The sequence below is a fragment of the Natrix helvetica genome (assembly GCF_964273705.1).
Source record: "Natrix helvetica genome assembly, chromosome: 1".
Classification (NCBI taxonomy): Eukaryota; Metazoa; Chordata; class Lepidosauria; order Squamata; family Natricidae; genus Natrix; species Natrix helvetica.
The window spans coordinates 198,659,714-198,803,892 of record NC_138548.1 but is presented as its reverse complement, the minus strand read 5'-3'; the positions used below and the strand labels follow the sequence as shown (position 1 = coordinate 198,803,892).

At 42.4% G+C, this 144,179-nt stretch overlaps 1 protein-coding gene across 12 annotated transcripts; it reads left to right on the top strand.

Annotated features, from left to right (window-relative positions):
- The first annotated feature begins 52,568 nt into the window (after positions 1 to 52,568).
- On the top strand, positions 52,569 to 123,030 carry S1PR2 (sphingosine-1-phosphate receptor 2). Of its 12 annotated transcripts, XM_081938992.1 has the most exons (6): positions 52,669 to 53,028; positions 76,314 to 76,454; positions 93,341 to 93,457; positions 94,806 to 94,894; positions 110,270 to 110,386; positions 115,699 to 123,030. In XM_081938992.1, exon 6 carries the CDS (start codon positions 115,814 to 115,816, stop codon positions 116,861 to 116,863), a length of 1,050 nt encoding a protein of 349 aa, XP_081795118.1. In that variant the 5' UTR covers positions 52,669 to 53,028; positions 76,314 to 76,454; positions 93,341 to 93,457; positions 94,806 to 94,894; positions 110,270 to 110,386; positions 115,699 to 115,813; the 3' UTR covers positions 116,864 to 123,030. The 12 variants fall into 12 exon arrangements, 11 of the variants coding, with proteins under 11 accessions (XP_081795114.1, XP_081795118.1, XP_081795116.1 ...); XM_081938990.1 differs by lacking the exon at positions 94,806 to 94,894; XM_081938989.1 differs by lacking the exon at positions 94,806 to 94,894 and having other exon boundaries at positions 93,341 to 93,461.
- Positions 123,031 to 144,179: the final 21,149 nt, after the last annotated feature.

The window sequence follows — 144,179 nt, the reverse complement described above, 5'->3', positions numbered from 1 at the left end:
TGCCTAATCCCCTCCAGGATGGAGTGGAGTGAATGCATTTTGAACCTCACGTGCGGATGAAGCGGTTTAACCGCTTCAGGTCCAGAATAGCCCTCCATCCCCCTGAAGCCTTGGGGATTACAAAAAGTTTTGAGTAATACTCCTGACCTTGTTGTTCTAGGGGCACTGGCTGGATGGCTTGGATATCCAGCAGGTGCTGTATGGCCTCCTGCATCAATAACCTCCTGGCCGGGTTATTGGACACCGGGCAGATCCGGAAGAACCCTGGGGGACTGGAAAGGAACTCCAGGGCCAGCCCATGTCTGATGGTGTGTTGTACCCACCTATCAGAGGAGGAGCGGTCCCAGCAATCCGCGAAATACGCTAGGCGCCCTCCAATGGGAGGTGAATCTGGTCCAGCCTCAGTGTTTGCAGAAGGAGCGCCCCCGCCACCTCCTCCGCCCCCTCGAAAGGGCCGCTTCTGCTGTTTGCCTTTCTGTGGCCTATCTGGGTATCTTTGCCTGGCAGCGAAACCCTGGTACTGCTTGGCCCCTGAGTACCCCGCCTCAGATCCCCTGAAAGAGTCCTGACCATGGAAGGAAGTCCCAAAGTCCTGTCCCCGGGAGTAGGACGGTCTGGGGTAAGGCGTCGCTCTGAACTGACCCTTCTTTGCAGCCGTGGGAAGCACCTTCCTCTTATCCTTGTTCTCTACAAGGTACAGGTACAGGGCTGTCCCGAAGAGGGAGTCTCCTGTGAAGGGAGCTGACGCCAGGCGCCACTTGTGTCATACCTCGGCCTGCCACTGTCTCAGCCACAGTAGTCTGCGGGATGCGACGGTAGAAGAGATTGCTCTGGAGGCGAACTTGGCCGCGGACAAGGTGGCGTCCGCCAAAAACTCGATAGCTGCCACCAGTTTATTGATGTCCTGGTGCGCTCTACTCTCAGTGACGGGGATCCATTGCTGCAGCTCCTGTAGCCAAAGTAAGGATGTCCGGTTGAAGAAGGAGGCAGTGGTGGCCGCCTTCACCGCCCAGGCCGCTGCTTGATGTCCCTTTTGGAGGGTAAGATCTGCTTTCCTGTCCTCCAACTTCAGAGCCTCTTCTGGTTCCCCTGGGAGGTTAGTTGGAGTGTGCAGTGCCCGCACCAGCTCATCGATGGAGGGCTGAGACAGCACCCCCGCCATGTCCTTATCCACATTGAAAAAGATCTTATCTGTGGATGTGGGCGTAGGCCCAGCTGTGGGGGCTGCCCACTGTCACTTGATTGACTCCAGGAAGGCCTTGGGAGTTGGCACTGTGTCAGTCTCAATGGCCTTCTCATCAAAGATGTTCTCTGCCAAGAACCTCTGGAGTTGGGGTGATGCTTCTGTCGCTGCTGCCTTGGCCTTGAACAGGAGTGATTTGTACAATGAGGGCTGGAACAACCCAGTGAAGGCCGGCTTAGGAGGGGGCATACCTTCGTCCACGGAGAGTTTATCCTCCCTGACTTCTCCCTCCTTGCAATCCAGGTCGCTGTCCTCCTGCGATGAGATTGAGGAGCTGGAGATGTCATCTTCCTGGTCCACCAGGTCTTCAGGTGCCCTGGGGGCTGACACCACCTGGGGCTGCACTTGTGGCTGCTGAAAGGCCACTGTCATGCATTGCTGGAGCGCCCGCATCATTAGGTCCTGGAAGTTGGGGACCCCTGGTGGGAGTTGTTGGCTGGGCGCCATGCCCACCTGTGCAGGAGGGGAACCCAGCGTTGGAATTCCCGTGGGCAGGGCTGAGCCCAGGGAGGCTGTAGGTGGAGGGGACTGCCACCCCTGAGCGAAACCCCATAGACCTGAGGTGTCAATTGGGATCCTAGCTTGCAATGGGGGTTCCTCCCCTGTGGCTCCTCTTGAGGAGGGGGCTCCAGGGGCCTTCCCCTTCTGTCCCAGGCTTGGGGTGGATTGGTACCCAGTTGCCTTCTTGTAGAGCTCCTCCAGCCTCTTGTGCCTTCTTGTCTCATATTTGGAGGCTTTGGCAGGCTTGTGACCACCCTCTACCAGCTCTGCCCTGGGGGAAAGGTGTTTTCTCTTCTCCTTAGCCTTTCCTTCCCCCTCCCCCCCCCCCGGGCAGCCCTAGCGGTGGTCACTACCTCTGGCTGTTCCTCAGGGCTTCTGGCAGGGCTGCTGTCCATCGCTGCAGGTGCTGGGCTTCCTCCTGGTTGCTGGGCGCCGCCATCTTGGAACACATGGTCCCAGCCCAAATGGCACCCGCGCCAGCAGTAGAAAGGGCGCGCTTTTAAAAAGTTTTTCCTTTGGCTGCTCGTGTTGCAAGGAGCTGCCGCGCGCCTCCCCCGCTGCTCTCTTCATTCCCCTCTACCTCTCTCTAGTGCTAGGGGATCTGCTCTGTTCGTGGACTCCCTCTGATGAGGCGAGCCATGTGGGCGATGGCGTGGGTGCTCCGCGGCATTTGGGAAGACGTGGTTCGCTGCTCAACCCGGTGGGGAGCAGCAGAGCACTCTGGTGCCTACCAGAGCTTCCAGCGGCGGCCTCACCTCCTGGGTGGGGTCCTGCGCTGTCCTTTCAGCCGATCGCGCTCCGGTTCCTCTGGATCCAATGCAGCAGGGCTTGCCTATGGAAGGCTTGTGCCCTCTGGGTCCTGCTTGCCTGGCTGAAGTCCTTTTTCTGAGTGATCCTTGTCTCACTCAGATGCCTGGGCAGCTTGCCGCCCCCAAGGGGGCTTTTGGCAATCCCTTCCACTCTGGGAGCTATTTAGCCCACTGGCGGTGGTTTTTTATTCTTCTTTTCTTCTTTTTCTTTAATTTTCTTCAATCTTCCTGGAGCTGCAGGATGGCAAACCGTCCAGTTGAGGACTGAGTCGATAACTGGGCGGAGCCTGGTGGGCCAGGGGCGTGTCCCAAGAGCTTATCTGACTCAGTCCAATCAGCTGGAGGATAAGGTCAACTCATCCTGGATACTCCTCCCCCCCTCACTATGGAGAATACCAGAGAGTTCCTTTTAATTCTTTTTGTGAGGGTTTTGATTGAGAAAAGGTTGTAAAATGTATTTTAAAGGAACCATAAATTTTGGGCAAGGAAAGTCAGGACTCTCTTTCAAAGGGACATTTGAACTAGAATCATAAAGTGTGTGGGCAGAAATAAATGATCACATGTTTTAACCTGAATCTAGTGAATTCCTATTTCAAATGCTACAGATGCTTACCCTTTTTCCACCCCCTCCCTAAGAACAACTCATTGTGGTCTGTTCTAAGTTTGTTAACCTGGGACTAAGCCAGTTCCACTCTATTTAACACAGTAGCCTTCCCATAAACCATTCTGGGCCTTTCTGCCAGCATGAGATCATTGTCTTGGAGAAGAGAGGGCAGCTGAGGAGGGGGCCGGGATAGGACCTTTGCAAACAGCTGGGACCACTTCACGTCTGAGTTTGTTGACTTCACCGCTCGGCAAACACAAGATAAATCCCTCAAGTGCAAATGTGTCTGAACTATGCCAGAGACAAATGGATTCCATGTGAGCTGAGTAATGCGGCGGGGGGGGGGGGCGGTCAGAGGAGAGGGAAGGAGAACAAGACTGGGAATGCAAGTGCTAAGAAATCTGTGTTCCCTCCACCTCAAACAAATGTCACCACTAGTCCTGCTTAAGGAAGAACTTTTGTGGGTGGGTGGGGGGAATACAAACTCCTCCAGGCATTGTTCTGGCCCTTTCAGAACTCCTGCTTCAATTTACTGGAGCCACCCACCCACGCATGAGGCCCTCTTGTTGAATGCCAGAAGATTTCTGGCTTCTAAGAGGCAGGGGCAGAAGTCAGGGGAAGAAGGGTCTGGGAAGCAGGGAACCAAACCAGGGCTTTACCCTGCTCCTAACATTTCTTTCTCGTGTTGGGGCTACAATTTCCAGCCACTAATCACCCCGGTTGCCCAGGGTTCTCAGTGGATCCAACGTTGGTGTTTAAAACTGACAAAAGGGAGGAGTTTTGCACTCAGCGGGGTATGGACTGGTGGCCACTGACTTCCAATTTATTAAATGGTCAATTAAATGGTCAAAATATATTAAAGCAATTAATGGAGGATTGATATCTCACTAATTATTAACAACAGCTATGTACTGGAAGTTGAGATTCTTCTTGCTGTTTCTGTAGTGGTTATAATTTTTACAGGGACCAGTTGGTAGCCCGATGCCCAATCCTCCTCTTTTCTCCTCCGGGCTTGGGACCAACAATGGCGGAGTGATGGCCATTAGAAGATTAAAACAACAAGGCAGCTGGCTTAGAAGAGATAACCACAGAGGTCCTAAAACCTGACAGCCAGGCTGTGGTGAAAGAGCTGACAACATTGTTTAATAAATGTTGGCAAAATGGTGTAGTTCCAGAGGACTGTTGGCAAAATGGTGTAGTTCCAGAGGATTGGCCAAGTGGGGTTATTGTTAAAATCCCCAAGAAAGGCAATGTCTCAGAATGCACCAATTGGCAGAGCATTACCTTCCTTTCAGTGCCTGAACAGACCTTTTGAATAATTTTCCTTAGGCAACTGCAAAGTGCCATAGACCAACATCTGAGAGAAGAACAAGCCGGATTTTGATGTGGAAGTTCCTGGTGCAAACAAATCTTCACCTTATGAAATATCATAGAACATTGCATTGTATATCAACATCTGCTGGCGATTGATTTTATTGATTTTAAGAAAGCATTTGACAGTGCCCCCAAGAATCTTCTCTGGCTGATCCTACATGTATATGATGTACAGACAGTCTTTATTATTATCTTTATGGACTTATACCTACAATCAATCTGCTGTGTTAAGACCGAAAATGGTCATGTGGAGATCTTCAAAATTATTAATGGAATTAGACAAGGCTGAATTCAATCACCACTTGTCTTCCTCATGGCCCTCAATTATGTTATGTTATGAACATCACCCACTGGGAAACACATTCATTTTTCAGACCAAGGCCGTCTTGGTGACCTGGATTTTGCACATGATATTGCCTTACTTGAGGAAGATGAGATGAAACTACACAAGTGACAACTGCCTTAGATGAAGAAGCAACCAAAATTGGCTTCAGGATAAGTGCCAAAAACATTAATGATCAGGTATATGAGCTCCAGTGCATAGATACAAGGAATCACAATTGGATCACAGTGACTTGAGGAAGTAGAAAGGTTTGATATAGTACCCTATTTGGGTACTATAATCACCCAAAATGGAGATTCAGAGATGGAGGTCAAGTGTCACATTGGAAAAACAACAGCTGTTTTCCAGAGGATGAATAAAATCTGATCTTTGTTGTCTATATCACTGAACCTTAAATTCCGTTTTCCCTAAGTTGCTTTTCAAAAGGCAACTGGACTATTTTTCCAGTTTTTGTTTTTTCCTTCTCATCTAAGAATATTCTTCAGTTCCAGTTGCCTTTTGAAAAGCATTTTGGGACAATCATGACCTGGATGACTGAGAATCTCCACAAACATCTAAAGTCCATTTGCTCATCTCTATAGTGATCCCAACAGCCAAGTGAGATCTGGAAGGGTCAGTGAGAATTAACAAGAGACTTGATGTCTTCCAACTAAAATGCCTTCGCTCAATCCTAAAGATTTCCTTTTTTGACCATATTTCTAACAAAAAGTACTCTAAAAGAGTTTCTCCTGCAAATTACATAACATTTCACATGCAGATGACTCCAGCTTGCAGGTCATATTCTCTGTATGGAGAACAGAGTCCCCAAGATGGCAATGATGGACTCCCCTGATGCCAAATGACTAAGAGGACATCCTCGAAATACATGGCAAAGAACATTCATGGAAGACCTCAAGAGTCTAAACATCACACTGAAGTATTAGCCCAAACCAGAAAATGCTTGATAAAAACTCTTGCTGCCCGATATGTTACATAGCAGGAGAGGATCTAATGCTTATGCTAATGTACTGGAAGCTTCCAATTCATGGCAATGCATCTTTATGTAGAGAGACATTGTTCTGGAAAATGGGGGAGGAAATGACAAAAACAGCATGATATTATATTTATAGAAAAGAAGCAGAGCTTGCAGCTTGATGGTGTAACACTGCTGTCTTCATTTTGACAAAGGTTTATGAGTTCCCAATGGTCTTTATCTGCCTTTATCAAGATAGAGAGAAACCATCAATTTGATCCATTGTTCTTGAATGCAGTAAAGAATCTGGCCATCTGCGTTGGGAAAGAAAACATCTGATTAACAGATCTTTCCTTCTTCAACAAGACCAGTCTAATTTTCATAAGAAAATAAAGATTAAGAGCCTTGGATGTGCCAGTTTCTGGTTAAAGTAACCAATTGCCCTTCTTTAGCTTATCCCTCCCTAGTTATGGTATCTTTGATGTGGGGTCTTTGGTGCTCTCTGAGCTTGGTCATTTTCTTGCAGATGTTTCATTATCCAACTAGCTAACATCATCAGTGCTGAACCTGGATTCTCACAATTTCCGAGCCAGCATTGCAGAGAATAATAGGAAATGAAAACCACGTATTTAGAGGTCATCTTGGTTGAAAAGCTAGATCTAATGATAACTAAAACTGTCCCCCTTTGTGTACAATGTGCATAAAAAGATGTGTATAGTAATTTGAAGCAGGCAAGTAAGCTGAGTATTTCCAGCAATATACATGTCTTCCCAGTATCTTTGCTAATTTTCCTTCTGTTCAGTCACCAAGCATAAGCTGAATGTGGTACATGACCTTTTTTTTCTGGAGCCCAGACTATAGCATAAGCCAAGTTGAGAGATTTGACTGGCGCCACTTAAGAAGAACAACAGCAGTCTGCATTTGCTTGTCAGTCATTCGGTTTCACAGAATCCTTCATAGCTGCTTTCCAAATGGAACATCCTCCCTCTTTCTAACAGCATGTTTGATTTTTTTTTTCTGGAGCCAACGGCTGTCTCTAGTTGGGTGACCTCAAGTAGGCTTTAGTAGTTGTGAAATAATTTACCCAAAATGATAGAAGTGGGAAATGCATCCAAGGCTCAGAGTAAACCAAAGTTTTCCTGTAGGATCCAATCTGGATCAGTTACTGGGGCCAGAGGTTTAATGTTCTGAGCTTCCAGACGCGTGCTGGAGCCCATCCTCAGGGAACTCTCTCTCACCAGAAAATTAGCCTTCATTTGCAAGCTTTTCCTATTCAGAAGCAATACAAAGCCATTAGGACCAGTTCAGCAGGAAATAATAAAATCATCTCTTGGGGGGTAAAGTGTTCCAATGACACAATCCAGGTATTTATTGTGTTAATCACTCAGAAAAAAATGTAAGGGATCTTCTCTGATCACAAATTGCAGAACTGGCCTTCTTGGAAATGCATAGGCTGAACTCTGAAAAAAAAAAACCTTCCTTGCAATTGGCCACTTTGAATTGAGAAATGGCTAAAATAGAGAACACTGGTTGGCTACGTGTTATAGTCACTAACACACTTTCTCCCCATTAATTGTGTTTGTGCTTTTACAACGAGGGTGGGTAGAGATTGAATACTTAGACAAGCAACTGGTTTGTTGTTATTTTAACATATTTAAGATAAAAGGCACGATCGCCACTGTATTTATATTTAATAATAATATTCTGCTTTCCCTATCCAGAAATCTCAGTAATTGACTAAGAGGACTGTTTATCATGGCCACATTAGCATGATGTCTTCAGTCTTCAAACTAATTGGAAAATAGGGTGACATTAATTGTACCGTCCCAATGACGAGCATTGTTCTGAAATGGAACTAAAAACAGTAGAAAGTAGAGTCATATAAAGTAGAACTTGTACAGTAATGCATTCTGTTAGGATAATTGCATGAGTGGCAGAAACCTTGGCCTAGCACTCTCTTCCAGGAGTTCTGGTCCTGTTTTCCTGTACAGATTCAGTGGTCTTTCCAACAACTGCTACACACATGTATAGCAAACAACAATTAAATGTCTGCATATAAGATGCCCATGTAAGAACTATTAGGAGTTTTAAAATGTGCTGGGCAAGCATAGTATGAGCAAATCTCTCCATAGAGGTCAAATGTCCAGGCTCTTCTTCAGTCCAAGCCAAAATGGCTATGGAGGATGCTACCACCCCATCACCAGAGTGGAAGGGATGAGTCCAAAGCATACTCAAGTGACCAACAGAACAACCTAATACTAATATCATCAGTGAAATGTTTTAAATCATTTGTAAGACAAGTTCATTAGATCATTTGAGTCAGGAGAAGAGGAAAAATACTACTTTGAAAATAGAGAAGGTAATGATGGGTTTAAATTGCCTTCAAGGTGAACTGAGGATGAAACAATGACAACATCATGAGGTCTTGTCCTTTAACTGTTTTAAAACAGTTGGGATTTTCATTCTGGCTTCTCTAGCGAAAAAATATGTACAAAATAATCTGCTTAGTCTTAGCTTATCCCCATCCCTTCTCTTGGGGCCATGCTTGTGGGTGTTTTGCACACTTCCTGTACCTCATTTTAAAATGTTTACATGGGAATTCAGGAATTTAAACTAAATGCTGTCTAGTTTTTGGCTTTTGCTTTTAGAGTTAGCTGAACTTTTAGTGCATAGATTGAGATGTACAGTCTACCTTAAATCAACTCTACGTGTATGTGTATATGTGCATTGGTGGTGTGGTTAAGGCAATAGGCTTGAAGCTGGAAGTCTGTGAGTTTTAATCCTTAGTCACAAAGCCAATGATGGTAGGTGACCTTGGGCAGTTGCTCTTTCTCAGCCCTAGAAAGAAAGTAATGGCAAGTCACTTCTGCTTGCCATTATGCTGCCAAGAACAGCATTCACCCACACACATTCCTTGATGCTCATGTGACAGCTATAAATGTAATGGAAAATGAACATGGGGAGGGTTGTTGGAAGAGGTCTGGAAGACATCTGTATCTGCTATAGGCGATGCACTAATGGACTCACCAGAAAAGTAACTTGACTCCTAGAGATTTAACTTTCAGAACACCAAGGCAAAGGGCTTAAACTCTGAACAATGAAACCTAGAGCTACTCTCCACAAGTTTTGTTTCTCAGCCTAGCCCGAGCAATCCTCACATTAAAGATAAAAAGAAGCACAATAGCAAGAAAGTGGTTTGTTTACCCAGCATGGATTCCAGGGAGCATAGACCATCCTAATTAAACAAAGAAAGCTGGAGCCAATTGCAAGCAGAAACTTTTTTCAACTGCAGGATTAAATGGCAATAGTGGAATAGGCACTGTAAAGTGAACCTTTGCTTGACAAGGTTTTTGCTGAAGAAATAGCTGCTAAGGAGAAACTGAACAGAGATGGAGGGAAATCTCAGTGAAGGCCTTTTGCAAAGCTTGGGGGGGGGCTAGTCTCTATGTGTTTCCTTGGTCTCCAGATTGTGTGTGTATAGTCTGCATACATTCACTCTATAGGTCTTGGACGAAAGCCCAGGCTTCGTCAGTGCCTTTTGCAAACTCACACCCTTCCCCCTTAATTTTGAAATGGGAGCTTCAGACTGCCTTTCTCCTTGCAGCCGAGTGGGCAGAAATGGCAGCATCAAGGTAGCTGTTTCCAATTAGTGTTCTTCCCTCCAGCCTAGAAAGAAATCAAGGAAATCTGATCTACCAGATCCTTCCAGCCAAAAACTTGAAGAAAAGCGGGGGCTGTTTCCCTTCCTTAAGAAGGAAGAGCTAAATCTTGACTACCTAGCTGACTCAAGCCAAACAAGCAAAATGACTAATCTATGGGTTCTACCAGCTTGAAGATCTGACTTCAGTGACAATCTAAGTCAGGGGTGTCCAAACTTGGCAACTTTAAGACTTGTGGACTTCAACTCCCAGAATTCCCCAGCCAGCATGGCTGGCTGGGGAATTCTGGGAGTTGAAGTCCACAAGTCTTAAAGTTGCCAAGTTTGGACACCCCTGATCTAAGTCAATATTTCTCAACTTTGGCAACTTTTAAGATGTGTGGACTTCAACTCCTGGAATATTCCAGCAGCCATGTTGAAAAATACTGATCTAACCTCTCAAGTCCAGGATGCACTTGATTCTACCGAATTCTAATTTTATGAAGTGAGATTTTGCTCCCAGTTCCTGTGAACACTGTGACTCACAAGGTTCCAGCTGAATTTTGGTTGACTTGGGTTGGATCCATATAGCACGCTGAATCGTGGAAGCCAAACCACATTTTAATTGGGCAAATTATGAACCCAACCATTTATGGTTCAGCATTGTGTGAACCTAGGAATTATAAAAGCCAAGCACAGCCTTAGTTCTGAAACCAAATTGGGAAAACCAAAGCTCTCCACAGTGATATAACGCCTCAAGGAATGGGTTGTGCTCATACTTTTGCTTACTCTTTTCTGCATTTTTTTCTGGCATGTTTGTGATGTAGAGGCCAGAACGGTACTTTCATCCAAGTTGTTTCCAAAGAATACAACAACAGCAGTTGATTTTGATTATTTCCTAATAGGTTTCATTGCATCTTTCATGCAAGTCACCCATGAATCGTGTCCAAACCTCCAGTGTTTTTAATCTCCCCAATGTCCTTTTGAAATTGGGTATAATTGTTCTCCCAGAGCCATTCTGAGTACTCAGGCTGAAGCAGTCAGTGGGCTTCTCATTCACGGAGGAGTAAAAAATATGATCACCTTCCATCTACCACTACTATGCGGCACCTTCCATCCATATCCTCATGTGTAGCTGTTTTCTACTCACTGTGAGGAAGAAAATCACCACTTTTTGTTAAGCTACTCAAAAGAGCACATGGCAGCTAAGGTTTTGGCTTCTCTACCTTTTCAGTGTGAAGATGGGGGAGGGGGTGTTTTTAAGAGAATTGTAGGGTTGGTAAGCAGGCAGGGATGTCTACTGTGAATGAGTTGAAAAAGCAAAGACAGTGCCGCAACTGGTCAAGGCAAAGTCGAAGTAATTCTGGAACCACCAGACGTCTATGCTGATTCAGTAAATTTTGAAAATGGATGTCAAATTGAAATTTGAAGTTTTTCTTTTAGGGATAGCAGATAAACAGGTGGAAAGAAAACGTGGGACTTTATTTTTATAAATAACATCGGCCACTAGGTTGCTTTACGGCTAGAGATGGAAAGTAGAATACATATGCACAATGAAAGAATGGAGTTAGCCGAGACGGAGAAATTGACTGCTTTACTTAGAGACAATCTTGAGACTTGGAGACCACTATTTTATTTCTTTCAAGGTAGGGACAAAAATTAACTTTTGATCTGGGGATTTTTTTTCAGTGCCATTGTGAATGGATGTGAGTGAAGGACTGTGAAATGTAGTCAATTGGGAGGGAGAAATTGAGGGCCAATATCATGCTGTTGTCCATTGTGGGATTTCTCCATTGGTCTCAATTAAATGTCACCTAATGATAGAAGAGTCTGCAGAAGGCTTCTGTCGGCCCTAGCCTCTTCTCTTTGCATGCAAGGAATAGAATGGAGGGGGTGAATGAAGTGAATGAAGGTTTTACCATTTATATTGTCCTCCCACAAGTCTGAAAAGCCTCCTTGGGTATGCAGCTGCTTTTCCTTAGGGGAGGCATTGCTGTGGCCTATGTACTGAGGCAGATCGACTTCTGTGCCCTGCACTCCAGCCACATCAAGTCTGGATGTTTTCAATTTGCTTCCCCTTGGAGGTTGTGCCAAAGGTTGATTTATGTTTCTTGGAATCAGCCAGGACATGGATTCCTGGGAGAGAACATTTCTCTGGCCAAAAGGGGAGGATGGAGGAAGCTGGGGGAACCTTTCTCTGATAAGCCTGATCCACATGATATGGATACTGACGGATTTAGCGTGTTCAGAATAATTTCCTTTGTGTCGGTAGGAGGGCCCATAAGTCAGAAAAAAAGTAAGGAGTTTGGTTATTTTTGAATGATTTTTGAATGGTTTGCAAGGAGAACAAATTCATTTTAAAAATATGGTTTACAGGAAAGAAACCTTGAAAGAGCAGGGAGTTCTTCTGTAGAGGAAAGCCAAACTTCTGCACTGTTTTATAGTTTTTAAGGAACCGAATACCTGGTTTAAAGCATTCCAGAGAGGTAATTGTCTAACCTCCACTGGGATACTTCTCAGAGTAGCTGGTTTTCACTGACATGTTTTCCCACTTATCTACCATTGTCCATTCCCGTTCCCAAAAAGGCACTACACTGCTTCCTAAGATGGCCTCCAAGAGGGAATTTCCAAAGTAGCTTGTGCAAGGCAAAACAATTGCTCCTATCCCCTTGATGGGGAGGGCAGGAGACTTTTGGCTGACTCCATTCCAGCTATGATGGTATTAATCTAAAGGCGAAAGCTAGTGAGGAGGGAGTATCATTTCTCAGTCTGGAGAAAACTGTTATGTAAATAGGGAGCAGCTGTCTCCAACTCTCCAGCCTTGGAGAAGAACAGGCAAAAGTTGATGGAAGGAAAAGACCTACAATTTAAACCCTGGAACATGTTTATAAATAGGGCTTGATTTGTATATTTGGCAGTCAACAGATCTTTGAGATATGTACATCCCCACCCCCAATAAAGAAACTTACTATTCATGTTAACACTGTAAAACTGTTAGGAAGTCCCTGAAGGAGTGAGGAGAAGGGCATTTTAACTCAGCTGAGAGGAAGAGCCCTTATAACTGTGTCACTCATATGTTGAGATTGAAATGTGGGCCAGGGGAGAAAGCTGTAGAGAGGTATTTATTTGCAATACAAGTGGGCATTTTTTCCTAGAGTAAAATTGATTTCCATCCTAAATCTAAGAGCTGCTTTAACTTCCCTTCAAGGAAAAAAGATTTAAGGCAGCCTTTACCATCATGGAGCTTTTCAGATAGGTTGGGGTTGGAGTGCAACTCCTGCAATTTTTCATCAGTACAGCCAACCATTTGGGAAACATGGGAGATATTGTCAAATTGATGTAGAGGATAAATACCTGGGAGAAAGTAAATGTAAGGAGGGAAGGGTTTAGATGGCAGTGGACAATTATTTGTTTTTTTTTTTTCATTTTGTATTATGTTAATTTGTATTGAGCAACCCATATTCTTTTCACAGATATTAGAGCAAAATATAAAGAGGTATATTTGTATATAATATACATATACTTATGATTGTCAGTTCTGGTATAAATGCAGGAATAGAAAACAAAATAGAGCAGGGATCCCAAATGTGTCCCCATTTCTCTTGCCATCCATCTGCATCCAGCAGAGTCTTTCTTTCTCCATGATAATGTTTTTTTTTCTGGGAAATACAACAGGGAAGAATCTTGCTGGGTGGTAACTGGTAGCACAGGGAATATTTTACCCCCAAAAATGGTTTGCCCTCCCCAAACATAAGAAAAGTCCTTCCCAAAGCAATATATACATCTTTGGTTGTTCAGGTTTTCTCCCGCGTAGAATTGGAGGCCCGACCACAAACCAGAAGCCAGACCACAGCTGCATTATTACCCACTTTAAACCCCTCCAATCCATACATGAAGCAAACTGATGCCCACCATGGAGATGTGGTACGACCAGAAACGCGAAGCCAAACAACAGTAACGCAGCTCACCAGCTCAAATCCCTCTGCAACTCAGACTAACACAAGCACAACCAGGCCCCCACCCAAACAGAACATGCCCTCATCCAATCAGAGCACAGCCAAACTCCCATCCAATCAGAGCACAGCCAAGCCCCCTACCAATCAGAATACACCTCCACCCAATCAGAATGCAGCCAAGCTCCCACCCAATCAGCTCACACCCCCACTGGCAGTTAAAAAGAGGAACCGGCTGAGATCTCACATTGCTCCTGGAAGCACCAAGCCGGAAGCAACAGCCTGAAGATGATGAATGAGACTTCATCAAAACGTCGTGAAGATACTTCCAATTCTACGCAGGAGAAAACCTGAACAACCAAAGATGTACATACAAACACCCGCGAAAACCTCAGAAAACATATATATATATTTATATATATATATATATATATATATATATATATATATATATGTGTGTGTGTGTGTGTGTGTGTGTGTGTGTGTGTGTGTGTGTGTGTGTGTGTGTGTGTATGTGTATATATGTATATGTATATGCATATATATATATATATATATATATATATATATATATATATATATATATATATATATATGCTGGTTTTGTTGTATTCGGGTCTTTTACCGTGTAAAGTTGAGATTGTCTTTGCAACGTTTCGGCAGGATCGCACCTGCCATCTTCAAGCGTGGGCTCTTGAAGATGGCAGGTGCGATCCTGCCGAAACGTTGCAAAGACAATCTCAACTTTACACGGGAAAAGACCCGAATACAACAAAACCAGCATACCTACACCCGTGAAAATCTACGAAAACAAATATATATATATATATATATATATATATATATATATATATATATATATATATATATATATATATATATATATATATATATATATATATATATATATATATATATATATATATATAATCTTAGTATTGTATTTCACTGGCATCTCAGCCACACGAAACAATATGCTTCATTCTTTCTTTTCCAGATTTATTTTCAAATGATTTAAGAGAGACAAAGGCAGATGCAACCAATTGATATTTTAAAACAGCACATTGTGAATGAATCATATATTCCCTGAAATCGGGGTTAGGGAGACATTAATTCATTCTGCAGACATGAATTAAGAGAAGATACCACTTTTAGCACGGGTCTCCCCAGAACTGTCTTCCTGGTGCTACCTCCACTTTTCATTCCCTTCCTAGATAAATAAGGACTGCCTTTGCAATGAGCTTATCCACCTCAAAGAACCATATACAGATTGGAACTCAGCTATAACTTCTCATCTGCCTCCTGAGTCACCATTACATTTTAGATAATTGTGACTCTGCTCCATTCCCAGACTGTTATTCTTCCAAGCCTATAATACTACCCTGCCTCAATTGGATAATTAGTGACATGTCAGTGGCTGCACTAGGATAAATGTTTCATGCAGCTGCCGGTAATGTCTTTCTTTGCCAGATGTCTTTGCCAATGGACTTAAATTAGTGCACAATTAATAACTTCCTTTTATTTAGGGAACAACCTCTGGATTGGCACAGGCAGGAATGTGGTTTCCTAGCTGTGGTCATTAGCCCAACCAAAGCCCAGCATTGCAGCCCATGGATTAGTGGACCTTGAAAGATGGTAGTTAGCAAGAGAGAAGCAGACATGCTGGGTGATCCAGAAGCTCAGTTAAACTTCATGCTGGGAGCACCCAAGTCTTCCATGAAAGAACTCGAAACTAGTTTCCAGTGTGAAAGAGTTGCGTCAGGAGGAGAGATGGTTGAGAGGCTCAATGACACCAGTCTAAAAGTGACAGGGCATTTTTTCTGCTGCTCTATAGCATCCTTCTCTAGGTGTGTGAGCCCAGAATTTCTGATCAATTCCAATGCATCAGGAAGGCATCATGTTGGAGAAGCCTGCTTTAACCAAGGCATTGAGATTACAAGAAAGGGCACTGTAGTTAAGCACTTCTGGTGGTCTGAGCTATTTTTAAAGGAAGCCTGGGAAAACTATGGGCTCTCTTTTATTCAAAATTCTCTTTCTGGACAGCAACCACAATTCAGAGGTGCTGTGGATGGCAGATTTCCTACCTTGGACCAGGTGACCTTCTGGTAGCTCTGATATTCTAATGGCTGGGACACAGGAAAGGAGAAACTTTTTTGAGTCCACAAAGGACACATTTAGAGGATGTTTTCCCTGTCCCAGCTTCCTCAGTGTAGTCCAGTGGCAGAGTTAACTCATCTTGAAGCAAGCAAATTCTTCAAAAGTTTCCTCATGCCCCAATGGTGGGGTTCAAAATTTTTTAGAACCTATCATGTAAGTGTGGCCCATTTTGTGGGAGTGGCTCAACAGTCATGTGACTTGGTGGGAGTGGCTTGTCAGTCATGTGACCTGGGGGAGTGGCTTGTCAGTCATGTGACTGGGTGGGAGTGGTTTGGCAGTCATGTGACCAGGTGGGAGTGGCCAGGTCGATGTCACTGAATTCTTTGATCGAATGAATGACCTACAAAAAGAAGATATAAAAAAAGGAAATTTATTATTTTGTGCACTTTCTACTTAAATAAGATGAAAATAAATATACAAAACAATGAAAGCGCTACTTACAGTAGGAAGATGATTGTCCTTGCCAGTCTTCAATATCACTGACCACCTTGCTCCAATGAATGGCCTGCACAAAGAAGAGTCATAGAAATGAACTCTTCAATTGCATGCACTGCATTAGGATGAAACAAGCTCACAAAACAATAAAACAGCAATTTACAGAAGGAAGATGACTGTCCTTGTCAGTCTTCAACATCATTGACCACCTTGCTCCAATGAATGGCCTGCACAAAGAAGAGAAAGAAAGGAACTTTATTTGCATGCACTACATTAAGGATGAAACCAGCACACAAAAGAATAAAACAGCTACTTACAGAAGGAAGATGACTGTCCTTGCTGGTCTTCAACATCACTGACCACCTTGCTCCAATGAATGGCCTGCACAAAGAAGAGAAAGAAAGGAAGACTTCAATTGCATGTGCTACTACTTTACGAATGGAACCCGTACACAAAACAATAAAACAGCTACTTACAGAGGAAAAATTATTGTCCTTGCCAGTTTTCTACACCACTACCTTGCTCCAATAACCTCCAGAAAGAAGAGACATAGAAAGGAAGACTTTATTTGTTTGCACTTATCCCTTACATAAGAATAACACAATGAAAGAGATACACTCAAGTACTTACTTGTGTTATTGATTTTGTGGTTGAAGATATTTCCAGGTTGTTCTTAGGCTCCCAGACTCCTCAGTTGCATTTTTCTTGGTCTTCACTCATGGATCATCAGCCATGAGATGTGCTCTGAGCCACTTTTTGATTGTAGGAATTGGGTCCCATCTCTTATCAAGCATGCCAACAACGCTTATTGTCATCAGATTACTAATGTTTGGAATAGTTAGGCAAGTACTTTGCTCTGAACATATGAGGTTCATTTTTGAGAACCCCCTTTTTGCCTCTGCTGAATTAACAGCAATTGTTCTGACAATATCTCTAGCTTTTTTGTCAGGAATTTTGTAGGTCTTTGGATCTTTGATCACATTTTCCAAAAAATCTCTGTAGTCATTCAAATCAATTTCATGATTAAGCATTTCGCCAAATTCAGTCAATCCTGCCTCTGCTTCTGCTCATGGAATGACTACATCTTACTAAAGTTCCAGTAATCTGGCTCCAAATATGTGAGAAATTCTAATTTGTTTGCGTCTGGCAATTGGGTACCTGTTTTTAGATGGTCGCAATCCATCAGCCTTTTCTTCAAATTGGTGATGATGCTTGCCAAAATATTTTCACGAGGAAGGGCAACAAATCATTGATTTGGAACTAATTTTATGTTTTTGAAGGCTTCTGAAGCTAACATTCCATCAACCTTTTTTCATATGGGCCCTTTCCCTGTCTAAGCATTTCAAATGCTTTAATTGATCACAATATCAATTTTTCGGCCTTGATGATATCTGTGATTTCTCCCCTGCGGGGCATTTGACAGAAGAGAAATCTCATTTGGAATATCAATCATGAGGGCCAAATCGTTCAAAAAATTTAAATTTTCAAAATGGGAAGCCATGCCTGAGAATCTACCAGATTGTAAACAATAAAAAATATTTTGCAAGTACTGGATAAATGTTTGTCAGGTGACTTATCTATGGATTTGGTTAAAGCATCCTGCTCCTCTTATTTACTGTTCTCTCTACAAATAAGGTGTGCTTTTGATTGAAAATGTTCCTTCCATTTTTTCTGAGATGATTGCTGATTCTCCTGTTGTCCCTGTTGCCACAACCTGACAATTTTTCCACTCTAGAAACATTAATACTTTTCTCTAATGAGAACATGAGTTTTGCATAGTACTCACAACCTAACTTTTTGTCAGATACTGCCAGTCCATCACACTTTTCCTTGAAGTTTCTGTATTGCTGCAAACTCCAGCAGTCAGGAAGTTTTGGAACTTCAGTGGAGGAGATGGACTTGCTGCTTTCTCTGACCTCAAATGGTGCTGGTGCTGGTGCTGGTGACTGTTGTGGATCAGCTGATTGCTCCTCTCTTGGGGTTTTTTTTTGGGGGGGGGAGAAGAAAGCGGTCATACTCTGTTGCCTCTTCTTCTTCCGGTTAAATAATACTAACTGCAAAAGAAATAAAACAATATTGGACTCAATTGTGGTTGTAAGCTGAGGACTACAGGTAACAGAAGGGACCTCAGTTTTCACGCAACAATGTACAGTCTTTTGAGGAAGGATGTCCCCCAACAAACAGGAAAGATATAATTTTTCATCTAAGAAGTTAGATCAAGAAGAATGAATGTGATAGGTAGATTCACAGAGCAATACAGATTTCTTATTCTGAAATTTATTCCTCAGTTCAAAAAACAGGAATATATGAATTAGGTTCAGTACTTAGGTCAGTCCAAGTAGCTATTCAAAAGTTAGCGGTGTCATGGTTAGAAGCAATGGTAAAGCAAGATATGGATTTAAAACCAAAAATATTTTGTTGGGTATTTCAAAGGGAATATAATACATATGTAATTTTACACATGTTAACAGCTGCTGGAATTGTGTTTGCACAACAGTGGAAAAACAAAGATATGAAAATGAATAAATATTAGAATGTGCAGGAATGAATCAATTGACAATTAAAATCAAGAAGGCTTCAAATACTTTTTCACGTGGGATTTGTTTTATCAATGGCTAACTAACAGAAACAGAAGTTAGAAATCTAAAAGTATGAAATAAAACACCAATTATGTAAGGAAAGGTCACTAAAACGTTTAAGCAAATATTATTAGTACTTGATTATTATTAATGTGTAGCAGTGGTGGCTTCCGGATCCCGTTCCAACTGTACCAGTTGGAATGGGCCCGGCGGCATCCACATGGACACATGCAGCGCACGCATGCATCTTACCACTTCCGCAATGCTCCAGCTGCTCAGAGGAATGTCGCACAGGTGCTGTACGCACCATGCACATGCGCAGAAGCGCAGAAGACTTAAACGACCGGTAAGGAGGGCGGGTGGGCCCTCCGGAGCACCGTACCGGAAAGTATCAGATGCTCTGGGCAGCAACCCACCACTGATGTATAGATAAATGCAGGACATTACACACAAACACACACAAACTATGACATGCAGGAAACACCAAAAGAATAACAGTTTTCTCCCAAAAGACCACAGATGAAACCAGTTTTCCCCCCAAACCTAAGGACAGGAAAGACAAAGCCACTGGAATAAAAACCATCAAGGCATTGTGGGAAGTTATAAAGGACAGTGCCAGAAAGCTCACAGAACCAGAAAAAAACACAGAAAACAGTGCTTTCCCTCTTTAAGAAAACACCAGACAAAAACACCAGCTGAAAAGTACATTTTAAGTACACCTATTAAGACAAAAGCTAAAAATAGCTCACCTGGAACTCCCTTTTCCTGTTTCCTGGCAGAACTAACCCCAAGGATAGGAAAGACAAAAGACCTGGGACCAAGATTAACCCAGGAAAACAAAAGCAGGGCAATCATAAACCATCAAAACCCATCAAGCTGCAGAAGCTCACAAAGCAGCACAGAACTCAACATATGAAAACGGCCATGGAGTCACATAAAAGGTTATTGCTGCAAGAAACAACCACCTCACAATTACCTCAAAAACCAGGTATCACACAGAAACACACAAAATCTCGCAAAGCTCACATAAATTTTATGTGCCTCAAAGTGGCTGCTTTTATATGGGCAGGTTGGTACATAGTTTGCGAGATTTTGTGTGTTTCTGTAGTGAATTCACTACAGAAATAAACGAAAAATCTCACAAAGCTGCCTTGCACCAACCTGGCCTACCCATAGAAAAGGAGCCACTTTGAGGCACATATTTTTTATGTGCCTCAAAGTGGCTGCTTTTAAGTGTGCAGGTTGGTGCACGGTTTGTGAGATTTTGAATAAACACACAAAATCTCACAAAGCTGCCTTGCACCAACCTGGCCTGCCCATAGAAAAGCCCCCTCCGCACGCAAAATTGCCAGCTGAATGCCACGCAGCCCTGCAATCTCAGCAAGCTTGGCGATTGGCTACGGCATTTGTTGCAGGCCGCAGCCAATCCCTGGGCTTGCCTAGAGCGCAGGGTGCTGCAGCTAGGTTCCCCCCGCCCCCTCCCACACATGAAGTTGCTGGCTGAGCACCAAGTAGTCCTGTGCTCTAGGCAAGGCAGGGATCGGCTGCGGCCTTTGTTGCAGACTGCACCGCAACTGATTCCTGGCCTTGCCTAGAGCACAGGGCACTCCAACTAGCTTCCCGCTGCCCCCTGCATGAAGTTGTGGCCATGCGGTCCTGCGCTCTAGCCAAACCCGGGGATCCACTGCAATGAAGGCAGCAGCCGATACCCGGGTTCACGGACAGTGAGAAGCCGGACAGTACTCACAGTAGCTTCCCCCCCATGTGCCCCACAAAGGCTTACTTACCTGAGGAGACAGCAGGGCAGGCAAGCGATGATCAAGTCAGCAAGGTCAAGTCAGCGAGGATCAGATCAGCAAGTGAGCGACGACGCGAGAACCAAAGCAGGAAAAGAGGTAAGTGGGCCATCCGCACCACGGTATATATAGGGCTCTCAGAGGTGGGGCGATCAGTGAGCCAGCAAGTCAGTGAGCATCAAGCAGGTAGGCAGGCGGGGCAAATATGGTGCGGATGGGCGGGGGGAGCAAGCGATTGAGCAGCAATCAGATGGGCAGGGGGAGCGAGCAGGGGGGAAGGCCAGGGGAGGGGCCATTCCAGGGCGGCGCCTCTGGAAGCCCTGGTACGGGAAGGCATGCTAAATTCTACGACCCAGTACGTGCATACCAGTGTGTACCGGCTGAAACCCACTTCTATCATGTCCCCTCCTCCCCCATTCCAAGCAGTAAAAAAGATTTATTTTATTCCATTCTCTTTTAAAGGTGACATGCATCTACCTAGGTAGTTCAGGTTCCTGAACTAGCCAGTCCTATCAAGAGAACATATACCTGGATCAGTAAATTTAAAATTGCAGTTCTATACCCTAGAAGCAGGCAATCCACTGACCACCTGATGGTTGGGATCAGCTCTTATAACTCCTAGCCAACATGGCTAATGGCAAGAGATTGTGATTGAAAAGTATCAGGTTGCCATCACAAACATATAGTAGCAAGTATTACATTACAGCTATCATGGATTCCATTCCTAATCATGGATGCCAAAATACAAACCATGTTTTGATATAGTTGCATAAGCTTCCCCCTTTCATGTTTCCATTGTATGGCATGCAAATATATAAAGAATGGAGTTTGAGTCATGAGGTCACTGCTCAATTTTTCTTGTTTGCCCCCTCATGCTCCCTAGGATGGTCACCTGCAAAGACAAACTTATACATTTGAGAAAGGGGGAGGGGAGGCCTTGCTTTTTCTATGCCAGACCCATCAATCCTCAAGCCCTTTTTTGTGTTAAAAAATTAAAATCATAGAATAATTAAGCATCAAAAAGGAAAAATCCTAAAATGGCCATTTAATGTTGGATTATTACAAGCAGCTGGGAGGGGCTCTCAAGGAACTAGCCAGCCCCACATTTGCATGGTCAACTGTGTGGTCCCCTGTGCCCTGATTTGCAGAAGACCAAGAGAGTTTCCCTTGGTTGTGAACTCTGCCGTTATAATTTGCAAACTTTGATTATGATTTAGCACATTAAATAAACTATGGTTGAACCCATCTGATCGTGATCTGGATAGAGAAATCTTGCCTCAGAGTGCCAGCACCTGTCAAGTGGAATTCACTTTGCAGATTTGGTTCTTTAAAAACTGTGGGAGATCTGGGGATAAATTTCCTATTGTCTTTCTTAATTGCTTTCTATAACTTCAACTCCATAAGTATTTGGGAGACCTTCTGACAGTTTTGCATTTTATATTCCATCAGATTCAAAAGAGGATTAACACCGCTGGATCAGCCCCCTTTAAGTCTGAGAACCGGCTATTGCTGTAATTGTTTCAAATGTGTCGTTCAGTTAGCATCTGAAACAGCCAGGCCCCAGAATGAAAGGCTCCAGGCCTCTAACTCCTCTCCCAGAAAATCTCTAGGCCTAAAAATTTCAGTCTCCACCCTTCTGTGTAATTGCTCAGTAGTTATAACTTGTATTGCCTATCTTCCAGGGAAAATCCTATTTGGCAAGCTCCCCAGCCATGTTCTATGAGGTAGATAGGGTTCCTAGAATCTGTTCCAGTCCGTGTGGTAATTAAAAGGTAAAAAATGGAAACAACAAAATAGTATACCCACCTATCCTTGCAATATAAAGTGCAATATGCTATTACACTATTGTTCTCCATCTTTCCCCCTGTAGGAATTAAAACAATCTCACAAGACATAAACAAAATCAAATTTTATTGAATGAAAACAAACTTTAAACAATATAATATATAAAGCCAAACTTTGCAAATGCATCCCACATTCTCAGCAGGCTACAAGATGGTACTGATCTGATATAAACTTTTTGTTTGATGTAGTTATCTTGGGAGGAAAAGACAGTTTTTCAGTTATACATTAGTACCCAAGAAAGTAATAAAGAGAACAGTAAAACTTGAATTTGGTTTCAAATTGTGTAAAATGCCTTACTTGTGCAGATAAATAAGAATAGAAAAGGTAAGTCTTCTGAAAACAGAGAAATAAACCAAATTAAAACTAAACATGATGTCCAACTAGAAACATTATCTATTTTTAGGAGAGCCACATGGGTCATCAAAATAGTCAAAATAGCCCCCATGTGATAGAAACTTCATCTCCTTTTACACATGTCACACATGTAAAAAGGGAGGGCAGTCTTCAGTCAGGCAGTAGTGGTTACTGTAATCTTGTCTTCTTTTGATGTTTCCTGCAAATACGTACCTTTGACCACTCCTTAGAGTAACCTGAATGCCAGAGCAACATCCAAACTGCTTCTCAATCTGGGACTTATTACATTGGTAAAGACCCTACTTAAAAAAAAGTTATGTATTCAGACTCAGAGGCTGTGGGGCATTTTGAATAGCAGGGAGAAAGCAGTACAATATTTTGAATACTCACATAAGTGCTAGAAGAAGAAGACATGTTAGACAGGTATTTGCATGTATTTTATTGCCGGGAACAACATATTTGTGGATTGTACCTGTTTGTAGTGTTACTGAGACACTACAGATCTGCACAGGAGCAATCTGTAACCTATGGCCAAGTTCAGAGTTTTACAGCTTTGTACTTGCACACTGGAAATCACTTTCTTTCTCCTTGTTGCCTGTCTCCTCCTCTTAGTTGCTAACCCTTTGCTAGATCTGATGACATCATTTGAGGAGTTTCTTTCATTCGCCCTCTCCCTCACGCTCCTCCCAGCAAGTTCTGTCACCCTGTCCAGTCATAGAGAGAGCCAGTTTGGTCTAGTGGTTATGACACCAAGCCAGAAAGCAGGAGACAGTAGATTCTAGTTCCTCCTTCGCTTTGAAAGTCAGCTAGGTGATTTTAAGCCCATCATTCTCTCTCAACCCATCTCATCTCATAGGGTTGTTGTTTTGGGGAAAATAGGAGGAGAAAGACGTCTTGGATATGTTTGTAAAAATAATAAAGGCAGGATACAAGTGAAGAAATGAATGCAGTTTGAGGTAAGTTGATCCAAAATGCCAAAATCCAAACAAGCACTCCTTGGCAGGCTACTGGTAGAAAATGCTGCTGTCCTGCCGTGGCAGCCAGATTTCTAGCCTTCATGCAGCTGCATGATAGAAACTGCTTACTATAGTTAGTGTCATAATCAACATTTGTTTTAGGTAATTCAGGGAAACTATAGTCATCATAAAACCAGCCAAGGTAAAGTGTATCTTCTTTAGGGAAAATAGCATGAGGAGAGCAAGTTCAAGAACATATTGTCCTCCTTCGGAGTGGTGAAGATATCCTGGAACACTAAGACAACACATGTGCTAATTAATCCCAAGGAAGAAAACATTCCAATTTAATTGCAGCAGCAACAAAGGAAAAAGGTCAATTAATCCAAACAGTAGGTTCAAGTTGTGATAACACTACTGTACTCCATTATTGCATTATTGACCACAAGGAAAGGATAAAATAATTACTACAGGCTTTTCTTTTTATTGCTCTGAAGCAGTGGTGGGAGTCAAATATTTTTACTACCGGTTATGTGGGTGTGGCTTGGCGGGCGTGACATAGCGTGGCTTGGTGGAAGAATACTATAAAATCTCCATTCCCTCCCCACTCCAGATGAAAGTTACTCCAAAATCTCCATTTCCTCAGCTGGGACTCGGGAGGCAGAGAATAGTTGGGGACAGGGCCAGTCAGAAGTGGTATTTACCAGTTCTCTGAACTACTCAAAATTTCCGCTACCGGTTCTCCAGAACTGGTCAGAACCTGCTGAATACCACCTCTGCTCTGAAGGTTGGAACTAAAGCAAAGGGAGATTTTGTTAGAATATTCATGACTGGGAGAGACATGGTAACAAGGTCAGCCAATGAATAGGCCTAGCAACTAAGTCAGCCAATGAGAGCTTAAACAGATCTGAGTCTGTGCTGAGAATCGAAGCTGAAACTGGTGTGTAAGTTCTGAGCTCTGAGTTTGCTGCTCTGAGAAGTAAACTTGTCAGGACTTGCTCTGTCTGCTCTGAACTCTGAAATGAAACTAACTGCTCTCCTGCTTGTGTTCTGCTTGTGGCTTCTACCACGTTGAAATAATCTACTATTGGTATTGTACATTTATTCACTGTTATTATGTATCTAAAGAAGTTAATGAATCCAGCTGAATCAGTTATCTGTGCGTGCTTTCTGGATTTGATTTCTCTGCAACTCTGACAGATTTGGACCAGAAAACCAGCCAGCAGAATGAATGAATCACCTTTTTCCCACCACTCCAAGCCATGCACTAAAACCAGGTTGTCTGGCCTGGATAAATTTAGGTCTGCTTATCATTCCTGTATCTATTAGCCTGATTATTTCCTTCTCAGCAGGCTTTGTTTCATTTACTGCTAACCAAGTACCGTATATACTTGAGTATAAGCCGAATTTTTCAGCCCACTTTTTGGGCTGAAAAATCCACTTCGGCTTATACTCCAGTGAACAACAACAAAAAAAAGAACTTACTTGCGCGCGGCCGAGGCTTCGGTGCTTCCGGGATCACCATTCACAGAAGATGCAGCTCCCAGCGTGACACGTCATCCGGATGGGCTGCGAATGAAGAAAGTCCTACCGCGCAGGCGCAGTACAGCTTAAACGCGATAGAGGTAAGGAGCCTGCGCATGCTCTGTTTCATAGCATGAAAGACTAGCATGAACCCCGGACGCAAACGAGCAAAATATATATATATATATATATATATATATATATATATATATATATATATATATATATATATATATATGCTGGTTTTGTTGTATTCGGGTCTTTTCCCGTGTAAGGTTGAGATTGTCTTTGCAACGTTTCGGCAGGATCACACCTGCCATCTTCAAGCTGTGGGCTTAAAATGGGAACGGAGCTGCCGTCTTTCTGTAAGTCTTGGTGGGAGGGGATGGGGTGGTGGCTTTGTTTCAGTAAGTGGAATGATTGGTTGTGTGGTTGTATCATGATTGGTAGATTGGTGCTGATTGGTGCAGGTTGTGTGTGCATTGTTGTTTTGTATTTTAACGGCTTGGGTGGTGGGTGGTGTTCGTTTGTTGGCTAGGGCTGGTTTCCAGATGTTTGGTAGGCGGGAGGTATCATCACGTTTGTTCATGCTGTGGGGGTGTTTCTCTATTTCGATGGCTTCCATGATTATTCTCTTGTGGAGGTGTTCTGTTTTGGAGATTAACCTGGCTCCTTCAAAGTTGATTTCGTGTCCTGTAGCTTTAAGGTGCTGGAAAAGGGAAGAAGTTTTTTCTTTTTTTCTTACTGCATTTTTGTGTTCTGTGATGCGTGCATTTATTCTCCTGTTTGTTTGCCCTATGTATATTGCTGGGCAGATTTTGCATGGTATTTCGTAGACTCCTTGGTTTTCTAGCTGGATTTGGTCTTTGGGGTTTCTTAAGATGTTGGCTATTTTTTGGTCAGTGGTGAAGGCTGTCCTGATATTGTGCTTGTGGAGAATTTTGCTGATTTTATCTGTGGTGCCTTTGATGTAAGGGAGGAGGGCGATGCCATTTTCCTGTTCTGTATCTTGGTTTTTTGGGGGAGTCTCCTTTTGGATTAGGTTGGTGATTGTTTTTCTTTGGAATCCATTGGAGATTAATACATTTGTGAGTTTGTGTAATTCAGTTTTCAGGTGGTCTTTGTCGGCTAGGCGTTTGGTTCTGGAGATGAGGGTCTTGGCTACAGAGTTGATCTGTGCAGGGTGGTGATGGGATTGTGCATTTAAGTAGCGGTTGGTGTGTGTTTTTTTCTGGTAGATGGTGTGTCCTAGGGAGCCATTGGGTTTTTTGTAGATTAGGACATCCAGAAAGGGAAGTTGGTTGTTTGCTTCTATTTCCATGGTGAATTGTATTTTGGGGTGTAGGTTGTTGAGATGTGTGAGGAAGTTGTCCAGTTTTTCTTTTCCATGTGGCCAAATCACGAAAGTGTCATCAACATATCTAAGCCAGAGTTTGGGTTTGTGTTCAGATTTGTCTAAGGCATTGGTTTCAAAATGTTCCATGTATAAGTTTGCAATGACAGGAGAGAGGGGTGATCCCATGGGTGCTCCTTCTATCTGTTTGTATCTTTGTCCATTATGGATGAAATATGTGTTGGTTAGGCAGTGGTTGGTCAGGTCTAGGATGTGTTTAGGGGGGTTGTGTTTCTTCTGGATGGCTGTCAAGGCTTCTTTTATGGGCACCTGGGTGAAGAGGGATATGACGTCGAAACTCACAAGTAGGTCACTGGGTTGTAAGTTTTGTTTCTTTATTGTTTCTATGAAGTGGAGTGAGTTTTGTACGTTTGAGGTGATGGATTCTGCGTAGGGTTGGAGTTGTTTGGCGAGGAATTTGGCAAGGTTCTGGAGAGGTGAGCCTATGGAGCTGACTATGGGTCTGAGTGGTGTTCCTTCTTTGTGTATCTTGGGGAGTCCATAGAGTTTGGGGCATCTGGAAGATTTCTCTCTGGGGATGATTCTTTGCTGGATCTCTTCACTGATGGCAGAGGCTTTTATTTTGGATTTGGTGGTTTTTTCCAGATAGGTGGTGGGGTCTGTGTTTATAGGTTTGTAAGCAGGGTCTTGGAGTAGGTTGGATAGTTTGGCTTGGTAGTCAGATGTGTTCATCACCACTGTGGCGTTTCCTTTGTCTGCTGGGAGAATGATTATGTTGTTGTCTTTCTTCAGGTTGGAGAGTGCTTTTTCTTCTTGTTGCTGTAAGTTGCTTCTGGGTGGAATGCTGGAGCAAAGGACGTTGCTGACTGCAAGTCTGATTTTATTGGCTTCATCTGCGTTGATTTTGATGAGTGTAGCTTCAACTCCGCATATGATGCAAACAAACAGGAGAATAAATGCACGCATCACAGAACACAAAAATGCAGTAAGAAAAAAAGAAAAAACTTCTTCCCTTTTCCAGCACCTTAAAGCTACAGGACATGAAATCAACTTTGAAGGAGCCAGGTTAATCTCCAAAACAGAACACCTCCACAAGAGAATAATCATGGAAGCCATCGAAATAGAGAAACACCCCCACAGCATGAACAAACGTGATGATACCTCCCGCCTACCAAACATCTGGAAACCAGCCCTAGCCAACAAACGAACACCACCCACCACCCAAGCCGTTAAAATACAAAACAACAATGCACACACAACCTGCACCAATCAGCACCAATCTACCAATCATGATACAACCACACAACCAATCATTCCACTTACTGAAACAAAGCCACCACCCCATCCCCTCCCACCAAGACTTACAGAAAGACGGCAGCTCCGTTCCCATTTTAAGCCCACAGCTTGAAGATGGCAGGTGTGATCCTGCCGAAACGTTGCAAAGACAATCTCAACCTTACACGGGAAAAGACCCGAATACAACAAAACCAGCATACCTACACCCGTGAAAATCTACGAAAACAATATATATATATATATATATATATATATATATATATATATATATATATATATATATATATATATATATATATATATATATATATATATATATATATATATATATTACCGTGAGCTGCTGCATTTCCCAGCCTCGGCTTATACTCGAGTCAATAACTTTTTCCAGTTTTTTGGGGTAAAATTAGGGGTCTCGGCTTATACTCGAGTCGGCTTATACTCAAGTATATACGGTACTAGCCATTTCTCCACTGTCCCCATGTCCCCCTTCATTTTAATATATATGAGGAGAAATATATTTACATTGTGTGTCAGGTGTTTTCAAGAAAAACTAAGCTTCTCGGGAGTACACAGTGGTCATGAGTATTTACAAAATGTGCACTCAAAAACTGTAGCAAATAGGACAAACACACAATGCACACATACACATACATGTGGGAGTGCTTCCAATCTTTATTGAAAGAGCTGTAGCATTTCAACTATTCTATTGCTTTTAAAGTCACCTTTGTCTCATGCATTAAAATAAAAATCCATACTATGGGTCACATCCCAGCACCTCAACAACCAGATCTTGTGGACATAGTGCTTAAGGAGAGCAATACTTAAGAAACTTTAGGTGAATTAATGCCAGACTGAATAGATGGAAAAGGATACTCTGCGTGTGGATCATATATACATAAGTTCAGAAGTTGATTATCCTACATTACTTGAGCAATATGGTTATGATAACAAAAAGTACATGTTCACCTAACATACAACAAAATGATCACAGCTCCTCCTTTCAATTCTAGATACAATTATTTTCCCTGCTGCAGTGTCCTGTCCCTTTTTGCTGCTGGGAATGGTCTCAGCTAGAGCTCTGAAAAACAATGTTTTACTGCTAGACAAACACAGCGGCAGGAAAATAGCGTTTGTGAGCTAAGACAAGGGTTAGGTGGGAAAGCGTCTGTATCAAATTATCTAAACCAATCCTTAGGAAAAAATACGTCTTTCAGGTCTTGCCATTCAGTACAAACACAAAAGGCCTTTGTGTGTGAACAGTGCACCTAACAAACTAAATTCCATTCACTAACAATGGGGAGAAAAAACTACCTGCTTGGCCAGAAACACCCCCAACCTGTCACATGACTTCAAGGAAAGAAGAAATTTCCAGGAATGGTCCCTGCTGACCGTTTTCCTTTCCTACCAACCCTTCCCTTGGGAAGGTTTCCTCCTGGCCCTCCCCAGACTGTAATTGCTGCTGCAGAAAATTTTAGAGACTGCCTCCTAAATTGGAGGTGGGGGGAGGGCATTTCTCCCAGATCAAGGCAAGGGCCATGCTTGGCCATTGAAGCACTGTGCCTAATGGGCCCAGACTTCAAAATGAACTTGGTTTGGCAGAGAGAAAAAGAAAAGACTATTTCCTTCCATTTATCTATACTGGTTCCTTTAATATGGAATGAAAAGTAGCTTTCTCATTCAGAAGATGTACCAGATTTCCCCCTTTTACCAGACTATGATGTCACTTAAGGGGCTTCGTCCAAGGCTTTCAAGAAACCTACCAGACCTTGGGACCCCCACCTCTGTTATAAATAATGACTGAATGACTGAACAGAGCACATATGTTGTCTCCCTGTTAACTAGTTATGCCTTCAACTATTGATAAAGTCATAAAATTAGAAATGCTGGTTTGGGGATGCCAATGTACATGTACAATGCAAATGATTGCTGTAAATGATAGGTAGATGATCTGTTGAAATGGATCTGGAAATTGATGGATCAAAAACCAAGGTAATTATGGGGCTAAAGAGAAAAGAGAAAATGATTATTACAGGTTAGGCATAAACTAGAGCAAATAAGATAATTTCTGTATACTTTCATACCATATTTATTAGAGGTGGGTGTCTATCCCAGTGTGTAAATCAGTCCTGGCAAAGACCGATCAATAACCCAATGCCCAACATTGCCATGGCCATCCCATCATAGGACAGCTCACTGCTGGACAAGAGTTACACTGATGCCAAAGAAATGGTGGAATAGAATAATTAAAGAAAGGATGCAAAGGGAGGGATGGAATGAAATGTGATTGGAAAAAATTAAAATAATTTTTATTTATTATAAATAACTAAACAGAATTATTAAATTGTCCCCGGCAAGTTGGCTTGCAGCAAGTTGCCCATGATGAGTTGGCCGTGCTGGCCATAGCAAGTTGTCCCATTCCTGGCCCAGCAGGTGTTGTGGACTGCTAAGAGCGTGACAAGACATTTAGATGTCCTGTCATCCACTGCAGCAGAAGAGGTCTCCAGCTGTTCTCTGTGCCACTGGATTAAGTTATCTTCTGCCAGGAGAGTAAGACTGCTCTATGCAACAGCTGTTCCACTTAAAACTCCATCACACAAGATTCTGTTGTGCAATTCATCTTCATCTACAACTCCTCTGCAAATCCTCCCAATCCAAATCAAATTTGTGAAGTCCTGCAGTTATGGGGAAGTGGCAAAGCAACAGGTGAAGACGGCCACTGGCCATTTAGTCATAAAACTTCATGTGAGTGGTTCTTGGACCAGTTGTCCTTCATCTCAGTACCTGGAGCAGCCCTTCTAGGATAGCATTGTTCACCCTCAAATGAGTCAGAAAAGGAACCCTAAGACTGCCTGGCTCTCAACAATATCTGGCTAATTAACCACAGGCAGTAGATCATCTCCTTGGCAATTGAGAATTAAGGAAACAATCAAAACTCATTTTTGGAACCTGGAACATCTGGACTTTGCTGGATAGAGACAAGGTATCATAGCCTGAAAGCTGAACGCCCTCATAGGAACTGAACTTCGGGCAGACGAGAGTTCATTGCAGGAAGCAAAACAGTGGTTATATGTTATTTTGGAAAAGGAAACCACAGACTGACAACAGGACTCACAGAGAGGATTTTGCAATAAAAACTGACTGCAGAAGAACATTTCTATTTTACTCACTAGAATAAATGAATTCCTAATGAAGTTCCACTTTCTGCTCAGCATGTCCCGAAATATCGCCACTGCCAGTGCCTACGCATCAACTCTCATGAGTCCAAATGAAGATAAGGAAAGTTGTACATACAATGACCTAAACCAGATTATTTGAGCAACCCTCTGGAAAGAAACTGTGTAGTGTGTGGTCTGTGGTGAAGACTGAATGTCAAAATAAATCAAAATATTTGTGTACAAGAGTGTTAGTCAACAATGGTGCTATACCATAAGAGTGTGGTACACACCATTTCAGCAGCCTCCAGGCCAAGAGGTAGATTATATATGTATATAACTGACTACATCAGGACATATTATATAGCTATGAAAACTGACTACATCAGAAGAAATATAAAAATAAGTCGAACACAGTTGTAATGGTATATTTAGGAAGTATGTGTGGTAAACTAGAAGAGATCAGACTGAATGAATGTGGATTAAATACAAAAGTCAGTGACAATTACAAAAGAAATACATAGAGGTGGTTTGTTTTGGAAAGAAGAGAATGAGGAGGAGCTTTTTAATGTCACCTCTTCATAAATGAGCTAGATGAGGGGATTGAAGGAGAGCTCATCAAATTTGCCGATGACACCAAGCTGGGGGGAATTGCAAACACTTTGGAAGAGAGACTTCAGATTCAGAAGGATCTTGTCAAACTTGAGCATTGGGTCTTATTCAAATCGATGCAGTTAAGTGGTGAGAAAAGTAAAGTCCTGCACTTAGGCAGGAAAAACCAGATGCACAGGTACAGGATGAGCATTACCTGGCTCAACAGTAGCACCTGTGAGAGGGAGCTAGGTGTCCTGATGGAGCACAGCTTAAGTATGAGTCAGCAGTGTGCTCACTGCCAGAAAAGCTAATGCAATTGTGGGATGGATGAACAGATCATGAAAAGTGGTAGTAGTATATGTTCTATGTCTACCAATGAGGCCACATTTGGAATACTGCTAACAGTTCCGAGCACCATGATACAAAAAAGATGCTGAGGCTCTAGAAAGAGTTTAGAGAAGAGCAACAAAGATGACAAGGGGATCTTGATTTGGAGGCTAAATCGATGAAAGGAACTAAATATGTTTAGCCTAATGCATAGAAGACTAAGATCAGGAGTGTCAAACTCAAGGCCCAGGGGTCAGATCCGGCCCATGGGTACTTAGATCTGACCCATGGGGCTGCCCTGGAAACAGCGGACTTCTGCCAGTGAAAACAGGCTCCCAAGCTCCATTTTTGGCTGCAACCCTCTGCCAGTGAAAATGGAACTTGAGAGCCTGTTTTCACTGACAGAGCACTTGGGCCACCACAGGCACCCCTGACAGGAGTGAGGTTGAGCTGGCCACACCCACCCTGGCCCCCTGAGGTCAAACACAACCCTGATGCGGCCCTCAGTGAAATGGAATTTGACACCTCTGGTTTAGGTGAAACATGATAATCTTCCAATACTTGAAGGGTCTCAAAACGGAAGAGGGCATTGATTACTCTTCATAGCATCTGAGGGCAGAAAAAGAAGCAAGGAGTGGAAGCTCACCAGAGGGAGATCCAACCTTGAACTGAGGGATTTCCTGACAGTAAGAACAATTAACCAATAGAACAGCTTGCCTCCTGGAGTTGTGAGTGCTCCATCAGTGGAGGCTTACAAGATTAGACAGCCATTCGTTTGGGATTGTATAAGGACTCCAGCCTTGAGCAGCGGATTGAATTAAACTATCTCCAAGGTCTCTTCCAGCCCTGTGATTTTATGGGAAAAATAATATGTGCAGGAAGAGTGAATGGCTGAGAGGAAGGGGGAAACCAAGAAAGTCATGATTGGATGGTGTTGTTGAGATCCTCAAAACAAGAGAAGTGAGAAGTTTAAAGAACAAAAAGCAATGTATGACATGATGGATGGCAATAGTGGAAACAAGAATAGGATAGAGAATAATAATAGGGCAAAGCAAGGATAGAAATGTATGGAAATATGTAGGGTTCATTCTCAGTCCTTGGACTGAGATGTCATATCAACCATTTTTAGAGGACAGGACCTCATGATGATGCCTTTGATTCATCTCCAGTCCACAATAAAGGCAGCAAAAAGTGCTCCTTAGATGTTTTATTTTTAAAACAGTGTTTTCTGTTTTCACCTGACATAAATGTTGGCATACAAGCATTGTATGGCCCTTCAGTCTTGGTCAGATGTCCGTCATCTGCTGAGCTCTTATTGGCCAGTAGAGGTTGCTATGGGCCTGCTCCTCCCCTTTCAGTCATTGGCTGTTGCTGGCTATGGCTTTTGGTATGAACTGCAAGAGAAACCAGAGTCCCAGTTTCTACAGAGACATATTAAAATACACTTTTCAAAGAACCATCCAAGCATTACATGGGCTCCTTAGAGACATTGGAAAATCTACTATCAAATCCACAATTACAGAACCAGTGCCAAATAGTTATATATGAATTTTAGTTCTGTAGGCGTCTATTGTGGGATCCAGTTTGGTGTAATGGTTAAGACACTAGGCTAGCAATCAGGAGACCATGAGCTCTTGTCCCACTTTGGCACAAAACCAACTGGGTGACCTTGGGCCAGTCATTCTTTTTCAGCCCTAGGAAGGAGGCAATGGCAGACCTCTTTTGCAAAACCTTGCCCAGAAAACCACAGGAACCTGTCCAGGCAGTCAGTAAGAGTCAAAACTGATTCAAATAGACAAAAATAACAAGACACCTATTGCATTTCTCCTAATAATTGCTAGCATAGTACTTTCTAACTATGCATTTCTTTACATCAATATCCCAGGAGATTTTCTTTCTGTGCTGCATTCTAGATAGTGTAGGAAGTTATCACCCAGCCCTCTCCCAGAAAAATGAAATATCCTAGGAATATTGAAAAGGCAGAATATTATATTTTCCTGGATGTGAAAAAGGGAGAAACACATTTTAAACACAAAGTAAATTCCTGCAGCTTCCGGCCCATCCCCACTTTGTCAATGGGCCATTAAGAAGGCCAAGCTAGTCCACTTTACATAATAAAGAGTTCTCCTCTTCAGCTCCAGGGGGATGGGAATGAAGGCATGATAATATAAGCCTTTACTCAACTGACCACATGGCATCTGAACTCAATCAAACCTGGATTCAAAACTCAGCCTAGAGGGTTGCCCTTGCACGGGCCCATGGGAGTCTGGCAACCAATCAGAATACATTTCTTACACAGGAACAGGAAACAGATAGGTGGGGCAGAATAGATTATAAAAAGCCCTGCAAGGCTCTTCTCTTCCTCCTCTCGCCTCTTCTCTTCCCTTCTCTTCTTCTCCACCAACATTGAAGCATGTGATCACCTTTTCTGTTCAGGACTCAAGCCATGCGGTCCTGTCCACCATTAAAACCATCTTTCCAAGCAGCCTCCATGTCTCCAGTGTCTTTTTCCCCACTTGGAGCCGAACCCAGAAGGACCTTTCTTCCAACAATAGGAAGTAGGAAGCATTCTAGATTTTCCATGGAATTATAGAGACAGTAAACCCTCCATTTAATGGATCTCAGTTTAGTGCATTTCAACTAAATCGGGTGAAATTCAGCGTGTTCTGACAGGTTCTGGAGAACCGGCAAATACCACCTCTAGCTGGCCCCAGATTGGGGTGGGAATGGAGATTTTGCAGTATCCTTCCCCTGCCACACCCACCAAGCCACACCCACAGAACCAGTAGTAAAAAAATTTGAATTTCACCACTGAACTAAACCAAGATTGAGACATGGTTTGAAATCTGGACAGTAGGGTTTTATGCCAGCTGATTTACTGGTCAGAAAATTACTGACCAGTGATTTTCATCATGGGAGAAGAGCAGTTTCAGGCTATCATTGTGGGACTTCCCTTAGTTTGGATGCTGGACTTGACCTCTCTTGCTTGGGTGACTAGATTAGATAATTAACATTGTGTCACTAAAAAAAGAGAAGTCTCTAATCAACTCTGGTCTGAGGGACAGAGGTGGTTATCTAGCAGATTGATTCAATCCAAAACTGAAATCATATGGAAAATCGTTGCACTGAAGTAATTTTCTCAGAATAAGTGCTTTTTTAAAAGTTAAATACTAAAAATAGAATAGGAAAATGAGTCAGGATTATCCAGAATTTCTTAGCCTTAGTTCAGTTTCTTTTTACAGAAAGTCCAGATGACTTCATTAAAGTCAGCTGCATTACTTTCTTGTTTGTTTAAACCTGATTTGGTAATGATTTTGCAATAAAATACAATGCAATGTCAACTGCCTGACTGGATAGGCAAAAACATCAACACAGTTTTTAAAGTTGTTTCTTCACTATTTCCTGTCTTTAAACTTTTTTTGGTTTTGCTTTCTGCTTAGCATTTGTGGAATTAATGACAAATAGCCTGTTAACATGAGTTCCTGTTCTCCCAATAATAGGGGATCATTCTCTTGTTCCTTTTTATCTGTTTTGTTTTGTTTTGTGGGTGAGTGTTTCTTTGGGTTTTTTGGTTTTGTTTGATCCTATAAAAAGCAGAACAGCTGAAAAGAAAGAACATGATGAAATAAAATATTTGATTTAAACCTTGCCCTTTTCAGAAGGAATAATTTTTAGGTGTACTAAATGAGAAAAAAATGAAATGGCTTAGAGGAAGCAGCTTATTGAATCTAACATGTGGTTTACATGTGAGTAAGTATTGGGACTACAAGGAACAGATAATACAGTCATTCTGTGTGTAAAAATCACCAATGAAAAATCCACTTCTGGCTCACTGATTAAAAAGAAATCAACTTTGGCATGAAAGAAGTAAATTCTTCAGAATAAGCAGAGAATGAAAAATTCTTTTTTTTTTCCTTCCAGGATGCATTTAAGAAAGAGACAGCTATGAGAAGAACACCATTTCCATTTTGGTCTTATCTAAACACATGTTGGTTTTGTGAAGCTCTACACTAGAGTCTTCCATAAGCCCCGTGTTATATATTTGTTGAGAAGAAGAATAAGTGATCACAGTGTTGGAAGAAATGTCCTTCTGGGTTCGGCTCCAAGTGGGGAAAAAGACACTGGAGACATGGAGGCTGCTTGGAAAGATGGTTTTAATGGTGGACAGGACCACATGGCCTGATCCCTGAACAGCAAAGGTGATCACATGCTTCAATGTTGGTGGAGAAGAGAAGAGAAGGGAAGAGAAGGGAAGAGAAGGGCTTGCAGGGATTTTTATAATCTGTTCTGCCCCACCTATCTGTTTCCTGTTCCTGTGTAAGAAATGTATTCTGATTGGTTGCCAGACTCACATGGGCCCATGCAGGGGCAACCCTCTAGGCTGTTTTGAATCCAGGTTTGATTGAGTTCAGATGCCATGTGGTCAGTTGAGTAAAGGCTTATATTATCATGCCTTCATTGTCACTGCCAGAACTCTACACCCATCCCCCTGGAGCTGAACTCTTTATTATGTAAAGTGGACTAGCTTGGCCTTCTTAATGGCCCATTGACAAAGTGGGGCTGGGCAGGAAGCTGTAGGAATTTAGTGTTTAAAATGTGTTTCTCCCTTTTTCACATCCAGGAAAATATAATATTCTGCCTTATCAATATTTCCTAGGATATTTCATTTTTCTGGGAGAGGGCTAGGTGATAACTTCCTACAATCCCTCCTTTTTTTTTCAAAAAAATGTGAGTGGAACGCACATGTTTTTGACAAAAGATAAAATTGGTCAGATCAGGGAAACTTAATTTTTCTGATGGAAAAGCATTGAAAGAGACAGCAGAAGGATCACTTCAGTGGCTCCCAGAGAGCTTTCAACCATGAAGGTCTTAGCAACCAGGGCACAATTTCTGGAAAGAAATTTACAATATCCAATTTACCATGCCAATTATTTTCAGGTGTTTGATATCACTTTCTGTGAGCTTCCAGACTACAAGCAAGCAGAAGTCCCAAAAAAACTTCACAGCCATTGAAGGATTCTTCCTTTTAAAGAAGTACAGGCTGCCCATTTCCAAGGGATTTCTTTAACTTGCCCTGGCTCCTATTTTAGTGAGGCCAAATTGAGTTTAGCTAGTGTGCAATACAAGCTATTTAGTATTTTTTTTTTAAAGTTACACACAATGAGCCCTGGGATTCCTCCTCCTGAGACCACCAGTGCAACATATCCTGCTTTACTGGGCAGTGTGGTTTTTTTCTTCATCACCGTGTGAGAGCTTGGGGTTTTTGGAGATCCTCTCTGCTAGCTCTTCAAGTGCGGGGATTGCCTGAGGGGAACTTCCCTTCCCCCATGGGATTAAAAGGGAGATATCACTGTTTAGGCTTTTGTGCAAAGGCAAAAATCAACCTAGGAAAAGCTTTGTGGAGTTGGGTCAAGGAGATAATTTCAATCTAATTCTGAATGGAGCCCCTCTCTCTCTCTCTCTCTCTCTCTCTCTCTCTCTCTCTCTCTCTCTCTCTCTCTCTCTCTCTCTCTCTCTCTCTCTCTCTCTCTCTCTCTCTCTCTCTCGTGTGTGTGTGTGTGTGTGTGTGTGTGTGTGTGTGTGTGTGTGTGTGTGTGTATGTAGCTGCTTCTACAATACAGAAAATACAGACATTTTGGACAAAATTTCCCTCCCACCAGCCAGAAATCTAAGGTGTTCAGGACTTGCTGTGCTAGCCATTCTCAAATACAATTCTTACATGAATACATTAAACTGATTACAATATAAATGAGACAGGAAAGAAGACCTTACAATTTCTGTGAAGGAGGCAAAGAAACAAAACTTTTTTCAAACAATTTTCACCCTCCCCCGTAGTTTTACAGCTATCTTCTGGGGATAGAAGAGAGTCTTTTGGTCTTTACTTCTTCATCTCCTTCAGGGTTCTTTCATGTCTGCTAGGGTGGCATGCTTGGTTTGGTGGTAAGGCTGGTAAGAGTGGTCAGTCAGTCTTGGTAGTCTGTCCCAGGCTTGGCTAAGTTTTTTTTCCTCATGTCAGGTTTTATCAGGAGGCAATCACCAGCAGCAAATTGGAGAGTTATGGTTTGAGCTAGCAGTCCTTTGTTTCTGAAGAGTACAATCTTCTAGGGCTGAAAGACATGAGAACAAGGTTCCCTCCCCCACAGAAAAGGCATTGTTGGAGGATTAGAGGTAAGGGAGGAGCGTGGGGGGGGGGTAGATAGCTTGCAGGCAGAGTTTGAAAAAATAAAACCATTAGTTACTCAGCAGATAAACAGATAAATATTATGGGGATATCACAGATGAGAAATGGAGTCTGGATTCATATGCTTCAGGAAAGAAATGGACAGGTAAAATCATTTAGACACACAATAAATGCAAGGATGAAACTTTTCTTGCAAACATTTCCTGGGTTGTTACTTTAAGGTATAGGCAAGGAAGGAAGGAAAAAAAATATTTTTACTCTGTTTCTGCTGGCCAGAACAGACACAAAGTAAAGACCCTCCCCAGCTTCAGTTAGTTTTCTAGGCCCAACAAACTGAGCAAAGGCAATTTCTGCCAGTTTACTCCTTTCTTTCTTTGAACACTTTAAAATTCTTGTCTTTTGGATTGGAGACATCTTAGTTACAATTACCTTGAGGGTGCACAAAGACTTAGATATACACACAGACAGACAAAAGAGGGAAAAACAAAATCATTCCCACCATGAATTTCAGTTAAATTGGGGAAGGCACAAATCTTAAGAAACAAAAACCACGTGGTTACATAGAAGACAGAGAAAGAGACAGACAAGAGAAAAAAAAAAAGAAATCCCACCATTTCCTTTTAAGTACCTTTTCAGCCAAATTAGTTTTTCCTGTATCATCTTTCAGCAAAGCCCATTTTCTACAATCTGCTCTTTTTTTTCTTCATTCCGGCCAGGACGGGCATTTGCTTTTCGTCCCAGGCCCCCAACAACTCCCCTAGGGGGGTTTCCATGGCTACCCTCGAGCTACCGCTTCCCATGATCCCGTTTAGATGTGGGTTCACTTCGTCCTAGCCGGGTTTGCCACTTCGTATTTCCCCACTTTACTTTCGCGTCCTTAGAGGACCTTTCGCGCCCTTTTGAAGGGACTTTCTCTGTTTGCCCTTCGGAGGGTCTTATTGGTGCCCTTCGGAGGGACTTTTCTGGGGGTGCCCTTCGGAGGGACTTTTGACGCGTTCCTCACCGCGGGAACCTTCTCTCGATTCGCGCCCTTTCACGCAGGGACTTTTCTTACAGTTTCAAGTCTTGGGGAAAGAGACCCGGAGGACCAGCCGCACAGTGACCCAGGAGGGGTGCTGTCGGAGCGGGTATGCGTACCTCCCTTTTTCTCACTAACTTTCTTATGGGCTTTAGCTTTTTTCTCTCACAGGACAAAAACAGCAGCAACAACAAAAAATAAAAAATCCATTCACTTTTCCATCCATTTTCACACACACTAGTCACACACAGGCAGGCATACACACATTTCCCATGCTTTAAAATTAAATTTTAGAGAATTAAAATTTAGAGGTACTCACCTTCTTTCCAGGCAGCCTTTGAGCTCAAACTCAAAACCCCTTTAAAGCCTAGATCCAAATGGCTAAGGCCAAGATAAAGTCCACCCACAGACTCAATGGGGTCTGTGCCGGCATGGGAGGCTTACCTGGGCCATATCCATTTGTTAGGCTAGCTTGGAGTCCCATCTGGGGGGTGCCAATTGTTGGAAGAAATGTCCTTCTGGGTTCGGCTCCAAGTGGGGAAAAAGACACTGGAGACATGGAGGCTGCTTGGAAAGATGGTTTTAATGGTGGACAGGACCACATGGCCTGATCCCTGAACAGCAAAGGTGATCACATGCTTCAATGTTGGTGGAGAAGAGAAGAGAAGGGAAGAGAAGGGAAGAGAAGGGCTTGCAGGGATTTTTATAATCTGTTCTGCCCCACCTATCTGTTTCCTGTTCCTGTGTAAGAAATGTATTCTGATTGGTTGCCAGACTCACATGGGCCCATGCAGGGGCAACCCTCTAGGCTGTTTTGAATCCAGGTTTGATTGAGTTCAGATGCCATGTGGTCAGTTGAGTAAAGGCTTATATTATCATGCCTTCATTGTCACTGCCAGAACTCTACACCCATCCCCCTGGAGCTGAACTCTTTATTATGTAAAGTGGACTAGCTTGGCCTTCTTAATGGCCCATTGACAAAGTGGGGCTGGGCAGGAAGCTGTAGGAATTTAGTGTTTAAAATGTGTTTCTCCCTTTTTCACATCCAGGAAAATATAATATTCTGCCTTATCAATATTTCCTAGGATATTTCATTTTTCTGGGAGAGGGCTAGGTGATAACTTCCTACAATAGGAAAGCAGATCTAGCCTAACTATGGGGTGATGAATTACAGAATTAGAATTGTTACAAGTGCAGCAGAGCCACACCAAGAGGCTGTTGGAAGAAATATCCACCTTGATCAGGTCCAAGCTGGGAGAAAGACACTGGAAACATGGAGGCTGATTGGAAAGATGGTTTATTGATAAAGCAGAACCATCAAGCACGTGGTTCTCTGATTCAGCTGAACACATGGAGTTGAGAGTGAGGGGATTTTGTTACTTTCTCTTGGGGTTTGAACCTCAGCTTCCTGTTCCTGTGTGAGAACATGTATTCTATTGGCTGTTGTCAGATTCCTATGGGGTCATGTTTGTCTGAGCTCCCAAATTTGGCTGAAGTTTGCTGGGTGATGCAATTTCTTTAGGAGATTGCAATGCAGTAGGCTCTCTGTCCTCTGCTAAATGGTCCTATTATATCCTGAAGGGCCATGCCGTAATCCCATCACCCTGGAGGTCTTTTGTCTTGTAGATAGGCTGGCCCAGTCCTGCTGGGGTAATTAAGAAAGACTTGGGGGCTGCTTTCTGTCCTTAAAAACATGTTTAGGGAAATATAATACTCTGTCTTTTTAATATTTCTCAAAATATTTCATTCTTCTAGGAGGGTTGGTTCCCCTCAAGGCTTAATCACAGTATCTGAACACTCACATTTATTTTGTTGTTGTTGTAGCTTTTTAAGAAATCTCTCATTATATAATTTCTTTCAAATAAAAAAGCCTGACTTCACATTCTCAGCTAGTTTGACAAATACCAGGAGTCTCTTTCCGGGAAGAACTTTTTTTACTAGGAGAACCACTATCTGGATTCTGAACGACAAGAGTTCAGTTACTTACGTCACATCTTCTTACTGATCATGTGTGGCTCAGCTCTAGTCTCTGCAGATACAATGTGAATGTGTCTCACCTCCCTTGGCCTTAGACTAAGAAACCTGTTCAGCCTAAGGAGAAAGTTGGTTGCTTATGTTACGGTTTTACAAAGCCTCTATACCACAACAGTCAGAGCTGCAGAGCTCCAGATGGACACCCTGTGGTAGCAAAGAGAGATTGATAAATTGGCATCTTCTAGTAGTTATTTGGAATCTTGCAGCTTAGTTCTGGAGCTCTATTCTAGATCCTTGCTGCATCAGACAGACCGCATCCAGTACAGTGCCAACCTATTTGCTTGTAGAACCAAGACCCTTATTCCGATAATGCTGACATGGCCTTAACACAATGGATCTCGAACTGAAAACATTTTGAATCTCGGATCTCTCAAAACCAGATAAAGGGTCACCTCTTATTCTTCAGAGATTCTTAAAAACCTCACCTTCCATTTTGCACAGCTCTTTCCCTTGTAAGAAGTTGTCACCCAGCCCTCCCCCAGAAAAATGAAATATCCTAGGAAATATTGAAAAGGCAGAATATTACATTTCCCTGGATGTGAAAAGGAAGAAACATGTTTTAAAGACAAAGTAGCTCCCTGCAGCTTCCTGCCCACCACCCTTGTCAATGGGCCATTAAGATGCTCAAGCCAGTCCCTTTACATAATAAAGAGTTCTCCCCTTCAGCTCCAGGGGGATGGGATTAAGGCATGACTAGCCTTCACCCACTCCCCACATGGCATCTGAGAACTCAACCAAACCTGGATTCAAAACACAGCCTAGAGAGTTGCCCCTGCATGGCCCCATGGGAGTCTGACAACCAATCAGAATACAAGATCAAGATCAAAGGCCAGAGAGGGCATAAAACCTAGGCACTCTTAGCATCTCAGCCCTTCTCTTCTTCCTCACTCAACATTGAAGCATGTGATCATCTTTTCTGTTCAGGACTCAAGCCATGTGGTCCCGTGGAGCGGGCGCACAATTTGGGCGTCCTCCTGGATGCCCGGCTGTCCATGGATGACCATGTGACAGCCGTGGCAAGGGGAACGTTCCACCAGGTTCGCCTGGTGCGCCAATTGCGCCCCCTACTGGACCGGGACGCCTTACGCACAGTCACTCATGCGCTGGTGACGTCTCGCTTGGACTACTGTAACGCTCTCTACATGGGGCTTCCCTTGAAATGCACCCGAAGGCTACAGTTGGTCCAGAACGCAGCCGCGCGGGTAATTATGGGGAGTACTAAGTACTCCCATGTGACACCGTTCCTGCGCGAGCTGCACTGGCTTCCTGTGGTCTATCGGGTGCGTTTCAAGGTTTTGATAACAATCTTTAAAGCGCTCCATGGCTCAGGACCTAGTTACTTGCGGGATCGTATTCTGCCCCATACATCCCTGCGACCAATTCGCTCGCACAGAGAGGGCCTCCTCCAGGTGCCGTCCACTAGACAGTGTCGGGGGGCGGCGCCTAGGAGTAGAGCCTTCTCTGTGGCGGGCCCAGCCCTGTGGAATGACCTCCCTCCGGATATTAGGAATACCTCTGACCTCCGCTCCTTTTGTATTAAGCTTAAGACCCACCTATTCCAAGCAGCTGGCCTGGCTCAACTTTGATCTAACCATATCGCTCCTGACGGGTTTTTAACTGGGTATTTTAATTATATTTAATTATCTAGGGGTTTTTAAATATTGTATTTTAATTGTTTTTATTTATCAGCCGACCTCCTCCTGTGTGTGTCTCGGTATTTGTATACGTTATATGTCTGTTTTGTCTACATATTTATTTCATATGTTTCATTGTACGCCGCCCCGAGTCCTTCGGGAGAGGGTGCGGCTAAGAAATAAATATTTATTATTATTATTATTAAACCATCTTTCTAAGCAGCCTCCATGTCTCCAGTGTCTTTTTCCCCACTTGGTACCGAACCCAGAAGGACATTTTTTTCAGCCCCCTGAAATGAAAGAGCTCTGCTCTATAGTTTCAGTGTTGAGCTTCAGTACTCTTCACCATACTAAACATTTGCAGAGAAGGAGTCTACCTTTGAATGTCAATTGCTGGGTGAAAAATATTGGGAGAGCCGCTCTTTCTGGACTTGGGGAAGCCATCGTTTGTTATGGCAAGAGATTCTGGGCATTTGAGCTCTGGTGGGGCAGCCTCTTAGAGCAGCAAATGATGTGCTCTGACCCTATTTTTTCATGCATGCAGAGTGTAGGGTTTTTTCTTTCTTTCTATGTGGACCATGCAAGAGAGAGGCCTCTTTCCCTCTGCCCCACATACACCCTTATTGAACTCCTACAAACAGTTTCCCTCAGGCAGACACAGGCACACTAGGAGCCTATTGTTCTCCTGCAGACATTTACGCATGGCTCCGTCAATGATGCTGGGGTAGGGCTCTTTCTTCCTGGATGCATCCCATCATGCTAATCAAGGGGGCACTGCAAGAGAAGTGACCAGCTGCAGGTCTTTATCCAAGAATGGGTTGATTGTGCCTGGAGAATCTTCACAGGCAAAGGCAGAGAGCCAGGGCAATTAGATATCCAAAACCTCCCTTTACTGTAGAAGGGTAATCCTGCATTTATCCTCAGTTCTTTATCTGTAAAATGGAACATAATCGTGTTTGTGTTCTCCGATTTTTTCCCCATCAGCTATGAAGATAAGTTCTGCAGCAAGAAAAGCTTATTTGTGCAATGAAGATAAATTGTATAATTTAAGCGTAACTCTGGTCCTGCTACACATGAAAGACCACAACCAGACATAATGTAGGACACTCAAGGTCCCCCGTTTGCCCTCAAAGGTACCATATTATCCATGAACTTTCAAGTCTCTTTGGATCACTGGGGAATAGAGCACGAGTTAAGCTTCCTCCTCCTCCTCCCTCTTTTGGGATGCTTATGCTGTACTCACTTTCACTCTGTCGATGTTGCCTCTGTCAATGCCAAAGATTTTCTGATGTGACATCTGAAAAAAGAGCTATAAAGTTCATGCTAGGATTGATCCAGCTTATCAGAAACTGAGTATTTGCTGACTTTGGTGGATTTTACATCTTTGGTCAGAGTTTCTCTCCATCCTGCAAAACGCCAAGAACAAAAGGCAGCCACCACATTTTTCAAGCAGCCTGAGCAGATAGAAAACAGCCTTGTACGTTCAAATCCTCACATTGTCTTTTTCTATCCCAGCCAAGCTCTGAAAACCAATTTGGCAAGAGCTGAAAGCAATTCCTTTAAACTGGGGGGAAAAGCTGGCTAAGGTGGCCTAAGATTGACCGGTGCTCGGGAGACATCAGCTTCTCAATAATTAGCCAATAAATGCTGATATCCATGAAAAGACTAGCAGCTTGATTGACAGACACAAAAAGAATTAGGTGGTACTAAGACCAAGAAAGCCAGGTTCAAGTCCATCTTGGCCATTGAAGCACAAGTGGGATTTGGAAACATCCACTCTTTCTGAGCCCATCCTACTTTTGTTTATTGGGATGAGAAATTGAAGGAAGACCTGCATTGGAGGCCCTTTGAACTTCTGAAGTCAATAATTTGATTTGTCACCAAGATCCCACATGCAGAGCTGAACTATGAGACTTTTTCAGTCCTAAAATAGTTTATTCTAACATCTGTCTGAAGCCTTCTCTCCATAATCTTGGGTTGAGTAAGTCCCACCTGCTCCATGGAAAGCACTTTTGAACTTAGTGTCAAGGAACCTCTTGATCTCAGACTAGGATTTTGTTCAGTTTATATTGAAAAGAATATGACCCAATCTTGGCGAGCCAGATACCTATCCAAGTTCGTATGGAATTCCTTGCTAGCAAATGAAATTTAAAAAAAAATCAAAATGTATCTACATAGGATAAGTTGCATTACACAATAAAGGTATTTCAACATGCACATTTGGTGAAGTAGTTCAAAAATAGAGTAAATGTGGATGTAAGCATGAATTTTTGTGTAGTCGATTATAACTCTGCTGTCCCATTGCTGACAATGAAATGTTCCAAAGAGTGAGCAGTGCAACAATTCATTCACATTGATCTATGAATGAGGTGCAGCCCATGATACGGTTTTGCTGGGGGTGCAGGAAGCATCTTGACATGACATCATTTTTCTGAAACATCAGCATTTCCTTTCTAACGTGACTGCTACTCTACCTTGCAGCTATTATTACTCGGTTCCTGTGTGGGTGAGCAGGCTGATGCCACAAATATTGGGGGTTTCCCAAACATACGGAGACGAGAAACTACTTGTTCCATGATGTTTGGATGTCTTGGCACCCAGGATATCTGCAGCCTTGACCATGTCATGGGGCTAGCAAGAACCTGCAATGCTCATGGCGGAGTGGGAATCAGAGAGTAGACAGTAACCAGCACTATCTGTTCAGAGTTGACTCACCACTCACATATTTACTCACTCTATGAATATGTTTTTAAGAAAAAGGCCACACTGTGGGTGAGGTAGGACAGTCCCCAAATCAGAATTTTGAATGGAAATCACAATTTTACACTTTGTCATCATCACCATCCCAGTCTAAACTACATGCCCTATGCTTGCTATTGGTACTCACTGATACAAGGAAATTTGAATTGTGTTTATTTATTCAGTCAATGACCAGCAATATCAAGTAATAATAAAAAGAGAGGTAAAAGACAGCAAGTACAATCAGGATCAACAAGTAGAAGTGGACGCACTTATATACAGGACTTACCTGGCAGGGGAAATACTAAGATCAGTGATACAAGGGGAAAAACCCCGGATTGCTCCTACCTTTTGTTTGATAGCTGAATGTTACAGGGGAAAATAATGAGTGTCTCTTTTCCAAGCAAAGCTATTTTGCTACCACTGACAATCCATTAAACATATGTAAAATAATAATTTCTAACTGGAAGTGTCCTTTTAAAAATCCCTGGGGAAAAAAAAGACTTCCTTTAAGTTATTTGCAGATTTTATCAGCGTTGCTTGAGGTAGTGGAATGATCTGAAAAGGAGGGGGAGATGCTGAATAGAATCGTGAGAGAGTTGTTGCTGTACTTAGGCCTTTAGTCACAGACGTTTGCTCAATCCTGTAAAGTTTTAAAAACATGAAAAGGACAAATGAAGTGTACAAGATGCCAAAAAAACATCTGGTACACCATCTTCAGGATTTTTGGTATGACTTTCATTTCCTTTGCATTTTCACATTTATTTGTAGCACTTTATTTAAAAATATTTCTCAACCACCCTGTCGCTTCTCCTACATAATCTACCTAAGTATCTATATTTATTATCATAGAAAAAAGAGAGGGGGAGGGGGGAGCGCATCCTGAGATAGTGAGCAATGCCAGGAGTCTGGCCCTGGTTGCTATTTCTGTCCAACAATTCTCCTGGCATAGTGTGGACTCATATCATGATGCAAAATGTAAATACAGTTCTCAAAAGTCTCTATGCATGGAAAAGTGCCATTCTGATAGATCAATATAGAAACACATCTGGTCCATAAATTCCTTAATGTATGAAGGTATTATAAACAGGCTATAGAACCAATGATCTGGCCCTGCTTTGCCTAGAGACTGTGATTTGATCTGTCTCCCTTCGTTTGACCTTTCCACAGTATGAATACCTTGGTCTTCAGCCCAGAGCTGATGTCAGAATTGGCATGTCTGAGTGAATACCAGGGCCCATCTAATTGAGGACATTCCAGCTGCCACTGCAGATATCATCAGTGATAATACATAGCGCAAGAACCTTGGAAATACCATTCAGGAATCTGAACCAGAAGAAGGTAAGAAGAGATATGCTACGTCAAACCAACAGCATAAAGAGTCTAGTCTGCCATTGTATCATAACAACCTGACAGATGTCTCCAGGAAGCTCAAAACAAAGCACGAATACTGTGGCAGCCTCCTACAAATATATCCTTCCATGGGTTTCATCACATTAAACTGTAGGAACAATATAGGTTTGTTACTTCATTTGTCAACTCTGAGTTCGACTGGGGTGGGTGGGGGCTTCCAGAGGACATTTCTCCACTACAGCTTAAAACTCTGGATTTCTCTTGATAAACCAGCTGGAAATTAAGCCAGCTTAATCCACTTTGGTTACTATGATGGCCTGATGTTCTGCAAGTCTGCTTCTTTATCTCTCTTGGACTAGTTAAAGAAGGGAAGGGAAGATACATGTATCCTAGTTTAACCATTTTTCCTATCTCTTGGGCTGAATGGGGAAAGTAGCTTTTTTTTTTAATTCCTAGTTCAAACAAAGCCAAATCCATCCTTTTATTGTACTGCTTTACTTAGTGGCAATGGGCAGTGATTGGAGAGGAGGGGGACATTCCTGCCAGAACACATAGTAACCAAGTTGAGCAGTTGCCTAAAATGAGCCACAAAGCAGGCAAATCAGAAAACCACCCCAAGTCAGGAAGCATCACTTCTAATACACCCTAGAAAAGAAAGTGATAAGGAGGACATCATTTTTCCAATCCTCAAGAAAGAGTCCATAGGCTGAAAAGTTACTGTAGGTTGTTTCTACAGATTCAGCAGGAGAACCCAAATTTGTATGAATTTGTACCTACCTGTAGCGCACCTAGAAACTGTCTTATAGGCTCAATATCTAATTACACAGATAGTACTGAGAGGGGAACATATAAAGCATCCATAAAACGGTGTGGAATATAATACAATACAATAGTAGAGTTGGAAGGGACCTTGGAGGTCTTCTAGTCCAACCCCCTGCCTAGGCAGGAAACTCTATACCGTTTCAGACAGATGGCTATCCAACATCTTCTTAAAGACTTCCAGTGTTGGGGCATTCACAACTTCTGGAGGCAAGCTGTTCCACTGATTAATTGTTCTAACTGTTAGGAAGTTTCTCCTCAGTTCTAAGTTGCTTCTCTCCTTGATTAGTTTCCACCCATGGCTTCTTGTTCTGTCCTCAGGTGCCTTGGAGAATAGTTTGACTCCCTCTTCTTTGTGGCAACCTCTGAGATATTGGAACACTGCTATCATGTCTCCCCTAGTCCTTCTTTCTCTTAAGCTAAACATACCCAGTTCCTGCAACCGTTCTTCATATGTTTTAGTCTCCAGTCCCCTAATCATCTTTGTTGCTCTTCTCTGCACTCTTTCTAGAGTCTCCACATCTTTTTTGCATCGTGGTGACCAGAACTGAATGCAGTATTCCAAGTGTGGCCTTACCAGAATATATAAAGTTTAAAAGTGTTTACCTAGGACTCAGATTGTATTTATTGGTGTATCATAGAATTTGATTCTGTGGTGATACTGTCTTACTATAAAAGGAAAGATTATTGTCTTGAAAAGAAATTAAAAATAAGAAAGACATTGAATAAAAACTAAATATTTTTTAAAAAAACAATAAAGCCCTTTCCATAAGCTGAGCTATACTTCATGCTACACCAGTTTTATAAAGCCCCTACTTCCCATAAGCCCATTGTTTTATTTATTTTCTCAACTTCTCTTTGATGCCGACCTCAGCAGCGTCAGCGCCCTGAAATTGGTCTTCTAAGTGCAGCTGGTTACCAGCTGTTTCTTTTGTGTTTTAAAATTTTTCCTACATTAATGACAGTGGGGGTGTTTCTCAGAATGATGTGCTTGTACCTCAGGTTAATTATGAAACATGGAACTTCATGGCATTGGGGTATTTTTTTAAAAAAAATCCTCCCCCCCCCCCATTACTTCCTTTTAAAAGAATCAATGGGGAAGAATCACAAGGGGAAAACCCACATGTCTAACATCATGTTGTTGGGTTTTTTGACTGGGGCAGTCTAGAAGCATGATAAAATAAATACATTCAAAAAGTTGGCTTTTCCAGCAAGCCGGCCTGGCCTGTTAATTTTATCTAATTTTTAAAATGTTATTGTCAGATTAATTGGGTTTGTTTTTTGGATATTTATCTAATTTCCTTTTAATTTTTGTGATATGTGTTTTTTAATGTTGTACGCCGCCCTGAGTCCTTTGGGAGAAGGGCGGCATATAAATCCAATAAAACAAAACAAAACAAACAAAATAAATAAAGTTAAAAAAAATATTCAACAGACATTTCTTACTGAGGTAGTGATGCAGCTCGAGATGATTGGGCCTATATTAGGCATAGTCAATTGAATATACTATACCAGCCAATTTCAAAGATTTTATTTTTAAACACAGCGACTCATTTGGAATTTGAAGGTTCCCTTGTTGTATTTTTAAAATATAGTTCTTGTAATAAGAGCAAACAAAACTACACTTTCTAAAGTATTATTTAATTCTCTGATCTTCTACCCAAAGATCTTCTGTGAACACCATGTTTAGAAATTACAGTTTCCAAATGAAGCTTCTGCATAATCTGAAGCTTCGGGATTTTTGTAGCCGCCAAACTTTTCTAAGTATGGCCTTCCCCACCTTCCCTCTGCTCATGCCAATTTCTAAAAAAAATAATTTAAAAAAGGGATAAAGTTAGAAAATGAGCCAATCATGAAAAAATGGTGGACAGAGATTAAGAAAAATATATAAATCTGGATAAGTCCCTTTATTTTGCCATGCCCAAACATGGCACACAAATTTGGTAAAGAATTTTAAAAGGCCACTTGTCTGTGTCCCAGAATAAACTACAGCCATCATATATATTTCCTAAACATCCTAAACATCCTAAACATTGTTACCTTACATCAAGGATGTCAAACTTGATTTCATTGAGGGTTGTGTTTGACCTTGAGGGACCGGGGTGGCCGTGGCTAAGGTGAATGTGGCCAGCTCGACGTCACTCGTATCAGGGGTCCCTGTGGTGGTCTGAGCACTCTGCCAGTGAAAAGGGGCTCCGGAGCTCCATTTTCAGCTGTGACGGCCTCCTATAACCCTTTGCCAGTGAAAATGGAGCTCAAGAGGGCCGCATGCAGCCCTCCCAAGCTCTGTTTTCTGGTAGAGGCACCACAAGATGGTCCTTTGTTGTTTCCAGGGTGGCCCCACAGGCCAGATCAAAGCACCCCCTGGGATGGATCCAGTCTGCGGGCCTTGAGTTTGACACCCCTGCCTTACATGCTCCAATTACGCACTCATAAGAAGCAAGATTTCAGTAAGCATCAATATGTATTGAGGGAAGGAGGCATGTGTGAGATGTGTTGTTTTTGATGATATAAGAATTAGGATATTCTTCTTGAGTCAGAAGCTTAGGCTGGAACCTCCATTAGCTGTTGCATTTGAGGAAGCAGTGCTATTGAGCTAGACTATGATATTTCAGTGATGAAAAGAAAACCAGATGTGATCTTCAGCAACATTTGTCTCGCTTGGCTGCTTTGTCTGATTGGCAGTGAATTTCTAAAATGACAGGTGGCATTTCCATCTTTTCTGGCTACAAAGTAACCATCCACTCCCCTAATAACCCGAATCTGGATGCAATTTTTCTCCCTAATCGAAAATGTATAGATGGGATTATTCAGCAGTGAAAATGACTATCATAGTTCCATTTGTTAAATTAAAACATGGAACCGAAAATGGGTTCTAATGCAATTTTAGGATTAACTCTAGTTAAAAAGGAAAAAAAGCTTCCCCTTTTTTTCCTCTTTTGGAAGGAAGAAATAGTTTGATTTTTGGAGGCTGGGTTTAAGAAGAAAGGAGGGGAGAAATGGCATGTAATATATGTATTACAGAATTAAGTATTCTCTGGACTTTCAATGGCTTTGATATACTTGTTGTAAAAGGACGCATACATTTTCCCCTTAAAAAATTCATGCACTGAACAGCCAGTCAGGTGGCGTCCCTTAACAATGTTTAGATACCTTATCCAGCTAAGGTTTTTTTTAAAGGGAAACAAGTATCTTCCTGCTAGTATGAAAATTATATACAGCCCAAGTGCTTATAAGGACTGTCTTCTCTGACCACATCAGCTCATCCAAGGGATTCCCTCCCCCACCAAGAAAATTGTGAGTAGTGCACCATGTTCATGAAGTGAGGGGAGCTGAGCTAGAAGATCCTTTCTAATAATTCCCCATACTTTGGGGCAGCCTCTCCTTGGAAGGCAGACTAGCTCCTTCTAGATTGCCCTCCTGGAGTCTGGTTAAAAAGCAACTCTTCCAGAAGACATTTAGGTCTTACAACCACAATTGGGACCAGAAGTTCCACTGGTAAGCAAGATGGTTGTTAAACGAGTTGCACCCAATTTTATAACCTTTTATAGCATAGTGGTTAAGTGAACCACATGGTCATTAAGTGAATCTAGTCCCACCCACCCCCATTGATTTTGCTTGTCAGAGGCTGGCTGGGAAGGTTGACAATGGCAACCACATGACTCTGGGACACTGCAACTATCATAAAAACATGCTGGTTGCTAAGCAACTGAATTTTGGTCACAAGAATTTTGGTCATAAGTGTGAGGCCCTCTTGTGCTTCACTTTTTTCAGTGCTATTGTTAACTTCAAAGGATTGCTGAATGAATGGCTAGAAGTCAAGGATTACCTGTAAATGATTCTTATCAATTGTGTGTTTGCTTTTCCATGGTTCTTCTGTTGTTTTATATATATATCTATATATTAACTGCATTTACAGTTTCATTATTTGTATTGTTGTTAGCTGTTGGAAGTCTTGGGAGATTTAGTGGCATACAAAACTAATAAATAAAGAGACAATATCCAACTTTTTCCCAAGGAATTATGCCACGACTAATCCAGAAATCCAGAACATCAGAGCAAAGCTCTTTCCATTGCTCCAGCGACGGGGAAGGCGAAGTAACAGAACGCATTTCGAGTGAAGTTGTTTGGAGCACCGTCCGGACTCCGAACCAAGCCTTGCTAAAATCATGAAGCCAGAATCGCCTGTCCGTAAAACAACACGCCACATTCATTCAGCCTCCCATCAAGTGGAATCTCCCAATTGCTTACCAAACTTTGGATGGGCTGAGATTTGGTTTTGTTTTTCCCCAGCTTCGGAAGAAATCTCCTTCGACTGGGATTTCGTCTGGTTCACTTTAAGGTTTACCCACATTTAAAGACTCACAAGAGTTCCGTTTATTGTTCCACGCACATCTTTTTTTTTTTGCACGGAAAAGAAGCTTTCAGCATTCTGCCAGTACAGTACAAGTAACTTGCTGGGCTGCGCGGCTATCATTTTGTAGCCTATTATTTCCCAATAAACGGAGGATCGATATGTTGGTCTAAGGGCCTGTTGCGATCCAGTTAATATAAGCGAGGCCGTTACCGCCAGTAGTTGTTCTGCCATCCCATTTCGCCCTTTGGATCGCTCTCATTACTGTAACAGTTTCAATCAAGCATTTTTGTTAATGAACAATGAACGACACAACTCTCCGTAACGCCCCACCCCTTTCCGCATTTAATCCCGAAAAATTGCTCTTGCGAGGCTGAACCAAGATCCAGGGAGTTCCCCTAGTACCGTAAGTTCGACCCTTGCCGCTACCTGCAATTCGCCTGGTAACTTTGGCCTCCTCTGTTCAAGTTGAGAATCGCGACCTACCTTGGAGGGTCGTTGTGTTGGTTGCTAGCGCGTGGATTTCCCTCCCCTTTGGCCATGGCTAAGTACTGTTGGGTTAGCCAGAAAGGGCACCTTTTGTAGCCGGGGGGGGGGCGACTTGTGTGGGGATAGAAGCTATTCTGTATTGACATTTTAACCCTTAAGCGTTTTACACGTTAATGTTAAGCGGCCTTCCTTTGGGCGATACGAACTTGCCACCCACGCCCCTTCCTCACGCCCCCTCGGCCTATTGCGGGTCTGCTGCGCCGGCTGCTGCCTCCGGCGGGGCGGCAGACAGAAGAGGGAAGAGCCCATGAATCCCGTCCTGCCCCGGCTCGCTGCAAGCCAAGGCAGCGCGAGGGGCGGGCAGTCGAAGAAAGGGGCGCACCCCCTGCCGGAGGAAACACCGCCGAGCCCGCCGGGCGCCGAGCCTCCTTTCCGCTGCATCCAAGGCACAGCTGGATCGCATCGACGGCTGGGCGGGAGGTCGGGCAGGCGGGCAATGGAGGCTGCTCGTCAGCCCCTCTGCTCGTCCCGGCTGCCTCCTGCTGCCGACGTCGCCCGGGTTTCGACAGCCGGCTGAGAGGAGACCTCGTCGCTGCTTTCTGGCGCCTGACCGAGTCGGGAGGTGAGTCCGGCGGCTTCTTCGATTCGGCTCTTTCTCGCGGTTTGCTGTCCCGCCAAGTGGGGGTGGGGTGGCTTCTTCCCTCTGCATCCTCCGATTCCCTCTTTTGTGGAAGTCCAGGCATCCCTCGCTCCCCCTGGCCAGAGAGAATCGCCTCTTTCTCTCCCTCCCCAACCCCCCCTCCCTTCCCCGCTTGCAACTTTTGTCCTCGGCTCCGGGATGCGGCCTCCGGAGCCCAGCCTTTGTCAGGTTGCCCTCGCTTCCCGCTGCCCCTTCGGCAGACCCTTCGCTGGGGTTTTTTCTGCAGGAGAAACAAAATACCGTTCCCCCCCCCTCCCACCAGCCGCTGCCGGGACAGCGGAACCGTCGCGCCCGCCCTCCGCACCGCTTCTGCTCTTTCAAACGTCGCCTCCATCCTTTCTTCCCATTTTAAGGCGCCCCCTCCTGAGCGGACGCTCGCCTGTACACAACACACCCCCAGCAAAAGCGGGAGAGGCGAAATCTCTGCGATTGTCCCGATGAATGGCCTAATGTAGTTGTTATTAACCCGCGATGTTAACGCCTTTGGTTCTTGGAGGTTGTATTTGCGTCGGCTGGGCTTGGTCACTGCTATTGTTTGCTGAAGGTTCAGGCCGTCCTATGTTGGAGCCGGCAGGGTTTGAGTACTTTAAATACCGTATGCATGCAGCTGCTTTTATTCTTCTGTTGAAAAATCAGTGGCTCTTGTAAAAAAAGAAGTGCACTGTTTTTTGTTTTTCTTTTTCAAAAATCCTGTTGCATCCAGGCAGCCTTACAGACAAGTTGCGAGGGCTTTCCAAGCACAAGCGGCATACAATAGATGAAAATAGCTGAAAAAGCAACCCTTGAGGAGGGCTGCCCGAGGTATCAAGTGGGCCAAGAAGAGTATGGATAGTTTTAACTCATGTGGCTTTTCAAGTGGTTGGATACATTCCTAGAGGTCAGGTCAATCAGGGGCTGCTAGTCTTCAGATTCCCTGTAATCTGTGAATTGAGGGCACATGTTTCCAAAGACCATTGGCAGGAAAGTAGCAGGAGAGGACTCTTTTCCTCTTGCTTGGGAGCCCACAGAACCATCGAGTTTTCCACTGTGAGAAACAAAGTTGAATTAATAGCCTTTGGCCTGTTCCAGATCCTGTTCTTGAGCACAGGGAGGCAGGATAATTAGGCAGAATCTTGGGGAGGTTAGGGTTAGGGTAATCCTCGATTTGCAACAGTTCATTTAGTGATGATTCGAAGTTACAACAGCACTGAAAAATGTGACCATTTTTCACACTTATGACCATTGTGGCATCCCCATGATAACATCATCAAAATTCAGATGCTTGGCAATGGGTTCATATTCATGATGGTTGCAGTGTGATCACTTTTTGTGACCTTCTCACAAGCAAAGTCAATAGGGAAACCAGATTCACTTAACAACAGTATTAACTAACTTAACAACTGCAGTGAGTCACTTAACAACTGTGGCAAAATGAGACAAAACTCACTTTACAAAGGTCTCACTTAACCGCATAGAGTTTGGGCTTAATTGTTGTCATAAATTAAGGATTATCTGTAGTATGCATTTTTATTGTTTTCATATAGCATGCTTTGATAGTTTTATACATAGTACTTTATACTTTCATTTATATAATTTTGTTATAATGGCATTTAAATCACTTTGAGATGGCTGCAAAACTCTTTATATAATATTTACGCTATTTCTTTAAAAAGCTGTCCACATGCATTTTGGCCATCCTATTTCCTCTAGTGGTTTTTATGCATATATGTGTATGTTCAATACTACCCAGGAACAAAAGACAGATATTGCAGAGACCAAGTCTCTAACTCTTTCCCCTCTGGCCAATTTCTGCTCAAAACAACCCTTTCCTTCCCCCCCACCCCACCCCACTTGTCACATCACTGCAAAAGAGACTTGAGAAAAAAGATACTTGCAGCTGGATGACATGTGTAACATGAGTTGACGGCCATCACAACATCCTGAAGCAATGAATTCTTTCAGCCAATTGTGTGTTGTATGGAGCAAAATTTTCTTTTGTTTGCCTTGTCACTTCAGCCAGTCAGTTGAACTCTTTGATCTCAAACTTGTGTCATGTTACCAAGAATCATTTTCCTTGTTCCCATTTCTGTCTCTTGTCCCCAATTCTGTGACATTTGTCCACAGCCTAAGCTTTACTCATATTCATTCAAATAGAGATGGGCCATCTTCTAGCTTTGTTCTGTCTCCCTGTCTCTAATGGAATAGAACCATCAGTGGCTGCTAATCTTGATAATGGCATACCATTCTTAAATCAACAAAGAAAGAGGCTTTTGCTCTCCTAAGTTTGTAGGTTTCCAGGATGTATTTAGTTGCCCAGTGTGGCTGGACTTGTGGTTGAAAGAGTGTATAACTGGAGACTGTTCTTAGCAACATGAAAAACCTTTGCTTTGTATAATTCTTTGCCACTGCACTTTTAAATAGGGAAAAAAACATTTAATTTTCTCTCAGCCTTGATGGAGTGGTCTATGAGGAATACCCCAAACCATTATTTTTGTTAAATAACATAAAACTCAGCAAGCATGCAATCATTTTGCAGGAATCTCAGCATTTGGGAGGGAGCTGGTTAACTGCAATTTGGTCAAGGATTTGTCATCTTTTGTTTTAGAAAGGCCAGGTGATTCTGCATTCTTGGAAAAGTCTGTTTAGTTGAGTTGTTGGGAAACATCTCTACAAAGAAAGCCTCTAGAGAGATAATAACAATTTGCATCCGCCCCCACCTAGACCTGGACTCTTCATTTCAAAAACTCTTAAGCTGCCTTCCAAGTCAAGTGTCCCCCTTTCCCATCCCAAGCTGCTGTTTGCTTGCTGTCTTGCTGCCAGCTAGGGATCCCCTTCTTCATTTGCTTATGTGCAAATTAATTGGGGGTTCTTTGAAAAGTACCTATGAATCATCCTCCCCCCAATTCTGTCTTTCATAAACTCCCACTCTAGAAGATCAGTTCCCTGCTCTTTGAGTAATTCGCTTTCCCAAAGCCTCTTGCCAAATCTCAAGCCAGCAACAAAAACCATCTGTTGTAATCTGTGGCCAGCTCAACTACAGTCCCTCGGACTTCTGGCCTCGAATGTCCTAGAGTTGTCAAGGAACTCTGGTTTTGATTAAGCCAGTCAGGCAGCAGTTGTTATCCTGCCCTGTGCTGCACATGTCCCCAAGATGAGTAAATTAAGAGCTGGATGGCAAGATTTAGCATTGAAAAAGCAGACCAGGAAGATATAGCTATTCTCCACCCACTCATGCTATTTAAGAATTGAAGGAATTCTCTTCAGCTAGGATGACTTCACCCATTACAAGCCATCTCTCTGCCTCACCCTGTAACTCCTACAGATAGTGTTACGTTCCATAGAACAGGAAGTGCTTCATGGTAGTTGGCTTCTGAACAAAGATCCCTTCTTGGCTCCTTGTGCCAAGGAACACAGGTCAACAAAGGTGGGTGGACAAGAAGGGTCCATGCTCTCTTTAAAATATCCAGATCGCAGAAAACAGAAGTGCCTTAATGCAGAAACAAATACCCAGCAGGTCTCTGGCATTTGCCTCTGATATTCCAGATAGGAAGCAGATGTTGGCCCTTAAATGGAATAAATAGGCCATAGCTTCATCTTCAAGTTGAAGAATCCTTCCTGATTTGCAATTGGAATAGCAGCTAATGGTACATATGAAGAAAGACTCTATACTGCTTCTTGCTGATAAAATCTCTCTTAATATTATCATGCTTCAAGGTCAAAACCTGTCTTCTTTGTTTATTTTCAAGCTGCACCTTGCACTGCCCAGCTGGAGAAGACTACCAGCTACCAATGATGGTACCTCCTTTCTGCCCTTATTTAGTGATGGAGTGTCTGCAGGTTGGAACATCTCAGGAAAGGTGCAAAGCAGCTAGGTCAGGGGTGTCCAAACTTGAGAACTTTAAGACTTGTGGACTTCAATTCCCAGAATTCCCCAGCCAGCATGGCTGGCTGGGGAATTCTAGGAGTTGAAGTCCACAAGTCTTAAAGTTCTCAAGTTTGGACACCCCTGAGCTAGGTGTATTCCACTCAAGCAAGATGCCACTTTTGATTTGGAAATGAAGAGGAACAAGATTCAGAGGATGTGTCTTGGATACAATTAAAGGAAAATTGTGGGAAAACATTTTGGGGTTTGTTTGTTTTTAGATAACTCATTGCATGAAGACTGCAGCACTCTTGTCAGTACAGATCGGTAAACCCTTTCCTTATTTTTACAGGCATACCAAGTAGATGAGTTCATTTAACAGTTTATAATAGTAATGTGCAGTTTCAGATCTGAAGGGAGAAACATGTTTCAGAATATAAATGTAAGCACATATGGCAATTTTTGGCAATTCCTTGAACGAAACATAGTTTTTCTTTGCAGCTGTGGGGGGATATTCTGAAAGACCTTTTCCCTTTTGGTTTGAACTGCTGCATTGCTGAGTTAGATACATTCTCTCTCTCTCTCTCTCTCTCTCTCTCTCTCTCTCTCTCTCTCTCTCTCTCCCTCTCTCTCTCTCCCTCTCGCTCCTTCTCCTTCTCTCTCCATCTCTCCCTATCTCTCTGTCTCTGACAAGAAGACATCAGAAGTTTGATGAGCAGAGAGGATTCATCTTGTACTTACATATGAATTCTACTCCAGCTCTCTGTGTGACTGCCTGAACCAATATTTTGCACCTGGTTCTGGTTTGTACAGATCTGACAACTCTGGTTCAAATGTAACAACAATTGCAAAATGTAACAACAATTGCAAAATACAACAAAATTGAATTAGTATAAACTCTTTATAGCAGTGGTTTTCTAAGTTATTATTTTCTAGGAAATCTCTTCCGGGGAAATGAGCATATTAAATGGATCTTTAGCTGTGTATTGCAAATTAAGAACAGTAAGAAGTACTGTATTGTTTGACACAGTGGTACATTTTTTAAGATACTAAGAAAACTCTAGATGTCTTAGTAACATAGTTTGATAAACTATTACTAGAAGCTCAGCAAAGATCTTAACTGGGCACAGTTAAGTGATACATTTTTAGAGGGCAATAGTGAGTATTCGTTTAAGTTCAAAAATTTAAAAAGAATATAGGAAAGCTGCAAAAGTAAGAAAAGGAACATTGAAAATAAACTAGAAATATGTCAAGAAGAACATAGAACAGAAAGGTAGAAATGAGTTATTTAAAAACTCAGGAAAGTAGATTTACGGTTAAAGATTAATTCTATGGTTAAATAGTAAACTTTCAACTAATGGGATGGAGCAATTAAAAAGGAGCAGGTCTCTCTTTCTTTGAGCTTATCAAGAGAATGTTGAATAATGTCAGGAATGCTAGATAGTAGATACCACATTTTGGAGTAGAGGTATCTATCCAAAGCAATATACCTAAAGAGCCCTTACATTATCCGAAAGTGGCATTTTGTTACAAAGCTGCAAGAACAATGGACAATATCTCCTGTGGAGAAGTGGAAGATCTCCTTTATTCCTTAGATATGTTGAAGAGATATTTGGCTCCAGTTGTGGATTCTTTTCAGGAAAAGGGGTAAGAAAGTTCTTGTTTGTGGGTTGCATCTGCCCCATCACATAATTTCCTCTATGCTCCTGTGTGATTTTGACACAGATTTCCCAGATGGACTTTCAAAATGTGCTCTCACTAAGGAGCAGAGGAACAGAAGAGCATGACTGGGATGGGGTAAAAGATAAGGACTACTAGGAGGAGAGAGATCACAACTAACCTGAAGAAGGGGAGGGAGAATGAAAACAAGAAAGGTGCAAAAATTGTTCTGCTGCCTTACAATGAGTATCAGAAGTGAGTGGGGGCGAGAGGGGGAACCCACAGAAAGTAAACAATGAAAGGAATTCTCCTGGGATCTGTTTTCCATAAAGGTGCAGTAGATACAAGTGGAAATGTGGAGAAAAGAGCCTTAAGAAGGGAGAATAGCCACTTCTACCGAACATTTTTCAAAAACGCAGTTTGCTTTCTGACCTGTAATACAGGTCATACAAAAACCACCCTTGGTTTGTCTCTGAACTAACCACATGATGAGATGGAAGAAGAGTGTTGAGCACTTTATTGTGCAATTGCCCTGTTTTTTCAGAAAACTTTAATAAGGACCCAGATGATGTCATGTGCCCTTTAGAATCCTTTTATGCCTTCCCACCATTTCTCTTTTTTTTTTTTCTCCTTATCAGTAAAATATGTTAAGAAAGGATTGAATTTCTATTTAAGATCCCTCAGTTTGGAAACACCCATGCAGTGATACAGAGATATTGTAAATGCTGTGTTTTAAGACTTGGCATGCACTGGGCCTGGATTGATTTCACCTACCCTTTTCAACATAACGTACACTGTACGATATCAGAAGACTGGTCCCCACTTATTTCAATCTATAAATATTTGGAAGTAAATAATTTATCACATGGTAAACAGCTTCTGGATCACTTGGAAAATTATCTGAATTCTGAATTGACTTTTTTTTTTTAGTAATGGTGTAAAGGAATGACATAATGTCATTTGTAAAACTGCTTCGTCTCATATGTCCTAAATAGAAACTTCACTGGATATTGATATATTGATAAGGACAGTTCTGATGTCTCTTTTCTACTTGAAGATCCACCTTGGTGATGTTTTGAGTAGCCAAACCTCTTGATCTTATTAGACTTGATAGCAGATTTTGATATTATCCACCAGTCTTTCTGGACCAACTGTGGGGTTCAGGAGTAGGAGTTCTGTTAGTGGTTTCCTCCTAGTTGCTATCAGTTCATTGGGAAAGAGAAGTCAATCCAAGTTACTCCAATTTAAAATTCCTCAGAGTATTTGCATGAAGCTGTTGATTAAGGTCATTCATAGGCCAGGGAATCATCAATAGGTTAATGATATCCAGCTCTACATATCAGCCCTTATACAGACACTTGTTGCAGTGGATGTCCTGTCCTGATTTCTAGAGAGCTTTAAGGTCTGGATGGGAAGTAGCAGGTTGAACCCTAGTAAAAGAATTCAAGGCCTTCGAGAAGGATTATGCTCCTCCCTTCAGAACTGGTATGAAAGAATATAGAGATAATCTTGATAAAGGAATGCAAAACACAGAAGAGGAAATAGAATATAGAAGAAGGGAAGAAAGACAACAAAAGGCAAGGGAGGGAAGACAGGGAGGACGTAGCAGGGAAGAGGAAGAACAACAGAAAGAAGAAGAAGTAAGACCAAAAACAAGAAGTCAAAAAGAAACCAGAGACAAATAAAAATAAGGACAAGTAGAGATCTAGGAAAATGGAGGAAGAAATCCAACTACTATCTGTAAATGTCAATGGTTTAAATTCACTAACAAAAAGAAAACACATCTGGGCAAAATTAATAAAACAAAAAGCAGACATAATATGTCTACAGGAAACACATATCAAACAACAAGACATAAAATACTTAGAATGTCCGAAATTGGGGAAATTATATACAGCATCGGCAGAAGAAAAAAGAAAAGGATTAGCAATTTATGTTAAAGAGAGAATAAAGACAAGCTTAATCTATGCAGATCCAAGGGGAAGAATATTAATTTTAGAGATATGGATAAACCAAAAACCAATATTGCTGGTAGCAATTTATGCCCCAAACGAAGACCAGAAAAATTTCTATAAAAAACTACATGAAAAAATCAGAGAAATTGGAGGGGAAAACATCTGTATAATAGGAGACTATAATGCCATAGTAGATAGCAAAATAGACTATGTAAGTGACAAAAAAACCAAAAACAAAAAAAAAGTATTACCAACAACATGTATGGAGATGATGGAAGAGCTAAATCTAATAGACATCTGGAGAAAAATGGAACCAAATAAAAAACAATTTACCTTTTACTCAAATCCACACCAATCTTGGTCACGGATCGACATGGCATGGATGAATAAGGAAATCGGGGCAGAAATATATAAAATTGAAATACTACCAAACACCTGGGCAGACCATAACCCCATTAAAATAATCTGGAAAGGGGAAAAAAAAACTAGACGAAGATGGACATTAAACCTGCAAATATTAAAAGAAAAAGAATTTATCCAAAAGTGTAAGAGTGAGTTGGGACTATTTCTCAAAGAAAACACAAAAGAACAGACATCAATACAAAATCTATGGGATACCATGAAAGCCTACATACGAGGAATCATTATAGCTTATGCAGCAAAAAGAAATAAAGAAAAATGGGCACAACAGAAAGCATTAGAGAAGGAAATTGAGAACCTAGAAAAAGAACTCCAAAACAAACCACAAAGTGACAAAATTAGAAAAGATTGGATGCTAGCGAAACACAAATTAAACATACTAGTCCAGGAAGAAATAGTAAAACACTTAAAACTAACGAAACAAATTTTTTTTGAACAAGCAAATAAACCAGGAAGGTGGTTATCTTATAGATTGAGAAAAGAAAGAGAAAAAAGACTAATATATCAACTCCAAGAGGAAACGGGTGAATTACAACACACAATGGAAGGGAAAAAAAAGATTGTACATAAATATTTCGAGAAGTTATACAAGGGGGAACAAGTAGATGACAAACAAATACAAGAATATTTGAACAAAGAAGAACCCCCAGTAATACCGGAAGAGATGAAAGAAATGCTAACGAAACAAATAACAAATATTGAACTGAAACAGGCAATTCAAAAACAGAAAAATAATAAAACACCAGGTCCAGATGGATTCCCAGCAGAATGATACAAAACGATAAACGATCTGAATGAATCAATAGAACCCCTAATGTTGGAGATGTACAATGAAACATTGACGAAAGCAAAAATACCAAACACATGGAGGGAAGCATACATTACGTTAATATATAAAGAAGGTACAGACCACAACCAAATTCAAAATTACAGGCCAATCTCGTTGCTGAATGTGGACTACAAAATATTTGCAACAATAATAGCGGAGAGACTAAAAAGATTACTAAATGATTGCATACACCCAGATCAAAATGGATTTCTCCCAACAAGACAAATTAGAAATAATACCAGAATAATTGCTAATATCTTGGAGTACTATGAGGTGCATACAGAGAAACAAGTGGCACTTGTATTCCTGGATGCACAGAAGGCATTCGATAATTTAAATTGGCAATACATGAAACAACAAATTAAAAATATGAATCTAGGAAATAAATTTGAAAAATTAATAGAAACAATATACTCCACCCAAAAGGCAAGCATGCTATTGAATGGGGAGAAGACAGAGTCTTTTGAAATAACGAAAGGAGTGAGACAAGGCTGCCCACTATCACCTCTGCTTTTTATTCTGACGCTAGAAAGCCTTCTGATACGAATTAGAAAAAACCAGGAAATAAGAGGAACCAAAACTAAAAAGGAAGAATACAAAATACAGGCCTTTGCGGATGACCTAGTATTTATCATAGAAGATCCATTAGAAACAGGGAACAGGTTAATGCAAGAACTAGAAAAATATGGAGATGTGGCAGGACTAAAAATTAATAAAGAAAAGACTAAAATAATAACCAAAAATTTGAAGGAAAAACAGAACAAAGAATTAGAAAAAACAATAGGACTCCAGGTAGTAAAGAAAGTCAAATATTTAGGAATATGGCTAACTGCAAAGTGCTCAACCATAAAAGAAAATAATTACACAAAATTAGTGCAACAAATAAAAAAAGACCTAGAATTATGGGGGAAACTACAACTATCGCTATTAGGGAAAATAGCAACTATAAAAATGAACATACTACCAAGAGTCCTATATCTATTTCAAACGATTCCCATAAAACTAGAGAAAACTTTTTTTACTGAATTGAATAAAATAATACTAAAATTCATCTGGCAAGGGAAAAAAGCTAGGATAAAACTGAAAGCATTACAGGACGATAGAAGCAGAGGTGGTATGGGACTACCTGACTGGGAACTCTACTACAATGCAGCAGCACTAATTTGGATTAAAGATTGGATAAATCTAAAAAACAAAAGAATATTAGCAATAGAAGGCCACGACCTACAAACAGGATGGCACTTTTTCTTATGGGAAGAGAGTAAAAAGAAGCAAAAATATTTCCATAGACATTACATTAGAGAAGCATTAATTCAAGTCTGGAATAAAATTAAAGCAAAACACTATATGAAAATACCGGCATGGCTTTCCACCATGGAAGCCATGATACACCCCAATACGCTAGATTTATCAAAAATGGTTAGATATAGTGAAATATTAGATAACCAGGGGAATTTGAAAACGAACCAAGAACTAAAAGAGAATAATATCAATATAGATTGGTGGCCATACCTCCAAATACAATCAAGATATAAAAAAGATATAAAAGAATATGGAATATATACGGAATTGCAACAAATAGACAAAATCTTAACTGGCCCAGAAAACAAATTTATAACGAAAATGTATAAATATTTGTTAGAAATAAACTTAGAAGAAGAAATAGTTAAAGGATGTATGATAGCATGGGCCAAAAATTTTGGTTATAACATAGATCTAGCGGATTGGGAAAAAATTTGGAATATAAATTATAAATTAACGAGATCAGCGACACTGAAAGATAATATATATAAAATGTTTTATCGTTGGCACCTACCACCAACAAGATTAGCAAAAATGTACCCAACACTGAAATCGATATGCTGGAAATGCAAAAAAGAAGAAGGGACCTACTACCACATGTGGTGGACATGCCCGGAATCGCAAAAATACTGGAAAAGAATCTGGAAGTGGGCACAAGAAATTACGGGGGAACAAGTAAAGTATAAACCTGAAACCTTTTTATTAGGAATAATTAAAGGGAACTATACAAAAAAAATTAAATATTTACTAACACATATATTAACTATAGCTAGAATTGCCTTCGCCCAATGCTGGAAGCAAAACAATACACCGCCAGTCGAATTAGTGATAAAAAAAACTTTGGAGTGCGCAGAGATGGACAAACTAACTCAAAAATTACAGGACAAAGAAGAATCGGAATACTACGAAATTTGGAATAAGTGGTATGAATGGTTGGATAATAAGAAAAACATTTAAGCCGAAAACAATATACATAAATAAACATAGAACTGTATATAAAAATAGGTAAATATGTTAAATATCATAAAAATGTATAGATAAAATGACATAAGGATTGTAATATATGGTAAAGAGAGGAAAACATACATAGATACGACGATGTAACATTGTACAAACTGTTGATATAAAGAGTGTAATATGTGATAAAAAGACAAAAACAATAAAAAATTATTCAAAAAAAAAAAAAGATAAAGGAATGCAAGAATAATTAAAGGGAACTGACAGGCAATTCAGTCCTGAGAAAGGAGAAGCCATAAGAAACACTCAAAACAACCCCACCTTGAATCTATTTGGTAAAAGAGAAATCAGGTTCTATATAACAGTAAAGTAGTATTCCTGTAATCCTTGTTTTGTTTACTTCTGAACAAATTTACCTGGAAGAACTGACAACATATTTGCAGTCTGGAAATCCTCCTGGACTTCTGCTGGAACAGCAGATGGAAACATGACCATGAGACTCTTTGCAGAATTACATTTAATGTATCAGTGTGCCATTTCCTGGATCAGGATGCATTGCTTATAGCTGATCATGACCTCATCACTTCACTTCACAGTTGGTCTATTGCAGTTCATACCAGATGGGGTGTCGTGAGACCATCTAGAAGCTAAACCTAGTCTGTCATGCCGCTGCTGGAATAATTGGAAGCTGCATTGTCTCATCACAAGAAATTTTACAGGAAAGAAACAGTCAGTAAAGGAAAATAGTTAACTACTGGGACTTATTGGAAAAGAAGCATGGATAATATGAGATGAAATCAAAAGAGCAACTAGTTGTAGACGCATTTAGTTTTCAATAGTTTTTGTATGCACTAAAGTTAAGAAAAGGAGTTAGGGCAGATAATAAAGTATCTGGAACTGAGCAGCAGAAGGCAGAATTTGAGTCAGAGGTGGTATTCAGCAGGTTCTGACCAGTTCTGGAGAACCAATAGCGGAAATTTTGAGTAGTTTGGAGAACCGATAAATACCACCTCTGACTAGCCACGCCCCCATCTCTCCCTCCCGAGTCCAAGCTGATCAGGAGGGAATGGGGATTTCGCAGTAACCTTCCCCTGGAGTAAGGTGGGAATGGAGATTTTACAGTGTCCTTCTCCTGCCATGCCCACCAAGCCACATCCACCAAGCCACGCCCACAGAACTTTTAGTAAAAAAATTTGAATCCCATCACTGATTTGAGCTACATACAAATGATGAACATGCAATTGTTAAAATGTATAAGCTTTTATTGAAATTTGAAACAGAAGAATAAGTGAAAGATTGTATGATAAAATGGGTTAAGAACTTTGCATGATTACATTGATGGAACAATGGCAAAATAAGTGATTAAAAGAACTGAAATGTAATTTATTATTTTTATTTTTTTTAAAAAAGCCAGAAATAGAGAAGGAAGGAAGGATTGATTTCCTATTTCAATAGCCAGATCACATCAATCTCAGAGTTAATTCCAGCTGCTGTGTGGTGTGTGATATATATTTGGCTTCTCACCAAGCTCCTTCAGTTGCTCTTAGGCCTAGTCTAGAAGGCTTTAAGACAAACTGGACCTCATTTGCCAACAATACTTTGTTAAGATCTAATTAACGTTCCAGAAGGCCAACAAATTTTTTTTTAAACAACATTTTTTGGAAGAAGAACTTAAAACCTTAAAATCTCTTCTTCTTTTTTAACCATTTGTTTTTAGAGAAGTTTAAGAAACCAGAAATGCAAGAGATTCAGCATAAAAGGAAAATTACTGAGTTTCAGCTGACTGTCGCTGTTGTGACATTACATCTCTCCACCCCATCTAAGCTTTTACAGATATATCAGGCTGGTGTGATTATGGTGTAGAGACTCAGTCCCCCGTGGTGACTTTCATCTCATGTCAGATTAGTAATGTGAGGTGATAAAAGTGGGAGGAAAGGCCTCATAATTCTTGTGAAGGCTGCTGTATTGCCTGTCACGTCATCACTTGATATTTCAGATTAATGATGACATCGTGCATCCAGGCCCTGGGATACAGCATTCCCCTCTCTAAAGCCAACTAAATATAAAATAAAGTTGTGAGGGGAATTGACTGGGGGAAGTATTGATTATACTAAAGGATTTTGAGGTGGTTTCCTACTTTGCATTCTCTGCAGAGAAATAGCCCCAGGAGCACAATTTCCTGGAGAAGTAGTGAGACTCTTCTGTGACAACCTTCCAGTATATCAGTGGCACTAATGCAGCAATGAAAGTGGAAGAGAACTATTTTTAAACTGACTGGCAAAAATATAGGTTCCACAATTGTTGTGTCAGCTAATTTTAGACAGAATTTGATCCAGGGATGGGCTGGATCCAATCTGCAGGGCACACGCAGACACTTGGGGTGAGGGAAAAATGGGCCTCCCGAAAGTTCCAGAAGGCCAGAAACTGGCCCCTTTCCGGCCTCCGGAGGCCAGAGGAGGCAGTTTTCACCCTCCCAGAGGCTCAAGGAAAGCCTCCGGAGCCTGGGGCAGGTGAACCCCCTCCCCCCGCCGTGGTGCAGGAGCTGACTAAGCCACACCCACCATGCCACGCCCACCCAACAACCAGGCAGAGAATCTGTTGCTGAAATTTTTGAACCTCACACCTGATTTGATCTGAAGTGAAAAATACAAATTGGAGCATTTTCTAAGAGTGCAAAGCTCTCAGATTTTTACAATACCCTACCAATGAATGCCAGGGACTGAGAGCTGGATTCTGTTAGTTGCCTTGGTGCTCTCTCCTTCCTCTAGAGGCACTCAAGGATGAAACCAGGTTCCAGTAAAATTTTCTAAAAACAAGAATAAAACATTGAGAAATGTATTCTGAAAGCCAGTGGCGTAGCGTGGGTTGTCAGCACCCGGGGCAAGGCAAGTAATTTGCGCCCCCTAAAGCGAGGGCGGCCCGACTGCAGCTGCCCCGGGTCGGCATCAGTCAAGTGAGGCTCTCCATGCTGGCCTCCTGCCTTCCTCCCGAGGAGGAGCTCGAAGGGCAGCGGGAAAAGGCTCGACTGAAGGGAAGCAGGTGCCGCGGGGGTGGGAGGCACACCAGGCGGAGCGGGAGGACGCGGTGGCGTTGCAGCGGCGGGCAGACGGAGTGCAGCGCCGCTCTCCTTCGGCTCCGCCTGGAGCGCCCCGGGAAGCCGGTGCCTTCCCGAAGCCCCCGGTGCGCCTCCCACCCCCGCGGCACCTGCTTCCCTTCAGTCGAGCCTTTTCCCGCTGCCCTTCAAGCTCCTCCTCGGGAGGAAAGAGACGGCCACAGTCCGGCAAAGGGCGGTGCAGGGCGAGTCAGGGCGCCCCCCCAGATGTTGCGCCCGGTGTGGCCGCCCCCCCCCTGCACCCCCCACGCTACGCCACTGCTGAAAGCAAATGTTTACTTTCAATCAAGAAAAGAATTAATTCTTGAAAAGTTTCTGCTAGCATTGATTATATCATCAGCACCTTCTCTTTCAAATTCCAGAAACCAATATATTTAGTTGTTCTGAGTTTGTTATACTACTAGTTGATAGGTAAAGAGAAGGAGGGAGAAATTTAACATGCTTGCTGAGTTTTATGCACCTGATGTAGAATGTTTGGCCTTTTTTCCCAACTGTATTTGCTGGGATGTATATCTAATAGAAATGGCAAAATTGAGGTTGCGGTAGAACAATCTCTTTTTATAATACCATGTTTCTCTTTAAGTAGAAAGACATTTCCATTATGATGTTTATGGAAGTTTGAAGAATAGCCTAGCTCAGTGGTGGGCAACCTTTTTTTTCAACTGAGCCAAATCTCCCCAAAACCACGATTGAAATTTATTTTGAGAGCCACATTTTTAAAACCAAAAATACATAGGATGGTACACTGTTTTTAGTTTCAATAAACTCTGGCATTTGAAGCACGCAAGTCTTAAAGCTGTCAAGTTACAAAATCCTTGCATCCCTAACCCTTTAGGAAAAAAACCCCAAAGGGTCTTCAAACCTGACAGCTTGAAGACTTGTGGACTTCAGCTCCCAGAATTCTGAGAACTGAAGTCCACCAAGGGCATCAATCATATTAGCCCAGGGATCTGCAAAATTGGCTCTTAAGACTGGTGGACTTCAACTCCCAGAATTCTGAGAATTGAAGTTCACCAGTCTTAAAACAGCCAACTTTTCAGACCTCTGTGTTAGCCCAAAGCCTGGCGCTGGGCGGGCCTTGCTCCCCCATTGGTGGAGCCCCAAGAAGCGAGGAGGGAGAAAAAGAAATGGAGGCTAAGGAGCTTCCCCCCGCCCCCTCCCAGCAAAAATCTAACCAGGGAGCCGGGGGGGGGGCAGTAGCAAATTAGCCGATCACGCCGCATGATCGGTTAATTTGCTACTGCCCACGCGGCGTGATCGGCTAATTTGCTACTGCCCGCCCGGCTCCCCGGTTAGATTTTTGCTGGGAGGGGGAGGGGGGAAGCTCCTTAGCCTCCGTTTCTTTTTCTGCCTCCTCGCTTCTCGTCCCCGCCCGACTTCAGGATCCTCCCTAATCATTGTGGGTCGAAAAGAAAAAAGGGAAAGGGGCGCTTGTTTTGAAGTGCCCGAGAGGAGGGAGGGGAGCGGGCGCCCGGCACACAGAAGAGCCGCATTAAAATGTGTAAAGAGCCACATGTGGCTCGCGAGCCGCGGCTTGCCGACCACTGGCCTAGCTCATAAAGCCCATCTCCATCTCCTTTCTTCCAGCATATACCCTTCTCAGTTGCCTGTAAAAATGCACTAAGAGTCCATATAAAGGGCCTGAAGAAGATGGTACCAAACAGCCTTTATACTGACATCAGACTCAAGCTAGCAGCTTCCAAAGGTGTGAAATCTAAACATTTAGGCATAAGGTTTATATTTGACTGCAGTCAAATCCCTTAAATAAATAATCTTTCATTACCAAAAGCTTAATGCATTTGGAATTTAGTTTTCCGATCTTGAGATTTAGCTGATCCAAAATATGGAATGGAGTGAAACATAATTCTCCTTAAATTTTCCCAGAAGTGCTCTGTGTTTTCTTAAGAATTTGGGATTTTCATAATCAAAACCAAATCTATTCAACAATATGTTACACCTTTTCTCTCTGTCTCTGGCATGCCCTCCATATCTGTCTCTGGTATTGCTGCCTACATGGTTTCAGCTTGGGATCATCTTTCCATGGGGGCAACTGTCCTATGATGGGATAATACTATCTTTGGAATAGAAGAAAAGTTGTTGCATTCTTTCCATCAAACAAATCTACCAAAGGTCATCTCTAGGCTCTATGTTTTGTTACAGTTAGAGGTAGTATATACTGTATATTCTGTATTCCAGGAGGACACATGCATTGGACATTGGATTGGGAAAGGCTCTTGTGACATTTGCCTATGTCCTTCTTCCTTCCAATCTGCCTCATTTCCATTGAAAGTCATCTTTCCTGAGCCTGCAGAAGTACCACTATCTATGGAAGACATAAGCCAGTATCTGGGCAGTCCCACTCCAGTACATATAAACCAATACACAATCCAGATGAATTAATGTTGTAAGTTACAACTGATGAAGGTGCCCTACCTTTGGGCTGTTGTAGTGTAACATTTTTCAAAGAGACCCTTGACTGCAAAGGCCAGGTAAATAAGTAAGGATTATGGGATGAGAGTCTTACTAGTGAATGCTTCTCTTCATGCAAGAGAAAATGTGGAGCTATTACAGTAAGTAGGGAAGGACAAGACTAACTACTACCCTCCATGTCACATAGATTAGCCTGATAATCCAAGGTGCTGTTCTAGGACTTCTAGGATGATTGCTTTGCAGGTTTAATATGTACATTTTTGGATTTCAGTCTTGTGAATTTTAGCATCTCAATGTGACTCCCATCCCCTTCATGTTAGACGGTGACCTGTAGAAAGCCACTCAACCCCTGGTATGCCCAAATATGGGAGGGAGCATACAGCTTCTCTTTTCTGTCTATTGGCTCACCCTAGGAGCCATCCAGGCAGAAAGTCTTTTATATGTTGCCTTGTTACATTTGTGTTGCTTAATGGCTAATACAACTGCCTAATATGTAATACAGCCCAGGTTCAATTCCCAGTAAGGGTATGGCTAGCTGATGAGAGCTACATAGCTTGAAATAGATCTATACTAGTCTCCCTTTATTTATTTATCAGCACAAATGCAACATTATATATATATATATATATATATATATATATATATATATATATATATATATATATATATATATATATATATTTGTTTTCGTAGATTTTCACGGGTGTAGGTATGCTGGTTTTGTTGTATTCGGGTCTTTTCCCGTGTAAGGTTGAGATTGTCTTTGCAACGTTTCGGCAGGATCACACCTGCCATCTTCAAGCTGTGGGCTTAAATATTTTTTCCATATTTGGGCGTACCAGGGGTTGTAACACACATACATACATACATACATACATACATACATACATACATACATACATATGTTTGAATGCTCTTATGTCAAGTTGATAATAATATCCCCATAGTACATATCCTGTGTGGCATTTTCTCTTACATTGACCACCAGGAGACAGTAGGTAGTCAGTTTCATTCTTACTAGAAATCATTAGAAGTAGAGGCCAGTCTTATTCTATGGGGTTTAAAACCTCTACCACGAACTGTATTTGTGAACCTTGATATTTTAGATTATTATATAAAATGCATTAGCTTTAGGAGCTGTCTAGATTCTGGTAAAGGACAATCACATAGAATCATGTTTTACACAATGGAAACTGAGGATGAGAGACGTTACTGGTTTAGAAGTTTCTGTATATTTTTATGACTGAGCTTCGATGGGGAATATGTGACTTCAAGTCCAACAGAAACCCCCATACTAATGTCCTGCAGGTTTCGTTGTCAACTGGCTCTTCAGATGCTGTAGGTCCACCAGTTTTTTAGACTGTCTCACTAGGATTCAATTCCTCTTCTGCTATGGACCCGTGAATAAAAAGTCAAGAAGAGAAAGAAAGTGTATGTATGGTATACCCCAACGAGGCTGTCGAAGTGATGTCCCGGTGTTTGGAAGCCGTCGGGGTCTGGATGGGGGACAACAGACTCAAACTCAACCCCTCCAAGACTGAGTGGCTGTGGCTACCGGCACCTCGGTTCAGCCAGCTGACCCCATCGCTGGCCATAGGGGGCGAACAATTGCCCCCTGTGGAACGGGCGCGCAATTTGGGCGTCCTCCTAGATGCCCGGCTGTCAATGGATGACCATGTGGCAGCCGTGGCAAGGGGGGCGTTCCACCAGGTTCGCCTGGTGCGCCAATTGCGCCCCCTTCTGGACCGGGACGCCCTACGCACGGTCACTCATGCACTGGTGACGTCTCGCCTGGACTACTGCAACGCTCTCTACATGGGGCTTCCCTTGGGACGCGCCCGAAGACTGCAGCTAGTCCAGAACGCAGCCACGCGGGCTGTCATGGGGAGTACTAAGTACTCCCACGTAACACCACTCCCGCGCGAGCTGCACTGGCTGCCTGTGGTTTTTCGGGTGCGTTTCAAGGTTTTGATCACCATCTTTAAAGCGCTCCATGGCACAGGACCTAGCTGCCTGCGGGATCGCATCTCTCCACACACATCCCTGCGGCCAATCCGCTCTCACAGGGAGGGACTTCTCCTGGTGCCGCCCACTAGGCAATGCCAACGGGAGGCGCCAAGGAGTAGGGCCTTCTCTGTGATGGGCCCAACCCTCTGGAATGACCTCCCCCCCGACATTAGAACTACCACCGACTTCCGCTCCTTCCGACAAAAATTGAAGACACACCTGTTCCGATTGGCTGGCCTGGCATAATCATAACTGCTACCTCCTGGCAAACATATTTTAATCTGGTATTGTAGGGAATTGTTTTTTAAAATTTAATTTTATGGGATATTTGTTGGGGTTTTAAATTATTTACTCAGCTGTACAGTTCTTTAAACTTTTTATCCTCCTTCGTATCTATTTATCGATTTATCTATATAATAATTTTAATTGCTTAATTTTATAATTATTTATATGTTGTATTTCTAATATGAACTGTACACCGCCCCGAGTCCCTTTCGGGAGAGGGGGCGGTCTATAAGCGCTCAGTAAATAAATAAATAAATAAAATATACTGTATCTCTGTGTTTTTAGGCGACAAAAGATTACAGTCCTGCTGAGTGAGATTTCTATGGTGGTATGATAAGAGGCTTCAGCTCTTTGCTTCTCCCATGATGTGAGAACTGAGGTTGCATTAAACTAATTTATTCTATTTGTAGGATACTTTTCTTGCATAAGATGATGCATATTTCAGCTTGTGTTGAGTTATAGTGTATGAAGACTGGCATTTATTTTCAGCAAAGTTATCTTCAACATACAAGCATGCACAGAGGGTTACCACATTCCTTTGCAACACCAGTCTATCACTTCTGCTCTTCTTGTAATCGTCCCTTGTGCTTAAATGTGCAAAGTCATATGAAGTTCCCTGTTGGTCTTGCCCTCTGGTGTGCAGGGCTGTATACACAATTAATGGCTGGCTGCTTGTACCGTTGGAGCAAAGACAGCAATCTCTGCTATGGCACTCAGGCTTCACTCATCTTTTAGTTGGGCCGTGTGCTTGCTTGTTTGCTAGACTAGTGTATTCAAGTTACTTCTCTTGCTCTCAAATTGTGTTCCACTTCTACTTTGGCTTGGTGCTCAGATATTTTTGAAAACACTTGCTTACTTTTTCTCTCTTAAATTCCGTTTCAGCTTTGTTGAGTCTAACATTCTTCCAAACATCTTAACTTTGCTGGCTTTTTCTGACAGAATGTGGCAAGATTGCTTTCTCTGGCTTGAAATGCTCTTTTCCTGGTTTTTTTAGTAGTTGATTCTCCACTCCAAAACAAGTCTTCCTTCTTGCTGCTGGTGACTCAACAGCCTGGAGCCATAGGCTGGGACGTGCCTGAATATGATTTTTGGGCTGGCTATGCTGGTACATCTTGGCATTCTGGGTTAGTGCAGTTATTTTACCCGGTCACGTTGCTTGTGACCAGCTGGTTTCTTCGCTGAGTAAGCCGCTTTCTGGGTAGGACAAAACCAAGGATCCGAGACCTGTCTGAAGAGTCCTCTATCAAAGTAAGGTTGGAAACATTTGAAGATTTGAAGGGGAGAGGGAGGGGTGTCTTTGTTCCTAGAACTGCTGCAGTTTTGTGAGCCAAAGTTGTAAAACTCCTACTTTCAGATGGATCAGAAAGCACTGATTCTTTTCCTGCCCCTCAATACAATTGTCTGCAATTTTTTTAAAGTGCTTATAAATAAGTTTATAAGCACTATCTCCTCCATCCAAATGCATTTAATTGTTTTATGATTGTATTTTTATCTGCATTGACTGTACACCGCCCTGAGTCCCTTTTTGGGAGAGGGGGCGGTCTAGAAATCCAAGAAATAATAATAATAATAATAATAATAATAAAGTTGCAAGTAGCCATTTGTATGATGCCTTTGAGGATCATTACCACCACTCCTTGCAGGTGCAACTCTCAGTAAGATGAGGATGATGTACAGTCCGCACCATATCGGTTTTCCTTATATAAGCACAAGCAGTGTCAATAAGTGACTAGCATCCATAGCCTGTTGGTATGTATGAGAAAGTGTCTTATATAATTCAGCCTGTAGAAGAAGTGTGTGGTGCATTGGTTGATTTGATATTGCATGCATGGGAGTAGGTGACTTGCATATGATTGACAACCTCCCTCACCCCAAATAGTTCAGAGGAATCTTTGTAACATAGCTGTACCGGAGAAGAGAGGCTCCTTCTTTTGCTATTGTACAGCCAATCCTATGTTGCTCTCCCATATCCTTGGATTTGGCATTCTTTCTACTTGAGATCCACCAGGATGCCAAGGGGTGAACAGAGGTTCCTTCTGTCCTATGTGTGTCTTTAAGTAAAATTAGGCAGTCTCCATAATTTCAAACAATGGAGTGTACACATGTCCCTCTTCAAAACTATTAGGGTGTTTGGCACCTCTGAAGCTGCCGAATTTAATTTTTTAAGAATCATAGTTGGAAGGGGCAGTGTAGGCCTATGAAGGCATTCCCTCACTCAGTTCTGGAATCCAAATTAAAATATTCCATACAGATCAATGTGTAGACTTTACTTTCACATATCTGGCGAAGAGGAATCCACTAGTACTCCCACTACTACTCTGGGTTGTTTTTCCTATCCTCAAGTGTTCTTATTGTTAGGATTTATTTTTTTCTAAAATTCAGCTGGAATTGGACTTCTTCTAATTTAAGTCGAATGTTTTGTGTCCTGCATTGTGGAATGAGAAAAGCCTTGTCCTTCTATGTTGCAGCCATGTGAGGAGTGCTAATTTATCCTATGTCAAACATCTTTTCTCAAGAGTAAACTTTCTCAATACCTTCGATCTCTTTCTATAGTTCTCTGATCAATTTACCTATTCTTTGAACCTATTCTAATGTCTGTGAACACTTCTTAAAGCATGATGCCCATGATTAGCAACAGTAATTGAAATGTCTGGCCAAAGAAGAATGAGTGGAATAATTGTTACTCATGATTTGGAAATGATACTTCTTTTAAGGCAGCTTAAAGTAACATTCACTGTCATTGTAGCCAAATCACACTTTTAGGTCCTATATAGTTTGTAGTCAGTTATCTTTTTTGCAAGCAATATTAATCTTTTGATCACATAAGTTTCCTAAGTGAAGAATTTCACACTTCCTCCCGTTAAATGTCACTCAGTTACTTTCATTCCATTTAACCAGACTACCAGATTATCATTAGTATTATGTGTGGGTAATCTACAGTTGTCTCAAAGGTGCTTTTTGAAAAGGCAACTGGACTATGGTTTTTTTTTTCCCCTTGAGGAAAAAGAAGACGTTTCTCTTCTCATCCAAGAAGCTTCTTTTTTTTTTCCACTTCACATCTTCTTTATCCTCAAGGGGGAAAAATAGATAGTCCAGTTGCCTTTTGAAAAAGTACCTTTGAGACAATCGTGACCTGGATGACTGAGAATCTCCATAGATGTAATCTATAGTTAGACTCACAGTCTAAGACTGGTTCACTACACGGTCAGCCAGATGTTTAGGCTGGATTTGGCATTTTTATCCACCCAAGGACTTATACATATTGTAAGCTGTTCCAAGCAAAACTGCCATTTTCAATTGATTGAAAATAATTTTGTCAATGCTAGTTCAAGTGGTGCTCTAGAAGATTTGGGATTGCACCCAAGGTGCCTATTACTCTTATTATTTTGCCTTTTAGAGTATTAGTTATCCAAGCTATGTTGTATCATCTGCAAATTTGACAGGCATTTCCTCCAACACTTCATCTAAATCAGGGGTGTCCAAACGTGGGAACTTTAAGACTTGTGGACTTCAACTCCCAGAATTCCCCAGCTGGGGAATTCTAGGAGTTGAAGTCTACAAGTCTTAAAGTTCCCACGTTTGGACACCCCTGATCTAAATCATCAGGAAAACAATTGAACAGTAGAGGAGTGATTGTTGTGGCACTCCATTCAATTCCTGTCTTCAATTTTATATAGTTCTGTTAATCTGCAAATTTTGAATTCTTTTAATGTTTTTAACATGATTTTTTTTAAAAAAGAGATAAACTAGTCTGCAAAAGACTAGCTTCAAGCATAATTTGTACTTCAGCAATGTCTTTGGGACTCATCTAGAGCCCATTTCTTTTCTTTTTTGGGGGGGGGGGGTTCTAAAAAATGAAATAAACTCCGGAGTTTGGTCAGCCTTTTGGTGCCACTCGCCACCTAGAACCATTTTGTGAGTGCCCATATAATTCTCACAGAGTTCCATATATGATCAAGAATCTCAAAGGTGGGTTCCCTGCTTTAAGGTCAAAGTTGGCGGATTCTTATTTGATCTTCCGGATTTTGAACCACCTTAGAAGCCTTCTTATTTTCTTTAAGCATCCATGAAACATTTGTATACTCTTCAGATTTGACTTGATTCTAAGGACACTAACTAGCATCCTATGTGCTGCTTGAAAATGTAGGTTGCTTCTCGGGGCTCTTGTATTGGCTGACACAGGACCTTGCCATCTGACATAAGATCACCCTTGTCCTCTCTAATATTTGCAATTGCAACTACAGACTGGAACAAGTTTGTTTACTTTAACGTTTAGCAAATCATGCTGCAGTTAATCTCAATTATTTTGATTGCTTTAGTTTCAGGCCTGTGCTGTGTTCCCAATAATTGCTTCTTTTATTGCTTTTTTCATAGAACTATTTTGTTACTTATGTCCTCTCTAAATTACAGACCTGAAGCTTGCACAGAATACTCTGAACATGGTAAAATTGGGCTTTGGTTGCGCTTATGGAATGCCAAATGTATCCAAACTGACGGGTACAGTCCATACTACTATCTGGGAATGCTGCACTTTGCAAGGGTTCAACCAAGGTGGGTAATTTAGCTGACACTTACAAAAGTATTGTAAAAGCCTTGATTGACCAAAGCGATGTTGGGTGGCAAATATAAATATGGGCTGATCTGTCCACAGATTGTGACTTGGAATGTAGGAGGAGTAATGGGGAAAGAGCATAAGCCAACAAATGGAAGGAGAGAAAGAAAAATATTGTGTCTCTGTGAAATTAAGGGAATGGGGAGCAGAAGTCTTCTTAACTGTTCATGTATTTTTCTAAACTAAGTGGCTAATGCACAAGCCCAAGAAAAGGGGTAACTTCTTTAAAGGGCAGCCAACAGATGGAGAGAGAATTTATGCTGGATTTTTGTCTGGTTCACATCTGAATGCTGCCTCTCATTAGTCTGATCTTGTAGGGTAGAGTTGATGAATACATGCAGGGAAGTGAATGCTATTCATAGAAAAATTAATTTCCAACATAATGAATAAAAAGTGGGCACAGCCTTCCATAAGGGGAAACCTCTTGGAATAAAACAAAAATGATTATGTGATAGAGTTCCACAGAAATGTATAAAATTACAGTAATGGAAAATATGAAAAAGGATGCTTGATGGAATGATTAACGAAAAGAGGCTGTTAGTAAGAAAAATGCATATACAAAAATGACTAATGCAGTGACAGAGAAAAAAGATATTTGTAAAGCATAAGGGCAGAAAAAAAGATAGTTGCGAAGAATGTAGTCAATGACAGCAGAGGAGCAGAGAAAATGCAGAGTGCTTTTGGTTAAAATAAAAAAATATTTTGGGAAATACTCTAGGCAAAGAGGTCTAACCCAGGAGCCCCCACTAATTCCATCAGTGTGAATTGAATTAAAATGATGAGATGATGCGGGATGTACTGTAACTCAAATGAGGGAATTTTTGAAGGAGTCTTTTAGAGATTTATGTGGGAATGACTTGTCAAAGAATGTTTAAAACAAACACTATAAATGTTAGCCTTTAATGAAAAAAAATAGTGAGAGTATTGAGAAATGATAAGGCTACAGGTGGAGCTGGTATAACTGGAGAAATGTTTAAATATGGATGTGGTTTGCTAACTTGAGTGGCATGACTTGTACAACACGTGTAAAGACTGAATCTGTATCTGATGCTTGGAAGAATCAATTATTGTTCCCATGTACAAAAGAAAAGTAGCAAAAGTGAAAAAACCCACAAGAGTGATTTATTATGTTAATTGTATTTAATATGTTAATTGATTTACTGTGGCAATAGGAGCTCTGTGTCACAGTGGTTAGAATGCAGTGTTGCATGCAAAAATGTGCCGACTGCCAACAGTTCAATTCTGACCGGCACAAGGTTGACTCAGTGTTGTATCCTTCCAAGGTTGGTAAAATGAAGACCCAGATTGTTATGGGCACTGTGCTGACTCTATAAACCACTTAGAGAAAGCTGTAAAGGACTATGAAAGCTGTAAAGGACTCCCGAGTCCTTCGGGAGAGGGTGCGGCTAAGAAATAAATATTTATTATTATTATTATTATTATTATTATTATTATTATTATTATTATTATTATTATTATTATTATATAAATCTAAGGGCTATTGCTATTGATATTAATTGTGTCTGGGAAGGCATTTAGCAGTTGTCTGATCAAAAAGTATGTGAAGAGAAAATGAGTAATATTTGGGGCATGCAGGATGGAAATCTGTGCAGGTGATATTTACTGTTTATAGCATAGTTGTTGGTTTAGAAAACTATGTAAACAGATGAATAGAATTGAATGATAGAATATTTTTTTATGAATTTGAAGTGGAGGATAAGTTGCTGAATTGAAGAATGTACAATGAAATTCATACAGAAATAAATAAATAAAATGATTGGTCAGTAGTTTACATTGAGCAGCCAGTGCAAATAGGTATAATACAAAAGTGTATTTGTTTTTACAAATGTATAAGGAATGCTTGTGTTTAAAACCACAAGGTGTGTTGGTTGGGTATGTGGATATGTACATACATTTAATAGGCAGTAAGCATAGGATGCTATGTTTTTCCTTCAGAAACTGATTGATATGCTAGAGCATTTGATGCAACCAGAATTATGGATCTGAAAATTAATGTATCAAAAACCAAAGCAGATGTGTTGGACAGGGAAAATGCAGTGAACAAGCATCATTTAAATATAGATGGCAAATACCAGAGCACACCAGCCTCTTGAGAACAGTTTCATTCAACAGGTAGGTCGGACTTACCTTCCAAAGAAGAAATTCAAGCTAACCAAATTAGTCTTCGGTGATCTGATATGCTATCTCCCAAGTCATTTCTACATCCTTAGCATTTAGAAATGTTAAGCGATAGGAAAATCAGCCTGGCATGTAAATCAGGTGAATTTTGCTCTGGGCATGTCCCTTGACACAGTAATAGTCTACTAAGTGGGAATCTAATTCTGTAATAGCACTTTCCCCTATGGGCCATTGCATTTCCTGGGACTAAAGGCATATAAATTTAATAAATAAATAATTGAACCTTTATGATCAGATGTATTTTGCCCGAGTCCTCCACTTCCCCTGCCCTCATACCAAATGTTTTCAGATGCTGGTAAGATTAGTGTTACAATCCATCTTTGGCTGCTCAGACATTTGTTGTGCAGAAGATTAAAAAAAAATCATTCCAGCAGTTTTTGTAATGGAAAAAGTGACCGTGTACAGTATTCAGACACGTTGCCAACCATTTTCAATGCAATCCTTGTAGTAATTTGTCACTGCATTGAAAGTTTTATGTGAGTCCTTTTTACCCTGTAACACTGACCTCTGTAGGCACATTCTGTTTTCAGTCACTGCTCTTTTAACAGTTTTGAGTTCTGCTTGGCATTTAACAAAACCCATTTTTCTGTACCCACAACAGTGACGTGCAGTCAGGTGAGGCAAGTGAGGCACAGCCTCACCACTCTCATCATGAAAAAAAAAAGTAAAAGGAAAAAGCTGAGCTAGTTGCTGCCTCACCGTGGATGACTCTGCTTAACCTCACTGGTGCTCTCCCTCCCCAAGTGTAGTGACTTCCTCCCCAGGCCCCCATTCATTTCTCTCTCTCACACACACAGCTGGATAAAACTATATAAAAATCGAGCCCAGCTTCACTGATTACAAGTTTGAAAAGGCAACGTGGCTCCACCTGCAATCAAACTACACTTGGGGAGGGAGAGCACAAGCGAGCACTGAGGAGACCACAGGAGGAGGCAGGAAGCCAGGCAAAGAGCCATGCTGTAGTACACACACTTTCCCCCAGCCTCTTTCTTTTGGAAGGCTCAGATCGGCTCCCCTCCGGCTTCTCTGCCTCTCCTCTCACCCCAGCCTGCCAGCAGGAGGTGGTGGGTGGGTTTTATTGTGTTCCAGGCATTTCCCACCGACAGCAGGCTGCATTTGCAGTGGTGGAGGTGTTTGGGAAAGGCAGCAGGGGAATGGGGGGGGATGGCAGAGGAGCTGCTTTCAAGCCACTGGAAAAGATATCCAATCCAACTTTTGTGGGGGGGGGGGGTTGTTTGAGAGTGAGTGAGAGAGGAAAGGGGTAGGAGAGATAGTCCAATCCAACTTCTGTGTGTGTGTGTGTGTGTGTGTGTGTGTGTGTGTGTGTGTGTGTGTGTTTGAGAGAGGGGGAGGAAGGGAGAGAGGGAGGAAGGAGGGGAAGGAGAAGAAAAAGAAAAAGAAAGAAGGAGCAAAGGAGAAAAACAAATGCTGTCGCTTCAAATTGGAACTGAGCATGCCTGGCTGTGGAATTCTGGGAGTTGAACTCCACAAGTCTAAAAATATTTGAAACTCAGCACTGTGTCAGTGCCTCACCAGTCATAAACCTCACCGCACGTCACTGACCCACAACTATAATGTTCATTTATTAGATTTTTATTCCACCTTTTTTTTAATCAATTCAAGTTGGCATACATACCTAAATGTTCCAGCTTCCCACAACAACCTTGTGAGGTGGCTTGCACTGAGTGACTATTCTGAAATCACCCAGCTGCCTTTCATGCCTAAGGGAAAACTGGAACTCGTGATCTCTTGGTTTCTAGTATAGCATCTTAACCTCTACACCAAACTGGCTTTAGATCCTTTGGGGCAACCTTTTAGAGAATGAGAACTTTATTGATATGGCTGATATAGAGAAGTACAGAGCAATGGTATTAAACAGATACGCCTATATCAGGTGTATGGCTTGAAGGACCTTGGATTTTCCATTTCTTCTCAGTTCTGGGAGATGGGGAGGGTGGGTGGAGCTTCTCCATAGTGATGGGGAGGAGTATCCAGACTGGATTAACCTTGTCCTCTCATTGATTGGACTGAGTCAGATAAGCTCTTTGGGAATGCCCACTGGTCACCAGGTGCTACCCAGTTATTGACTCAGTCCACTCACTGGACGGTTGACCATTCTGGATCTCCAGCAATTTAATAGAATTTAAAGGAAAAAAGATTTGGACCCACGAATTTTGCCTCCCAGCACCGCTCTTTAGCCTCCCATCTGCAAAGAAGGACCGCCACAAGCTGCCCTGGCCACTGAGTGAGACTGGAGTCACTCAGTGAGGACTTTTGCTGGGCAAGCAAGGAAGAGGGCACAAGCCTCCTGGAGGCAAGCCCTGCCGCGGAGGTTCTACAAGTGCAAGAGCGCTCTGGCGCTCCCCTCAGGGTCGAGCGGCGAACCGCGGCTTTTCCAAGTGCTGCAGAGCGCCCGCGCTACCTCCACGTGGCCAGATGATCACAGGGAAGCCAAAGAAGAAATCCCTGGCCACAGTGATGTCGGAAGGAGGCAGGAATCCAGCGGCAAGGGCACTCGGCAGCTCCAAAGAGCCTCAGCAGCTCAGTGAGCACTTTTAAAAGTCGCGCCCTTTCTTTCAAGCCGCGTGGCGCCATTTTGAAGCCGGGAGGACCCACGTGGTCCAAGATGGCAGCACCCAACAGCTCCGAGGAGGGAGGAAGCCAGGCAGCTTCAAACCCGGCCAGCAGCCCCACTGGAGGGCCAGAGGAGCATTCACCCAGGTCAGTGGCCCTCTCAGAGACTGCCCATAGGAGGGGGGGAAGGAAAGGCTAAATCCAAACAGAATCACCTCTCCCCCAGGGCAGATCCAAAGGAAGGGGGGTCAGAAGCCTTCCAAGCCTCCTTCCAAGTACGAGAGGCGAAGGCATAAGACCTTGGAAAGGCTCTGCAAGAAGGCAAGCAGCCACAAGAGCACCCCAGGCATGGGCACAGAGGGGAAGACTCCAGGGACTCCTTCCCCCGTGGGAGCCATAGAGGAGAACCCAGCCATGCAGGCTAGGACCCCTATAGACACCTCTGGCCTTTGGGGCTCTACTCAGGGGGGGAAGCCCCCTCCCTTTCTGCAGTGGGAGAAGCCCTGCCCACAGGATCTCCAGGCCTGAACACTCCTCCGGCACAGGGAGGCATGGGCCAGCCCCCTCCCATAGGGGCACCCAATTTCCAAGAGATGATGATGAGGGCCTTTCAGCAATGCATGGCATGGGCATTCCAACAGCCACAGCCACAGGGGGCCCCTCCTTCCCCTCCCAGGGCTCCTGACTACCTGGATGTCCAGGAGGAAGATCTTCTCAGTTCCTCAGCCTCATCCCAGGAGGACAGCGACCTGGAAAGTGAGGAGGGAGAGATCAAGGAGAACAAGCTGTCTGATGATGAAGGCATGCCGCCTCCCAAGCCTACATTCACCGGGTTGTTCCAGCCTTCGCTGTTCAAATCTCTGCTCTTCAAGGCCAAGACAGCAGCCAAGCTGGGCAACAAAGCTACAGAGGTTCCACCTCAACGCCAGGGCTTCTCAGCAGAGAACATTTTTGATGAGCAGGCCATTGAGGCTGACACGATACCTATGCCCAAAGCCTTCCTCGACCTGGTCAGGCGCCAGTGGGCATCCCCCACTTCGGGCCCTTCACCTTTATCCACTGAGATGGTACAGACACTAGCACAATCCTCCATCGACGCTCCAGTCGTGGCTCTGCACACGACTACCACTCTGCCAGGGGAACCAGAGGATGCCCTAAAGTTGGAGGACAGGAAGGTGGACCTCACCTTGCAGAGGGGTCATCAGGCGGCCACTTGGGCGGTGAAAGTAGCCACCATAGCCTCCTTCATCAACCGATCATCCTTGCTGTGGCTGCAGGAACTGCAGCAACGCACCCCCATAACAGATGTCCGATCCCATCAGTACATCAACAAGCTGGTGGCGGCCATCCAATTTTCATCGGCTGCCACCTTAGCTGCAGCCAGGTTTGCTTCCAGGGAGATCACTTCTTCGGTGGCTTCCCGCAGACTGCTGTGGCTACGACATTGGCAGGCAGACATCTGTCACAAGTGGTGACTGGCATCAGCTCCCTTCACAGGGGGCGCCCTCTTCGGACCAGCACTGGAGCCGTTCCTGATCGAGAACAAGGACAAGAGGAAGATCCTTCCCACCGCCCCGAAGAAGGGCAGCTTCAGGACGGCACCGTACCCCAGACGTTCCTACTCCCGGAGTCAAGACTCTGGGTCCTTCTTTCGGGGTCAGGATTCCTTTAGGGGATCAGAGGCAGGGTACTCAGGGAACAGGCAGTTCCAGGGAGGTTTCTCTGCCAGGCAGAGATACCCAGACAGGCAACAGAGAGGCAGGCAGCAGAAGCGGCCCTTTCGAGGGGGTGGAGGAGATGGAGGGGGGCGCTCCTTCCGCAAAAACTAAGTCTAGGTCCAACTCTCCACCCATCGGGGGGCGCTTGGCATACTTCGCCGACCGCTGGGACCTCTCCTCCGATAAGTGGGTGCAGGATACCATCAGGCATGACCTTTGGCTAGAGTTTCTTTCCACCACCCCCCCAAGCTTCTTCCGAATATGTCCAGTCTCTAACAACCCGACCCGGAGGTTGCTGATGCAGGAGGCCATCCAACACCTGTTGGAGATCAGGGCAATCCAGCCTGTGCCTCCAGAGCGACAGGGTCAGGGTCAAGAGGACTACTCCATCCTCTTTGTCATTCCCAAGGCCTTGAGGGGCTGGAGAGTGATCCTGGATCTAAAGCGCCTGAACCGCTCTATTCGATACAGGAGGTTCAAGATGCACTCTCTGCACTCTATATTGGAAGGGTTTAGGCAGGGGGATTTTCTAACATCTATAGACCTCACAGAGGCCTACCTGCACATCCCCATTGCCAGAGAGCACCGTAGATATCTCAGATTCTGCTACCTGGGGCACCACTTTCAGTACCGGGCCCTGCACTTTGGGTTGTCTTTGGCCCCTAGGGTATTCACTAAGGTCATGGCGGCTCTGGCAGCAAAGCTGAGACAGGTACCTATATGTATTCAATGTTACCTAGATGACCTGTTATTACTGTCATCTTCCTTTGAGGGTACCCTAAGGGACTTAGATATCACTATGAAAGTCCTGAGAGACCACGAGTTTTCGGTGAACTTGGCCAAGAGCCACCTCCACCCCTCTACTAGCCTGATCCACTTAGGGGCCCTAATAGATACCCAGGCAGGCACGGTCTATCTGTCACCAGGAAGACAGATAGCCCTCAGACAGCTAGCCACCTTGGTAGCCAGGGAGCATAGGGTATCCTTAGCCATCCTTTCCAAACTGCTGGGTACCATGGTCTCAGCCATCGGCATCGTCCCGTGGGCTCGCCTCCACACCAGAGTTCTCCAGTGGTTCCTTTTGCCTTTCCAACGGAGGCGCGTGAGCTGCTCACAGTCCAAGGTACTTCTTCCAGCAGAAGTCACTCGCTCCCTGTCTTAGTGGAAGTCCCCAGCGATCACAAAGGGCGAGACCTTTTGGACACCAGACTGCATAACGGTAACAACGGACGCCAGCCTGAGTGGGTGGGGCACCCATCTGCAGGCTCATATGGCGCAAGGACATTGGACTCAGGCGGAGGGGACTCACAGCATAAACTGGCTGGAGCTCAGGGCAGTCCGCCTGGCCCTATTACACTTCCATCGCTCAGTCAGGGGCCTTCACATATTAGTCCTCACAGACAATATCACCACCAAGGACCACATAAACAGACAGGGGGGGACCAGATCGAGGGCTCTCATGCAGGAGGCCAGGCGTCTGGGGCTGTGGGCCGAGAGGAACCTCCGGTCTCTGAGGGCAGAGCACATAGCGGGGGTGGACAACACCAGAACCTACTGGCTCAGTCGGGCCGAGGTGGACAATGCAGAGTGGAGGCTGCAGCCGGCGTTCTTCGAAGAGATGGTGGAGCGCTTCGGACACCCAGAGGTCGACCTGTTCGCTATTCCGCTCAACACCCAGCTCCCGAGCTTCTTCTCCAGGTACCGGACACAGGGGGCAGAAGGGGCAGACACTCTCTGGTGCCCCTGGCCCAGGGGTCTACTGTATGCCTTCCCGCCCTTACCCCTGATCCCCAGGGTCATACGGAAGGTCCTGCAGGAGAAGGCGGAAGTGGTTCTGTTGGCCCCTCACTGGCCCCGCAGGCCGTGGTTTGCAGATCTCCAGTCTCTGTCAGTGGAGAGACCCTGGAGAATCCCCCAGGAGAAGATATCCCTCAGCCAGTGTTTGGATCTGTCCTTCATCCCCAAGGTGTGCACCAGCTTCCATCGAGCACAGGAACTGATCTTGCCCAACTTCTGTCCAGACCCTTCTCACCCTTTAGAGAAGAAGTGGCACACTCTGGACGTAAAGAGGGCTCTGAGGATCTACCTCAGGAGAACCAGGCCAAGCAGGAAATCAGAAGCCCTGTTTGTCTCCTTCCAGCCGGGGACTCTGGGAAACAAGGTAACCTCCGTCACCATAGGCAGGTGGTTGCAAAACTGTATTGGCACTGCCTAACAGCCACAGGGCCTGCCTACGCCAGGTCGTATCACAGATCATTCTACGCGGAGCTCAGCTACTTCCACGGCGTGGGCCACGCAGGCCTCCTTGGGCGAAATCTGCAGGGAAGCCATGTGGGCTTCCCCCTCTTCCTTCGTAAGGAACTATAAATTGGACTCCTTTGCCTCGGCAGAGGCCTCTTTCGGCCGCAGGGTATTACAGGCAGTCCACACGTCTCACCAGGCATGAGTTGGGGGCATGGTGCCTCGGGGGTCTCCCTCCCTAGGGATGTGTAGGCTTTGGTATGTCCCAGTCTGGATACTCCTCCCCCTCACTATGGAGAAAGGGCGTTGGTACTTACCTGATACGCCTCTTCTCATAGTGGGTGAGGAGTATCTGGCCCCTCCCTGACAGTGTTATGTTAATAAAGTGTTATGTTGGTTGTTTACAAGGTATGTTGATGTTTAAACCAATCAAAGATAATAACTGGAAAAAGAGTCTGGAGTGAATGGTGCAACGAGTCAGATAGAGTTCTTCGCCGATAACTGGGTAGTACCTGGTGACCAGTGGGCGTGTCCAAAGGGCTTATCAGTCCAATCAATGAGAGGACAAGGTTAACCCAGTCTGGATACTCCTCCCCCACTATGCGAAGAGGCGTATCAGGTAAGTACCAACACCCTTTTTCAGTAATTGTAAACAGAGGCAGCACCAGCAGGATCCACAGAAAGGATTTCAGTGTGTAAAAGTGTATCCTTCTGTGTATCCTTCTCTGTGTGTTCATGGGCTATATTGGTTCTTTCAATGCAATGGATTTTTGCAGTAAATGTATCATCCAAATTTTAATACCAAAAACAGGAATAAAATTAAACTACAGCAGCTGAAAGATACTGAAATTAGAAGATCTAGTCCTGGGACTTTTGAATGAGCAAAATCTAAGGAAATTCTGATCTTGGCCATGATTTGTTCTGCTTGTTTTTTCAAATTTTAAGAATTTTACACTGCTTTGCTGCATAGGGCTGTAAGCAGTGCATAAAACAGGAGTAATAGCAATGAAGTACCATAGTTTGAAATGAAGTACCTAATTCAATGAAACAAGTTTTCTAGTCCAACCCCCTGCTCAGGCAAGAAATCCTATACCACTTCAAACAAATGATTATAGAGCATTCTAATTCCTACTGTTGTATTCTCTTTTTATTTATTTTTTATTTTTTCCATTTTCCGATAGGTTGGGCTAGACACTCTTATTCTTAAACACTATCTATATGAGAAGGTTTTTTTTTTCCCTTTGCATCCTTCAGTTTTTGGCAGCTTTAAGAGCCAAAGAAGCACAGCAGTTATAAGTATGACTAGCTTGGAGACTAGTTCATCTATAGCAGCAATTCTTAAACATTTTGATCTCGGGTCTCCTTCCTAAATTTAAAAATTATGAAAGATTCCAAAAGGGTGTTCATTTGTGTGGATCACGCAGTAATTTATCAATAAAAATTAAAATTAAAATTAGTGTTAAAAATTAAAGTTGATGCATTTTAGAATATGTATTGAACCATGTAAAAATGACATTAAACCCATTAGATATTAATATAAATACAATGTTTTTCGTGACTTCATTTTAATGACTATATTTAGAAAAAGCAATGAGGAGTTCCTCATGTTGTGGTGACCCCCAACAATAAAATTGGTGTCTTGGTTCCTAAGACCATCGAAAATATGTATTTTCCGATGGTCTTAGGCGACCCCTGTGAAAGGGTCATTTGACCCCCCCAAAGGGGTCCCGACCCACAGGTTGAGAACCACTGCCTCAGAGGGTCTTGGGGGAACCCCCGGGGTCCTCATACCACACTTTAAGAAACAGTAACCTACAGTATAGCCACAATGTAGATAACCCATCTCTCTCTCTCTCCCCCTCTGTCAGTTTCCCAGCCTACAATAATCTCAGAATCTTTGAGATTAATGTCAAGAGCCTGCCTTTCTTACGTTGAAGGCAGAATAAACCCAACAACATCCATGAGAAATGTGGATCAAAAAAGTGAAGAGGTGGCCATAGCAATGCAATCAAAGCCCTGTGCCTTTTGATCCTATATGTAAATATTTACTGCTGCTCAACTGGAGTCTGATAATTATTTGATGTTTTTATACTTCTACTGTCAGCAAACCAACACTTTAACCAAAAGGCTGAATAAAAACAGGAAATGAGGTCTAGTGCAGAGGTTTGGAACCTGTTATTTTAAAAAAAGATGATAAAATATCTGATTAAGAAACAAAGCTCTAGTACTGTAATAGAAAATTGGCTTCATCAGAGTGATTTTCCCCCTTAGTCTTTCATCAACTTGCCTATCAAATTTTTGGGAAAATCTACAGTTCCATGGGGTCCAATTTGAAAACCCTAGTCTTGTGTTAGCCCCCAATGTAATTGTTCTAGTATTTCAGTTGTAATAAGCAGGATTTTTTCATGATATCTTAAGTAATTACAATTTAAAAGTTCCATTCTGAAGCAGAGCAACCTTGGGTGAGTGAGGTCTTAGAGAAATATTGCACATTTGAAAGGAATACAAGTAGCACTGCCTTTAAAAAAAATATCTTCCTCTTCTTAAAATAAGCATACATTTTGTAAATAAAGACTGCTGTTGTCATATCAGAAATTGAAAACCTTTTTAATATTTTTAAAAGCCTCAAAGATGAATCACTCCTCAAAGTAAAACAAATGCATCAACTAATCCTATCCTAGCTTAAGTTTGTGAAGTATCTGTGAAAAGGAATAAATGTTGAAATGTGTGATGGCATCATCACACAAATAAAACATCTTACAGGCTTGTATTGAATATCACACTGCCAGTACATGTCAACTGAGTGATGAAGTCATGAAAATGCTTCTGACTACGGTATTAATATGTACATGAAATATATATATTTCATACACACACACACACACACACACACACACACACACGAGAGATGTGTGTATCAGAGGTGGTATTCAACAGGTTCTGACCAATTCTGGAGAACCGGTAGTAGAAATTTTGAGTAGTTTGAAGGACCGGTAAATACCACCTTTGACTGCCCCCGCCCCCATCTATTCTCTGCCTCCCGAGTCCCAGCTGATTAGGAGGGAATGGGGATTTTGCAGTAACCTTCCCCTGGAGAGGGGAGGGAATGGAGACTTTACAATATCCTTCCCCTGCCACACCCACCAAGCCACGCCCACAGAACCAGTAGCAAAAAAAATTGAATCCCAGCACTGGTATGTATATAGCAACTTACCTGGACTTGTTTTATAAGTAAGTTCTTGAAACAGGATTGACTTTCTGTAGCATTGATTGTTTGTTTAATTCAATTTCTACAGCCACCTAATCAGTCAATGACTCTGGGCAGTTTACAATTCAAAAACTATATTACAATTAAAAATATTGCAAACAATTTAAATCAGTAAAAACACTGAACACACCCAGATTAAATATACATAGCAGCCAAGTTAGTAATACAGCCCAAAACACATTCAGCAGCCCAGCCATGGGAGCCTGGCCAGGTTTATAGGGCCTTATGAAAAGGTAACAGGGTTGGGGCCATTCTGATCTCCAAAGGGAGGATTTTCCATAGAGCAGGGGCCACTGTAGAAAAAGCTCATCTTCTGATCTCTGCAAGCTGACGGGATCTGCAAGCATGCCCATTCTGCTTGATCTAATTGGACAGGTAGAGATCCTTGGAAAAAGGCAATTCCTCAGGTATTCTGGGTAACGTTTATTGCTAATTTATTGCTCAATTTCTGATGTAGAAATTGAGAATAGTGCCAATAATTGTGTCACTATGGAAGGTTGGCCTGTGCTTTTTCAAACCTCATTAACTATGGATGAAGTCACCAATATTGCCCTAATATCAAAACTCAAATGTAGAGGTAGTCTTCGACTTACAGCTACAATTCGGCTGAAAACTTCTGTTGCTAAGCAAGACAGTTATTAAGTAAGTACTGCCCCATTTTACAGTCTTTGTTTGCCGTAGTTATTCGGCAAATCACTACAGAATCATGCATTCATTAAGCGAATCTGGCTTCCCCCACTGACTTTGCATTCCAGAAGATGGCTGGGAAGGTTTCAAATGATGATCACATGACCCCAGGACAGAGCTACTGTCATAAATACACATGCAGTTGTCAAGTGCCCAAATTTGGATCACATGCCCATGGAGATGCGGCAACAATGGTAAATGTAAAAAAAATGGTCACAAGCCATTTTTTTCAGTGCCATTGTAACTTCAAACAGTCACTAAACGAATGGCTGTAAGTCAAAGACTGTGTGTAAAATAAAATATAAGGCAAACTCATTTTTCAAGAACTTTGAAGCCTTTGCATTAATCCGTATCTGCACATATATCAGTGAATGACTTTGTGAAAGAATATGGACAGGAAAGGAAAGTACCACTTTCTGTCTTATTCCATCCCTCAGCCACATATTGGAGACATTAGAGCTGTGAAATAATAGCGGTCTCTGCTTCAGAAAAGTTAAAACTAACATATAGGTCAGTGATGGCGAACCAATGGCATGCGTGCCACAGGTCGCACGCGGAGCCATTTGTCAGGGCACGCGAGGCGCTGCCCTGTCAGCTGGCCAGCGCGCATGCACGCGCTGGCCAGCTGAGTTCACCTTTTTAAAAGCCATTTTTCGCCCTCCCCAGGCTCCAGAGGCTTTATAGGAGCCTGGGGAGGGTGAAAAGAGCCTCCCCCGCCCCCCCGGAGGCCCTCCGGAGGCTTCAGGGACCGTCCGGAGGCTTCACTGAAGCGTTCGGAATGCTTAAAACAACCCTCCGAGCAAACCAGAAGTGACTTCTGGTTTCGTTCAGAGGGTCGTTTTAAGCGTTCCGAAGGCTTCGGGGACCGTCCGGAGGCTTCCCTGATGCCTTCGGAGCGCTTAAAATGACCTCCGGTTTGTCACTTCCGGTTTGCTCGGAGGGTCGTTTTAAGCACTCCAAAGGCATCAGCAAAGCCTCCTGACGGTCCCTGAAGCCTTCGGAACGCTTAAAACGACCCTTTTTAGTCACTTCCGGTTTGCCCGGAGGGTCGTTTTAAGTGTTCCGAAGGCTTCAGGGAAGCCTCCGGACGGTCCCTGAAGCCTCCGGAGAGCCTCTGGGGGGGCGGGGGGGCTCTTTTCGCCCTCCCCAGGCTCCTATAAAGCCTCTGGAGCCTGGGGAGGGCGAAAAAAGCATGTAAAAATGGGGGGGGGTCGTGCGTTGTGCACGCATGCGCACGGGGGGGGGTCGCGCATTGCATTATGGGTGCGGCACGCCCGCACACGACCCCCCTGCGCTCCCCCCACTTGTGGCACGCGAGCCAAAAAAGGTTCGCCATCACTGATATAGGTAGTCCTCAATTTATGACCACTCATTTAACAACCATTTGAAGTTACAAGAGGACTGGGAAAAAGTGATTTACGACTAGTCCTCACAGTTATGACTGTCACAGCATCCTGGCGGTTACATAATTGAAATTCGGACACTTGGCAATCTGCACATAGTTACAAGGGTTGCAGCATCCTTGGGTCAAATGATGGCCATTTGTGATCTTCCTAAGAGGCTTCCAACAAACAAAGCCAATGTGGGAAAGCCAGATTTACTTAAGAACCACAGCGATTCATTTGTCAACCATGGCAAAAAAAAGGTGGTAAAATCAGGCATGACTCACTTAACAATGGCATCACTTAGCCATGAAAGTTCCAGTTCCAATTGTCATAAGTTGAGGACTACCTGGATCTAAAGTCTGTATTTATATGTAGAAAATCTGGGCTTACATGTAAGTGCCATGCTAAGAAATCACCTCTTCTTCTGAAGTTGTCAAGTAAGTACCGTGGAGAAAAGGAAGAATTTGGTAACCAGATGCTCCAGATCTGTCCTGCTAGGAAATGTATCTATCATTTAGAAGTCTGGGTACCCAGAAATCAAATAGAGTTCAGACATGTAGAGCTTTGGGTTCATCACTCACCATTCTGCAGAAGGGACTTTTTCTTGCCTTGTATGCCAAATGGGTAGATGATACTGATCAATTTGGAAACAAGTTCAGTAGACTTGCCCACTTCCACAGTTCTGTGGCTGTACTATCAAATTCCTTCTGGAGGTCGAATTCCCACAAAATGTCATTACCCAATGCTCAATGTTGGCCTACCAAATGAGAAAAGGCTTTATCTATCCCCTTTCCCCCCACCAGGGTTCCTCTATTTATGGGCCACATAGAGAGAAACCGTAATTATTGGCTCCTGAACTCTATAACTGTTACCACCTTCCTAACATTTCTGAACTACTGGAATAGCTGCAGAAGGTGCATGTTTTTAATAGCTTGGGTGTTAGGGAGCTTACAATCTAATCTACATTAAAGACAGGCATCAAGACTTAACTGCATTTGATCCTTATTATAGGAAATGCAAATGTACAGTACAGTAATTCTGTTTAGATTGGCATGCAGCCTGTTAGCCTTCTTAAGATTTTTGAATTACATTTTTATGAATTTGGACAATTATTGTATTGTGCATTTGGACAACTTGCTCATTTATACTGAAGGTTTTGCCCTCCGTACTGAGAATATCTGGCGCATTGCAGTTATGACTTGCTGTCCAGTTTCAACTCAAAAAATGTGTCTTTCATCTAAAGCCTGGTTTGGATTATTTGGACCATTGTATTTTCTTGAAATAAATTGAGATGGGTCCAGCTAGTCTTGAGTCTATTTTGTTTTCTTAGAATCTGAAGTATCAGGGACATACAGTATATTCTTAGCTTTTCCTATTTTTATTGTAAATTTGTTCTTAATCTTGATTCAACTTACTAAGAAAGTGTTTCACTTACATTTAACAGATTTCTTCTTGCACACTTGTTATGCCTTTACTACTCTACTCTTTACTACTCTATCTCCTCTGCTTCTTCTCATACTACAGTGCTGCTACATATATCTATGAGCAACAGATTTTGTCAAACTTCCTTTATTGTATTGAGATTCTACCTCTCTCCCTCAATCACACTGAAAAACAGAGAATATGAATGCATCTTTAAACAGCACCGTCTTTGCTATATACAGAAATATAGTTGGCTCAATCTTTTAACTCATGTTCAGTTTGTTTATAACAACTCAGTTCATACATCTACTTAGATGTCATTTGTTTAGGCCATCTATATTACCGCCTACTCCTGCTGGAAATACTTTCAGGTCTTCTGCCATTCCAGAGACCTCATTTTCTCCAAGTTATTTATGAAGGATCAATTGGACCATGCAAAAGCCTGTTAACTATCATCAACATTACCCCCTGATGATGATGGAGACAAGCCTGGTCTGGTTTTGTACCATTTTTTTCCCCTTAGAGTTTAGGCTGTCTAAAGAGATGGGTGCCAATCTTATGGCATTTTGTTGGCAGCTTCTAGGCCTGGAATGCTTCTCCATACCCCATCTTGTATATGAGGTGCATATTGGATTACAGTATTAGATCAATGAACCAGAAAACATACAGGAACAACTACCCCAGCCAGATGCATTTGAGGACGTCATCCTGGAAAAGGCTGCTTGTTTTTGTGAAGTGGTGGGAGCTAAGATCAGAAAGCAGGGGCTCTCCCTCATGGTGCCTATGCTATAGAACAGCCTCCCTCTAAAGATTATAAGACTGACCTCCTATTCAATGCTCTTCTGGACATCTGCTTTCAAAGACAGATTTCCTGGAGGGCCTTTGGCTACCTATTTTTTTATGAGTAGGTTTTACAATGATTGTCTCGGATATATTGTGCACTGTGTTTTTATTGTTTTTTAATCATTGTGGAAGTTTAGCATGCCATATATATAGGCCTGATATATGATCATGTCTTTCCTGTCTGCAACAAAACAAGTTACCTACTCCATTCCATGTCTGTGAAGCTTCGGCCTTAAGCAGGATCCTGATACAAAGCCGAGTGTCAGGGACTTACTGTGGTACCTGATACAAACTCTGTCAAAAAGGAAATCTGGGCTTTTCTTTTCCTTCTACTAAACCTTTAAATAAATTATAGATCTGGTCTGCTTTGTGCACTCTTAGTGAATTGCCACCAAAATATGTGTGGCTCTATTCAGCTACTACAGCATATAAAAAGAATATTCCCACCATTGAATCAAGGTATTCCTTACTTCTGGGTGTCTCCATAGGCAAAACGGGCTTGTTCTTTTGAACTTCAATCCTGATGTGTACCTGAATCTGCAATGCACCGCTTCTAGGAGACAACAAACATGGGTGTGGAGAATGGAGCTGCCTCCTGCTCAAAAGTATGTAAGTAGTAGCTTCTAGCTACCTCAGTCCGCAGTTCCAAGGGCTTAGATAAGGGCATTGGAAATATTTGGAAAATGTGGTTCCAATAAAGCCGTTGCTATGTGGCATTCATTCCTGGAGACAAAGTGCTTATGTTAGGCTCTTTCTCTTATGTGCTATGGAAACAGCAGATGATCCCCTGCCAAAACTTCAAAGGAAGGAGCATGGAAAATAGTTGCACACACCCATTTACCTATTTTGCTAGTATGAAGGAGTGAACAAAGCATAGTTACTTTCCTGAAGCATTTTTGCCGCTTCGGTCAAGCTGGGAATAACTTTTAGTGAGCTGAAGATCGTTTACACTCCTTTGGGAAGGATTTCTCCCTCAGTGTACAATGACACTTTGGCAAGTTGTCAGAGCTTGGAAACCTGCGAAATGGTGATGAAGTGTTGGCCAATGGTAAAAGAATATGCATCTGTATACCATTCAGAAGGTAATGCCTCCCCCACACCAATTTCAGGGTTTTTAAATTGCCAAAGGTTGTTGATAAAAGAGCTTTCTTGCAGCTCTTTATTTTTTATTTGTTTCTAAGAGCCCTAGAGTCTTCTGTTCTTCCTAATATTGTATTTTTTTCCAATGCCCCTTGTTTTATATTATATTTTTCTGATGCCCCCTGTTTTCTATTATATTTTTTCTGATACTTCCTGTTTCATATTGCATTTTTTTTATGCTCCCTGTTTCAGGAATGCATTTCAACATTCAGTTTCCACCCTCCTCCTCCTCATTTTGTTACTCACTTTTTTTACACTTGATTTTAAAAATGTTAATTCATCATCACATGTACCCAAATGACATGTGTATATAAAATTGCCATTACAGTATGTAAAAGGTATCTAGAAAGCCATAATGGTCTATTTTTAGTAGAAGACATTGCTGGTTTTGTACAGCTATATTAGTGAAAAAGTAAGGAGAAAATGGCTGATCCTGCCAGGGGTGTCCAAACTTGGGAACTTTAAGACTTGTGGACTTCAACTCCCAGAATTCCCCAGCTGTCCGGAGGCTTGCTGGGGAATTCTGGGAGTTGAAGTCCACAAGTCTTAAAGTTCCCAAGTTTAGACACCCCTGCTGTTGGCTATTCAGGGTGCAAAATGCATCTTATGAGCCTCAAATAACTCAGCTCTACCTCTTGCAACCCCAAGAACAAGTTCCCTAAAATGATCACGGCTCCAAATTTTGGTCCATTTAGAATATGATGACTTGATGGAAGTTAAGATGCAAAGTAAGTTTTTCAGAGACATTAATTTCTTTCTTTTATCCCTGCCCCAAATCAAACTAACTTTGAATTCTGTCCCTATGTACTTTAGCGAAGCCTTTGAAATTCCATGCAAAAACCAAGAACACCTCAAACTGACATACTGCACAGTATACCTCAAGCTAAATACAATCCAAAAAGGTGTGTTATTTTATCAGATGCTACTATTAATCTTCTTCATCTTCTCTTCCCACTTCTATCCACACATCTTTTCCTTCTACATAGCTTTATCACTCCCAGTTGGGTTTCTGTTCCTGTTTTTAATCTGATTTAGAGAGGAGGTGCTGATCTAATTTGTATCATCCCTAATGCCTGCAGGAGGCATGGTATATGTATATGCAGATGTCTACATCTGTAGTTAGGCATGGTCTAATCTGGAATGGAAAAAGTATTTGGGATGAAGACAAGGAAATAATGGGGCTTCTTTCTCTGTGTATATAATCAGTTCCCAGATAGAATGGGCTTGAGTCTTGGGAGGGTTTGAACAAGATCTTCTTTGTATTGTCATCTCTAAAGCAACTCTAGAGGAACAACTTTGTATGGAAAAGTCAGAAGGTTTCATATCTCAAGCAAAGCTAAATTAGGTAAAAGCAGACTCTTAAGTCTGCAATGGACTGCAAGAGATAAATAGGATACTATCGCTATCAAATGATGATTCAAAACTTAACAGAACAAACTTAAATTTCTTACTCAGGCCTTTTGTGACTCACATTGCATAAATGATTCTAAAGAAAGGATAAGGTGCATTGCGTGATCTGACAAATCCTTTAAAAACCTGCCAGTCATAAACTCATTCAGTTACTTTAGAAAAACATATTGTGTCAGCTTCAGTCTACACCTCAACACCCACTCCTCTACCCTCTAGCCTGCAAAATAGCAATAATATTGTTGAATAGTTCCACAGTATTATGATAAATCCTGAAAACATGAGTAAATTGGAAATGGCTGCAAGCACTTGAACACTTTCACTCAGGAAAGCTTCTCTCCTGTTCCTAAACAAACTCTGGGTTGTTTTTAAAGAAGCAAACAGAGAGGAAAGCAATCGGGTTTAGTTCTTGGCATTAAAAAAAGAAAATCTGACATGTGATTGCCTGATTTGGATGTTTTATTCTAAACTTGAAAGGCATATATTGGCGAAGGAGGAGTCATTGATATTTGTATACTTACACGTTCAAAACCCTTCCCTTATTTTTCACCCAGTTAACACTTATTGATAATTTTGGCATCCAGCTTGTGGAAAAATGAACTAAAATGGTTGGAAGAATATGACCTGGAAAAGTGACAGTGAAGGGAAGTATTTTCACCACCCTTAATCAATTTTTTTCCTGGCCCCCTTTTTTGCTCCTATGGTTCCTTTGAAGCGAACTTAAAGTCATGAGCCCTGGGTTTGCCTTGTGATGCTTGGCTCATTTACTTATTTTCCTTTCTTGTTTCCTGAGTAAAAGGAAGAATCAGTAGGCATGCTGAATTCATAAGGCTCCAGTTCTAAACAATGGAGTGCTTTGTACACCAGTTTTGCACTCTTTTCAAACAAAACCTCTCATTCACAAGACAATTCTGCCTAAAGAACTCTGGAAGAGCTAATATCTTTCATGGCTTTATTGGAGCGCGGCATGCGCCTGTTGAAAAGAGAGCATTCTTTATGACCAGAGCTCCATTCAGCCCGGAGGGACTCAACAGTCCTCTCTCCCCATGGATCAACATGTTTTCATAAAGCCGCCTTTTTCCAGTAAGACATCTTTGTTTTCTAGTTAAAGTGGCGGCTGGCTGACTTCCGCAAGGCAAATGTCTGGGCAACGTGGAGAAAGAAACTGAGGTGCACGCAAAAATAAAAATGCCAAAATGATTGCTAGCAGATAATGAGGAGCTTTTGGCCTCTGCTGAGTGGCTGGCTAACTCGTGTGGCCACCTCAAAATTGGCAGACTGGGATGGAGCAGGCAATGGCCTGCTTCCATAGTTAGGTTGCTTAGAACTTGAGTTAATTTGAAGCTTAAAATGTAAAGTCCTCTCCTTCGCTGAACATCCAATCAAATATTTATTATGGTCATAGCATATCAATTAGCATATCAAAATGTAATGCTAATTAAATGGTAAACGACAGGCAATCAATCGGTGGCTCTTTCATGACACTTGCAACGAGTAACCTCCTAATGGTGGGGCTGTCTGAGCTGTTCTTCACATGTCCTCTCCGGGAGAGAGCAATGTCAAAGAGTCCTTGTCCATCTTTCTTGCCTTGGAAGAGTGAATTCAAGGCCAGAACTTCCATGAGTGAAGCCCACGGACATTCCTTCCTCTGTACTCCCTATTGAAATGAAGGTGTGAATGCCATAGCACGCTAGAAGCCAAGAGCAACTTTGCTATGAAATGTTTCATACAGAACACTACTTCACATACCTACAAAGAATATTTTGTTTCTCTGATACTTTATCTGTAAAAGGAGAAGATTGTCTTTAGACCTACTGGCTACAGTAACAGAGGCTGGTGATGTTTTTCTCCGCCTTCTCTTCCTGATTTTTTGGGGGGGGGGCTGGAATCTTAAATTCAGACTGCCTTCTTTTGGATTAGATTCTGATTTGAAGACAAGCTGTTGACTGATTGTCCGAAGTTGTAAGAAGCAAGACGGCACGCTGGCAGTTCCCTTCAGCCTCCCTTGACCTTTTTGGGAACTCCATTGGGACTCCTGGCCTTCTGCCAATTTTGTGGGATGGGCAGCCAGTGTCCAAGCCTCACCAGCTTCTGCGACTCAAATCTTGCTTTTCATTGACGCCTGCTCTGCATCACAGTAAAGTGACACAGAGCAGGCATTGCTAACTAAGTACAAAATACTGAACTCCTAAGTTCAAGCATTTCTTGTGTTTATTTAGCACAGGATACACTGGGACTGTCCAAGACTAGGAAACTTTCCAATTCTAAATGCAGCCTTTAAATCAGATTTGAATCTGTTCTACAGAGTTAATTCTAGAGGCTGCAAGGCTGCCTTGCTATGTATCTCAGGGTAGCTAACACAGAGACTCCTGTGAGCTGATTGAGGAAATTTACTCAGGTTCTGAAAGGTTGCATGTCATTCTTGTTGGCCCTTTATGCCAGAATAATAGTCTCTGAATATCAGATACTTATGAAAAGCTATTTTCTGTATTCTGCGTGTTTCATATATATAATTAAAAACCTGTTTGGGTTCAGTTGTGGGTTTTCTTTTTTAAATCCTGAAAATCTGGATTCTGTGACCTTCCTATATGATGCAGCCTGGGAACATTTGCGTGATTCCTGTTTTACTACTCTGGCCCTTTGCAGCTATCCTTCTGGCTTTGGAGATTTCAGTAGGCATTGCCCACTCAATTGGGATATATCTCCAGTCATAGGAGGTACAAACTTGTTTCTTGTTGCTATTCTATAAAAACAGAGTTTCTTGATAAGCTGGATTTTTGCCTAATGCTATATTCTTGGTCATTTTTCTTATTTCCACAAAGTCACAGAACTCGGGTTCCTACAAGACACAGCTCAATATTATTTCTCTCTCTCTTCTCTCCCTCCCTCCCTCCCTCCTTCCCTCCACCCCCCCTCTCTCTCTCTTGGCTAGTGGCTACACAGAAGAACTTGTAACTCACTTGCTCTTTCTCCTTTAAACTAGACCTAAGTATTTTATTTTATTTTATTATTGCAGAGCCTATTGTTACCCACATAAACTCAGTTTGGTTAAAATAAGCAATTAAAAACACTGTCAACTTCTTTAAAAACTCTACCCGACATAAATACTCAAATTATACTGTGTATAATCTGTTGATCTGAAGATGTTTCTCCCTTCCGGGGTTGCAAGCCTGCTCCATGCACTGGGCTGAAGCATGCAAAGTAAACTAGTTGCCACTGGAGATTCTCAGAAACTGAGTGAGGAGGTTCCCAAAGTTATGAAACTGAGTGTTTGTGGAAGTATGTGAGTGCATGCGTGGGTGTGTATATGTGCAGGCACAAGTCTATGCTAGGACAGAGTAATATTTTCTCCGTGGGTAGATGAAGATAAGCCAAGCAAGCTCTTGGCAGCTGTAGGAAATGGCAGAACTGAAGCACTTTGGATAGCTATCCAAATATGGAACACCCATGGCTCCTCCGTTCTTCTGATGTTAGAGAATCTTGGGACATCAAAGTTGTGTCATATTAACTCAGATTTGGAGAAAGCTACTCTTCTGACAGGTGACGCGGTAGCTCAGTGGCTAAGACGCTGAGCTTGTTGATCAGAAAGGTCGGCAGTTCAGCGATTCGAATCCCTAGTGCCACGTAACGGAGTGAGCTCCCATTACTTGTCTGAGCTGCCAACCTAGCAGTTCGAAAGCACGTAAAAATGCAAGTAGAAAGAGTTGCCTTCTAAGTTTCCTAGTTGAAAACCCAGCAGAAATGTCTGTGTGTTATAATTATTTTTCTTGTCCTTTGTTTTTTCCCTGTGTTTTTAAAATAGAGTAGCTCGAGAAGACATGAGAGGCCAACAAGGATGTATGGGGAAAAAAATACTTTAAAGCTGATCATTGTATTTTTGTGTTATATAAATTTTGATGCTTCACTTCTGTACAGTATATGTATATAAAATTCAATTTAATTATTAACCATATGTACACAGCATGTGCGCACACATGCAAAAACTTCTGCATGCATCTATACACAAACATAAAAGTATACACCTTCAGGAAAACTCACAATTGCACAGAGAGCACATTAGTTGGGACATTGTCCACTGGGAGGATGTGATCGCCTATTGTCCAGACTGGGTCCTTTGCAAGCTATTGCTAAAGTCTAAAAAATATTGTTTTAAGCCATTTTAGAATCAATCTGAAAAGAGCAAGACAGAAGCAGCTTAAGAGGGCAATGTGGATAAGACCTGTGATTGACTTAACCTAACAACACTTTAATCTGAAGTTTTAAAGCTGGTCCCTTGGGAGAGAAATATGCAATACTAAGACTATACAACAACCTGTCAAAAACAATAGACCACACAATCAGAAGTCATTTCTTCTCTCTCATTCTGTAACTGCTGCTAGAACTGAGTCCCGGCTATGGCATCATAGCTGTGGGGAGTTACTAGCTGAGATGTGCACTATCTAAGGAAATGGGGGGGGGGAGGGAATAGATTGCTATAAATCATAGAAGTAATAATTGTATACACTGCTCTTTATACACCCTGTAATGTATTTCTTTCTTCTGTCCTCCCATACAATGGCCTCCACCTTACTGGTAATATACTGTATATAATCAGCTGCATTAGGCCAGTGACATGCAGGCAGGGGAGGCACAGCCTCACCGCTCTCATCAGGAAAAGAAAAAAAAATGTAAAAGGGAAAAGGCGAGTGCTGAGGTGAGGCTAGCTAGTTGCTGCCCCACCGTGAATGACTGCCTAACTGTTTTAAAAAGCCTCTAAAAAAGTGCCCTCTACTATGAGGCAGGAGAACTGCGTGCCTCATCTAGCTTGACTTTTTAGGCATTTTATGATCGCTCGAGCAGAGTTGAGCGAGGGTTAAAAGCCTAAAAAATCATCTTTAAAAACAACCCAGAGTTTGTTTAGGAGGTAGGTGAGGCACGCAGTTCTCCTGCCTCATAGTAGAGGGTGCTCGTTCTTCCTGTGACTCAACTCTTCCCTTTTTCTTCCCTTCTCGCTTGCGATACAGTGACAATAAAGGAGGAGCACAGAGATGTACCTTCATCTCTTCATTGATTTCCTTTTTTACAGGATGAGCCAGCTTCCTGCTTCTTTTATTTTCTGGAGGTATCACTCCTTTCTCCATTTCTGCCATATTTTTTTTGTTTGGTGCGTGTGTGTGTGTGTGTGTGTGTGTGTGTGGTGCGCACGCATGTGTGTATGTATCTACTTTGGTAGAGATGAAATGGCTGCTGGTATTATTTGGGAAAAAGCTTTCGGGGGAAGGTTGTGGAGAGGAAGGCAGGGAGGACGGGGGTGGCTTTTAGCGCTGATTTATTTCCCTCTCTTTTCTCTCTCTCTCATTCTCTCCTTCCAGCTCTCTTTCATATCTCTCTCCCTCTCCCCCTTCTCTTTCTAATTTGTTTCCCTCTCTTTTCCCTCTCTCCCATTCTCTCCTTCCAGTTCTCTTTCATTTCTCTCTATCTCTCTCTCTCTTTCTCCCCTTTTCTCTTTCATCTCTTTCTTGTGCGTGCAAGCAAAATACCCCAGGATCACGGTGGCGGGGACAGCAACTCCTTATGCCGCGCTGTGGAGAAGAGCCACGCTGTGCAGGAGACTCCTCAGCACTAGACACAGGTCAGCGCGAGCCGTGGTCCCCTTCATGTTGGCTCAGGAAGAAGGAGAATGGGACCGCGGCTCACACTGACCTGAGTCTAGCGCTAAGGAGTCTCCTGCACAGCGTGACTCTTCTCCACAGCGCAGCGGAAGGAGTTGCTGTCCTACCCACCATGATCCTAGGGGATTTTGCTTGCACACACAAAAAAGATGAAAGAGAAAAGGGGAGAAAGAGAGAGAGATAGAGAGAAATGAAAGAGAGCTGGAAGGAGAGATTGGGAGAGAGGGAAAGAGAGGGAAACAAATTAGAAAGAGAAGGGGGAGAGGGAGAGAGATATGAAAGAGAGCTGAAGGGAGAGAATGAGAGAGAGGGAAAAGAGAGGGAAACAAATCAGGGGAGAAAAAGGAAGAGAAAAGAAAGAAAGTAAGAAACTAACTTTCTCAGACCTATGACGAAAGCAATGGCAAGCTAAATCTCTTGCCAAGAAAACTGCAGTTTGCCAGTAGGCACAAATTGGAAGCAAGTCTGATTTTTTAAAAAGAAAATAACAAATAACCGCCCTGCCGCCCTGTTTCGGGTGACCCGCTCCCTCCTTTCACAGAGGTCGCGGGAAGCCCCTTTACAGGGGAGGGCAGAGGAATTTGGGGAATATCTGCAGGACAAAATCGCTCAGATCCGGAGCGAATGGGTCCCCCTCAGTGATCGTGGGGAGACACCGGAGGCGAGTCTTGAGGTACCACTCTGGGAGGAGTTTGACTCTGTTGCTGCCGAGGATATGGACAGGCTATGCGGGCGACTGCGGGCCACCACATGTTTATTGGACCCGTGCCCCTCCTGGCTTGTACTGGCAGCCTGGGAGGTTACACGAGACTGGCTCCTGGGGCTGGTGAACGCCTCGCTGGGGGAGGGGTTCCTACCAACCGCCTTGAAAGAGGCGGTGGTGAGGCCCCTACTTAAGAGGCCTTCCCTGGACCCAGTAGAGTTAGCCAATTATCGTCCTGTCTCCAACCTTCCCTTTTTAGCGAAGGTTGTTGAGAGTGTGGTGGCACAGCAGTTCCCTCGACACCTGGAGGAAATTACTTATCTAGACCCGCGCCAGTCCGGTTTCCGACCCGGTCACAGCACGGAGACGGCTTTGGTCGCGTTGGTGGATGATCTCTGGAGGGCGAAGGATGGGGGTTGTTCCTCCATCCTAGTCCTGTTAGATCTCTCAGCGGCTTTCGATACCATCGACCATGGTATCCTATTGCGTCGACTGGAGGGGATGGGGGTGAGGGGCACCGTTTTGCGGTGGTTCTCCTCCTTCCTCTCCGGTCGGACGCAATGTGTGTTGGCGGGGGAGCAGAGGTCGACCCTGAGGCCGCTCACGTGTGGAGTGCCACAGGGGTCAGTCCTCTCCCCTCTCCTGTTCAACACATACATGAAACCGCTGGGCGAGATCATTCGAAGATTCGGGGTTGAGTGCCATCTGTATGCAGATGACACTCAGTTGTACATCTCTACCCCGAACCACCCCAACGAAGCCGTCGAGGTGATGTCCCGGTGTCTGGAAGCCGTGCGGGTCTGGATGGGTGACAACAGACTCAAGCTCAACCCTTCCAAGACGGAGTGGCTGTGGCTACCGGCGCCCCGCTTTAGCCAATGTGTTCCATCTCTGGCCATCGGGGGGGAACAACTGCCCCCGGTGGATAGGGCACGCAATTTGGGCGTCCTCCTAGATTCCCGGCTGTCGCTAGATGATCATGTGGCAGCCGTGGCTAGGGGGGCGTTCCACCAGGTTCGCCTGGTGCGCCAATTGCGCCCCTTACTAGAGCGGGACGCCCTTTGCACAGTCACCCATGCCCTAGTGACTTCCCGCCTTGATTACTGTAACGCTCTCTACATGGTGCTCCCCTTGAGATGCACCCGAAGGCTTCAGCTGGTTCAGAATGCAGCCACGCAGGTTATTATAGGGAGTACTAGGTACTCCCATGTAACACCTTTCCTGCGTGAGCTGCACTGGCTGCCTGTGGCTTTTCGGGTGCGTTTCAAGGTGTTGATCGTCATCTTCAAAGCGCTCCATGGCTCGGGACCTAGTTACCTGTGGGATCGCATTCTACCCCATACATCCCTGCGACCAATCCGCTCTCACAGAGAGGGTCTCCTCCGGGTACCTTCCACTAAACAGTGCGGGCGGGCGGTGCCTAGGAATAGAGCCTTCTCTGTGATGGGCCCAACCCTCTGGAACGACCTCCCCCCCCCGATATTAGAACCACCTCGGATCTCCGCTCCTTCCGCAAGAAACTCAAGACCCACCTGTTTCGATTAGCCGGCCTGGCCTAATTGTAATCGTAATTGTATTTCCAGGGAACCTCTATTACTAACCTTCCTGGATGGCATTTTAAATTGGGGTTTTAAACGGGTTTTAAAATTGTTTTAATTATTTAAATTGGTTTTGGGTTTTATACACAGACGGTATGTGTGCGTTGTTTTGTTTGATGTCTTATGTTATGTTTTGTTGTCTTGAACATGAACGGTCTGTACACCGCCCCGAGTCCCTACGGGGAGAGGGGGCGGTCTATAAATTCAATAAACCTTAAACCTTAAACCTTAAAATAACAGATGGCAAAAAAATGCATCTGAAAATAAGATTATTTATAATTTTGGATAACGTATTATATTGTCAAACTCAAAAGGTTTTTGATACTTAATTATCATCATCATCATCATCATCATCTCTCTCCCCCCCCCCTCGGAGGCACTGTCCTCCCTTGTGGAAAACACAACATGGAACTCCTCGGCTCCTTGCTCCCCCCCAAATCTCTTTTTTTGGTGTTGTTGGCCACTGGTGGTCACCGCATATGGTCCTCAGCGATACGCTCTTGCCTGCCACCCCTTCGAAACGCCCAAGGATGGGACAAAACGGCGCGGATCCTTTTATTAAAACCCCCTGTATTACAAAGGCATTTTAATAAAAAGATTGTGATGACATCAGTGCCTCACCAGCCATAAACCATACCGCATGTCCCTGCTTTAGGCTAAGGTCAAACCAAGTAGTTCATTGATGTTCTCCCTTACAAAATTGATAGCAAAAGATGTCGGATAGGCAATCAACTTAAAGTATAATCAGTGCAGAATCTAATCAATGTTTACAATCTGAAAAAAAGGGGGAGGGAACTGAAACATTTGAGTTTCTATACAGTGAATTTTATCAGGCTATGATAAAAATCTTGTTGATGCAAAAATTCCCTGAAAGGGGGGAGGTAGAGGTGCATCTGTACCTAAAATTAGAAGTGAACTGTATGTTTACCCCCTTTCCATTAATCATCATCACATTGTAAAATGTTGATTTCATTGTCTTATGCGTTGATCTCATGCCTCTGGTAAATTGGTCCTTCAGTTTTCAGTTTCTTGCACAATATGTCCCAATACTTACTTGCATTTATTGCTGAATTATGCAGAGGGAGGGGAAAAGGGAAAGAGTTGCAATACTCCTTTGGGAGGAAAGGTGAATTTCCTGATCTGGCCAATAAAAGCTATCGTAAGCTGGCTTCATCTGAATTGCTATTTTTTTCCCTAAATTGAGTCCAATGATACATTTTTGATTAATTGCAATAAATGTGCATCCACCACAGAGCCACCACTTATGTCTTAATACATCACTGTATGTATCCTAAAATTAAAAATCTCATGCCTTCTATACATGGCACACATATTGCATTACGCCATCTGTTATTTATTAAACAAGCCCTAGGGTCCTGCTGAACTATAAACTATGATTAATAAACTACCGAACCTAGGTTCCACATAGCATACTAATTCAAAACAAAAATGCATTTCTGCTTAGCACATTTGGGGTATCCTCTGTGTGTTTCTTGTGCATATGCATTAGTATGCCTGTACATAGATTTAAAAAGTCACTGAAAAAAAAGAAATTTTAAGTCCATGCAGATCATTTGCAGCTTTATTATTCTCTGGCACAGTAAATTGGGGCACTTGAAATTTGATAACTTTAAGGGAATAATGGAAAACCTGTAGCTTTCCAGATGTAACATAAATACATTTTAAAAACAGTGTGGTATAGTCATTAAGAGTTTGGACTAGAAACAGGGACACTTGCCTCTAGTCTGCCCTCAACTATGGGAGGTCCCTGGGAGACTTTGGGTAATTACTCAGTGCAGTCCTACCTTCCTCAAAGAATTGGGGGAGGTGGGATAAAAAGAAAAGGTGGGATACAAATAAAATAAGTAAACTACAATCCCCAGCATCCCTCACCTTTGCTCATTTTGTGGAATACAAGTTCTATAAATCTGGCATATGTTTTCAAATTGAAGAATGATTTTGACAAATATTTTGGGAGTAATAATTGGGATACCATTTGTTAGTAATATTACTGAATAAAATTTTATTTTATAACAAACTAAAATTAAATAATTTATCATGGTCAAAAGTATTTAGCATAATAACACATTATTTCCTATGATATACAGTCATATTAAATTTTAAAAATGGGAGAAATTTATGAGCAGTATTTCTCACAATTGCCAATGCTGGCTAAGGGTAATAGGAGAGTATTTAAAACATTTGACCTTGAAAAATGGACCAACATGGTAAGAAAAGGAAAGAGAAGATACTTTATTTTTATTATATTTTAGATCAGTTTCTTGTTTAAGTAATTAAATCATTCTTGGGCCAGAATTCTTAAGTCTAGAGGTGTTTTGCACAAGGGAAAATATTTATTTTTGATATGCAAGATTATTTATGATGTGGATGCATTTACTATTATGTCCTTCGCTTTTAAAAAGCTCTAATTAATTGTTTGGGCATGGTCCTACATATCTCCACCAACATAGTTCAAAATTGTATCATATAAAATGCTCAAAAACCCAGCTGCAATTCAGTCTTTTCACTTTGCCAGAAGAATATTAGTATATTTCAATGCTCTTCCTGCTGCAATTTTGGAGGTCCATTACAAAAAAGTCCCCTATGAGCTAAGACTATGTCTCTGTGTCTGTGGTCAAAGAGCTATTGAATCATCAGTTCATGTCTTGCTGTATTTTACCATCTATAAGTACTCAATGACCCGCCTTATAACTCCTGGTTCTATTATGAAGATGATTTCATGTCACTGTTTTTCAGTGTCAAAAGAATAAATTGAAAAACATTTTGAGGGGGGGGGTTTACGCAGTAAGATGGACATTTTTAAGTCTGAAGTGAAACAAAGAAATGTCTGCTCACTTCTTTCATTCCCCTTGTTCCTATGTCTACCATCAGTGGAGACATGTTAGACATAAATAAAATTCAAGCAGATAGTAGTAGAAGGCTGATTTGCAAAAGTGGGACTCTCAACTGATTTCTTTTGACATTTTCAACTGAAAAGCATGAAAAACATTATCCTTCCTGTCTAACATACTTACTTCAGACTTTATTGAGCCTGTCAGCCTCAACATAATACCCTCCATATGGGTTGGATTATAATTCTTAAAACCCACAGTTATTGGCTTTACCAGCTCGTTGGCTGTGGATGAGGAATATTACAGAGCAACACATTTCGAGGACTTGACATTAGGGGAGACTATTCCTAAATTTTGTAAGCAACCAATCTTATACAGTAAAAATATTGACATTATTTTAAAAAAGAAAAAAAATGACTGATTTTCTTAAGAGGAAGTGGAATTAGTAAAATAACAGAGGAGTGAAAGCTTAAATTACATTTGTTAGGATTTTCCAGATGGAGGAATGAAAAAAAGCGCTCCTTCTCTCTTTTCTCTTGTCCGTGAGCCTGTGCTTAGCACAATTATTAAGATGAGAGAAGAAATAGCAAAACATTCCAATTCAGTACAAATGGAAATGAAAATGAAAATGTGGGCATTAACCACTTACGAGATGCTTCCTCTGTGATTTCTGTTTTGTGTTTTTTTTTAGCAGATTCGCATCAGTGCAGACTTTGTTATTTTATGCATTATCAGCCATTTGCTGTCCCAGACTATCAGCCACTACTGATTCACATTTTTTGAGAACTAGACTGAAAAATGCATGTGTTTCTAGAGGATTTGTAACATGGGCAATTACCTACATGAATGGTTGAATTAATTATGCAAATTCATTATAATTATTTTGCACCATTACCCTGCTGCATGAATCTTTTTTTCTTCGCTGGGTTAAAACCTAATATTCTATTAGATAAAATGTGCAAATATTCTTGCCTCACAGACAGATTACCACAGTAGTGTAGTGAAGTTATTCAGGCAACTTTTCATGTTAATTTTTTTAGACAAATGGAACTTGCACAGAGCTTCAACTTCCACATGTTTTTTTTTCCTGCAATTTACAGATTTTGAGGTGGAAAGGAAAGGTTACGTATGCTGCCCATATGTGGCATTGCTTCTTAGTTCCCAAACACACAAAAATAACTTGAAAAAGAACCCACAGTTCTCTTCAAATGTGCTAACTAACCCCAACCCGGGGGGAGGGGGTATGTGTGGACCCAGCAGAAATCCCACAAGTTGTCTTCAGTACTGCTATAACAAAGTTCTTCTCACTTGTATACCATGCAAAAGAGAAATAAAGCTATTTGCTTGTGTAGGCATACACACAAAGGTCCATGTTTTACTTGATGCTCTGTGCCTGACTATATGCAAAAAAATAAATCTGGGAAGCAATGGCATCTTTCAGAAACCATGACAATGTCAAAATAATGAGATATGCCATCATGCCATTGTTTAGTTGGCATTATTACATTACTTACTTACTTACTTTACTTACTTTTTCATATTTATAGACCGCCCCCTCTCCCGAAAGGGACTCGGGGCGATGTACAGTCACTAAAATGTGTTATAAAATACATACATAAAAGAGTTAAATAATTAAATACGTAGGTGGAAGAGGTTGCAAGACTGTATATAGAATAATAAATATAGTACATTAAAAGCTTATTAAAACCCCAAACCCAATTAAAATATCCCCGGGAGGTAAAACTAAGAAATTGCCAGGCCAGCTGATTGAAATAGGTGAGTCTTTAACTTTTGCCGGAAGGAACGGAGGTCGGTGGTAGTTCGAATGTCTGGGGGGAGGTCATTCCAGAGGGTTGGGCCCATCACAGAGAAGGATCTACTCCTAGGTGTCGCCCGCTGGCATTGCCTAGCAGATGGCACCAGGAGGAGCCCCTCTTTGTGTGAGCGGAGCCCCTCTCTGTGTGAGCGGATAGGTCGCAGGGACGTGTGTGGTAGGATGCGATCCTGCAGATACCTAGGTCCTATGCCATGGAGCGCTTTAAAGATGGTAATCAATACCTTGAAACGCACCCGAAAGGCCACAGGTAGCCAGTGCAGCTCGCGCAGGAGAGGTGTTACGTGGGAGTAACGAGTACTTCCCATAATAACCCGCGCGGCTGCGTTCTGAACTAGCTGCAGTCTCCGGATGCGTCCCAAGGGAAGCCCCATGTAGAGGGCATTGCAGTAGTCCAGGCGAGACGTCACCAGCGCATGAGTGACCGTGCGCAGGGCACTCCGGTCCAGTAGGGGGCGCAATTGGCGCACCAGGCAAACCTGGTGGAACGCCCCCCTTGCCACGGCTGCCACATGGTCCTCCATTGACAGCCGGGCATCGAGGAGGACGCCCAAATTGCGCGCCCGCTCCACAGGGGACAGCTGTTCGCCCCCTATGTCATGACATAATGATGTCATGACATCTGATGCAAATATGTATGTTGCATTATTTGTATTATGATGTAATGATCATGTTCCACCCTTCCCCGACATGCAAAACACCATAAGATAAAGTAGAAATTTCTGCAAATAGGAAATTGAGCTTTACATAAGCTCAATAGAGTTGTAATGATTTAAGGAAATACAACATGTTCATATTTTAAGACAGACGTGAAGTCAGAAATCTGGAGATGCTTTCAAAGTGGATTTTTTTTCCAGAAATGAGTTAATGCATAATATTTCAGGCTTCCTCTTTTTCCACAATCTTATCTAATTGATTTTCGCTAGTTTTCTACCAATGGATTAAAAGAAAGAATATTGCAAGACACTGTAGTTCTGCTTGTTATATTTTATCTATTGAGAAGTCTTGTATTCCATTTGTCTTTAGCTGACACCAGTCTATTTTCGTATATGTTTCAGTGCAAATTGCAGTCAAATGGGCTAGAAGTTGACTTAAAATGACAGAGAGCTAGGATCTTTCAAATCAAAACAGCAGCAATTTTGTAAAAATCAGAAAGGTACATGTGGTAGGTAAGTTTTGTGAACCAGAAAGACATATTGCTCGGAATACTAAGGCAGTAAAGCTCTTCAGTTGTGGATGTTCTTCAGGAAGGATCAAGTACAAATTCAACCTTAGTCCTCCGAACAAGCAATTTCCGAATTTTTCCAGGCCTTGGAACCTGTTGGTTAAAAAGAAATTCCCTAATCAAGAGACAAAACTCTAGTGACAGAAGACTGACCATCACAGTGAGCTTTCTTCTTTCTCCATTAAGCTCTCATGGAAAGCCAAAGAACTCCTTGTGGAAAACATTGCTCTAAACCATGCTACGGTTCTCTCTGCATTATATAGAAGTGGAGAAAAGCTATATTTAAGGATGCAAACCTGGAGTTTTGTACTAATGCCAATCAGCAGGTCAGTTATGTGATCTCATATATTTACTATCAGTGGCAGTAATCTGAAATACCGTATTTTTCGGAGTATAAGATGCACCTTTTTCCCTCAAAAAAGAGACTGAAAATCTGGGTGCGTCTTATACAGCATTTTTTGCCTCCTGAAACCCCGCCCCCTTCACCAAAATGATCGTTCATAGCCTGTAGAAGGTTTTCAGAGAGCTCCGGGGGCTAGGGAAGGCAGAAATGAATGAAAAACGGGCCGTTTTTTGCTCAATTCCTCCCCCCAGCCCCAGGAATACTCTATAAGCCTACTAAAGGCTATGCATGCAATTTTTCTGATGAAAAACGGGACCATTTTTGCTTGTTGGGGGTGGGGACAGCCCCCAGGAGCACTCTACAAGCCCCCTAAAGGCTATTCATGCCTTTTTCTTTGGAGAAAAACGGGCCGTTTCTGGGAGGTTTGCAGAGTGCAAACACTTTTTTTTTTAATTTGCCTCTTCAAAACCTTGGTGCGTCTTATACTCCAAAAAATATGGTAGTCAGAATTTGCAGCTTCATTCAGTGCTTGTTGTTTCAGTTTGTTATAGAGTATGCTGTTTTACAGTAAATATAATGTAACTTCAGACTGTAAGAAGCTGGAAAGTAAGTGACATAGAATGACCCATCTGCTAATTCTTTTGCTTTCTGCACATTTCCTCAGAAAAATCTAATGCTGACTGCTGCTGAAAGGCTGGGGATCTGAACTAGAGATGAATCTTGGGCTTTCTGAATCAGGCCAGCATGCTGCCTCCCACGCCTTGACTAAGGATCTCTCCAGGTAACTTGCTTTCTTTGTGTTGGTGCCCTTGAGAATTGTTGAGCGAGGTTCTCCATCTGGAGCCATTTGAAGAACTCACCCACCCAATTTCTCTGCCCACATATTTGGTGAGGAATTTCTAAGGGCCAACTTGGCTCCTGGTTGCTCTTGTTGTTATGCAGGGAACTGCCTGTTGCTACGAGTCAGATATGTGCAGCAAACTTAGTGAGATGAAGAAACAGAGATCCAGAATGGTAAATGCTTATACAGCTGAAAGGAAATGAATTACCAGCTGTGATTAATGTTTCCTATAATAGCTGTGTCAATATTTGGTGCACGTGGCCAAATTCTCATTGCTTCTTGCATACATCATCTTGCTTAGGAGATGGAACTGCCTGAAAGTACTAGTTTGTGTACCAGTTTGCCCCATAGTCAGTGCTGCCCATCCCAGCAGGCGTCCTCCTTTCCAGAGACCTTGGGAGGGGCTGATGTCTAGTTGCTTTTTAAGTAATTAATAATTTGGAATGGAAAGTAAGCAGAGGGCTTGCCTAGTTTTTTTAAGTTGGAGGGAAGCAATCTCACTTTGTATTCCATACACACTCACACACACACACCGTGGGAGTGAGAAGCTGCTCCCAATCCGCCTGGGGTTCAGGCCTCTAACTTTTGGAGACTCACGTTTCAGGGGAAGGTGAGGCTCCCAACCTACTACTTAAGTGAAAGTTGAAAGACAATGTATTTTAATGAGGGGGGGAAAAGGGCAACGCTATTACTTGAATATCTGCCTTGTTTCTTTGACAATCATGTTATGTCCTTAAGTAAGCAAAGGCACACCTTAATTGTTATACAGATGTTTGATTAAATGTGGGAATCTCATTATCGTTCTACTGTATGTACTCTAAAACCAGACTGAAAAGATCAAAGCCATGAGTTGTGGAAACTGGAACTTAAAAGCGAGTGATGTTTGTGGGGCTTCTTTAACTAGGCCTATGTTCAGCAGACCTAAGTATTTGAACCTTAGTTCTGCTAATCTTTCCTCAAGCCTTGGGCCTGATTTATTGAGCCAATGCAATAATTTGTCAGCCAAGCACAGTAGTCTGAAACTTTACAGGCTTTGCGATTCCACACACTTTTGACTAACTAGAGTACTAAGACACTAGAATCTAGGCCTGATATTAGTCATGCCTGGTCTAATTTTTGTTTCCTAATCCATTTCCTTTCAAAAAAGTGACTTGGTTGGATCTATGTTATTAGAAAAACAGGAGAAAATGATGCCATAGATCCAAGTTTTAAACCGCTTTTCAAGCTGGTAGCCAAATGTAGAAAATAACTTTCCTTGGAACACCAATTATATTATTTTTATTTGAACAGACACTATCGGGTGTTTGTTCCAGTGTTTTGACTCAGCATGAATTATATTATCTAGAGCAGTGATGGCGAACCTTTTTTGGCTCGCGTGCCACAAGTGGGGGGAGCGCAGGGGGGTCGAGTGCGGGCGTGCCGCACCCATAATGCAACGTGCGACCCCCCAGTGCGCATGCGCGCACAATGTGCGACCCCCCCCCCATTTTTACATGCTTTTTTCGCCCTCCCTAGGCTCCAGGGGCTTTATAGGAGCCTGGGGAGGGCGAAAAGAGCCTCCCCCGACCCCCCGGAGGCCCTCCGGAGGCTTCAGGGACCGTCCGGAGGCTTCCCTGAAGGCTTCGGAGCGCTTAAATCCACCCTCTGAGCAAACCGGAAGTGACTTCCGGGTTGCTCGGAGGGTCGTTTTAAGCGCTCCGAAGGCATCAGGGAACCCTCGGATGGTCCCTGAAGCCTTCGGAGCGCTTAAAACCACCCTCCGAGCAAACCGGAAGTGACTTCTGGGTTGCTCGGAGGGTCGTTTTAAGCGCTCCGAAGGCGTCAGGGAAGCCTCGGACGGTCCCTGAAGCCTTCGGAACGCTTAAAACCACCCTCCGAGCAACCCGGAAGTCACTTCCGGTTTGCTCGGAGGGTGGTTTTAAGCGCTCCGAAGGCGTCAGGGAAGCTTCTGGACGGTCCCTGAAGCCTTCGGAACGCTTAAAACGACCCTCCGAGCAACCCGGAAGTCACTTTGTTTGAAGCCTCCGGGGGGGCGGGGGAGGCTCTTTTCGCCTTCCCCAGGCTCCTATAAAGCCTCTGGAGCCTGGGGAAGGCGAAAAATAGCTTTTAAAAAGATGCGCGTGCCCTGGCAAATGGCTCCGCGTGCCACTTGTGGCACGCATGCCATAGGTTCGCCATCACTGATCTAGAGCTTGATCATTAGTGCCCTTCACCCTCATAGATTTTCCAAAAGATGCCAGTGAATCTTTAATTATTGCTATGTTTGGAGTAAACAAACACAGGAGTGGAATGGAAAGGAATGGTCATTGAACAATTTGTGATGAGAAAGTCAAATAGCTACTGAGGCAGTTCTAGCTGGTAATATGCCCTAATGGTTAGAAAAATCACTAACTGGGTGCATGTTTCAAAGCAGCTCCTTAGATAAGAGGCTTCTGCAGCCTGAAATGTATTCTTAAAGCTGGTATGTCCTAAAAAACAGATCCCTCTCCCATCCCTCCTATGCATCAGAGGACTTGCTGTCTGAACAAGAATAAGGAATCATAATTGACTTACAAATAATCCCACATGAGAAAGGAAGGGGTGGTACAGCAGCTTGCTGCCATAGCAGGACACCTCTTCTCCTTCTGCCCTCTAGCCAACAGATGTAAATCTTCCCCAAGAGACTGATGTTTTGAACAGGAAGTTTGTACTGCCAGTCACACCACAGCCATGTCCTTAGTTAACCCACATTTCTCTCATAGTTGGCCTAGTGTGGAAATAATAGCACTGACCTACCTTGCAACACCACTGCAAGGAAGATTCCAGAGATAATAGGCATGAAGCATTTAGATAGTTGATCAGTTACTGATCAATAGTTCTAACTCTCCTGACTTTCTCACAGCAGATGGCAGCATGTAGCCAACCTCGGTTGATCTCAGAAAAGCTGCACAATATCAGAACCTGATTAGTTCTCAAATAGGAGACTATCAAGGCTGTAGGTTACATTGGGAAGTTAAAAAAACGAAAGAATCCCCAAAAGGCAGTAGTAACAATTCACTTGTATATTGTTGTCACTGGAACATGGAAGACTTTATCTTACTTTGACATTTTTCCGTACCTATCAAGCTTTTTCTGTGTTTCTCAAATATCAAGTTCTCTGAGCCTTTTAAATAAAAAAATGTGCAAAGCCCTTTGCACCTGATTTCTCCAGTGCTGGTGGAAGATTATCAGGTATCTCTAGGGAGAGCTTTGCATCTAGCCGAGTTCAGGGATACCCATGGTTATTGGACCATTTTTTGTGCAGTGCTAAATGAAGTACCTATGCTGGTAACGCCCAGCCAGTATCTGGAATTATAAGCATGATGAACTTAACTATATGACGCAGTCAAAAAAAACCTCAGAGCATTATGAAGTGGATGGAGACAAAGTGGATGGAGACTTCTGCAAGGGAGGCGCTGTGCCTGAGCCCTAGATAAGGGAAGAGTGACAGGAGAGGCATGGAGTGGCAGTGAATAAGGATCAACAGAGTGGTAGTTTACTAGTTTCTTTTGGCCAAGACAAATGTTTTAAAGAACAGTGAGCAATGCTAGCATTTGCATTTTCTATGGCAACCTTCTCCAGATTTATTGGGTTTACCACTATGAGATTATTCATCCAACATGGGTGTCTGGAGCAAAGGCTGATCCAAGATCTGATGTATCTAAATGCACATACTGTTGTTTTTGTTTCTGTTTCTGTTCTGTGGTTCTTTAAAAAATAATTGCTGTAAGAGTGCAAAAGTACTCTATGTACACATTTCATCCTTAAGTCTTTTGTAGGATTGGTGGGATTGTTTTCCCCCCAAGGGAGGGGAAAAAAACCTATTCAATGCTTTTTCAGGGATACTGGAAACATGTCAATTCTCAATCCAAGGAACTGAAGTGATATGTTTGCCTGTTGGTCTTTCAGTTAGAATCGCTCAGAATTTGCCATTTTGAGAGAGAGCCCGTTCCAAGGCATCAACTAAAGAGGTGACAAAGCAGATAGTCAGATTCTGATCATACCTGCTGCCTTGAAATTTAAAGTAGACCAAGAGGTTTTGCCTTCCAGTTATTAGTGACTGCAGAATTAGAATAGGGGCCCATAGAAAGAAAATGATTTTCTTGTGCAGGTCTGAGATCCAGACTCTTGTAAAAATTGATAAAACAAGAAACATATCATGATCTTGACATTAAAACACTAATTTGTTAAAGGCCTCTGTGAATATTTTCTAACTCCCATTAAAACTTAATAAGGAAGACATTTCCTTCAGCTCCAATAACAAGTTCAACAACAAGGTGCACCCTTCCTGAAAAAAGTAGAATGAGAGCGAGCCAATCAATGTCAATGAGCAGTATATCTGCTAGGATCCTCAATAGGCACTCTCAGAGGGGAAGGGTGACCTATGTGAAGGAGATAGCCCCTCTAGTAGCTAGGACCTAAGCTTTATACAACTTCCTGGACTTTTTGGACATTGCATGAAACAAAATGCTGCTGTCCCTAACAATTCATAGTTTCAAACTATTGCCATTTAGTTCTCTGCAAAAATGAATATGGCATACAAAACTGCATCTACTAGTAAGAAATGTACATGAAAACATGTATCTTGATGAAAATAAAATGTACTGTGGAACATTTATACAGAAGAAAATGTTTTTCCCCCAGACTGCAAATTAGAAAAATTGAAATATGCAAAGATCCTTTTGTAAAATATATACTTTCCTTTAGCTTTTTTTGAAAGTTACAAAGTGATGCAGAAACAGGATAAACTGAATTTCAGGTAAGACAAATGTAAAAGTGTAACGAAATTGTCAGGTTCACTCCTCCCTAAGCTTGTCAGCACAAATCAGCAAAGAACTTAATTATGTATACTCGAACATGATTAATTTGGTCCAACCATAAAGCCATTTCCCATAAAACATGCAATGTCATGTAAATGAGGCCATTCTTTTGGAGATTTCCATGTTAAGTAGCCAGAATGTGGGAAGCAAGGCTCGGGTTTTTGAACTGAGGAACTGGCTAGCAACTACCTCCAATATCTCCATTAGTCCAAAATATTGCTTTAAAAAACAAAAGATGAAATCTGAGCATCGGAGGGAGGGATTATTTTACAGGGAAATCTCTGCAAATGATGGCCGTGTTGATGAAGTGAAATGAGCATACTTAATGTCTCTATTCCCTCAGCTGTTCTACATTGGTTTTTTCACCTGCTGTTTTAAGCAATAGCCTGATTTGTATGTCTTTTTTGTCTTCAGATTTCACCTAGTTGATCCTCAGTTCCTCTGCTCCAAATGAACTCATTTCTGGTGGACTCTTATCCAAATGTCCTCTGAGAGAGACCTCCCCAGGGGGGCACCTCGGTAACCAGCCATGGGAAACGTCTACAAGTACTACTTCAACAAGGACAAAATCTTCCAGCATTACAACTATACTAAGGATAAGCTGGAGAAAGATGAGTCTCCACTGACTCTCATTGCCACGCTCACCATTGTGCTCTGTTGCTTCATTATCCTGGAGAACCTGCTAGTGCTCATATCCGTCTGGAGGAACAAGAAATTCCACTCCGCCATGTTCATCTTCATTGGCAACTTGGCTTTTTCGGACCTCATGGCTGGCTCGGCTTTCATAGCCAACATTGTGCTCTCGGGCCCAGCCACCTTTCGCCTCACTCCGATTCAGTGGTTCGTGCGAGAAGGCACTGCTTTTACCACCCTGGCTGCCTCGGTCTTCAGCTTGTTAGCCATCGCGATTGAACGACACGTGGCTATCACCAAGGTGAAGGTCTACACTAGTGACAAGAACTGCAGGATGCTGATGCTGATTGGGGCCTGCTGGGTCATCTCAGCCACCATTGGGGGGCTACCCATCCTTGGCTGGAACTGCATGTCTGATCTGGAGAAGTGCTCCACTGTTCTGCCCCTTTACTCTAAAAGCTACATTGTCTTTGTGGTTACCATTTTCACTGTCATCCTCTTCTCCATTGTGGTCCTCTATGTCCGGATCTACCGCATTGTCCGTTCCAGCCATGCTGAGATAGCCAGCTCCCAGACAATGGCCTTGCTCAGGACAGTTACCTTTGTCCTGGGGGCCTTCATCATCTGTTGGCTGCCTGCCTTCACCATCCTCCTGATAGACGCTTCGTGCGCCAGGAAGTCTTGTCCTATCCTTTACCAGTCAAAGTATTTCTTTGCCTTTGCTACCCTCAATTCAGCCATTAACCCCCTCATTTACACCCTCCGCAGCAAAGACATGAGGAAGGAGTTCCTAAGGGTGCTTTGTTGCTGGGGGATGATGGGGCAGGGAAAGCCGGCAGAGCGTTGCATGATTCCTCTCCGCAGTTCCAGCTCCTTGGAGCGGTGCACTCCAAAACAGGATCTTCCCACTTTATCTTTCATGAAGGAACATTCCACATTTGTGTGAAAAAGACACCAAGAAAGGAACTGTGGAGCAGCCAGGCAATGGCAAAGACTGGTGGGTGGGTGGGATTGGACCCAAGAAAGCGGTACAAACCTGATAAATATATATTGTCCTGGTGGTCAAATCAACCTGCCTTGGACTTACATGGAGGTATCCATTTGTTCACTAAGACCTGCACAGTATTATGATTTTGTGTTAGGAGTGTGTGTGAGACAGAGTAATTGGCTGCTGAATGATTGAGTGACATGAAGTGGGGAAGCCGGGTAGCTGCTGAGCTACCAAGACTCTGATTTGGTACGATTCTCCTCTTTTCTAAAAATTGCCCTTGCCTGTGTATAGACCCACAATTTTTTTTTAACCTGCATCTCCGAGCCATTCATTCTCCTCTTTGCACAAAACATTCACCTGCTCTTCCCTGGAAAGCCATTGGTTGCTCGGATCAGGTAGGCCGTTTGCAAGTTTAGTTGATTTAAACCAGTCTTCAATTTTAGGCACACAAAATTACAAGGGCTCATAATCCTGACCCCTTGAACCCTGGGTTTCCTGTCTAGAGGTAGTCCTTGACGTACAACCATTCATTTGGTGACTGTTACAGCAGCACTGAAAAAAAAGTGACCTGTGACCTTTTTTCACACAACCATTGCAGCATCTCCAGAGTCATGGGATACAAATTGGAATGCCTGGCAACTGACTAATATTTATGACAGTTGCGTTGTCCCATGGTCATACAATCACCTTTTATGATCTTCTGATAAGCAAAGTCAATGGGGAAGCCAGATTCACTCAACAACCATGTTACTAACTACAACTACAGGGATTCACTTAATATCGGTGGCAAGAAATGTCATAAAATGGAGCAAAATTCACTTAATTGTCTTGCTTAGCAACAGAAATTTTGGGCTCAATTGCAGTCGTAAGTCAAGGACAACCTATAGTGGCAGAAGTTGAAGACAGTCATATTTTTAGAAGCACAGAGGCTATTTTGATTATACTTCTGCTGCTGAAAATATGAAATATCTGGCTCTTTACTTTCTGAGGAGGGTGTAAAGGCTGGTTCCAAAGATGTATGTAAGTATTTTTGAGTACATATCTGCTAATGTCTATGACATCACAGATGCCAAACTATATGTTCTCTTCATCCTTGCCATGACACTTTTATCAATGTTTTTAAAAGTCATCTTCCTCTACTGTAGCCTGGAAACCAAACAAGTTTTGGGGGAAAAAATTTAATGGCAAATGTTATACATATTGATTGTGATAAATGCACAAAATTTCATAACAAGCTTTTGTGGAGAGAGAAGATAAATAATTGCAAAATTATCATAATCCCTACTAAATTTATTCTTTCAGTTTTTCATATTTTTCACTGAACAGAAAGCATTTACGTTCTCCAGGACAGGATTTACATCTGGCTTTAAAAATGTTTTCAAAAGCAATAACAAAAGCATTTCTCCACCTTTCAGTAGCCACCCCTTCCCCTTCCTATCCTGAAGTAGGTTTCCGATTTCCTTCCTTAGCCTTGTCTTTTTGAAGCTACACTGAGATATAATCATACGAGCAATTAAGGGGATATTTTTCTGAAAACATCACATGCACGAGCAATCTGGATCTGTAGGCTTGTGTTCACCCACACTGCTTCCTTGTAGTAAGCATGAATAGATTTAATGCATATTAAGAAAGGGTGGACTTAAAAAAACCAATGTTTTAAACGAGAGGGGGAAGATTTCTGTTTTAATTTTATTCTTTCACTTAGAAGTTGCTGAAATAAAACTGGCATTTCCTAGAACTCTTGGTGGGGGAAAAAAACCCTCATCAATGCTGTCATTTTATGTTTTCAGCATGGATGTCATTATCAGTGATGATGTCATTATTATTAGTCATTAATCCTTTTGATCTTCCTTCAGGAGTCAAATAATTTTTTTCTTAATATGGACAGATTTTAATCCGTCTTGCAGATAGGCAGTTTAGGTACTATTGACATGCCCTGGTTTGGCCAGAGATCCTGCAGGCAAATGCCAACCTCTTAATTTATTAAGATGCAGTCCAGAGGAAGTTTGTCTGCAGAAGCACGATTGAAATGAATGGAATTTATACCATTCAAACATGAGCACTTATCTACTCTAAGCCTTTTTTAAAAAATGTGAGAAAGACCAGCTTCTCTCTTATTATATAATGCATTAAAATTCAGGAACATTAAAATATTTATAACCAAACGAAAGACAAAAAAAAAAATCAGACCAGCAATTTTGGGACCACCATTTTCATAGGTTTTGTATTTGTCTTGCAGCTCTATAGAACTACTAGAAGAAAACTTCTTTGAAACAAGTTTCCCATTCTCTCTATAGGGACCTGTTTCCTTTCCAGGATCAATACCCTTGTAACACAAACATGTAGTCCTTGACTTAACAGTTCATTTAGTGACCGTTCAGAGTTACAACAGCACTGAAAAAAGTGACTTATGACCGTTTTTCACCCTTACAACCATTGCAGTATCCCCGTGGTCATATGATCAAAATTCAGATGCTTGGCAACTGACTCATATTTATCACAGTTGCAGTGTCCAGTGGTTGTTCATGTGATCACTTTTTGCGACCTTCTGACATGCAAAGTCAATGGGGAAGCTAGGTTCACTTAAAAACCGTGTCAAAAACAACTGCGGTGATTTGCTTAACAACAGTGGCAAGAAAGGTCACAGAATGGGGCAAAAACCCCTTAACAAATGTCTCACTTAACAACAGAAAATTTGGGCTCAATTGAGGTCGTAAATCGAGGACTACATGTACTGTTGTAAAAGGCATTGACAGGGGTTCCTAAAATCTCCCAAAGCTTCTTAAACTATGCATGCCTGCCTACACAAACATAAGCCCCATTACTGTATAGATTTAGTTTAACATACTCCCAGCTTGGCATATGGCTGCCTCAATGAACAGAGTAAAGGAAAGCTCATATTAGGATGGTACCTCGGGGAACAAAAGCACTGCTGCGACATTACATGCTTAGAGAACACCTTATCCAAATTCCTCGTCAGTTCCTAGTGTGCTTTTGGAGAATGGAGCTCAGAGAGGCCTCAGCTTAACATTCTGGACATCCCTTCTCGGATTATGCAGTAGTGGACTAAATTGAAGATGGGCAATTAGCATCTTTAGAAACAAATAGAGTTAATCCGATGGTGGCAACAGGACTTCCTGGCAATTCATGTTGAAAGTCTATGGCCAACCCATGGCCTGTCCCTTTTGAAAGAAATGGGGATGGGGAAGACTGATCTAGAGCTGCATTTGGCAGCAACTTGTAGTCATTCCACCATTCTCTCTCTCTCCCCCCCCCCCCCCCCCCCGGTTAATTCTGAGAGAAGCTTTTGCATCAGAATAATCATCAGCCCTAAGAATTTGTGTGAAGGTGTTAGGTTTGTGCACAAATGCAGTCCTATCTTCAGTATCCCTGTCCCAACCTGAAATTCCAGTCTGCCACAGAGGCTTTCTAACTTCTGTCCCAATGACAACAACAACAATTGAGCTGTAATGTGAGAACAAAGGAGTGCTGGGGGGCTTGCAGGGAGTGGATTTCTGAGGTTGGGGCATCTCTTAAGAGAGAAGCGATGAAAAGCAGGAAAGGTGGCAATGCCTTCAAGGAGAAAGCCAGAAGTGGGTGTTTCCTGCTTGCATAGCTGGTTCCAGCCTGGAACCGTGATTCACCCAGCATGATGTGTAGGAACATGCTATAGGAGGGTGAGAGGAGGATGTTTTTATGAATCAGAATGAGATGCAGGCGTGGGAATCATTTCCCTCCTCAGGCACAGGCAGTGCAGTCCAAAGTTCTAGAGGTAATTTAAAGAACCCACCACCCACACTTTCTTTGCTCCAGAATACAGCCGTGTTCTGGAGGAACACGTTCCTGCATACAACTCATTTAGCAACCACAATTGGGATCAGCAATTGGTTACTAAGTGAAGCCACTGCTAGGTGGAACTGCCAATGTGTTCATGATCTTACTGCAGCTTTCCTGTGCTGTACAGACCTGCAAAGGTCATAAATGCAAAAATTAATCCTAATTACCATTGTAACTGCAAATGATTGCTAAACAAGGAGATGTTACAAACATCCCCTCCTCTCTCTCTCTCCCTCTCCATAAGCAGATGTTTGGCCTGCCTGCTCTAAAGTAAGCCCCATTAAGTTCAATAGGACTCGAGTGTATGTCAAATCTTGCAGTCTTAAACTATGAAACCATGTATGTTTATGCTGCTTGTCGTCGTCATGAAGTATCACCATGTTTGTCCTGTATGTGTATGTGTGTATGTAATTGTTAATATGGGAGTGCCAGTTGATGTGGATATGTGACATAGCCCCTCTGTGAGATATTCCTGATGCCTGTATTGACATCAATATACAGTTCTGTAAATGCCACCCATATCTACACTTAGGCTGGTGTCTAAGCCTATTTGTCTTTAGCTGAAGGGGCATGGCGTAATGCCCATCTTTGGCAAGAAGGAGCTCTGCTGTCACATTTCTTTACATATAAAGGGCTGCTATGCACCAGATGTCTGGCTCTCTCTCTTTCCTTGGCTAGAGTTTGGACTTGCCTTCTCGTTTTCACTCCTCCTGTATGTTCAAATCTGGGGTAAAACCTTTGGCTGCTTTTTATCAGAGACTGATCAGTTTTTCCTTTATTGGGAAGCAGACCCCTCCCAAACAACTGACTCCATTCACTTCTTACCAGTAACAATCATGTTCCCACTGATTGCAGGTGATCTTGAAAGGGAAAATATAAGCAAAATTGCTTACTGATATTAATATTATCAAGAGCTTAAGGTGACAGAGAACGAGTATTGCTCAGGCTGTGACCATTTAATTCACTGTTTCTGCTGGTAGATTTTTTGGGGTCTTGTAGGCCTTCCAAAATCTATAAAAACTTGTTTTAGTAGAGCAAAATGGATGTGTGTGTATGTGTGTGTTTGTACACATCCTCATAAGTAATATTGGTTACCTTAAATTATCCATCCTTTGCTATTATCTCAATCCCCAATCCCTGATTAGTTGAGTTGCTATGCATACAGTACAAATTTAACAATTTGTGTTTTGTGTATGTTTTGAACCAATATACCAAGATTTCCTTATCATTTGAATTTTGTACATTTCTGAATTACTGTTTTAAAAATGCACTTTTTCAAATGTCGTGGTGCCACAAGTTTGTACATATTCATTTATGCCTATATGATGTACGCACATTTATCATATTAAGAAAGTTTGTTTGCAGAAGCTGTGTAACATCCGGCGAAATCATCAACCAAATGCAACCAAAATTGGACAAATGTTTACCACACTACATTCAGTTTTTGATGGAAATTTGGGGGGGGGGGAACCCTCAGGTTTGACAAATCAGACTTGACCAATCTGCAAAAACCAAGAATCAGAGAAGCTGACAAAATTATAAAAATCAAGTCTGAGAGAAAATGAAACATTTCTCTATCCGTTATAATCTATGCCCAAATTGAAATATACCTATACATTCATTCTACGCTAAATATCTCTGTGGCTCATTGTTTTCCTATTCTATCCACATAATGAACTGTAGCAGTTCCTTCGCATGCTGGTTTACTGACAGTCATCCTGATACTGAATAGTGGTTAAATCGGGACCTCAAGTTCTAAGTCCCCTCGTAGGGATGGGAACCATTGGATGACCTTGGACCAATTGCTCTCCCTCAACCCAGCCTACTTAATTTTTTGTTGGAAAAACAGGAGGAGGGAGTATTACATATGTTGTTTTGAATTGAACAATATAAAGTGAGATACAAATTAAATACAGAGGGGCTGGAAACAAAGCTAGCTCAAGTATGCTTGAGGAATAACAGGAATAGCATGCTCCATTCTTGAGTGCAGGAAACCTGCAGTCAGAAGGGCTCTTTATAGTAAAGAGGTGGCAGTGTAGCAAAATGTAGAAATGAGGAGGACAATGAAAGATCTTGTGTTATACCAATTAACCTAATCATAATAAATTTCCAATCTCTGTGCAATCACCCATGATTTCAACAGTTAAAAGATTATTTACAATGCATGGTATACATTATGTCTATAGAGGCTGCAAGAGTTGGAAATCTCTGGACCGGTCTGTGGAGCAAACTTTCCCCTAGCAAATGCAGCGAGGAGCATCCATCATTCATGCCACCATGTTTCAGTCTCTCTAGCACAGGGGTGTCCAAAATTGGGAACTTTAAGACTTGTGGACTTCAACTCCCAGCTGGCTGGGGAATTCTGGGAGTTGAAGTCCACAAGTCTTAAAGTTCCCAAGTTTGGACACCCCTGCTCTAGCACATACACTAAACGGTACAGTCTTTATCCTTGCAGAATCTTGCCTATTGAAACACTAACTTTTACACACACACACACAACACACACTGTCCCTCTTAATGGAGATACATGTGTATTAAAATGTTTGCTTCTAAATTGGGCCCTTGTGCATTTTTGTCCTTGTGCACATTAAACAAGATACACTCATATGGAAAAGCAATAAGGAAAGGAGGGAGGAATTAGTGGTCCACAGATGATGCTTTCTCTTTATTTGCTTATTTTATTTTTAGACCATCACATTCCACTGTTCAAAGCACTGAACAGTGAAAACCAAATATAATAGGCTGTTTAAATATAATAAACATAGTATTTATGATATGAATATAATATGAATATAAGCATTCTCCATCATTGGCTGCACTACCAGCTAAGATTACTGAGAATTTTACACCAGCAATATCCAGAAGACCATGTTTTCCCGCCTTCTGATGATAGGTAGGAAAATGTAGCCAACAATCTAGGAATATAAAATATTCAAGGACACCCACACACACACACTACTTCCTGTTCCTCCTGCCCCTCACCAAGGGACTCCATTTTGTACAATACTGGAAAGTGCATCCCTTATAACAGGGATCTCCACCTTGGCAGCTTTACGACTTGTGGACTTCAAGTCCCAGAATTCCTCAGCCAGCACATGCTGGTGGAGGAATTCTGGGAGATGAAGAACACAAGTCATAAAGCTGTCAAGGGTGGAGACCCCTGCCTTATAATATATGTGCTATGAAAATGTGGAAAAGTGCTTGTTTTACATACAGATTATGAAATACAGTAACCAGGGTAGGCTAGAAACTAAGCATGTGTTTCGAATACTGAAAGCACTTGTAAGAATCTTGGGTAGCAGTCATCATAATTCAAGTGACTTTCAGAAGTGAAAATGCTTAGAAAGGATAATCCTTAGAATTGTAACTTTAAGGGACTCTGATGCTGCAGAATCCAAGGAATCTAAAGCTCTGTCATTGTTCACCAACATGAGCAATTTGTAAAAAATAATGAAGGCAGGATACAAATTAAATTAATAATAATTGTGAGGTAAGTAGGCAAGAAAGGGCAGTTCTTCCTATCTATATCCCGGTTTCCTGGTCAGGAAAAAGATTCTGAATGTCCTCCCCTACTAAGGAGTATGAATATGGGTTGGAATCACTGGATTTGCCTCTCATTGACCACTTCTCACAGAAAACTAGTCTTCAAGATTTCCAGAGAGAGGAGATAAATGGGAGAAATCTGAAAAACTTTATCCCTGAGTTGCCCTCTATAGATTAAGAGTCAATTTACTTGCTGTTTTTATTCTTTTCAATAATAATTGGGGGAGGGGGGAGGAGCGCCTTGTTAGATGGTAGTTAAGCTGCTTCCAAATTCTCCATTCTCTTCCAAAAAATCGTATCTCCTTCCATGACACAATTTGAGTAGCGCCCCATGTTATTAAAACTGTACCCATCACATTTTCTAGTATAATGTTCATTGGATGTAGGCAAGTAATTGTGGACTATTATCCCCATTATTCCTTATTGTTGACTATACTGGCTGGGACAAATTAGTATTTGGAAGACCTTTTTTTTTCTTTTTATGATCCTGTTATCCCTTAATTCAGGGTAGAGTCGGGAGTGACTGAATGGAGCTGAGAGTTTACTAGTTAGGTGCCCTTCCTAACGCCTATATGGAGTTCACAGCAGATATTTTCTCTTTGTGCTCAAGAGAGAGAAACTTCTGCTACTACCTAGGATTGAACTCTATACATTCTGAATGGGAGGTGAATGTCTTCACCATTAGGCCACCATGCCACTCTGGAAGACCATACGTTATCTACACCTTTACATCTGAAATGGGAAACTGGTTTACATTGGGATGAAAAACCTCCAGCTTCAAAAAACGCTTGAATGCATAAACCCACATATAAGCCCAATTCTCCAAGAACTTTAATGCAGCAAAGCCTGGGGGAAAGGAAATGCCCCTTTCTTTTATTTGTTTGCCTTCCTACTTTGACTAACCAAAGTTGTAACCTTTGCTATTTTCTGACTGCATTCATGATTGTAAAGTCCACAATGGAGAATCAGATTATCAGACAACCCAACTACCACGCTGAGAGAATTGTGGACAGCTTTGAAGAACTGCATCACAAGGATTCTGGATAGCCCAACTTGGTTTCCATCAACAGAACTGTCACTTTCCGTCACTCCCTTCTGACCCCACACTTTAAACTGAACTTCTTAAGTAAGCCTTCCCAAGGAAAGGAAAGCATAGTTCTCAGCAGGATTTTTACTTAAAACTCTCTAGGGAGAAAGGGGGGAGTGGGATGTTTTTAAATAGAAAGAGAGACTTTTACAATCATTTTGTCCCCCTGGATATAATTGTGTTTAGCTCCCACAACCTGAGCCAGGCTGGGTTTGTAAGGGGAAAATGCAGCATTCCATTTGCTAAGAGCACTTATAAGGAAGGCTATTTCTTCCCTTCTGTTACCCTGAGGAAGGAATAGGGTGGAATCAAGGAAGGCAAAGGCCCGGGGCCAAATATACACTGCAGCAATAGGATTCATAAGCTAACAGTAGAGCACACTTTCCAATTTCAACCCAGGGACGTGCGGTCAGGGGAGGCAAGGGAGGCAGAGCCTCACAGCCACGAAAGCGACAACATTTCTGCCTCCGCAGCTCCTGGGTGCGGACGGACGGATGTAGCCAGAGCGACGCCGAGGCAGTCTGGGCAGACGAAAGAGCGAGTGAGCGAGTGATGGAGGTCCTCGGTCGCTCGCCCGCCGGACTGTTTCGGCGCCACTCTGGCTACCTCCGTCCGGCTGCGCCCACGAGCTGCAGAGGCAGAAATGTTGTTGGCGCTCCCGGATGACGAAGCCACGAAAGCGACTGGGGAACGACGAGAACCTTCCTGCCTCTGCTGGACTGCAAAGTCCAGCAGAGGCAGGAAGGTTCTCGTCGTTCCCCAGTCGCTTTCGAGGACTGCAGAGCGCGAGCCGGCGGAGCACGCTCAGGAAGGCGGGGAATGGGATCACGTGTGCTGGAGGCTGAGGCAGCCTCAGCTTCCAGCACACGTGGTCCCATTCCCCGCCTTCCTGATGACGTCACCAGCCTCACCAGCCATAAACCTCACCGCATGTCACTGTTTCAACCCCAGCACTTAGATGCTGTCAGGGGAATTCTGGGAGTTAAAACCCACCCACCTTAAAGTTGTGCTTGAAAAACACTGTGGAATCCTTGGTGCTCTCTGAGCTTGGTTGTTTTGTTGGAGACATTTCATCACCCAACTAGGTAACATCTTCAGTGGCTACTGCTCTAAAAGGCTTGTCCCTCGGCTTGAGTCAGCAGAAGGCAACTTTCTCTGTTTCGGTAGCATAAAGCACATCATCAGATTTCTCAAGGAACCATTCAAAGCCATGTTAAAAAGGAAAGTTGAAACCTTACTAAAGGTATGTTTAACGTATTTATACAGTCATATATTTTTGTTGTGAATGAAGCAACTTAAATTCTCAGGTGACACTATGAAAAAAGGCCATCTTAGCCATCCACATAGTTTCAAAAAGTTCGGATGGGAAATAAAAGAGTCTCCCTCTGGACATCTCTTCAAGAACAATTAAATACCACAAACCAAGAAATTCTGGCTGCTCAAGGTATTATTGGCACTCATTAAGATCAGACAGCATTAGCATAACATGCTCCATATAACTGCAATGACCACATCCATATTTTTCAGCAATAACTACAGCAGGGGTGGCAAACTCAATTTCATTGAGGGCAGCATCAGGGTTGTATTTTACCTTGGGGGGGTCCAGGTTCAATGTGGCCAGGGTGGGCGTGGCATCTTGACGTCACTCCTATCGGGAGCACCTGTGGTGGCCCATGCGCTGCCCGCGAAAATGGGTTCCTGAGCTCCATTTTCAGCTGCCATGGCCTCCTTCAACCCTCTGCAAGTGGGTTTTCACTGGCAGAGGGTGGCAGGAGGCCATGGCAGCTGAAAATGGAGATTGGGAGCCCGTTTTCACTGGCAGAAGCACCACGGGCTGGTCCTTCACTGTTTCTAGGGGGGCCTCGCAGGCCAGATCTATGTACCCTGTGGGCCAGATCCGGCCCCCGGGCCTTGAGTTTGACACCCCTGAACTACAGCATCACCCAAAATTGAGCAAGACCAGCTCTGATTACAGCTGCAGTTTTTGGATACGATTAGGTAGCTATTTGAACTCTACATTTTCAGTGCAAGCCAAGTAATGGGTTGGAGATTTCATATATTCTTAGTCCTCGTCTTGCAACAGTTCATTTAGTGACTGTTTAAAGTTACAACAGCACTGAAAAAAGTGACTTATGACCGTTTTTCAACTTATGACCATTGCAGCATCCCCCTGGTCATGTCATCAAATTTCAGACACTTGGCAGCTGACTCATTTATGACTTTTGCAGTGTCCCGGGATCATGGGATCACCTTTTGTGACCTTCTCCCAAGCAAAATTAATGGGGAAGCCAGATTCATTTAGCAACCATGTTACTAACTTAACAACTCCAATGATTCACTTAACAACGATGGCAACAAAGGTTGTAAAGTGAGACAAAATTCACCTAACAGATGTCTCACTTAGCAATAGAATTTTGGGCTCAATTGTGGTCGTAACTTGAGGACTATCTGTATTATATGTACACACCATAATAGGCATGCACAAATATGCAGGTAGTTCTCAACTTATTACCACAATTGGGACTAAAATCTCAAGTGTTAAGCGAAGTGGTTGCTAAGTGAGACGTCCATGTGACTGCTTCACTCAACTACCACAATCCCAGTACATCCAGTTGCAATTGTTAAGCAACATCCTAGGTAGTTAAGTGCATGGAATACAAGAACTATCTGCTGAGTACAGTTCTCCTCTGGGCGAGGAAGGGAACTGCTCCAATGGTTGCAGGAACAGACCTTGGATTTTCGGGATCTTAGCTCTGTTTCTGCACCCTGCCAGATGAGTTCAGCTGCCCTCCATGTGCAGAAGAGAATTGCTGCAGCAAGCTGCAGAAACTGAGCTCAGATATTTAGGATCTTCTACCCCACTGAAGTTCAGCTCTCCTCCATATTGCCAATGTCTAAAAATGAGAGGGAATCCTTTCACCAGAGGGCAGTAGCTAAGCAACCTTCTATGTTGGCTTCCCCATTTTCTGGGAAAGCAAGCAGAGAAGATTGCAAATGGCAGTTATATGATCGTGGGCAACCAGATGTAAATGCAAACAGCATCCAGATCACAATGCCGGGGGGGGGGGGGGGGGGAGAAGAAGAAAGGAAGTTTTACAAGGGCGAGAAATGCCTTATGAGCCCTAAAGCATCCTTTCCAAAGTCATCGTATTTTTCACATTCTTTAAATACAGACGTAAGCCAAGAACTATGTGTATGTACAAAGAAAGAGAGAGAAGTAAAGTCATATTCTGATGTCCCCCTATGATTTGGCTCATCTTCTAATATTGTTAGGAATTTTTAAAAGGTGCTCTCTTCTTAGTCTTTCTTCCTTTCTTCCTTTCTTTCAGTTTTTGAACTTTACACATAGGATTTTTGGCACCCAGTCATTTTTTCCATCCCCCCTACCCCACCCCAGCAAAGGTGATGGACCATTAAGTGCATTGTTATTACAGTAGTTTTCGCTTTTTCATTGTGTTTTTCAGGACTCTTTTCAATTTTAGTACCCACTAAAATTTGGCTCCCTTAGGCCAACACCTATTTGGTCTTAGCCCTAGAGCCACTACTACAGAAGACCAATCTTGTAGCCTATTTTTTTTAAGAAAGCAGGCAGCACAAGGCATCACAAGCTATGTCAAACACAGAGTCCTCTATTGACTGCCAAGTGTTCTGTTTTCTGCTCAGAACAACTCTATGGCCTCCAACAAGGAAAAGGTTATTCAACCAGAAGCCTCTATTTTCATGTAAGGTCAAGTAAACTAGCTAGGTCAGCATGGAGGCCGCTCTGGGCAGAAGCCACAGTACTTGATGCTCTGATTTCTGCACAGAGAGAAGTTTATGATTACTTAACTTTGAAAAGGAATGGATCTTTCAAGAAGTAGGCTGGGAGGAGGCAGGCAAGTGAAGAAAGCTTGTGGGGTGCTGTCACGTGTCCCACCAAATCCAGAAGTAGTCCTCTTTCTTCCACAACACGTGTTTGCAAGTCTCTTCCCCAAGTTTACATTTCAAGGGTGGCATCTGAATGCCCACAGAATTCTCCATTCTTGTTATGTTGTTAGACTTCCCAAATAATCGTCCTCCAAGCATCTTTACTGCTGTTCAAACCCAACCTTGATTTTGTGAAGGTTCACGTATGGCTTTTGTTTGTGATGAGGAAAAAAATCTTGATTGATATTTCCCGTGCAAGAAACTTGTATGTGCTTCCTTTTTCCTTACTGCGGAATGTGAGCACATTTGGGGCAGCAATAATGGAGCAATCTTTGTGGAGAGAACCTAGATTAAACGAGACAAATTTTGTAAACGACAGTCCAGCTTTTGCAGGCAGCCTCCTTCCAAGCTGCCTCCTCTCTCATCTCCTCGGCCTGGCTGTGATGCTTGCACAAGAGGTCTTCACTCTTCAGTGCAGGAAGGCTATGCTGAAAATCAAGCCCCAAAGAAAAACATTCCCAGGAAAGCTAAAGGGGTCACTGGCTTCTTCCTGACTGCGCAGGCAACAGATGGCTTAGACCAGCAAGAAAGCTTGTTTGTCTTTCTCTGGGCAACATTGTGTTTTTGTTTCTTTGTTTTATCTGGGCAGGGAGGAGGTGTTTACCTGTTCATATCCCCATCCCCAAACACACGCACTAATAACTGATGTTTTATAAAAGCTTTTCATTTTAAATATGTAACTGCTGATATGGTAAACATATCACTTTTGAAACCACCGATGATATTGTCCTTGTAGCAACCTAAGATTTGATTGTTTTTTTCCAGTGAGACCAGTCTATCAGGGCAACCTGGTCTACCCAATTATGGGACGGAGCATACTGCTTCCGCTACCGCCTTTCATTCCCCACTCCAGGAGCTTTTGCAGGCAGTCGCTTTCGTGACAAACTATTTAGAAAAGAAACCTTTATTTCCTTGTCGGTAAATATAAATTCAACACTAAGATTTGATCCTTTTCAGGCTGCCTACATTGATTGTTCTCCCTGCTTTTAGCCCTCCATGGGTTCCAGAACTCTGAGACCACAGCCAAGGAATCCAGCACCCAAAATTTCATAGGTTTTAAAGAAACAGGAGAAGGTTTCTTTTATGAACTTCAGTCTGCTGCTCCTTAATGTTACAGAAAAATCTGACATGTTATAAGAGCCACTTTGCTCCTACCTGATGACCTACCGTAACTGATCACCTCTTTCTTGTTTAATGAGTTTATGATTAACTCATAATAAACTGTTTTGTGAAACAAGTGTTGTTTTTGCTCTGTTAAGCAAAGAAAAAGGTAACAAAAGTAAAGGCAGCAATCCTGCCCCACACATCCCTTCGGCCGATCCGCTCACACAGAGAGGGACTCCTCCGGGTGCTGTCCACTAGGCTGTGCCAGCGGGCAACGCCCAGGGGAAGGGCCTTCTCTGTGATGGGCCCGACCCTCTGGAATGACCATCCCCCTGATATTAGAATAACCACGGACCTCCGCTCCTTCCGTAAGAAGCTCAAAACCCACCTGTTTAATCTAGCCGGCTTGGCCTAATTCCAGCTCTCCCACCTCAGTCTGTATTTTTAAATTTCACGGGTTGGTCTTAGGCTAAGTTTTTAATTTTTATAAACTTGTACAGGGGTTTAAAGTTTAATCCGATTTTAACTATATTTATGATTATTTGTATGGTTTTTAATTTGGTACCTGTACACCGCCCCGAGTCCCTTCGGGGAGAGGGGGCAGTCTAGAAATCAAATAAAATAAATAAATAAATAAATTACAGCAGGACCCATTTGTTAAGTGTGCTTGAGAAGGGTTTGGCAAAATTTTGATGAACAAAGTATAAGATGGCAATGAATAAAATTTGGAAAGGGTAAGGCAACGGATGTCCAGACCCATTTTTTGTTTTTCAGCAGATCATTGAGAGAGGCATACATGAGAAAACAGGTATGAATGCCTGCTAATTTAGAAAAAAAAATGTGTGATAAAAACGAATAGGATTGAATAATGAAATGTTTTGCATGGTATGAAAGTTGGTTGCGGAATACAATAAAGGTAGTATATATATATATGTCAGATGTTTATTGTTTATACTGTTTAGTGAATTGCTCAGCATTGAGCAAAGAATATGACAAGGATGAGTAAAGTCTTGTTATTTGTTTAAAGTATTTATAGAAAAATGAGTAAGGAGCTTGTGGAGACATTATAGGTGTATTGGTTGGGGACATCCACTTTTGTATACAAATGATACTCTGGTTTTGGCTGAAAAAAATGATGTGCAATAAATGTTGAATAGATTATATCATGCAGTGAGAATTTTAAAAAGTAGATGTTTGACAAGGAAAATGGAATAAACAATTGTACGAACTGTAAAAGGGGGGGGGACAATTTGTTTGTGTATTATGGTAGAATGTTTACTAAAGATAGGAAAATAAAGAAATTTTAAGATGTGTAAATGTTGGTTGCCTATCTTTACCATTTCTTGCCAAAAACACCAACTAATGTTGTTGCCTGCACCCAGCAGTAATTTCCTCCATTTTCTAGGTTGGTCAGTTTTAACCTATTCGCTCTATGATCTTTTCTGCAATTGAGAGAGGTATGGCCTATGTCAGTGATGGGGAACCTTTTTTGGCTCGCGTGCCACAAGTGGGGGGAGCGCAGGGGGGTTGAGTGCGGGCGTGCCGCACCCATAATGTAACGCGCGACCCCCCAGTGCGCATGCGCGCACAACGCGCGACACCCCCCCATTTTTACATGCTTTTTTCGCCCTCCCCAGGCTCCAGGGGCTTTATAGGTGCCTGGGGAGGGCGAAAAGAGCCTCCCCCGACCCCCCGGTGACTTCCGGGTTGCTCGGAGGGTGGTTTTAAGCGCTCTGAAGGCATCAGGGAAGCCTCGAACGGTCCCTGAAGCCTTCGGAATGCTTAAAACGACCCTCCGATAGGCCCTATGTTGTTAATTTCATCCTCTCCTCTTCCTGCCTGCCTAGTGCCTTTTGCACAGGGAGAAAACCAGGGAGTGGGTGGAGGAGAAGGCTTCCATCTTACATGGAAGAGTTTAAACTCTAGCAAAGCCATCTAAAAGGAATGCTGTTCTCATAAGAGACCCAAGCTAAATATTCCCAAACAAAAAAGGGAGGGGAAGAAAGGAAGGAAAGAAGGAAGGAAACTGTTGCTGGCAAAATTATGTTCTTTCCTGGTGTTGACCACACTAGAATATCAATGTCACAGGAAGGCTAAAACTAATTTTATTAAAATTGGATATAATAACAGAATCTAAGGACTGCCTATCTCCGGTTGTTTTGCCCTGCCTAGAACATTCTGGCAGAGTGGGTGTCCTCCAGGTCCCTTCTATTATTAAATGTTGCCATTATGTAGGACCAAGGAGGGTGCTTTCTTGTCATGACTCTTGCCCTCTGGATATAGCATCCCCCTCCCCGAGATATGGATGGTACCCTCTCTCCTTGGATTCTAGAAACCACTTAAGACAGGGATGTCCAAACTTGGGAACTTTAAGACTTGTGGACTTCAACTCCCAGAATTCTCCAGCCAGCCATGCTGGCTGGGGAATTCTGGGAATTGAAGTCCACAAGTCTTAAAGTTCCCAAGTTTGGACACTCCTGACTTAAGACCTGACTGGTCTCAGATGTGGGTTAATGAATTTGTGAAGGCCATGTTGTGGTTTCCTGTTAACTGTTATGACTGTTTTAGTTTGGGCTGTCTCTATTTTTTATATACAGTATATAAAATTTATATTTGAGCTCATTAGTGTGCATATAGCCTTTGCCATCCTCCCAGCTCACTTTTAATTTTTATTGGACATTTTGTTGTTTGATTTTAACGATGTATCATTAAAATAATTCCAAGCATCCGAATGAGTGCATTCAATGCCAGTTTTACTAACACAGCCAAATCTAGCCATTTGGGGATCTCGGTTCGGTGTAGTATTTCCTTGCTCTTTCAAGCCGCTACAATAAAATAGATTTTGCAGACCGGTCACCTCAAAGCAATGCTAAATGTTGTAGGCAGGGAGGAGAAGCAGTTATGCAAGTCGAAGGCAATTTCTTCACTTCACAGACCTTACCACGCATGCTGGCGTTCAGTCTCATTAGCTGCATATCGCAAGAGGTCAAAGAACAGCAAGTCGCCAAAGAGGTTGTCCCCTTTCAGTTTCACTAATTGTTTCATTTCATAATATGACTGGACTGCTTCCTATTTTAGCCTGCTTGCTGGCTGCTCCATTGCTTAGTGGGGTGAAAAATGGGGATGGGGAAAGAATGACTCATGAATGGAAAGCTGCCAATGTCGGTGTGGCAGCACCTGATGCAAATGATCAGGAAATGTCTTTGCCTAGAAGAAAAATATTGTGCCTCCAAGTCAAACAGTTTGACTTCTTTGCTGGCAAAGCCCTCAAACATTCAGTGTTTCTACTGAGCCAGGGTTTTCAATTGTTGAACATCCTGGCTTTGAATCAAAGGTTACGTTCTGCCAGCTCATTTCAAAACACAGGAACTACATCAAAGAATTGGGCACGTTAGGCTAGGAAGGGTTCCTGCCAAGAGAATAACCAGGTTTCGAGCTCTACCATGTGATTGCACCCATGGCTGAGCTCAGTCCGCAAGCATGTTCTTTGCTGCAAGCCTCATAAAAATGTTCAATAGCCACTGGAGAGCATGGTCACGTGCCTCGTGTTCATTAGCCAGGAGCAATGTGCCAGTTGGGTTTCTCTCAGGTCCCAACGTGTCTAAGGGTTGGCCCTACATCATCTCTTCTTGAAGCCAATATAGTCATGAATGGTGGAGGCTGGTGCTATCATTAGTGATTCATCACACAACCAAGGGAAAGGCAGTTGCTCGCTCACCAAACTGGGAGCAGCTGGGACCCAGATGACAGCAGCAGAAAAGGAGCCAAAACTATGACACTGGCAGCTACTGTGGTTACTAGAGATGGGAGGAGACAGGGCAGGGCTTGCTGGCCACTTACTAAGGAATGTAACTAGTTGGCTGAGGGAGAAATCTACAGAAATATGCCATAGCAATTCCATTAAATTAATCTCATTGGAAGGTCTTCCAGACTCCATTGAACAACAACTCACTATTGGCCATGATGACTCTGTTGAACACCGTCTTTCACTATTGGCCATGCTGAGGCTGCTGGGAGGCATAGGTCAGGACTATCTGATTCCTCATTTCTCACTCCAAGGCTGTTTTAAAGTGGGGTACTTAAGAACTGGGCCCCATCCTAGTAAGTCATGCAATTCTTTCTTACAGGAGAAAATAATGCTTTAATAAAATGCAGCTGCGTATAGTTCATCTCCATTACTATTGGCTGGGCCCAGGCCGCTCTGTTAATCGTTCTGTAGAGACTTATAAAGGCTATTCATATGCACATGCACATCCATCAGATATGTCTGTGTCTTTCCCATCTGAATTAGAGGCCAGATTCTGAAGAATAACTAGCCTTGTTTCTGCTAAACACATCACGAGTTTCAGTGGGGGCTGTTTCCCCCTGTCTTTTACTGGAACAGGGAGTGAAATGGGCTTCATTCAAATCTGGATAAGGTCAAAAAAAAAGAGGAAATTGTTTCCTCCTTTGCTATATCTAATATGGCCTTTAAAGATTGCCTTTTTTAATACTTGGAAATGCTATAAGGCATCATGTATAACTAACAGTATATACCGGCTGTTTCTTTAAATTCTGTGACTTGGTTTTGGACTGTAAACAAGTAAAATAAATACCACACATAAAAGGCATCTATAATAATCGAAATTATGACACATGTGCCATCTGATGCAGGTGCACAAGTTTCGTTCTTTGTATCGCATCAGGATGTATAAGTCACAATTTGCCCCCTGAAGACACCCATGCCAGCCATTTGTTTAATATTTTTTCAAGTCTTTGGCATCCTCCAGCTGTGTTGGTCTACAACTTTCATCACTCCCGTGCTATTAGGAGGATGAGTGGGAGATAACACTTGTAGAAAATGGTAGATTGGCTGTCTACAAATGAGTTCAGATAATTTAGATGAATTAAGCGGAAGCAGCAAGAAAAATGAAGCATTTGGCCAGAAAGGTTATAAAAAAAAGATGTGTCAAGCAGGGTATCAAGTTTCCCTCCCCCCACCCCCCAGATTTTAAATTGATTTTACAGCTTTAATTTACACAAAAACATGTAAATAGAAAAGAGAAACAAAAAACATTAAACTGTTTTGTTTTTCTTTAAATCACCAAACTATTTAAGCTCATTTAAGTTTGATGAAAGGGACATGATGGCTCAGTGGCTAAGACGCTGAGCTTGTCGATCAGAAAGGTCGGCAGTTCGGTGGTTCGAATCCCTAGCACAGCGTAACAGAGTGAGCTCCCATTACTTGCCCCAGCTTCTGCCGACCTAGCAGTTCAAAAGCATGTAAAAATGCAAGTAGGAAAAAATAGGAACCATCTTTGGTGGGAAGGTAACAACGTTCTGTGCACCTTTGACATTTGGTGGGACGTCAAAGTCATACTGGTCACATGACCATAGAGACATCTTTGGACAGTGCTGGCTCTTCGGTTTTGAAACGGAGATGAGCCTAGAGTTCCCCCTAGAGTTGGGAACGACTAGCACATATGTGTGAGGGGAATCTTTACCTTTAGCTGTAAGTTTGATGAAGGAACAAGAGTGATTTGTGGTTATGGCAGTATCAAGATTCAATTTCAGTTCTGACTCTGAATTAAGAGCCAGAATCAGGATCTTTGCTGGAATTTCCCTTTCGTTCCTGGACATCTTCTCTGACTCACAAATCAAACCAGGAAAAATGTTTTTAGAGTAGTTTACTAAATGAAGCTTCACCATGTGAAATGACTGATCAGAGACTAAAAAGAAGATTTATGTAGTCCAGACAAAGACAGGGGAGTTGCCAGGTACTTTTTTATTTCTGAGAAAAACCCATGATCGCTTTTGTCGATGCCAATTTGTACAGCTTCATTCTCTGTCAAGCCAGGACCATGTCGAGCTCATGCTCAGGGAAGTGGCCAGAACCGGACATAACATTCTAAACCAGCACACTCTGGACAAAGAAATCTTCAGAGTGAAATAAACTCTAAAACAACAAAGGGGAAAAAATAAACATAAATAAAACAAAGACTGGGGATAGCAGCTGCAATAAGCTGGAAAACACAGCCTAGTTTCTAACTCCCAAAACTGGTATCTTTGGATATATAATGTGGCTTCCACCCTTCTCAACCGGAGGCCAGCCTGCCTGGAATTTCCAACACATCTGATGTTGTCATTTTAGGGAAGGCTAGTTTAACACTGATAAAATTGTCAAAGATGAATACCCATTTCTGTGAACCTGTCTAAATTGTTCATTGATGCCCAGTGCATAGTTGTTGATGATACACTAGAGGACCTTTGACTGATGTTCATAGCAACTCCTTGAATTGATCTGTTAATCTAGCACGCTTGGTCGTTTTCAGAAGCATGTAATAAATAGGGCAGCAGAGGGGGCGGTCAGACAGGGCCATGTCATGCATGTGACTGGAGCTAGGATTAATTGTATTTTTCTGCTTGGGGGGTTGGGTGGCCTTTATCTTTCTAAAAGTGTGCTAAACCTAGAGTTTACAGAACAGTTTAATGTACTTCCTGTCTCAAAATAGAGGAAATGGATGTTCAGCAATCCAATGAAAAGGATTTCTAGCTGGGGAACATACGAAAAAGGGGTTGCATGTGGATGAGACTTTGAGTTGCCCATGACTGTTTTAATTGGAAAAACTACAGTTTGAAAATTCCTCTTAATGGCCATGTGGTGATTTCTCAAAGACAAATGCCAATTGCTGGGAATGCAGGCTCGCTGGCAGTAACTATAGAATCACCCATAGTCCTGGGAGTTAGGCAGCATACAAATTAAATAAATTGTTGCTGCTGTTGTTGTTAGCAACCTCTGTAACTCAGTAACCTTGGGGAAACCTTGACCATTGCCATATCTCTCAGGAAACAGTCAACTGTGTGAAAGCTCTTATTTTACAAATGATAACCTGAACATTTACATATAGCAAAGATACATTTGCAAACCTTCTATTCCTAAGACTTGCCCATACAACCATCCAAGTCCAAGTGGGTTTTATAAGAGAGAGAAAAAAGAAAACAAATCAATGCCAAGAAATTAATATGCTATTTTCTCTAACTCGGATTTTGTGGCTGGTTTCAACAGTTAGTAAGCTTCTCTTTGGTTTCCTATGCCATTTCTTAGCTCTAGTAAGCGTCCTGCTTTGATGGAATTATACAAGGGGATAAAACTCCACATAGTAAACTCTAAGGTGTTCCCCCCTTTCCCCACAAAACCAGAAGTGTTTCTCAAAAGCACATTAGCTCATAACTTTACTAGAAATATATGCTGCTTGAATATTTAGCAAGTCAAGGTTTTAAGATCAACTTAATAGCCCCATCTTGTGATGGCAAAGCAGTATTTCAAGGTAGTTACATTCTGGAGCCCACATATACTTACTGTATTATCTAACAAGATGATGCTGGCCAGGGGCTGGCAAGAACTATAGTCTATCTTGTCAAGAAAACTCTGTTAGTATAATAAAATATAAATGCAGCATGCTTACATCAGTAAATGCTTTTATACTGAATGCTGAAAGGGCTCTTGATCCAGCATGCTATAGAAAGCACAAACTTGCACAATTTCTGCAAAATTTTGCATTCCCTCACTTCTGATTTTTTAAAAAGTATCTTATGAGAAATCCCAAAATCATGGTGCTAATCATTAAAAGTGGAAGTCTAAAGAAAAGTATAAACTCCAAAGTTTAGAAAGAATTCTTATGCTGTTTAATTTATTCCACTTATCTCAGTTTATCTGATAAATAATAATGTTTTGACAATTTTATTAGGGTTTTTTTTATCCTGCCTTTATTACTTTATAAATAAGTCAAGGCAGAAGACATGCCTAATATTCCTTCCCCCTCTTATTTTCCCCTTCAGATTCCAGAGTATAGAAGAAGAAAAAGGAGAAAACTTGGCAAAAGCAATGATAGAAATTCTGGCAGAAGCATTGGTGAAAATCAAAGGGAAGATGATGGAAGGAATAGGTGAGGGGTTTCAAGCCTTTACAAGATATGCAATGAAATACAAGTTGCCAAGAGATATCCGTATAAAATTTACTTTAAAAGCTATTAGAATACAGATACCACAAATGGCAAGAGACAAAGGATTGTACTACTATTGGATGGATACAGGATGATGTAATGAAATGCTATAATAAAAATTAATTTGAATTTATTTAAATTTAGAACATTTTGCATAAAATGAAGTAATAATAGTTGTAGTCAAATAAATGATTAACAATGATAATAATGTATACATATATACTAAATTGCTAATATGAGATTTTATATAATTTGTAAGTGAGGACTATGGAAAGGATGCACAAAAGTTTTGTAACCAAAGATAAACAATTTTATAAAATATGAGACGTATCTTATTAATGGTTAGACAAAAAAATATATGGAAGTGAAATATGCTAGAGAATTTTATAAAGAAGTATTACTACTGGATGGACTTAGGATGATGTAATGAAATGGCTTCTCAGTTTCCACGACATCTGGAGGAGAATGATTATCTAGACCCGCACCAGTCCGGCTTTCGCCCTGGGCACAGCACTGAGACGGCCTTGGTCGCGTTGGTAGATGATCTCTGGAGGGCCAGAGATAGGGGCTGTTCCTCTATCCTGGTCCTATTAGACCTCTCGGCGGCTTTTGATACCATCGACCATGGTATCCTGTTGCACCGACTGGAGGGGTTGGGGATCCGGGGCACCGTCTTGCGGTGGTTCGGCTCCTACCTCTCCGGCAGGACGCAACGTGTGTTGGCAGGAGAGCAGAGGTCGACCCTAAGCCCCCTCATCTGTGGGGTGCCACAGGGGTCGGTCCTCTCGCCACTCCTGTTCAACACATACATGAAGCCGCTGGGTGATATCATCCGTGGTTTTGAGGTGGGATACCACCTGTACGCTGATGATACTCAGCTGTACATTTCCACCCCGAACCACCCCAACGAGGCCGTCGAAGTGATGTCCCGGTGTGTGGAAGCCGTATGGGTCTGGATGGATGACAACCGACTCAGGCTCAACCCTTCCAAGACGGAGTGGCTGTGGGTTCTGGCTCCCCGGTTCAACCAGATAATTCCATCTCTGGCCATTGGGGGCATTCAACTCGCCCCCGTGGAGCGGGCGCGCAATTTGGGCGTCCTCCTGGATGCCAAGCTGTCCATGGATGAACATGTGACAGCTGTGGCCAGGGGGGCGTTCCATCAGGTTCGCCTGGTGCGCCAATTGCGCCCCCTATTGGACCGGGACGCTCTACGCACAGTCACCCATGCGCTGGTGACGTCTCGCCTGGACTACTGTAACGCTCTCTACATGGGGCTTCCCTTGAAATGCACTCGGAGACTACAGTTGGTCCAGAATGCGGCCGCGCGGGTGATTATGGGGAGCACCAGGTACTCCCATGTGACACCACACCTGCGCGAGCTGCACTGGCTTCCTGTGGTCTATCGAGTGCGTTTCAAGGTTTTGATTACGATCTTTAAAGTGCTCCATGGCTCAGGACCTAGTTACCTGCGGGACCGTATTCTGCCCCATACATCCCTACGACCTATTCGCTTGCACAGAGAGGGACTTCTCCAGGTGCCGTCCACTAGACAATGCCATGGGGCGGCGCCTAGGAGCAGAGCCTTCTCTGTGGCGGGCCCAGCCCTGTGGAATGACCTCCCCCCGGATATTAGGACCACTACAGACCTCCGCTCCTTCCGTGTTAAGCTCAAGACCCACCTTTTTCAAATATCTGGCCTGGCCCAACCATAACTTCGTTACGCTCCTGAGGGGTTTTTAATTCAGCAATTTTATTTAGGGGATTTTAAACTGTGTTTTAACTGTGTTTTTAGCTGTGTTTATTGTCTTTCACTTGCAGGTCTACTCTCCTCCATGCACAAATGTAATTGTCCTTGTTTTTTCGTATGTATGTGTGTCCTATGTGTATTTTATCCTTGTGATTGTACGCCGCCCCGAGTCCTTCGGGAGAGGGTTGCGGCTAATCAAATAAAATTTGATTTGATTTGATTTGATTTGAAATGCCATAATATAAATTTATTCAAAATTTAGAATATCTCACATAAAATGAAGTAACAACAGTTATAGTCAAATAAATGTTTAACAATGTATAGTAGATTGATAATATGAGAGTCTATATAAATTGTAAGTGAAGACTATGGTGAGGATGCACAAAAGTTTTGTAACCAATCGACACACAGTACCAAATTGAAAGATGGTTTTATGTTTTATGTTTGTCTGTGTTTGCTTGTTTAAAAATATTTTTTTAAAAAAATACCTGTTCCAATGATGCTCAGAGAAATGTAGATAAACATATGTAAAAGATCTATCTGTACTACATATCTCTACCAAGACCAATAAAAGCAGGGACACCATGATGCATCACACTTACAAATACAGATATATCCTATTTGCCATATATAGAATCTAGATAAAACCAGTGTAACAGAAAAAGAGCAAAAGAAAAGAAAGCATATGCCAGATATAGTCAAAATGTACTAAAAAAAAACCTAAAGCAGAAAAATGCAAACTGCAAATGTCACTTCGGTTTCTAGGCACTTCCCCTTGAATACATTTTCCAATATCTTAGGATATGGCCCAGTGCCATCTAGATATTATTATATTTTTTCCTGGGTAGCTGGGAAGCTTCAGAACAAGGGAGCGAGCTTTGCCAGGGTTTTACAAGATATCGGTTAAGTTCATGTAATGTGCTTACTCACTGTTGCTTAATGACAGTTCATGAATAAACCACAATTGGTTGGGCTAACTTAAAACCAAAGAAACCACATTATGGATTAAGCATTATGCCAACATGTTATTTTGAGGTTTTTTTCACCTACGTTCTTCTCATTGAATCATCTATCTGTGTATCTTTTTTCTGCTCTACTAGCATGAACGGTCAACAAGTAAAATTTCTTGGGATTATATTTTGGTCAGTAATACTTATTAATTGAATTAACACCCTTTTCCCATCTAATAATTTCAAATATGGAGCCATTCTTTCCATGGTCCCTTCGTCCATTGTATAGGGCTTAATGCCTAAATACCCTTCCAAAGACTATGGCTGCATCTGCCAATATGTGATCCTAAAGACATTCTTGGAAATAAAATTCAAGATTCATTCATCTGCGATGATGCTGTTGCAGAAAATCAAGAGATAGGACTGCGAGATCAAGATAAGCTTTATTTTGGCCAAAAGGTCCAGACAGAGATAACAATTTATAACATCTGGACAAAAACCTATAGAAAAGACAGTAAACCTTATACCTTTCTAAGAGCATCATACATGGAAATGCTTAACTTCACTTCTTATTGGTTACCTTGAGGAAAGAGCCTTATAAGTAGATAGGATCTTACTTCTCCTTTTGTCTTGGGTCATAGGTACTGACTACGTGTCTCGAAGCGAACTTTATCTGAACCTTGTGGTTTTGTGAGACTATTGAACTCTGCGGTTAGGCACTCACTTCCTGTTCTTTTGCAAGCTGCAACTCTGCCTATGTGGCCTTTTAATACAGAAGTAAAGGGTCCCTGAGAGGCTGTCCAGCCTGACCCAGTAGGTTTCACACTTAATGTCCAAATCTCACTTTACATCCTACTTTAATGCCATGTTGTCCTAAGCTTCTCCTTGCTTAGTGAAGAGCCTTACAGATACTCACTGGTTACAGCAGTGAGGAGGCCATTCAAATAAATAACAGGTTTTATAAGGAACGCAGAGGGGGGGAAATGTTACAAGTGGCCCTGAGATATAATAAGAATTTTTAAATAAGTATTTTGGAGAGTCAGTCTGGTGTAGCAATGAAAGCACCAGGAGATCCTGAGTTCTAGATCCGCCTTAGGTACAAAGCCATCTGCGTGACCTTAGACCAGTCACAATCTTCCAGCCCTCAGAAGGAGGCAAGGGCAAGTCACTTCCAAAAATATAGCCAAAAAAACTTCAGGGACTTGTTCAAACAGTTGCCAAGAGTCAGCAACGACTTGAAGGAACAAAAAGAATTGTTAAAAGTGTTATATTAATTTCTGATCAGTAGGAGGCACTGCGTGATTGGCTTTCTTCTTCTTCTTCTTCTTCTTCTTCTTCTTCTTTTTTTTTTTTTTGCAAGAAAATTTTATTTTTATTAAACAAACAACACAAAAAAATCATCATCTTACATTACATCTTGTAGAAAGTGTCAATTGGTTACAATTAGCTTTCGTGCATCTCTTCCACAGTCATTACTTATATTCATATCAAATATCAAAGATTCTTAATGAGTCTTACTATCAACATAGCATAGTTCTCATTTGACTGAAGTTGTTTTAGTGTCCTTTTACCTAAAATAATCCATAGTTAAAAACACAACCACCTGATGGCATTTCATTAATTATTACAAAAATCATCCAATAACCTTAAGCCTTTATAACATATTCTAAATAAAGATAAGTTGACAAAGTTTCTAAGCCCTTTTTTTTCCAAGTCACTGTTTACAATTTGTGTCCAAGTTCCTTTTGTTATGGTAGTACATATATATATCATTAACTGTATCCCTTATCATTATCATTCCATTATTAGTTGTTATCATTAATATTGGTTAACAAAAGATCCTTTACTATTTATATCCATTTTCTTCTCATCAAACCAATGTGTATCTTATTGCCATTATCAATTATTTATTAAACATAACAATCTAAAAGTTACTAAATTACTACTTACTAACTCCTTATGTTAAACCAGTACTTACATACATACATACATACATACATACATACATACATACATACATAAATAAATACATGTATGTATGTATGTATGTATGTATGTATGTATGTATGTATGTATGTACTGGTTTAACATAAGGAGTTAGTAAGTAGTTAATGATATATATATATATCATTAACTATATTTCTTATCATTTCATTAATATTGTTGTCATTAATATTTGTTAACAAAATCATTTACAAAAATCCTTTACTATTTATATCCACTTTCTTCTCATCAAGCCAACACATATGTGTACCTTATTGTCATTATCTATTATTTATTTAACATAACAATTTAAAAGTTACTAAATTATTACTTACTAATTATAAGATTTAGTTAATTTTTTGTTATCGACTTTCATATATCCAATATATCTTTATACACCTTTTTAAAGGTGTATGTTATACACCTTTATAACATATTCAAAATAAGAATTAATTAACAAAATTTCTAAGCCTTTTTTTCCCAAGTCACTGTTTGCAATTTATATCCAAATTCCTTATATTAAGCACAGAAGACCATGCTTCATGCACAGAAGACCACAACACAAATATAAAAAAAAGGCAACATTAAAAATAAAAATATGGTTTTCTGCCTGCATGGTCTTCTGTGATGAGCCGAAGGACAGAAAGAGGGAGTAGTGACCTTCCTCCCATATTTGGGCACACCAGGGGTTGTAACACAAATACATACCTATTTCCCTGGCTCAACTGATAAGAGGAGAGCCTGTGGCTTAGTGGCTAAGACTCCTGCCTAAGATATAATACAGCCCAGGTTCAAATCCCAGTAAGGGTATGGCTAGCTGATGAGAGCTAATTAGCTCGAAATAGATCTATACTAGTCTCCCTTTATTTATTTATCAGTACAAATACAACATTATATATATATATCATGTTGTATATATATATATGTGTGTGTGTGTGTGTATACATGTGTGTGTGTGTCTGTGTGTGTGTTGTATTTAATATAATAGATAGCCGGCCCACACACATGTACATGTGCAACTCGACTTTCACGGGCCAGTTCCCCTCTCCCCCACTTGCCAGGCCACCAA

Coding starts and splice junctions, on each gene's coding strand:
- S1PR2 (XM_081938988.1), top strand. CDS start 115,814: ATGGGAAACGTCTACAAGTACTACTTCAACAAGGACAAAATCTTCCAG.